Source organism: Piliocolobus tephrosceles, chromosome 5 (genome assembly GCF_002776525.5).
Source record: "Piliocolobus tephrosceles isolate RC106 chromosome 5, ASM277652v3, whole genome shotgun sequence".
Lineage (NCBI taxonomy): Eukaryota > Metazoa > Chordata > Mammalia > Primates > Cercopithecidae > Piliocolobus > Piliocolobus tephrosceles.
In genome coordinates, this window is record NC_045438.1 from 124,298,423 (window position 1) to 124,442,601 (window position 144,179).

Consider the following 144,179-nt stretch of genomic DNA (forward strand, 5'->3'; position numbering starts at 1 on the left):
GCAGCATGAGAAAGACTGCTTGTACCCACCCCTCACCCCTAGCCTCCTGCTCTAGAAGTTGTGTAGTGGAGCGGGCCATGGAGCCATGATGGGGAGGCCCGGGGAATCAGACACACTGACTCTGCATCCTGACACTGAGCTCCCGTCAAACCCAGAACACCTGCCTCCAGACCTGCCATGACAAAGTGGTAGGTAAATGTAGACCCTGGGGCCAGATCACCTTAGAACCAGTCAAGTTCTGGCTCTACCACTCACGTGAATTCGGGCAGAGTGCTTAACCTGCTGAGGCTCAGTTTCTTCATCTGTAGTAGGAAGACTGTAATAGCACCTCCCTCATAGGGATGATGTCAAGACTAAGTAGGAAGACTGTAATAGCACCTCCCTCATAGGGATGATGTCAAGACTAAGTGTATGAATATATAGAAAGCATCTAGATCAAAGGCTGGCAGGTAGCGAGTCCTCCATTCGGGCTCCCTGTGAGCATGTGAGATCATTAAATCTTTATTATTTAAACCACGAACACTTCCATTCTTCCATTCTTGCAACCCAAATACATCCTAATTGATACAAATGCCTAATGTCTATTAGTTTCTTGCTTCATTTCACAGTGGTCAGTTGAGCTGAAGCTGAAGATTCTTCCTTGGAAACAGGGTTCTTTTAATTAATCAGTCAATAACTATTTATTGAGGGGTCAGCAGATGCAGGAGCCTTTGAGAGGTATAAAGACACATCAGACCTGGTCACTGCCTTCAAGGACCCCAGAGACCAGTCAGGGGAAGGAGCAATTTACGCAAGAGGAGTGACCCCAGATGGTGGCCCCAGGAAAGCTGCCCAAAGAGGCAGGATTTCAGTACTGATCAGCCAGCTCTGACCCAGAACCCGTGGAGCTCTGCCTTGGGCATACAATGATGAACATGCTGGCAAGATCCTGTCCTCTCTCTCACAGGGGAGACAGACCAAACAAGTCTATGAGCAAATAGGTAAAATAATGGCAAATTGCATTGAGTGCACCGGAAGACCCAAACAGGACGTGTCGGTAGACAATTGAAAAAAAAGGCCACTTTGGGAAGAAGCAAGGAAGGCCCACATGAGGAGGCCCCATTTACACTGAGACCTGGATGGTGAGAAGGAAGTAGCCAATGACCAAGTGGGACATGTCCCAAACACAGGGAACAGCCTGTAAGGGCTGTGAAGCAGGAAAAATATTCACTTATTTAAGGAACCCAAAGAAAGCCAGTGTTCTGGGAGCCTGGAGAGAACGGGAGAAAGCTGAGGGCCAGAAAAGGCAGGGCCCTGCCAACCACAATGAGGAGTTGAGCTTTTATCCCAAGGGCTGGGGGCATCTACTGATGGTCTTACCAGGGTGGGACAGCTAGTCCTCTGGTAGGAAGAAGAGGTGGCCTTGGATAGAAGGAAGCAAAAGTGTCATAGGAGAAAAGAAAAGGCTGAAAGAGCAAGTCTCCGAACGCTAGCTAAGGAATTGCCTTTAGTGTTGCTTAGACCTCCATCCAGCACTGGGACTGCAGCGACCAGGCTATTTTAAAGCTCTCACTCTGTTCTGGAAAATCCTGGAAATTTTAAGCTCTAATAGAAAAGATGATGAGGAATTTTAGGAGACTTTAAACAGCTTACAGAATTAAAAACCACCCTCAAATCCAGCATCCACACATCCCCTGAGAAATGTCAGCTGGAAAGCAATTCACATTGAAGCTATGTGGGGTCGAAGTGGGAGGGGTTGGTTTAGCTTGAGGTGGCCATCCACAGACATCTGAACATGGCTAGTGACAGGGGCTGGCCATTCAGAGAGTGTTACAGGAGGTCCAGCGCCTCTCCCCATCAAACAAGAATGCAAAATCCTCCACCTCATTGCACACTAAAAGTTCAGTGAGAGTTTGAAGATATTAAAGCAGGATTTCTGGAAGCCAAGTAAAAACGACCTTGAAAATAAACCACATGTGGCTGCTAATTAATCTTAGTTCCTGGCTCTTTCCAATCAGACCCTGAACTGTAATCCATCTTCATTACACTTCTTTTAAAGCAAAAATGGTGCATTTCCTCAAGTCTAATTAAGGAAGGAACATTATAAGGCCTAAGGTCCTAACTCTCTTTCTGTCATAACTCTCTTTCTGTGCCTGTTCACACACACACACACACACACACACACACACACACACACACACACACACACAAATGCTTTAGAAAACTCTACATGACCTTTTATTGGCAAACATGGACAAGCCACTTAAGAGCCCAAGGATGAATGAGATGGCCAAGTGGGGCGCCATCACAGTCCATGTCACTCTCAGCCAGTAGCCCTCCCCACTCAAGCTCCCCCACCTTGCACACATCCACCCACCATATTCCTCTGCGAGCCCCTGGCAGGTAGCCAGGGGCTCAGGGAAGGGTTGCCTGGTCCCCAGCCCCAGAGAATGAAGCAGAAGTAGTCTAAGCTGGGTGTGGCTACCAATTGCTCTTTGACAGCGATTGGTTTTAGGATGGCATTTGACCCAATTCCTCTGGCCAATGAGACCAAAGGAAAGTTCTGTTGGGGGTTTCCGAGAAAGTTTCTCTTCCATGAAAAAAGTGATAATCCCTGAATGGTTGAGTTGTGTGAGGGTGAGATGCTTATCTCTGCAGCAGCAGGCAAGGTACAGAACTAGTGACCACAGAGGGGAAAACTACCTGCCTGTGTGCACCCACCAAGATGTTCCTTGAGTTTAGGAGAACTTGGGAAGAAAGTGTTGGGATGGAGCTGTGTTATCTCTGAGGACTTGGTTGGTTGCCATAGTCTAACTGCAAGAATTTCACTTGGGATCCTGACAAAAGGGTGGGATGGTTCAGGACCCACCTCTGAGTTGGACTTCACATTGTGGGTGGGGACATAGCTGGGGTGATGTTTGAGAGTCTGGTGGTAGGTTTTTCCCACCTTGGGTTGGGTCCTTGCCATGGACATTCTTCACCCCCATTCCTAACACCACCCCACAACCCTAGATGAATCATAACTTAGATGTGCATTTTCCCAATTGTTGATGATTGGAGGGTTCCTCCAAGCCTCCCAGAGATTTTGTTCCTCCAAGTCAATGAACTTATTGACCATTAAGGGGCTTGGGTGAGATTGTCTGAAGTCTCATTCTCATTCACCTATGCCCTCTCTGCTTCTCACCCACCTACCCCATCCCATTTCCCACATCACTGCAGTTCCTATCAGTCAAACCCTGGAAGGATTCTAATTCCAGTTCTAGCCTAAATAACACCAACAATTATACATCATGGAGAGAGATATACCAGCCATTGAATTTCCTGCTTGGAATATGTAATAATCCATTCAGATTTTTCCTACTCATCATATGACCAGCTCAGTCCAAAGGTAGCAGTCTCAATCAACCCTTCTCATTAAGAGAACACAACCATTGCAGTTTAGAATGTGTCTGAGTACATGAGTATGTGTGATGCCCTTAGAGACTATATTCACTCACATATACTTGCATGTATTCACATGCACAGTGAGAGACCCAGTCAGGGAATAATGAACACTGGGGCAGGGGACTGTTGAGCTGCCACAGCCAGAAGATATTAGAACAGGTCAGCAAGACTAACTTCCTCTATGTATAGATGAGAAGCTAAATTCAAGAAGGAAAGGGTCCTGGCCAGAGTCCCAAAGCTCTGGGCAAAAAATAAGTGAAAACAAGTGAGTTAATAGTGGTGTTAAGGATGCTGGTTTCCTGCATAGTAAAGAGGTACGAAAGACTTTGTACCCTGTCCAAGGTGAAGCCTTGCTGGTGTGGTAGAAGTCCATGAGGTACTATAGACCCTTCTTGGTTGACTGACTGAAACTCCCTCTTTGGTGGTGGACACAGCCAGACATTTCAAGGTGGGCTCAAAGGCTATGTCTCTGCTACATGATCCTGCCACTGGTCAAGCTGGAAGTATGACACCAGGTGGGTCTGACACATTCTGCTTCTCGGGAATCTGACATCTACTTGAACATAGGCTGGAAATCTTTTGGGCTGTGTTGTGTTCATGGGAGCCCAGTGAAGAGAGAATCCAGACACTCCTGATGCTAAACTATCAGGGGCAGCCCCATTTCATTCCAAATCCTAGTTGTTCAAGCCTTCCTTTGATTTACGAGGTACTCCCATGGACCCTCTAACAAATTACTGTCCTTTTTTTTTTCTTTGCCCAAGCTAGTCAAAGCGATTTCTGTTGCATGCGACCAAAAATAAAACAAAAAAGCTAAACTAATGAACAGGACAGTTCTGGTGTTCCCTGGGTGCCCTAGTTTGCTGTTTCTTGGATAGCATGTCTGAGAGGTCCATACTGAACTAAGTAGAGTCACATAGCCTTAAAACTATGACTCCAGCTTACAAGGGCAGAATAAGTAAATGGATAAGGCTACAAAGCATCATCAACCTAACATTTTAGAGAGCATGTTGAGTTTTATTGAGAATATTTAACATTGTCTCAGAAAGACAACATTTTTATCCAGAAGATGATCAAGCTCAGGGAGAAAGGACCAGGGGATGGGTCACCCATTCAGAAACCTCTGGCCAGATCTCCAGTCTCCAAATCCAGGATTCTCTCCATGCCCCATGCACCACAGCTCCAAGCGTTAGGAGACTGGATCTTTAATCTTTATTCAGCCACAAACTCACCTGGTATCTTTAAACAAGGCACTTTGTCTCTCTGGAAACAATTTCCTCCTCTGTAAAAAGTAAATGTAGAAATAAATTACTCCCAAGTTCCTTCATAACTATAAAATCCCCCAATCCTATTAAATCAGTCATCAGAAATCTGCTTATTCCTATTTGGGTACCAATTCCAAAAATGGCCCTTCTACAGTGGTAACATTCCCAAAGAGATCATTATCATGCCCTTAGCTAAGGCCTCTGGTAGACAGTGTCCAAGATGGCCCACAATGATCTTTGCCTCTTATTATTCACACCCTTGTGTCGTTCTTTCTTCACTGAGTCAAAGCTGATGTGTGTGACCAATAGAATACTATGGAAGTGATGGTGTGTAATTTCTGAAGCTAGGTTATAAAAGACATTGTGGTTCCACCCTTGTCCTCTTGGATCACTTACTCTGAGGAAAGTCAGCCACCATGTTGTGAGGACACTCAAGCATTCCTGAGGACAGGCTCATGTGAAGGAAGAACTGAAGCCTACCACCAACAGCCAGCACCAACTTGTCAACTAGGTGAATAAGTCACCTTGGGAGCAGATCCTTCAGATGACTGCAACCCTGATCAACACTTGACAGCATCCATGAGCGATTCCAAGTCAGAACTACCCAGCTCAGCCACTCTTGCATTCTTGACCCATGGGAACTGTGAAAGACAGTAAATGTTCATTGTCAGTTTAAGCCACTTAGTTTTGGGGTAGTGGATCGCACAGCAAAAGATAACTAATTCCATCTCTAAAAAGATTAACATGAAAATTAATCACTTAACAGGAAAATCTGAAATTCTAATAAATGTAACAATCACAGGATTGTTATGATATTTTTTTCTTCTAAAATCCCAAAATACTTTCAAATACTTGTCGTGATTTTCCCTGAGAGATTATATGAGGTAAGGAGGAATCTACAAGAGACAGTCTGTCTTCTTGCTACCTGAGAAATGTGTACATTGTTTTTAAATTATAATAGGTTTGGCAAACATTGGTAAGCTGATGGGTGCTTGGCAGTTCATTCTGTTATTCTCTTTACTTTTGTGTACATGGGGAAAATGCTCTGTGCTCAAAAAGATTATCATTGTTAAGCTTTTCCCAAGGTGGGTGGGAGGGGGAGAGCTCCTGGGCTGTAGGCCTTGCCTGTCTCTCCATCCTTACCCACTAGCCCTCTACTCCAGTCTCACTTCATCCCAGTCACACTGGCTTCCTTGCTGCTCCTTGACATGCCAAACTCACTCCCCCATACAGGTCTTTGTACCTGCTGTCCCCTCTGCCTCTGGTAGAGGCCCCCTGCCTTTGGCTGTCCACCAAAATCCTGGGCACATGACCAGAGTACATTTCCCAGGCTCGCTTGCTGGTGGGATAACCATGTGACCAAGTTCACACCGATGGAACATGGGCATAAATGGTACCTGCCACATTCAGACTGTGCCATAGAAAACTCTCAAAAGGCTCTTTCAAGCTCTTTTCCCTTCCAGCTAACCAGATGGTGATGCTGAGATGACCTTGGAAGCCAAAATTTGAAGATGGTAGAGCAGCCATCAGCCTGGGTCCCTGAGTGTATGTGGAGAGGAGAGTCAGACCCTCAGCCTAAACATCAGCTCTGAAGGATGGTTGAGAAATCACCATATGCCTTATTTCTGAAGCCATTTGATTTTGAGGGTCTAGTTGATGCATTGGCTCAGCCTGTAACTAACACAAGCCACATTGCTCTTGTCATTCAGACCTTCTCTCTCTCAGCCCACCTGAGTTGGCCCCTCCCTACCCTCCATACCGTCACCCTGCTTCCTGTTGTTGCATAGCCCTTCCCCTGCCTGAAGTTATATATGTGCATGCTTAGCTGTTCACGGCCTGTCTCCTCTACGAGAAAGTGCACTCCACAAAGTCAGGGACATTGCCCATATCCCCAACAGCACCCAGCACATAATAGGTGCTTGCCCAATAAAAAACCAATATTTATTTGTTTATGGCCAATCTAGGATGTCCTAAAGCATAAATGGACTTAACAAACTGGTTTTGAAACCCGAGGAGGGGCATGTCTCCTGGGGAGCTTAATAAAAACACCAACGTCTGGGTTCTGTGCCCAAAGATTCTGAACCTGTCAAGTTTGGGTACTGGGTGGAGACCAAGCCCTGCGTGTTATTGCATGACCAGGTTTGGGGATTCATTGCTCTGGCTTTGGCCATGATCTGCACATGCCCCTTGCATATGAACTGGAGGAGGATTTGCACTCGAAAAGGAAATGACCTTTGTTCGACCTCCAACTACCAAGAAAGATGGAGACCAGCTCCCAGGGCAAGGCAATGCTCCACATGGGAGAGTGGGCATTTATTTAGGTTATAGATTTGGGCATAATGGACACAGCCTTCAGTCGTCAGTAGCCTGAGCATGGTAGATGTTCCTTTTTCTTTGAAGTAGAAGTCTGAGTTGGGAGAGCGGCTGGGCCCAATCTCCTCCCATCTTGCTATTCTGCCATCTGTAGAGTGTGGCCACCACTCATGTGGTCAAGGAAGCTCTTCACCATGTCCAACACCCAACCAAAAGGGCTGGGGAGAGGCATGTGCTCCTTCCTTCTGAGGGCATGACCCAAACACTGCACACATCACTTCTCCCCATATTCCAGCAGCCAGAATTTCATCACATGGATGCACCTGGCTGCAAAGAAGCCTGGGAAATAGAATATCTCTTCTGGATACCACAAGCTCAGCTAAAAGTTCTCTGACAGGGGAAGAAGGCAAAATGAATATTAGGGGACAACTCGCCACCTCTGCCACAGAGACCATGTGGCTGCTGCAGAGAAGAGAACGGAACCAAACACTGATACAAAATTACAGGCCTAGGAGTCAGCCTTAAGGATGCAGCCTTAAGCTTCTGCCCTCGGGCCTCACAAGGAGACAGCTACTGTCTCTACCACTGAGTGTACCGCAGTGATGAGACGGCCTCCAGAAGCACGGAGGACAGTTGACCAACTCATTCAGGGGGTTGAGAAGGCTGTTCCCAACAGACACATTCCCACTCCACTGGCCCCAGACAGGTGAGTGGGAACTTGGCAGGGAAGAGCTCAAACAGCCTGCCTCAGCAGAGGCCAAGCACGCAAATGTCAAGAAGCCTAGAAAAACCTGCGGTCTTCATGACAGGGAGAGAGATCCTGGATTTAGGTTCTAGAGAACTTCAGGGAGGAGCAGGAGATGCGGCTGGTAAGGCAGGTGGGCCCACTTTGAGGAGCTAGACTGCCTGGGTTCAAATCCCAGCTCCCCACTTCCTAGCTGTGTGAGCTTGGCCGTGTCAACTGAAACTCTCTGAGCCTCAGTTTCCTCCTCTACAAAATGGAAATGAATAATGCACCTCCACCCTAAGCTTTTGTGAGGGTTAAAGCAGCTTACAGAGGGGAAGACCTTGCGGGAGTGCCTGGCCCAGAGTGCCTTTAAGTACCAACTGCTTTTATTATTGCCCAGCAAGGGGACTGGCTTGATCCTTGGTTTCTTAGGAAAGTTTCTCTAGAAAAATCCAAGCCGTCTTGGCTGTACTAAGGAGGAAACACAATCTCACCCCCAAACCTACTTATGTCTGGAATGCAAAAGAGGGCAGCTGGCAGTGTGACTTGCAGTGCTAGGTCTGGGGAAGCCCAAGCAGGGAAAAAGGGGGACAGTGCCCATCTGCTCTTCCTTTGCTCCAGAGAGCTTGGTGACTTCTTGGGGGCTGGCTTCCTCACTGCCTCCAGCTGTCCTTGCCAGTTTTACAAAAGAGAAAATATCAGCCTAGACTGAGTGTGGCCCCAACACCCAATGAGAGCAACCCTGGCCGGCTCTGCTGCTATTTGTAGAGCTCAAGGAAGACCTTCCCAGAAAGACGAATGGCTGGCGCCTCTTCATTCATTTGCTGGTTTTCCTGCTCACACTCAGCCAAAACTGAAAGGCGTGGAGCCCTGGCTTTTGGTGGTGTTTGCATTGGGTGTAATGAACCTGCCACTGCAGGGTGGGCAAGAAGAGGTAGTGCCTGCTTTGTAATGCAGAAAGAACAAGGCCCTGGGGTGAGAAAGAGCCAGGTTCAAAACCCACACTCCCTCATCGGCAGAGAGTGACTGAGTCTACATTAGGAGCCAGACACAGGGCTTTAGGGCCTCACAGTTTCTTTTTAGGGAGAGAATGAGTTTATATAACCTGCTGGTGATCAGTAAAGGGTATCGGTTGTCATTCAGCACCCAGAGGAGAGATTATCCAACTACTCCAAGAAGGGGAGCCATGCCTGGGTGCATCGCTATCTTCTGCCATGAGTTTCCCAATCCCCTACTCGATGGGCATTCAGGCCCTCATGACTTCACCTGACCAGATACAGCCCAAATGGCCATTGCCTGCATGGGCCACCCAAATGGGCACAGAGGAGGGGGAGAGAGGGAGTAACCAGAGCCAAGGAGATGCTGTACACAATGACATTAAACAGCCCATACGGCGCATGTGTCCCAGTCAACTGCCATTGAGTGCCAGCTCCTGCACTTTTCAGAGAGACCCTCTCGCGCCTGCTCCAGGGTGGGCAAAGACACAGCCCCCAAGAAAGTCTATAACCAGCCTATTTCACTCCATTACCAAGTTTTACAGCAACTAAGGGAACAGGCTTTCCACATGCACATTCTCCCCAGTGAGCAATAAAGAATGCCCAAACACTGGAGCCAGGGTGCAGTGTGTTAGAAGTTTTCTGTCCTCCTCAGACTCTGAGTGTCTGCCAAGTCCCATAAATTAGGCCAACGTCTCTCGGCTCAGGAGCCCAGCAAAATGAGTACCACGAGCAGCCAGGGCTACCAAGTCCAGAGAACAGACAAAACCAACGCAGCATCAGCCTGGTCTTGGGGAAGGGGAGCTGCTGCTCCTGGAACTTCCCTGAGCCACCCTAAAGAGATTTCTGGGCCATACTGCAGGTCTCTATGCTAGTGGTTTTCAAAGGGCTGTCCCTGGACAGGCAGCATCAGCGTCACCTAAGAACTCACTAGAAATGCACATTCTTGGGCTCCACCCCAGACCTATTCCGTTAGTAGCTCTGGGGCTGAGACTGGCAATTTCTGTTTTAACAAACCCCCCTTTAACCAGCCCTCCAGGTGATTCTGATGCTCACTGAAGTTTGGGAACCACCGCATTAGAGGCTTTCTTGTTTAACTGAAATCAGCAACACATTGGCTGCGTGACAGCCAGGATAAAGGGAGGCAAGAGAGGCGCCGAGACGGGAAAATCGAATGAAGTGTTGTTGTTGTTTTTAAGAGACAGAGTCTCACTCTGTCACCCCAGCTGGAGTGCAGTGGCACGATCACAGCTCACTGCAGCCTCAAGAGATCTCCTTTTTGATAACAGGCCATAGCTACCATTTATTGGTGGTGAGAGATTGTAATGGTTGGTAGGTGGAGATACTTGTGGTGGGAGAGGGTTGGAACCTGGGAGAAGTCGTGATCCACAGAAACCGAACTCCACCTCGCTCACCTTGGGACAGGTGGGAGGCCAAGCAGGCAGATGAACGAGGCAGGGATGGCTGGGGAGTTCACACTGAGGAAGGGCAGTGACCGGGCTGGGCATGGACACATTGCCCCGAGCACCCACTTTGGAGCATGCCCATGCCAGGTGCTTCACGCCCGTGCTGCCACTTGACGCCCACGGCCAGCTGGGAACAAGGTACCATTGCCCCATTTTGCCAAGGAGGAAGCTGAGGCCCTCAGAGGCTAAGTCATTTGGTCAAACTCATCCAGCGGGCTCCTTCCCATCATCCCTGCCCTATTGCCCCCCTGGGTGGTAGCTGTGGGGAAATCAAGGAGGAGCAGGAAGGGAAGCAGGAGCTGCCCAGGCTGTTGTCATGGCAACAATTCTATCCTGCACCTTCCCTTGATGGTTTTCAAGTGTCTTTTCTTCTCTCCACAAAACCCCACATTCTCAATGACTGTTTTGGAAGCCAAAAGCTGGAACAGCAACTGTTTCTTTCCCTTTGTGTCCTGCTCAATCAGTCCTCACCAACAAGGCCATGTGGACTCACAGGAGAAGATCCAGTGCCCGGAGGGAGGAAGGAAGTGCAGACCAAGAGCTCACCGGATAAACTCACCCTACCTTTCCGGAAACAATTTTAGAGCTGGGAAGAACCTCAGAGGCGATCCTCTCTAACCCTCTCATTTCATACGCAAGGCTCAGAGAGGGAAAGTGACTTGCTCAGGGTCACACAGAAGATTGATGACTGAGCTGGGGCTGGGACCTGGCCCCAGCACTGCCCCCAAGTGAGAAACACTTGACCTCGCATTCCCACCTGTGGCTATCTCCACAGGCTAGGTGGAGGGGGACACTCTCTCTGCTGTGCGTTTTTTTTTTTCTTTTTCATTATTCTATCATCTCATCTATGCTGCATCAATGTCAGCGTCTTCGTTCCTCCTTCTGAAACATGAGCTGTGTGTTAGTCAGTGTGGGCTTATTCTGTGGAAACAAGCCACCCCCAAATCTCAGTGCTTTAGCCCCTCCAAGATTATGCTTCTCTCCTAAATCCCTCCCAAGTAGGAAGCGAGTCTTCCATGAGCCCCATGCGTTTGAGCCCTGGTCATGTCTGCCATGGCCCATGACAGAGCCCGTGTCTTCACTGTGTGTGACATATAGTCACTCGGTAACTACTAGAACATACAAACAAACAAATGACACAAAACGAGAAAGGATCAGAGGGGACAAGGGAGGGATGAGATTTCTCCCTGGGCCTGACTCTTCTCTGCCTGGTGTTATTTAACCCTCAGGAATTGGGAGAGTAGAAAGAGCCAGAGGCCGGGCGCGGTGGCTCAAGTCTGTAATCCCAGCACTTTGGGAGGCCGAGACGGGCGGATCACGAGGTCAGGAGATCGAGACCATCCTGGCTAACACGGTGAAACCCCGTCTCTACTAAAAAAATACAAAAACTAGCCGGGCGAGGTGGTGGGCACCTGTAGTCCCAGCTACTCGGGAGGCTGAGGCAGGAGAATGGCGTGAACCCGGGAGGCGGAGCTTGCAGTGAGCTGAGATCGGGCCACTGCACTCCAGCCTGGGCGACAGAGTGAGACTCTGTCTCAAAAAAAAAAAAAGAAAGAGCCAGAGACTCAGAGTCCAGAGGTATGTGGTAAAGTCCCCACTCGGCCACCAACCCAGCTGTATAGCTTTGGACACATCATTTCCCTTAGCTGGACAGTTCTCCTACCAGTAAAGGACACGGTGGGGCTACTAGAAGATAAGTTCTAAGGTCTCTAACTGTTGTGACATTGTCCATCCTGTACACCACCAGGAAGAACCCTCAGGACCAGCCCTGGCTGTGTGAGTGAGCAGTGGCAGCTTTAATGGAGCAAGTTCAAGGACATGCCTTAGGGAAAAATGACCCAAAGTCCATATACCATAGACTCTGAGTTAATCATCATTATGACTCAAGAATTCCTAAGGGTAATGTCAAATATGTTCTTTGTCTCAAAAGGCTAGGCATTATTTAAAGAGGCACTGGAAGTTGTACCCTCTCCGGGCCCAGCTCCTCGGGGCAATTCTGTACCAGGCCCAACACCATGTGCTGCACATAAGCTTTATTATTTAGTCCTCACAACCCCTTGAAAGCAACTGTAATTTCTCTCATTTTGGAGTAAGAAACTAGGCTCATGCATTGGGCAAGTGTATTTTGAGCCCCTCCTGGGTGCCAGCACTGTTCTAGGCTCTAGGGTTATTTCTGTAAACAAAACAGACCAAAGTCTCTGCTCCCCGGAGACAACATTCTAGTGGGAAGACAGTACTAAACACTCAGTTGGTGCAAAAGTAATTGTGGATCTTGCCATTACTTTTGCCATTACTTTTAATTACGTTGAATACACTCCTATCACCCTTCCCTGCTTCTCCAAACGCTATTTTTCACTCTATCTTAGCCAAAAGGCCAAGAAGCGATCAAACGCTATTTTTCTTCATGGTATTTACCAACCAGTGGGCCAGTTGCCAGGCTACCACTGGTTGGCAAACGCTATGAAGAAAAATCATGTTTGGAGAAGAAGGGAAGGGTGATAGGAGTATGTATAGCAAGGCAGGTGGGAACAAGAGAAGGGCTTCACTCAGGTGTCACCTGCATCAGGACTGTGCAGGGGTGAGAGGGAGAGCCATGCGGCCATGTAGAGAAGGGTGTTTCTGCAAAAATAAGCTGTAAATGCAGGGCCTGAGACTGCACAGAGAAGCAACCATGAGGCAGGTGCCCCCAGAATAAAATGAGCAAGGGGGAGGGCAGTAGGAAGTGACATCAGAGAGGGACAGGGCCAGAGGGAGCAGGGCCTGAGTGCAACGGAGGCCTCTGGAGGGTTCTGAGCAGAGGAGAGGCATGGGCTAACTTGGTTTTTGTTAGGATCCTGCAGGCTGCCATGCCTGTGTAGAAGCAAACTGAAGGGTGTGGTTAAGAGGGTGAGAAGGCCAGGTGCGGTGGCTCATGCCTGTAATCCCAGCATTTTGGGAGGCTGAGGCAGGCAGATCACCTGAGGTCGGGAGTTCGAGACCAGGCTGACCAACATGGAGAAACCCTGCCTCTACTTAAAATACAAAATTAGCTGGGCATGGCAGCACGTGCCTGTAATCTCGGCTACTCGGGAGGCTGAGGCAGGAGAATCGCTTGAACCCGGGAGGCAGAGGTTACAGTGAGCTGAGATTGCACCATTGCACTCTAACCTGGGCAACAAGAGTGAAACGCCATCTGAAAAAAAAAAAAGGGGGAGGAGTGGGAAATAAAGGTGGTGGCTTAGGCTGGAGCGACAGCAGTGGAAGTAGGAGATACAGGTAGGAAAAAAGCCCAAGTGTTTCTCCTGCTCACTACTCTCATACAACACAACACTCTGACACCAGATTCTCCAGCAGGTGCCAGCAGGTGTCCTCTAATTCAATTCATTTCTGACACTATCTACCTGGAAGTAGCATCAGATCCCACAGGGTGAGTGCTCAGACCCACAAGACTACCCCAACTTCAGACACCAGTCACAGGTAGTATATTGTCACCTACACTTCTGACCAACGAGTTATAAATTGGGGCTTTCAACGACCCCTTCCTTAGGTTCAATTAATTTGCTGTAACAGCTCACAGAATGCAGAGAAACACAGTGGCCATCAAAGAAAAATAAAAGAATGCAGAGAAACACTTTACTTACTTCCTTAGTCCATTTGCGTTGCTATAAAGGAATACCTGAGCCTAGGTAATTTATAAAGAAAAGAGATTTATTTTGGCTCATGGTTCTGTAGGCTGTACAAGAAGCATGGTGCTGTCATCTGCTTCTGGTGAGGGCTTCAGGAAGCTTTCAATCATGGCAGAAGGAGAAAGGAGATAGCCATCATATGGAGAGTGAGGAGGACGTGCCAGGCCTTTTTAACAATCAGATTTTGGGGAAACTAACAGAGCAAGAAGTCACTCATTACTACGAGGGAGAGAAAGGCACCAAGCCATTTGTGAGGGATCCACCCCGATGGCTCAAACGCCTCCCACCAGGCCCCGTCTCCAACATTGGGGATTAAATTTCAACAAAATCTGAAGGGGACAAATATCCAAACTCTATCACTTATGCTTACTGGTTTCTTAATAAAGGATACAGGTGAACAGCCAGATAGAAGAGATGCATAGGGCAAGGCATGGGGGAAGGGGGCACCGAGCTTCCATGCCCTCTCGGGGTGCACCATCTTCCAGGCACTTGTACATGTTCAGACATCTGGAAGCTCTTCCAACCCAAGTTCTTTGGGGCTTTTATGAAGGCTTCATTACACAGGCATGATTGATTGCATCATTAGCCATTGCTGATTGACTCAACCATCAGCCCCTCTCCCTTCTCCAGAGGTGGGAGCGGGGCTGAAAGTTCCAACCCTCTAATCCTGCCTTGGTCACTCGGGACCAGCTCCCATCCTGAGGCTATGCAGGGGCTGCCAGCCATGGGGGGTGGGGAGTACAAATATGTATATTAGAAATCACAATATCACAGGAAGTGATGAGGAGTGGATATATCCTGGATATAGTTTGAAGATAAATGCACAGCATTTACCTACCAACTGGATGTGAGTGTGAGAGAAAGAGGAAGGTCAAAGATGACTTCAGGAAGTCTTTGGTCTGGCAACTGGGAAGATGGTGTTCTGGTTACCTCTTGCTGTTTACAAACTACCCCAAAACTTAGTGGCTTAGAACAAGCATTTATTTTGCTCATGATTTTGTGGGCCAGGAACTAGGAAAATGCTTGGCTGGGTAATTTGTCTCTGCTCCATGTGACATTAGCTGGGGAGGCTGGAGTGAAGATTCTACTTCCAAAATGGCACCCCCCACACACGCAGCACCTGGGTGCTTCCTAGAATCTTAGTCTCCCTTTCTCTCTCTCTCCCCAGCCCCATCCCCTTCTCTACAGTCTCATCCTCTAGGGCTCCTCCATGTGGCTTGGGCTTCTCACAGCACGGTGGTCCTCGGATAGTCCCACCTCTTACATGGGGATGGTTGGCTTCCAGGTGGAAGTAGAAGTTGCCAGGCTGGTTAAGGGCTGTGCCCCATACTGGCACCACATCACTTCTACCATACTCTATTATTCAAAGCAGTCACAGGGCCTGGCCTATTTCAAGAGGATGGAAAAACTACCTCTACTTCTTGATGAGAAAGTGGCAAGGTCATATTGCAGAAGGACATGTGAGATAAGGGATATTACTGTGGTCACTTTTGGAAAATACAATCTGGCACAGATGAAGTTAGCATTTTGTAAGATGGGGAAGACAGCAAGGAGTAGAAGAAGGGGAGATTGGAGCTCAGTTTTAGGCAGGTTAAGTCCGAGAAGCCCAAAGGTTATCTAACAGTGATGGAGAATGAGGTCCCAAACCTACCTTCAGCTACCCACCAGCCCACCCACCCATCCGCCAGGCCTTTATAGGACAATCAAGACCTCTGCAGTTGCCCTTTCAGTGGCTGAACTGTTTCAGAGAATGTTTATAGCTTTCCGCTGGGGAGGAGAGGAGAATGGAGATAATAAGGGAGATGAAGACAGCTTCCTCCCAATGGCAGGCCATTTGTAGTTATCATAAACCCAGCTGCCGGCTCCATCCAAGGCCCCAGCACCAAGGTGTTGTAAGAAAGGCTCTGAGTCAATGAGAGGCAGCTGGTTGAAGCGTTTCCCAGTTTTTCATATGACTCATAAATTTGTTACATGGTGAGGAAATTCCCTGAAAGATTTTTGGCAGTCTCATCCAGTCTGACCAGTAGCTAAGAAACACATAACCTTCCAGTTAAGAAAAGGAAAGAAAACACACAAGGCTTTGACTTGGGGCTTAAATGGAGGGTCACTTTAAAAGCTTCCCTTCCACTGAGTTCACAACAGCTTTCTAGGGGAGATCAGGGATTTATCAGGAAGGTTTATAGTTGCAACAGCCTCCAAGCTGGAGATAGATCATAAGGGTGTCTGTGTGTGTCTCTGTGCACAGGCACACGCCTCGAAGACCAAGCCCCTGCCTGGGGCAGACAAAAAGAGAGAGGCTCCCCTGGCAGGCCTTTCTCTGAGTGCTGAGAAACGCATGGCCTTCTCCTCAGACGCACAGATGGCCAGGCCCACACCTAGCAAAGTCAGGGCCGGGATGCAGCAGAGCTGGGAAGTCAACCCCATCTCTCCTGTCGTTGCCACCGAGCACTGTCCACCTTTGGGGCTCATGTGACAGAACAGAGGAGTAGAGAAGCTGCCGGTGCCTTTCTTCACAGCACAACTTTAGACAAACGGATTTGTTAGAAGCCAGGATGACAGTTACCTTTGAGGACAGTCGGACTAGTATCTAGGAGGGACACGGGGCGTTTCTGGGGCGCTGGTGACATTCTCTTTCTTGTTTTGGGCAGTGGTCAACAGACATGTTCACTTTGTACTAATCCATTGAGGTGTTCACCAAATCTAGTGATTCTTTTTTCTCTCTCTTTCTTGTTCTTTCTTTTTGTTTTTTGAGACAGAGTTGCCCGGGCTGTAGTGCAGTGGCATGATCACAGCTCACAACAGCCTCGACCTCCCAGACTCAAGCGATCCTCTTGTCTCAGCCTCCCAAGTAGTTGGGACTACAGGCATGCACCACCAAACCTGGCTAATTGTTTAAAACATATTTTATGGAGACCGGGTCTCACTATTGCCCAGACTGGTCTTGAACTCCTGGGTTCAAGTGATCCTCCCGCCTTCGCCTCCCAAAGTGCTGGGATTACAAGTGTGAACCACCATACATGGTTCTCTTGTTCTTTTTTAGGCTAATTGCATGCTATCTGACATCTTGGCAGCATATGATTCTGTCAACCAATCTCTTCTCTCAGCTTGTAGGACATGGCTTTCTCTAGATGATGTGTATATATTTCTCTGTGTGTTATACTTCAGTGAGCCTCAATTTGCTCATCCGTGAAATAGGGGTGGTAGTAAACACCTCATGGGTGATAAGAATCAGAGACACAGATGGAAAGTTTCTGGGGCAATACTCTCACGTGGTAGACACTAGTGCCAGCTGTAGCAACACATGACACCACGTGTTTACATGTTGACCTCATGTGATGTGACAAGACTGTCACAGTAAGCCATGGCTTCTTCCCTGCCCTCTCGTCTACTCTTAACCATTATCCCCAAGGTCTTGCTAGTTATGTGGCATTTGTATGCTTTTCATGGGTTGGAGTTTCTGAATTAGAATTACTAGATCAAAGGGTTAGAAAAAGTAAAAATTTGTATATACTGGTAGCTTAAGTTGCATTAAAAACAGGAACCTTGAAGACCCAGTGAGTGCTGCCAACATCTAATAAAAAGCAATGAGAACATCCCAGTGGAAGAAACTTCTTGTGCAAAGGCAAGGAGGTCTGGAAGCAAGGAAGAGATGGAAAGGCACACAAGCAACAGGAGAACCTCATTGAGAACAGAAGGGGTGGGACACGAGGGCAGACAGGTGACCCTACAGTTCCTGGTACAGAGTTTGGAGTTTACCCTGAAGGGAGAGAGGAAGGCTCTGAGTTTTAAAATAAGTGTCGAGGCTGGAACTGCATTTCAGAAAGAAAGCAGTGTGGAGGGTGGGGATTGAGAGGAGGGGGCAAAATCAGGACATATTTAGATCATTTTTCTAATTGTGGCAAAATATACATACAAAATTTAACATTCTAACCACGTTCATGAGTACTCTTCAGCAGTGTTGAGGATATTCACATTGTTGTGCAACCAATCTTCAGAACTTTTTCATCTTGCTAAACTGAAACACTATACTCATTAAACTCCAGTTTCCCATTTCACCCTTTGATCACTTTGATGGGTCTCATTGACCTACTGGATGTAGGGTTGAAGCAGAGAGAAAAGACAGGGGTGACTCCCAGGTTTAGGGATCGGATAGCAGTGCCATCAGATAGCAGTGGTTATATAACTGCTTAGATAGCAGTGCCATTAACCCATTTAGGGAATACAGGATATTTCCATTATCCATCGCACATCACAAACCATTCCAAAACTTAATGACTTCAATAGCAAAGCTTTAGGGGTCAGCTGGATGTCTCCTCTGCTGGCCATGCCTGGACTCACTCATTTGGCTGCGTTCAGCAGGCGGATAAGCTGGACCGGAAGGTCCAAGCTGGCCCCACTCTTGAGCCTGGAAGTTGGCACTGGCTGTCACCTGAGACACCTCAGTTCTCCTCCATCTCTCATCCTCCAACAGACTGGACGGGTTTCTTTATATGGCAGCTGGCTTCAGAACTCTCACAATGCCTCTTCTATCACATTCCATGGGTCAAAGCAAGTCACAAGGGCAGCCCAGATTCAGGGGGAGAGGAAGTCAATTTCATATGTCATAGGAGGAGCTGCAAAGATGGTGTGGCCCATATTTCATCTGTCGCATAAGAGGAGGACCCGGTTTAGCAGGGGGGAAAAAAATGAGTTCATGGTCATAGAGATAGAAGCAGAAGTTAAAATCAAATCCAGGGAAGAGATTTCCCCAACCCAAAGGGAACCACAACATTTAAAGGAATTGATAGGAAAGGTGGGAGAGATGGACCAAAAGTTACTGAGATGGGGTATCCAGGGGTATAGAAAGAGGACTGGGGAGCCGGGCGTTGTGGCTCATGCCTGTAATCCCAGACTTTGGGAGGCCAAGGTGGGCAGATCATGAGGTCAGGAGATATCAAGACCATCCTGGCTAACACAGTGAAACCCCGTCTCTACTAAAAACACAAAAAATTAGCCAGGCCTGGGGGCGGGCGCCTGTAGTCCCAGCTACTAGGGAAGCTGAGGTAGGAGAATGGCGTGAACCCAGGAGGTGGAGCTTGCAGTGAGCCGAGATGGGGCCACTGTACTCCAGCCTGGGTGACAGAGCAAGACTCTGTCTCAAAAGAAAAAAAAGAAAAAGAGAGGACTGGGAGAAAGCTACATCCCAGAAGCCTAGAGAAGAGAGTGGTCAACAGAATCACATGCAGCCAAGATATTAAGTAGCATGCAACTTGCCTACAAAAAGAAAAAAGGATTATTAAATATGGTGATTGTAAAGACCCTAATGATCATGGGAAGAGGATTTTGGTAGAAGGCTAAGAATAGACACCAAAGTGCTCCAAATGGTGAGTCCAAGGGCACTGAACTGATCCTTGTATACCAAGGACATCTCACATGGACACATGGAGATGCTCATGGTAGAGCCTCCCAGTAAAAGGATGATTCTTCCCCCACTGACATCAGGCTTGGCCACGTGACCTGCTTTGGCCAAAAGGATGTGAATGGAGGTGATGTGTCCTACATCTGAGCAGAGTATTTAAAGCCGCACATGGTTTGATGATTGTCCTCTTTTTCCATCTACCTGGAGAATGGCATGTCCCAGACGGGGGCTGCTACTTCAGCCTGGATCCCAGAATGAATAGGCAGTGTCATTACCAGTGTGCAGCAGACATGAAAGGCTACTGCCATAAACCACTGAGTCATTGGGGTTGTTTTTTAACAAGTATAACCTAGCGGCAGCTCATTGATATGGACTCAATAAGCATTTGTTGAATTCTATTAACCAGAGACAAAGTCATGGGAGCCCAGAACAAGGAGGGCTTAATTGTGACTGAGGCAATGGTCAGAGAGAGGGACTCCAGAGAAGGGACCATTTGCACTAGCCCTTGAAGTGTGGCTAGGATTTAGAGAGAAGGGAACTGGGGTAGTGGTATATTGATGTCCTAATAATCAAGACTCTGCACTTTTAGGTTCTTTTTTGATGTTGTAAATTCTGCATAAAAGCTTTCGATTTCCTTGCTTAATGGTATGCTTTGGTTCTCTTTTGAAATATGCTTCAAAAACCTTCAAAAATGGCAAACAGGGGTGGCATATTAATGGCTTGGCCCAGCTTATGCACAGGAGGTCCAAATAAAATTGGAGTTTCACAGGAGAAAAAATAAAGAGGGATCTGAAAAGAGCTCCAGATTCTTGCCTGAAGAATGCTTCTCTCTTTAAGAGACAGACATATGACACCCAAGAGAAGCTCATCCATAGAAGCTCAGATCTCTTTGAAACATGGGCAAATAGGACCTTGCAGGAATGGGGGCTGGTTGGCAGGGCTTGATACAGCTCCACTAACAGCCTCCTTCTCCCTTCTCAGAACCTGACTGGCTCTGAATTGCAGCAGGAAAAGGCATACTGTGAACAGGTTGGAAGCTAAACCCTCTGGAATTCAGAGGATGTGTTCCAGGGCCTTTGGTGAGCACATTTGGGGGGGGGAGACTGTGTGCATGTGGGTGTTCGCACACACACAAGCGCACACGTTCAATTTAGCAGAGGAAGTCAAGGCAAATAGTTTAATCACAACCATCCCTTGAGGCAATTTGAAATAATTTTCTCATTAGAGAATACAACGTGCAGCATGACTAATGTTCAATCAGACGGTAGTCCAGCCCCTCGCTCACCGCCATTACGCAGCCTCTGCCCTGATGAATGGAGGGGGCTTTCTGTCCTTCCTCTTCAGGGCAGTGGCAAGAGTTCGGTGATGGGGAGGGCAGAGGGAAGGGAAGGTCTTTGTTCAAGCATGAACATGAGAAATGAAATAATGGGTACCCTTAGGTCTGAGGTGGTCTCAACTGAAGCTGCGGACAGCGCCCCCTTCTGGGATATCGGGATGCTGGGGCAGGGCTGTGGTCTGCAGGCTCCACTCTTGACAGAAACCCAGCTAGGAGCCTCTTCCTGTACTGCCCCTCCCCTCCACCTCTCTCCCTACTCCACCTCTGCTCTCCCGCTGTCCATCTGTCTCCCTGTCTGTCTCTACTCCAGTCTTTCCTATTCTCTGCATCCTTCACCGTTTCTGTCCCTGGCCACGTGGGCCCCTGTTTCTTTCTCCTTGTCTCTGCCTGTCTCTCCTGGTGTGATGCATATGTGACCTTTGGACTCAGAAACGATTTGGGTTTTTCTAAGAAAGCCCTTAAAAATGACCCCGGGGCCGGGCGCGGTGGCTCAAGCCTGTAATCCCAGCACTTTAGGAGGCCGAGGTGGGCGAATCACTAGGTCAGGAGATCGAGACCATCCTGTCTGATCCGGTGAAACCCCGTCTCTACTAAAAAATACAAAAAACTAGCCGGGCAAGGTAGCGGGCGCCTGTAGTCCGAGCTACTCGGGAGGCTGAGGCAGGAGAATGGCGTAAACCCGGGAGGCGGAGCTTGCAGTGAGCTGAGATCCGGCCACTGCACTCCAGCCTGGGAGACAGAGCGAGACTCCCTCTCAAAAAACAAATGACCCCAGGCCGTGCGCAGTGGCTCACGCCCGTAATCCCAGCTCTTTCGGAGGCCGACGCAAGAGGATTGCTTGAGCCCAGAAGTTCAAGGCCAGCTGGGCAACATTATAGTGAGACCCTCTCTCTACAAAAAAATAAAATAAAATAATTAGCTGGGCATGCTGGCACGTGTCTGTAGTCCCAGCTACTTGGGAGGCAGAGGCAGGAGGATCACCTGAACCCAGGAGGTTGAGGCTGCAGTGAGCTATGATCCTGCCACTGCACTCCAGCCTGGGCAACAGAGTGAGACCCCATCTCAAAAACATAAAAATAAAAATAAATGAGAAGCCCAGCTTCTCTCATCCCACTTCAAACCATACCCCAGGATGTTCACATTCGAAGGGCTCTCAGAGATTTCTTGGGGACTGGGATCCAGGACATCCATGTGGGGCAGCCAGACCCCAGCATCCTGAGCCTGCTAGGTAGAAAGTCCTGGGAGGGGTCCCGTGGCATCAGGTGCAGCCCTGGCTCTCAGGGGCCTTGGACAAGTCAGCTTCCTGACGGGCCCAGTCCTCTGAACTCACTGGTCTCTTGGAACCCTCCTTGTTGTAGGGTTGTGTGGTGCTGCAGGCACTTCTAACCTTGGTGTTTACAGTGTTTGCGATCAAAGATTCGAGTTCAATGAAGGCTCACATAACACATGTCTCCCCTCGACTCCCCACTTCACCCCTTAAAAAACCTTCTAGACACTTGTGATTTTAACTAAAGCCTCAGTGCTCAAGTGGGGTCCAGACCAGTGGCATGGGTGTCGCTGGAAAGCTTGCTAGAAATGCAGATTCTCAGGCCCCGCCCTCCAGCCACTCAATCAGAATTTACACTTTAAGGGGATCCCCAGGGCATGTGTGTGCACATGGAAGAATGAGAGGTGCTGGTCTAAAATGCTCTCATTCCTGGAAGAGGCAGTGAGGACACGGAGAGGGCCTGAGATTGGGCCTCAAAAGCAAGCTGCTCTGCTCTGCACTGCTCTGCACTGGTTGTGTGGCCACAGGAACGTTTGCCCTTCCCTGCTGGGTTTTTGCATCTGTAAAGTGGATGGCTAGTGCTTGACCTACACACACCGACTATCAGATGGAAGTGAGTTTCTCTAAGTTAATTGGGCACAGCTGGGTGTGCAGTTAACACAGAGGTGTTCACTGCTGCACTGTTTGTGATAGCGGAAAAACCAGACACAATCTAGATGTCAACCAGGAGGAGATTAATATAAGAACTGGTATACACCCAAACAATACAGGACAGTGCAATTAAGAAGGAAAAAGAAGAACTGTATGTTTGTGATCTATTGCTGAGTAAAAAGGCAGGATTACAGAGCAAAATGGGTAGTGTGATGCCAGGCATGTAAGAAAAAGAAGCCACACATATAGTTCATGCATGGATAGAAAAGTCTAGAAGGTTATGACCCAAACTGGGTTCACAGCAAACTGGAAGATAAAGGTAACTGAACTGGGAGCAGGGAAGAGGCTACTGCTTTCTCAATATTGTTTTAAATCTTATTAAAATGGATTAGAAAAAAATTAACATGCTATATAAATTTGAGATATTATTACCATCATTATTTATAAGGTAGACATAGTAGCACTAGTGACTTTAGCCAGGAGAAATAACACGTGCGAAATGTCATGTCTCGCTCTTTCGAGTTCCTAACCTTTCCCCAGGGCCAAGACACAGAGGCGTGAAGGCACTGCAACAGTGAGGCTCCAGGAGGTTCTCAAACTCAGCCCCCAAAGGAGGTGTGCTGCTACTTAAGTGAAGCACACACAGAGGGTAGAATGTTTTCAGATGAAAGCATTCCCCTGTACATGTGTCTCTCCTGAAATGCCACTGGCCCATGGTAAAATACAGGTTAAAATGGCATCTGATTTAGAACAAAATTACACCATGCTCAGACATTTTAAGTACAATGTATCTGCATCTCAGTGCGGGGACGGGGGGCTCCACAAAGTCCTGACTCCCACTCCCCGGTGAAGGGCCAGGGTGAAGGTTGCCAGATGAGGCCAAGGGCACTACAGGAGAGCATCCCCAGAGAGAAAGGGCACCTGGCACACTCCTCTGCCTCTGCCCAGTGACATCCAGGAAAGGCAGTCTACGCAACTTACCAAAGAAGGGAGACAATGGCAGGGGTCCTGAGGCCTCCAAATCATACCACCAATGTCACCCACTTAGACCCGCACAGAAGACTGAGCCTGGGGTTGAGGGACAGCAGAGGAGCCCCAGAGGAGGCTAAAGGGGTTAGTCCCCAGGGGAGAGCAGGGTCTTTGGAGGAACTCGCCCCCTGCCCAAGGCCTCGGTGTCAGGCTGCCTGAGGGCACATGTAGGCAGGCAAGGGCTCAAGTCCAAGAAGCATTTCCGAATATGCTGCCAGGTGAGGCAGGAATTGGGAATGGGTTCAGGCTGAGGAATGGGGGGCTGAGGACTGGGAGGGCCTGGAAGTCAGGAGCAGGCCCAGCACCAACAAGCAGTTGGGCACACACGGAGACTGGGTGTTTACCAACAGCCTAGCATACAGTAGGTGCTCAGTAAACCATAGTGCACCCCCACCTTCCTCCCGTTGCTGAAGAGGCTCCTCCTTCCTGCCACTTGTCAGTGCTTGAGGGACTGTCTCAAGTCCAAGGATAGATACGCCCTGATCTCCCCTAAAATAAGGAGCCCTCTCTAATCAAAATGAAGGAACCAGCTGGGGTCCCAGGACCCTCTGCCAGAACCCATTTCAAAGTCCCTTCTACATGTTCATCTCAGGTAGGCTGCCAGATAAAATGCAGGTAAAATACCGTATGGGACATGTTAATACTCAAAAATTATTCATTATCTGAAATTCAAATTTAACTAGGCATCCTACTTGCTTTTGTTTGTTTCATTCTTGTTTTGTTTGTTTGCTACAGCTGGTTAATCAAATCTCAGAACAATCTTAACAACAGACAGCAAAGATATCATTATGCCTGCACTGCAAAGAGGAAAGTAAGGTCCAGGACATTTGTGCTCACCTTCTAGGGGGGCAGGGGCAGCTCTCAGGTTCTCAGGCTCCCAGGCTGTCCTTTCCCCCACACCAATAGTTCCCAGTCTGCCCACGCAGCATCTGGGAAACGTATTAAAAATAAAATGAAGGCTGAAGAGGAAGGTGCTCCAAGATATACCCCAAACTGATGGTGCCAGTCTCTGGGGGATAGGCATGGCAGAGGAAATGAAAGACTGGGTTCTTTTGTTTCATACACTCCTTATTGCTTGAGTATGCACTGCTTTTGTGATTCTAAAACTAAGAAAATAAATGAGCAAATGTTCCGTACTGGCAGGAGACAGGGGGTGGATACACTGTGGGGAGTAGAATCCAGCACAAGGAAATGAGCTAAGCTAAGTGTTTAAAACTCTACTCTAGAGCTTTCTCACACACTTGAGAACCCATCTCGAGGAAATAATCAGACAGGCAGACAAAGATTCCCTTATGTGCGGCCGATACAAACCACGCTTTCAAAAAATATTAAATGTCATGGGAAAATACTCGTGATGCTCAGAGGAAAAGGAGACCAAACTGAGTGTGCAGCACTGATCCGAATATAAATGTATGTACAATAAAAAAGCCTGGAAGGAAAATTGCAAAAATGTTCAATGAGAGTATCTGAGGGAGGGAACCATGATGGTTGACATTTTCTTAATTTTCTAGATGAACATACACACTGAAGATATTTTGAAAGAAAAATAAAGATGCTTGAATCCCGCATCAGATGGACTAAGCCAGAATCTCCAAATGCTATGAATCCTAGAGATCTGTGCAGCACTTTCAAAGTGTTTGGAACTCTTCTGTGTCTACGCCATGCCAGCGCTTTATAACTAACTGCTAAAAATCCAAGGCCAAAAGAGGTCTTGCTCCGCCTGTGCAGGACGCTGTAAACTTGATTCGCTTGGCCCTTGCAGATGGTTCTAAGGGAGGGAGTGGCAGGGCAGAGGGCAGCCTGTGAGCAAAGCAGGACACTTCACAGGCAAATGTTCCCTGGCATGTGACTTCCTCTGACTTGGAAAGAAAGAGATCTCCATGGCTCTATGAAAATCGCTTTGCAAATGAAACGGAAAACAGGGCCTTGGAGATAGCCAACCCCAAAGCACACCCCTAGAGTCACTCACCTGGAAATACAGTTATAGCCAAACACACAGCACCACCAGGTGTAATTCGATCAGAGTTCCATCTGTGAGTTGACAAAGTAACAAAAACATTTCACACATCACTCTGCCACGGGGCTGCCATTTTGAAATTTAGAGTCCAGGAGGCCCTTGTGCTTCCCAAGAAGAACGACATTTGCGCGCAATCCAACCTAATTACTGATGAGGCCCTCTTTAATCACCACAGTTAGGGCCCAAGTGGTGCCTTGATAGGCGGGAGACAGAACAGGCAAACCTGAATGGCCCGGGGCAAGCTGACCCTGGAGGTTTCCCTCCAATGCCTACTCGGAATCTCTTCCCATTCCCCCACCTCCAACTGCCCAGAACCCTACCATAGGTTCCCCCAAGCCTGGGTCCCACTGAAGGTCTGTTTAGCAGAAACTCTCTCTTAATCAATCCTTTCACTCAGAGTGCTAGCCCCTCAGTGGACAGGGCCCGAGTACATAAGCAGAAAAAAATCAGATTAATTCATACTAAGGTGTGATTGACTGATGAACTGACCCCTGAGAGCCACAGGAAATTGGCTAGCCATGGAGAACATCTTGGCCCCAACCCACAATGGGCTTTGAGACTCCCGCGTCCTCCTGAGAGGCTGGAAGACAGCGAAGTTCCTCTGGACAACTTCAGCCCTCCAGAAGGGAGGCTTCTTCCCGGGTCTCCTTGGTGAGCATCCACAGGCCCGAAGCACTGAGGAGAAACTCCTGGGGCAATTACATCAGCACAGGACGCCTTTGTTTTGAGCTAAGGCTGGTTTTCCCACAAGCGACTGAAATAAATTAGAGCGTTTTCAACGAGGGCGGTTGAAAGCGGTACTCTTGGAAAAATCTCAGCAGCTGCTCTTTATTGGATTATAACTAGGAGCAAAACACCCCAAACCACACAATCGCCTGCAAAGAAGGGGGGGAAATCAAATCAAATACAACATTGTTGTAGGCTCTGGAAAATGTTTCCCCAGGAAACCCAGCCTGGGAACCTAGTCAATGTTCTCTTGCTCGGTTGCGAGGGGATACAGACATTGCTTCTCGGGGGTCAAATACAGTTTGTCTACATACAGGCAGCCAGAGACACCGACAGACAGCCACACACAGGCAGGCTGGAGACAGGGGACAGACGCCCCAGTGCAGGCTGCTGCCAGAGGGATGCACTGAGGCCCAAGGAGAACGTCCCATCTGCTGGGGTGGCTCAGCCCAGAACGAGACACGCCAAGCTCTCCGCTGAGAGGTCTTTAAGAATGGGCAAAACCACCCTGCTTGTGGGGTGAGCACAGCCCATCGTGCCCTGGAGCCCAGAGGTGGGGTATGTTCCCTAGGAAATCCATGGAGGCATGGATCCATTATTGGTATCTAATTCGGCAGACGGCCTGAGATGGAAAGAAGGAGCTAGAAGACCAGAAACCTGGCTGGGTCTAACACTGCTAATACTTAGCTCTGTGAGCTCAGACAAGCCATTTCTGTTTAGCTGAGCCTTCATTCCCTTATCCATAAACTGGCTATAATCTGAGAACACACAGACACATAGAGGGGAATGGCACACACTGGGTCCAATCAGAAGGTGGAGGCTGGGAAGAGGGAGAGGATCAGGAAAAATAACTAATGGATACCAGGCTTAATACCTGGGTGATGAAATAATCTGTACCACAGACCCCCATGACACAAGTTTACCTATGTAAGAAACCTTCAGATGTACCCCCCAAACTTAAAATAAACATTAGAAAAAAGAAAAGAAGAAATGGGTATTATCACATTAGAGTCTCCTATCTTTCCATGGTGGATGTGGGAGATTGTTCAGAAGCCTCAAATGAGAAGCAAAAGGAGACAGAAGTCAGAACAGTGGTTGTTTGGTGGGGGTGGGAATGGCCTGGGACAGGGGCAGAGGGAACCCTCTGGGCTGATGTAAAGGCACTAGCTCTTGACTGGGGTTCCTCCGAGTTCCTCTGGCAAATGAATTCGTCAAAACTGATCAAGCTATATACATTTAAGATCAATGCATTCCACTATATGTAAATTACACCCCGGTTTTTAAAAATGAGAAGTAAAACGAAAGCGCTGAACAAATGAAAGCTACTTCTGCCATAAAGGAGGCTTTATTGGCCTGCTGTGAACAGAACACTCTCAAGTAAATAAAGTCTCACTTTGCCCTCGGATAGGAGATTATTTTGAAGTTCAGGTTCAATAGTTTCAGAAAACACATATGTTTGTGTCTAGTTCGAACTGGTTTGGTAGGTATTTAAGAAAAAACATTAGTTCAATTCAGAGTTCAGTCAAAAAATAATAATATTTGGATTCGGTTTCGGGTTCAGTGAATCAGGGCAGTGTTTTCCAATTTGGGGGTCACGGTTCGGTTCAGTTCAAGTTCTTGTTAGAACAGCCCAGCATGGGGCTTGGCCCCTGGGACACAGCCAGCCTGGCCCACCAACCATTGTCCACACACTCTCATCCCTTCCCGATCAGCAGCAGTCAAGGGGCCTTTCCAGCCTCTTTCCTGCACCTTCCAAAAGGAGAAACCAGAACTTAAGAGGAAAAGAAAATAGTTAAATTTTTTGGCAAATCAAACCTCAGTCTGTATTCTTGCACACGTGGGTGATGCAAGACTTGGCCTCTGAGATGCTGCCACCCACCAGGAGGAAGAGTAAATAATCAAGGCATCAGGGCAGTTTATGCCCTGGGCCCTGGGTGGCTGGGGGCTGCTATACCCTTTTGCAGGTGGAGGAACTAAGGAAGGGGTTGTGATTCACCCAGTACCCCAGTGAGGGGTGGAGACTGTGCTCACACCCAGGTGTGCGCAAAAGAGGGCAGGGTACGAGAAGTCCTCCTAGACCACCCCAAGCACAGCGGCAGCGGCTTACTCCTCCCAACTTCCCATTGCACCCTCTGTCCCCAGTTAGTCCCAGCAGACACATGTGTGTGGTCATGACTTCCCTTTTTAGCCTTGGCATTTCTGCTTAAGAGTAAGGCTCCAACTTCTGTTTCCAAGATTCCCAGCAGAAGCTGGCACAATGGGCAGAAGACAGAGCTCAGAATTATTGCTGGAGGTTTCTGGGAATATCATTGATGTGGTATGGAAATAAGCCTCTAGAGGAGTCTACGAAAAGGAAGGTTACCTCCCACCTGACTCTCCCTTTCCCTTGCTGCCTTCTTCCCTCCAGCCTGGCACATACCTCCCTGAGCCTCAAATAGAGAACAGCCTGCAGAAGACCAGGCCTCTAACTCTAGCCCCTGCCTACCTCATCTCCTGCTGTCCCCACCTTGCACCCTACTCTCTACTCAATGGGGAAGTTTTATGCCTCTGTGCATTTGCACTTTATATTTCTTCACCCCATGCACCCGTCCTCCTCCTTATCCTCCTGTATAACTTCTCCTGGATGCTTCCCAGGAAGAGTTGACCACTCAGAGCACAGAAGGGACCAGATGGGGAGGGCATCACCCAGGTCTCAGGTACCTCCTGCTTCCTGCCTGCAAAAGGGTTTTCAGTCCTTGATACAAACAGCCTCTGCTGGCAGAACCGTCATGTACAGTTGTACAGTTTATGCACTGCACAAATGTGTCCAGCTAAGAGGGTTAGCAGGGACTGAACTCCACTTACAAAGCTGCGCTGCTGAAGGCTGTGCCCATCCAGAGAGGGCTCTTTTTCCTAATTCTCCCTGTCAAGGGAGCAGCAGCCTTGCCCAGCAGACACGTGCAGATCCTGGGAGTAGGCATTTGGTGCCTTGACCAGCCGTCCTGATAAGCTTGTCACTCATCCTTGCTGCAGTGACTTGCAGAAGGGCCTGTCTGCTGCTGGGCTGGTTGCTTTCTTCTACAGGCACTGGAGGGCTGGGTCTTCTCTCTATAACAGTAGCCCTGAGCACAGCATCCAGCCTGCGAGCTGCCTGGCTGCTACAAGATCTGATTTTACCCAATGAATCAAGGACTTGGCGAATCCCTTCCTTTCGGCTTCCATGCTCAGGCTGAATGTTCATCCAGCATCTGTCAGAAGCTGACACCATTTCATGGCCCTCTGTGGAAGTGGCCGATGCCGTTCCTGGCCACCTGGCAAAGGGGGCCTGGGTGAATTTCCACCAGCATTTGCTTCTGCCTACGTAGCCCCCTTCCAGGCACCGCCTGGTCCTCGGCTCACCAGGCTTAGGGGTTTGGTTTTTGTCCTAAAAGATATTTTAGATAAAATACCTGGGCCATGACCACCTGGGCCATGGAGGAGGCACATGCAGGTATTGGGGGCTTCTTGGCGGTGGTATCTCCCTTCCAGGCCCTGTCAGCCTGGCTGTGCCCCCTCAGCCTGGCCCAGTGTGTGCTTTTCTGCTACCTGTGCTCTGACCATGGGGTTCCACATCTCTTGTTTCTGATGTGCTGCTCCCCTCAGACCTCTATGCCCTCAAGGGACTCCTGGGCTGCTGCCCCAGTTCAGGCGACCACCACAGCACACAGCATAATTGTCCATGCCCATGGCCCACAGCTGCCTACCGTTTGGGCATCACGGATTCACGCCTGTGAATGCCACTTCTCATCTCTCAATCTCAGAGGCATCCAGGAGAAACAGCATGGGTCAGGTGGTCCTAAATTCAAATGTCCACTCTTCTCTCCCCATCCGGAGAGTTTGAGCAGCTTGTTAGACTCTTCCAACCTTAGTGTCTTCTTTACATTGGGGAGATAACAGACCAACAATGTGGGTTCAGCAAGGTGATGCCTGAAAAGTGGCTTGTACCTGGCCCGAATGACCAACTTGTTGGGTTGCCCAGGATTTTCTGAGTTTAGCACCAAAGCTGTGCATCCAGGAACTCCTCAGTGATAAGCAAACTAGAACGGCTGGTCCGCCTACAGCCCCACAGACGGGAGCCACGCCCTCTTCACCCGTCACTCAGAGGAGCAACTGACAACCTGGAGCAAGACCATCCGCGAAGCCTTCGGAGTGAGGAGAGGTAGCCAGGAAGTAGGATTCATTGTGCCAGACCCAGGCTGGGCCTCGCTTTGTCACACCTACTAACACCTCTTCAAGTTACCCCATGCCCCCGCAGAAGTATGAAGTCCATGGGGCTGTGGGCCCCACAGCTCCTAGGGCAGAGCCTGACAGGCAGTGGGTGCCCAGGACCCCCAGCTGTTGGGTGCTCCCACGTGCCCTGGCCAGGCCAGTGAGGGAGGACGCAGCCCAGCAGGCCTCCGTGGGGTCCTCTGAAGGGAAGGAGGAGAAGGGCTTTTACTCCTTCCCTTAGGCAGAGGTGCAGGCAAACAGGCTCCTAACCCTGCTGTAAGGTAAAGTCTGTGAAGCGGGAACAAAGCGGTTTGTTCTAGCTCACCGTGTCTCCGCAGCCCGTGGCCTGCCGTCTCTGGGGCAGCAGTGACACCTGCTGGCCGCCGGATGCGCCTTGCTCCACATTCCCTGCGGGACCGCGGTTGCCTGCAGCCCTAAGGAAGCTCGGGACCTGGTAGGCCGCAGAGGAGAGGCCAGTTTGCCCAACCCTGCAGCCCTGGGGGGGGCGTGGGCTGCAGACAGGCAGCTGGCTGGAGATGCTGCTGGAGCTGCGGGCTCTGGGTCCTTGGGGAGGGGAGGACAAGTGGCCGCGGCATCTGTCCTTTCTGGAGCGTGGGCCCCGCATAGCCTTCAAGAAGGAGGAGGAAGAGGGACCTGGACAGAGCTGAGGACACAGGGAGCTAGACCAGCTTGCAGTGGCAAGCATCCTCTCCCGGATTTACCTATTTCCTCCCCTAAATGCTCCAAGAACACATCGTTTCCCCCGTAACACTTCTTAATTCTAAAAACAATCACTTTGTCAGAATCTTCATTTTCTCTTTGTTTTAATCCTAGTACTAAAATCTGGTTTCATCTTCAGTGCTTCCTCCAGAAGCAAATGTCTCTGCAGCTCATGAGCAGGATGGGACATGCCTGGGAGGGTAGTACCACAAAAGCCTCATGGGGGCAAGGGCACCTTGTCGTCAGCCGTCTCCCTGGTGGCCGGCTGATCACTGCCCACACTCCAGCCTCGGAAAAGCAGCTATTTAAAAACGAGGCCTCAGCAGAATCTCAGGCTCTCCTATGCCTCAAAGTCCAATAATCTATGCTCTTCCTAGTAGACATCTGGGGAAATCGAGGCTGGGAGAAGCAGAGCAGCTTGTCCCAGATCTCAGAGCTGGCTCAGTCTCACCCTCTGTTCCTCCCATTGCTCTGTGCCTGCTTCAGGCTTCCAGAAGAAATCATGTATTGTGTTTGGGGATGCCTTGATATCAAAGAGAAAAACTGAATACAACATTAAATGTTTATCCGTAGGGGACCGATTACATAAGTAACCTATACCCACCCACTGGGGTGCTGTGAAATAGCACACTGGCCTTAGAATGGCCACTTCTCTGTTTATTTTGTGACTGTGAGCAGATTACCCACCCTCTCTGAGCCTCTGTTTCCTAATCAATAATGGGGTGATGCAGTAACATCCTTCTAAGTATTTATCTGAGGCCCCCAGGACTTCATGACTTTACAGGATGTTTACATATAATAACTCCTTTTTACACACACACCCACACATACACACGTGCAGATTACAAAACAATATATGTGCTTATTCTCAGTCAAGATTCTGAAAAACATAGGGTGAGGTGACTTGAAAATAGTTTACTTACAGGGTTTAAGGAAATCAACAAGGGAAGAAGGGCCAGTAACCATCTGCAGGGCTGAAGGGTAAAGGGAGGAGGTTATTATGGGAATCCAGAGAGAGAAAATGTGTGAAGGGGCCACCTGACAGGAGCTAGGACTCCCAGCAGAAGGCTGCCACCAGCCCCCTGACCATGTGGTCTCCCACCAGCTCCCTGACCATGAGGTCTGCCACCAACCCTCTGACCACAGGGTCTGCCACCAGCCCTCTGACCACAGGGTCTGCCACCAGCCCTCTGACCAGAAGGTCTGACCTGGCACAGAGGGAACCAGCGAGAAGAATATCCTAGCCGCACCTCCTATCCCCTGCAGAGGCTGAGCCCTTTGATGCAGTGCATCTGAGCAGAGAGTAGGGTGAAGGAGGCAGCCAGGGCAGAGGCCCATACAGCTTGTATGCATATGAGAATGTCCAAAAGAGACATCCTAACATATCAAACTGTGTTCATCTTGGGTTGGGGGCCAATTGGGGTTGCCAGGAGTAGGGGAAATGACACTTGGATCTTTTACTTCCTATTCTCTATATTTGCATTTATAACAACTAGCAGATATAAAACATGTCATCGGCAGCAGTCGTTAAAATGTTCCATTTGGGGAACAGCACCTAGATTTCAGTGAGGTCCTGGTGGAAAGAACCCCATGCAGGGGTCCACAGTCTCAGCAGCTGTTCGCACCTCCTTCAGGAAGTGCCGCCTGCCCCCTACTCCAGCCCACTTGCGGCAGTCGCAGCACAGAGCTCCAGGTCAGCTTAAAGTTGAAGGACTCTACCTCGTGTTGGGCTGCTCTGTACCGTTCTACTTAAATGAGGCATGTGTATCCACAGCAAGACAGCAGCCACCCCATTTTCCTTTCCTTCTGTGCCCCGGGCTGGGCACAGAAGAGGTGCCCGGGAATATGTGGCCACAACAAACTGATGGAATGCCCCAGCTCCGTGTCTTACCAGCGGGATGACCTGCAGGGTAAGCCATTTAACTTCGGCGTCCTCATCTCTCAGGTGCAGAGATGGATGGAGGGCTTGCTCACCTCCCAAGGCTGCTATGAATTGAAAACATTCTGAAAAGGCAAAAGCACATGCAAAACTGATGTGTCTGGAGCAACACGCTTGGATTCATGCACCTTTGCAAATGCTTTTCTTTACAGTGTTTTAAAAAAAAAAGTGTGTTTAAGAAGAGCGATCACTTCTCTTCATTTCCTGCCCTCTCCCCTTTGCAGGGGCATGAGACATTTCATTCAGGGTCACAGATTCTGTTTCTGTCTGGGGGAGGCAGGCCTCGGGGGAATGGCCCCCTTTAGGAATTTATACCGGGGGAAATACAATCCAGTGTTTTCCAGCCACCATTTAGCAAAAAGTTGTCATCGGAGTAGTTTCCTCCCAGCGATGCTGCCTTCACCTTACCCCCACCCCACCCCCCGAAGGACCGACTTGGTGACTCTCTTCATAGTTATGAACAAGCAAATCTGCGAAAACTTAGGAGGCCTCGGCTGAACCAAAACGTTTTTCAAAGAAACACTTTCCAGCCCAAGAAAGGTAATATCCTGGAGGGCTGCCCGCCTTCCTGCAATTAACTAGAATACCACCCAACAGCGCTTTTGTTGGCTACCATTTCCCATGGAAATACCTCAAATGCTTTTCCTCCTGGTGGTTCAGCAACTAGAGACATGGAAACAGACTGCAGCTCTAAAATGGGACCTTTGTCTTTTCCTGTTCAAGCCACAGAAGGGTAGCCTGGACCAGAGAGCCCTTCCTCTGCCACCCACGGCAGCCTAAGCGCGGGCAAGGGGCAAGAGTCCTGGCTCCCGGGTGGGCTCTGGGCCCAGGCCCTGAAGCAGGATGGGAGGGGAGGGGGCGATGTCATGAGGAGGGGCCTAGGGACTGAGACTCTACCAAAAGTATATTCAAGTCCAGCCCCACCAGAGAGCCTCCAGCTCTGTGAACTCAACTGCTTGACTGTACCTCCCTCAACCCCCAGGCCTCCACTTTCCTATCTGTTAACTAGGGAAGCAAAACCTTGCGGGGTTGTAGTGAAGATTAAATGAGCAACACTTGTCCAAGCTCCTGATACCCAGTAGGTGCTCGTTACAGAGTAGTTTTCATTTTATTCTTTGAGTTAGAATGTCTGCTCCACTATCTCCTTTTAAAATATAAATGCTGCAGGAGGAATAATCTTCGAAGGTTTCTAAAAGCCTATCAGGAAGAGGAAAGGAGGTGGTGGTGCCAGGTGGAGGGGGCCAAAGGAGAGATGTCAGAAGAACCAAGCCACAGAGCAGCTGATCTATCCTATCAGGAGCAATGGCAGAGAGATCGTCCAAAGAAAGCATTAAGGCTTCTGAGCCCCCCTGGAAACCTAATGCAAGGGCTGTCCCCTGACCAGGTAGTCTGCACCATGCCATCAGTGACAAGGACACTCAGAGTTTCACCACTAACAGGACCCAGAAAAGGAATTGGTATGCAAAGTATGTCCCTCCAGCTTCAAGCCTACCCTGCGCGTCCTCCATGACCTCAACCCACGCCGCTGCCCTCCTTCCCAGCCATCTCCAACACCAGTGTGCAACTGCACTGATGCGAGGTTACCAGCACCAGGCCTCTCATTTCCCAGAAGCATGCCCTTGTCCACCTAGAGCAGCCTGACCAGTCCTGGGAAGGACCTCCGGCCCCGATGACCTGTCCAACTGGGTGTTTGCACCTGAAATTTCACCAGCAGCTGTTCATTTCTTTAAGCAGCAACTGTACAGTTTTGAAAATGTTCAAACTCTGGAGGAGACAAGATAAGTAAAAGGAAAAAATGGGGTGGGGAAAAGGGAGTTTGCTGTTGTTTACAAGGAGCACGAAGATAGAGGCATGAAGTAAGTTTGTAATTTTGTGACTCGTGCTATCTGTTGCTCACTGAATCATCTCATTTGACATAATCTCTGATCCTTTTTGGACTGAGGCAATGTATTCATTTGTTATTTAATATCAAGTTGGATATATTACATTTAAAGATATAATTTAGTCAGCAAATAATAAATTTGCAAATTGAGTTTCATTTTTGCTTCATTTTAAAACGAGGCTACAAGCTGCTAATCCTCTATGAATGTAGCATCTTGACTTTTGTTTCTGAAAAGCAGTTTTTATAAAATCATAATCAAGAAGAAGTCTGTGCTATCGCAGACTGAAACTGTGGATGTGTGCATGTCCTTTGGTCGTCTTCAGGGAAGGAACAATTCTGAGCCCCAAATCAAGAATAAAACAGCTGAAGACCAGGTGAATGAGGAAGAGGTCGCAGCACACCTTTTTGTACAGGAAGCTCACAAGTGGCAGCATTTACACCACGGGGAACAGCAGCAGCCACTGGGACATGATAACAGGCAGGGCAGGGCACAGGGACCAGAATGAGGAATTTGGAAGATAAAATTTGTATAATTTGCAATTTTGCTAAAGAATGCTGCTGTTGCCAAATGACATTTTAGTAGTTTTCTTTGTTTATGCTGATTTTTTAAAGATATACTCTAGTCTTTCAAAAATGCATTGGATGATTCAAATTGTCTCTGAGAATTTTTTAAATGTATTACAAAGGAGTATAAAGAGTAACAACAATGCTCATATCCACGTTACCTTGAGTTAAGAGTTCCTCCTTTTCAGAGGCCAAGACAGGTGGATCATCTGAGGTCAGGAGTTCGAGACCAGCTTGGCCAACATGGTGAGACACCCCCCCCCCCCCCCCCCCCCCCCCCCCCCGACCCTACTAAAAAAATACAAAAATTAGCCAGGCCAGTGGTGGTGCATGCCTGTAATCCCAGCTACTCAGGAGGCTGAAGTAGGAGAATCGCTTGAACCCAGGAGATGGAGATTGCAGTGAGCCGAGATCACGCCACTGCACTCCAGCCAGGCAACAGAGTGAGCGTTCATCTAAAAAAAAAAAAAAGTTCTTCAATTTCACTGGGAACATTACTACGAGTCACGAACTGCTATAATCATGCCTATTCAGCTTTTATTACATATCCATGACAAGAGATCTGTGTTTGTGTAGTGCCCAGCTGTATTAGTTGGCAAAAAATCGAAGTTCTTACATACAGGTTGGTGAACGGCCCTCGCCACCCGAGCCTTTCCCGGGGGCTCATGCACCTGGCTACAATGCAGCAACTAAAGAGTTAACATCTGTCACGGAGCTTCCAGCACCTAGGTTACTGTCCCAGAGGGCCTGGCTGGGGAGACCTGACTGGGGATTCCCTGCACCCACTAAACCTCTGAAGCTCCTGCGCGAGATTCTATCCCAACATGCCTCTTTGGCCCAGCAGCTTGGACACTCCTTGGCAGTGGTGCGGCCATCCCCCGACCCCCACACCCAAAGGCTGTGGCTGCCCCATAAATCGGCACTCTCCTGGCATCGCCCTCACATGGCCACGTGTGGAACTGCAGGCTCTGAGCTCTGCCAGGCGGGAGAGCAAGTAGCCAGGCAGTGACTTGGCCAGCGCTGGTTAATACTGCTGGTTCTGACAGCAGAGGCACCCGTGCGACAGAAGGAAGGAGGCGGGCCCAAGTCTGTAGGGGCATTGAGGGCCACGTCCCCTCAGGGGTAGGTCCCTCTTTCCACAGTCCCTGTTGAACTTAACCTCTTAACCTTCTTTTTTTTTTTTTTTTTTTTTTTTTTTTTTTGAGACAGAGTCTCGCTTTGTCGCCCAGGCCAGAGTGCAGTGGTGGCGCGATCTCGGCTCACTGCGAGCTCCGCCTCCCGAGTTCACGCAATTCTGCCACCTCAGCCTTCCGAGTAGCTGGGACTACAGGCGCCCGCCACCACGCCCGGCTAATTTTGTTTTTGTGTTTTTAGGAGAGTCGGGGTTTCACCGTGTTAGCCCGGATGGTCTGGATCTCCTGACCTCGTGATGCGCCTGCCTGGGCCTCCCAAAGTGCTGGGATTACAGGCGTGAGCCACCGCGCCCGGCCGAATTTCACCTTCTTTTAATAAAACACGTATTAAAACATTGAAGCACCTGCCCATGCCCATCACTGGCGTTAAGAATCTAAACTTAATAAAAATGAGAGCTGACATTTATGTAGTGATGCTCACTGCCAGGTACCATTTTAAGTGTTTCCTGCCTCCCTAAGTACCATTCATATCATCACCATCATCACTGCCCCCCTTTACAAATGAGGACCTGAAAACAGAGGTAATCAAAACTGACGCAGGAGAATCCAAATTCAAAACCAGGAACCTGGCAACAAAGCCCACACATTGGAGCATCTTCTCTCATCCACCTGAAAGATTAGACTTGATCTAATTAAATATGACGTTTCAAGAAAGAAATGGCAATGATTTCATCACTTCTAGAGGTATGGAATATATGGAAACTTCTGACATTTTTGTAAGGCCTCGAAAATGTTTTATTTAGCTGCCGTTAGTTTAGCAGAAGCTAAGAAGAAATCAACACCACTTACGATATCTGATGTTCAGAAAGATTTTCCGCTTATTGAGGCTAAAAGTTACCTCATGCCTATAATTTCATGGGGAAATTCTTGGAAGAGTTTGCTGCCATCTCCTGTATCAAAGCATGGCCCAGACCAGTGCATCGCTCACCAAGGGTCCACCATATCAAACAGCGTATTGCTCACCGAGGGTCCACCATATCAAACAGCGTATTGCTTACCGAGGGTCCACCATGTCAAACAGAAGCTCACACCAGCAATTCCTGAAAATTAACAACTGGGAAATTATAAGATGTATTTGATAAACCAATTTGCCAGAACTTAGACAATAAAAGAGAATATTTTTAAACCTTGGATTTATGAAACTATGTAATGTACATTATCACTCCAGCTAAATATTTGCATATCAACTTCTGTCCCTACCAATAATAAGAAAGTTTCACCTGTGAATTAGATTGTCACAAATGCTCTCTTGCTGGCTAAGTATGTCATTCTGCATCCTCTTTTTTCTCAGTGGTTGCTTTTGATTGCCGCACAGCAATTCCTCTTGAGACCCTCGCACACTTTATTTTTTCTTTCCCTATTGATGGATGCAACATCCAAAGGTGGTTGTTTCATCACTGAAACCTCTGCCTCCCAGGTTCAAGTGATTCTCCTGCCTCAGCCTCCTGAGTAGCTGGGACTACAGGTGTGCGCCACCACGCCCAGCTAATTTTTGTATTTTTACTAGAGACAAAGTTTCGCCGTGTTGGCTAGGCTGGTTGCAAACTCCTGACCTCGGCTTCCCAAAGTGCTGGTATTACAGGCATGAGCCACCGCACCCGGCCTAAATTTTTAAAAGTTCTTAAAGCATTTTTTCTTGTGAATGGTGTGAGGTGGGGAGATAAGGCAAAGAGACACACAGAAGGGAATTTAGGAGCAAGATGACAGCCACTAAAAATAATATTGCAGAAAAAAATGAATTCCATAAAAACTTACCATATAACATTTTTTAAAAAGCCAATCACAAACCACATGTCCATTACTAGTGCATTTGTATTAAACATTTATGTGTATTTTCAAAGGCTATACCCAGGTCGTGTTTTAAATGTCTCCCTCCTAATAGTCCTCCCTCTCCCATTAGAGTCACTATATCTCCCCCATGCACCTCTTCTCCCTCTTCTCTTCTGAGAAAGGAGGAATAACTCTTTCCCCAAAAATCATCCTTTGATCTTTGGTCAGTAATGGGATGTCCTGGTTTGCCTGGGATAGCTCAGTTTTCCCAGATTTCCCAATTGTTTAATCTGATGTGTCCCATACTGTGGTATTGGTACCACCACTGGTATTGTTACCACCATTATGGTATTAGTACCACCAATACCATAGTATGGGATACATCAGATTAAACAACTGGGAACCAATACCCTGACTCAGCATATCTGATACCCAGAATAATTCGTAGTTTCATACATCTCACTTTTTACATGTTGAAAAATTTTCAGTTATCAAATAAAAATATTACAATTCACAGTTTGCACTGTTCCAGTGTTTAAATTCTGAATACAAATGAAAATTCCAAGTGGTCACATAGGATGACAATTAAAGTAGCTCAATTCCTTTCATCTTTATGATGATCATTGTGTTATCATTGTTTATTTCAAATCTATTGTTTAAATGCAGGAGTAGGCCAGGCATGGTGGCTCACGCCTGTAATCCCAGCACTTTGGGAGGCCGAGGCAGGCAGATCACCTAAGGTCAGGAGTTTGAGACCAACCTGGCTAACAAGGTGAAACCCTGCCTCTACTAAAAATACAAAATTAACCAGACGTGGTGGTGCATGCCTGTAATCCCAGGTACTCAGGAGGCTGAGGCAGGAGAATCACTTGAACCTGGTAGGCAGATGTTACAGTGAGCAGAGATCACACCACTGCACTCCAGCCGGGGCAAAAAGCAAAACTCTGTCTCAAAAAATAAATAAATAAAAACAAACCCAGGAGTTCTCCGCCAGGGGTTGGAGACATGAGCTGTCCCCTGAGCCTGATGACTTTTAACAATTATGAATTTATTCACAAAAAAAAAAAAATGTGTGTAGCGCATGCCAGAGGTCAACTGTGTAACCGGGTGTTTGTCTAATTAACTTCCATGTAAAATATGTTTATTTAGTAAAAGGTAAGAAATTAGGCCAGGCACAGTGGCTCACGCCTGTAATCCCAGCACTTTGGGAGGCTGAGGCGGGCAGATCACCTGAGGTCAGGAGTTCGAGACCAGCCTGGCCAACATGGTGAAACCCTGTTTCTACTAAAAATACAAAAATTAGCCGGGTGTGGTGGCAGGTGCCTGTAATCCCAGCTACTTGGGAGGCTGAGGCAGGAGAATCATTTGAACCTGGGAGGTGGAGGTTGCAGTGAGCTGAGATTGTGCCACTGCAGTCCAGCCTGGGCAACAAAGTGAAAGTGCCTCTCAAAAAAAAAAAAAGTAAGAAATTAAAACAAGCTACTTTGAAGCTTACAGGTATATTAGCACAATAGTAACCACAGCAATTGTTTAGGAGTTAAACCAATTAAAGATTTTTTTTAAGGAGGGGTAGGTTATCACTGATATAGTTTAGCATTGCTGATTGCTGCTGCATGGTGATAATGAAAAGCAGACAAATTCTTACCCATTTATATAGTCTTTAGTCAGTGTATGTCCTGCTGGACTGCTTTCACCACCTGCACTGTTACCATTCTCAGAAGTGTCCCAGATTAGATGATAAATTATTAAATATATGATCAGTGGTTTCTTTGAATCTTTGTTTTTGCTTATATGGGGGGGGGGAAATGGCTGTTGAGCACAACTGAGAGAGGACAGAAGTCTGGAGCTACACAGCAAACAATGAGTTAATACTTTGAGGTCTTCTTGCCAGACTGGAATCTGCCTCCAGGCCCCGCTTCTCTTCCTTGGGGTCACATGAAAGAAAATTAAGCCTCTTGCATGTGATAGCCCTTCAAATTGGGAAAGGGCTTGCTACAGATTGAACTGTGTCTTCTCCAAAAAAGATGTTAGAGTCCTAACCCCAATACCTGTGAATGTGACCTTAACTGGAATAGGGTCTTTGCAGATGAACGAGCTAAAATGAGGTCATTAGGGTGGGCCCTAATCCAATACACCTGGTGCCCTTGCAAAAAAGGGAAGCTGTGGCCAGGCGCGGTGGCTCAAGCCTATAATCCCAGCACTTGGGAAGCCGAGACGGGCGGATCATGAGGTCAGGAGATCGAGACCATCCTGGCTAACCCAGTGAAACCCCGTCTCTACTAAATACAAAAAACTATCCGGGTGAGATGGCGGGCGCCTGTAGTCCCAGCTACTCGCGAAGCTGAGGCAGGAGAATGGCGTAAACCTGGGAGGTGGAGCTTGCAGTGAGCTGAGATCCGGCCACTGCACTCCAGCCTGGGCAGCAGAGCAAGACTCCGTCTCAAAATAAATAAATAAATAAATAAATAAATAAATAAATAAATAAATAAATAAAGGGAAGCTGTGGACAGAGGCAAGCACACAGGGAGAATGCCACGTGAAGATGAAAGCAGAGACTTTGTATGTATTTTACATAGAAGTTAATGATGGAGCTACATTATAATGAATGCCAAAGATTGCCAGCGAACTGTCAGAAGCCAGGAGAGAGGCAAGGAACAGGTTCTCCCTCACAGCCCCCGGCATAGCCAACCCTGATGACACCTCGACCTTGGAATTCTAGCCTCCAAAACGGACAGGCAGTAAAGTCTATCGTTTCAGCCTGCAGTGTGCAGCACCGTGTTGCGGCAGCCCTAGGCACCTAACACGGGGGCTCTTACGTCGCTTTCCCATGCCCCACCAGCTCTCTGCCCAACCATGATTCCCATCTCTTCACCCTGATGATTCTGTTTCCCCCAAAGTTCACAACTGAACGTAAGTCCCCTACTAGTCTTACACGGAGGCCATTGGTATCTAGGCCCCAAATCAGTCAGATTCTTCTATTTGTCATCATCTCATTTCATACTGTTACATTCAGCTCATCATTCTGTTTGGTCAAAATATTTTTTGTATCCTGCAATACTTTTTAAAACATGAGCTCTCCTGACCAGCTTCAAATCATCCCGGAATGTAGAAAGTGTGCTTTTCAGGCTTCTATGCAAGTGAATGCTTGGAATGTTAAGCAGTTCAGGGTCAAAGGCAGAGTCTGGGACACACTGCCAGATACTGCCCTTGGGGATGACACTACTCCCTTAATCAGCACAACTTTTTGTGCTGACTTTGTACCTTGGTGCTTTTATTTCTTTAAATATTGTCCTATCTTGACCATAGTTACATCAAGTTATATAAAGCAAAGTTTTATAAACACAAAGGTAGTAATTAAGTCTTTCTCTTGACTTTTACTGTTATTTAATGAAGAGCTTTACTTTACGTGAAAAGTAACATTGGCTGGAGTGTTTCCTATTCCTGTTTCTCTCCACTATTCACATGTGGCCCAACCTCATCAGGCGCTCCTGACGGCCTGGTTCCACCACCAACAATGCTAAGTTCTGCCTTGCGGGAAATAATTACGCTCTTTAGGGATATCTTTGCACATTCAGAAAGTCCAGAGATGGTCAACCTGGGCTGGCATGGCACTCCCTGGTTTATGGGGACCTGAGCCCCTGCTGTCTTGCCCTCCTTCATGCCCGGCTTCTCTTCCCAGTGTCTCCTTGTGGCAGATACAGTGGCCGCAGGCTGCGAGCCTCTAGTGTCTGCCTCTAGCTGGCAGAAGAGAAGGAGGAGGGTACAGCCTGTCCTGTCTTAAGAACACATCTCTCTCACTCATCATTCCTGTTCTGTTCCACCGGCCAGGACTTAGACACTCCACCTTCTTAATATGGGCTTTGAAGACTGTTAAAGACTGCAGAGAATGTCCATTGGGAGAGTGCTGGTGATTTTGCTAAAATATGAAACAGGTTTAGAGGCCAGGCCATGTGTAGGAAATGTGGGGCTTGTAACTTTGGATTCCTTTCCAAAGTGTGGAATGTATCTGTAAAGTAAGTGTATTCATTGGAATTTAGTTCAGCTGTAACAGAAAATCCCGCAGTAACAGTGGTTTGCTTCTGTTTCCCGTGTCTGAATGTTTTAAATGACAGTAATGCCTACCACCGACTGAAGGCCTGCCGTGTGCCAGGAACGGCCCTAGATACTTTCCATTTCACCTTCTGGAGACCCAGTAAAGGAGGGCCACCCTTTAAAGGTGAAGAGACTAAAGCTTGGAGAAGGGAAGTAACTTGTCCAAGGTCACACAGCTCCTTCATGGTAGACCCTGCAGGAACGCAAAGCTCTTTCCACTCCACTGACCACACCAGGGGATGACAAGTGCCACCCTCACTGCACCCAGGTCAACTAGGCGGGAAGGGACATCACTCAGCTGACTGTCCGGTGACAGAAGCATGTTTTCCTGGACTGGCTTTCATAACATGTGTGCTAAATGGGTGAAAACTAAAGCTGAAATGTGCATCCACACTCATCACCCCACACAGGCTCTTCCTGTTCATTTTTTTAAATACCGCAGAGCGATCTATTTGGGTTACACTTCTGGTTCACCAAGCACAACTATGAACCAGATATGAGACATAAACCAATGCCAAGGACGTCTGAGACGAGACCACACGGAATGATGAGTCTCCAGGCGCTCAAGTCCTCTCTTCCTCCCCAAGTACCAAGTTTTGGTCAAAACAAACAAACTCGTGGCCCTGAATCTGGTGTGAGGCTCACCCCTGGTATCTTTCTCTATGAACTATGGCCCAGAATCATGAAGGGCCTGGGTGGTAGTAAAGCTTTCCAGGTGCGGGCACTTGGGGGCTCAGAGGCAAACAACCTCACGACCCGTTTTACTCGAGCAGTAACAGCTGCACTTCACACAGGGAAGTCAAGGTCAGAGATACCAAGTAATTTGTCTCAAGTCACACAGCCTAAAAATAACAGAGTCAGGACTCAAACCCAGGACTTCTGACTCTGAGAACAGAGCTTGTTCTTGTTCCCGAGAAGATCCCCCTCAATGTCTCCCCCTCTTCCCATCCCCTGCTGTGTGGAGCAGCAAAAGTAATTGGTAATTTCCAGAGGTGAAGCCCATCCGTTGTGTGGGCACTTGGGATGGAGACTGCAGAGGGGACCTGATGTTTTGTGACCAGACATGCTGGGGGACAAGAGGGAGAGAGACAGAGACAGAGGCTGAGCGAGTGGTCCCCTTTCTGGGCAGATAAGCAGAAGGCATGATCTAAATAAGCTTATGACCTAGCTAAGGAGCCAAGACGTGACACCGGAAGAAACCACGACGCAACGTGAAAACCACAAACTGCCGGTCAGCAGAGGGTAGGGCTGCCCTTCCACGGGGGTTCTGGGCAGAGGGTGGGCTGAAGCCAGCCCAGCCAGATTTGGACAAGGGAGAGAATGGAAAGGACCCAGTGAGAGGATGGAGAGGAGACTAGCCTGAAGTAGGGGATGACCCGGGAGGCACCCTCACCCTGAGGGTGGAGGCAGCACCATCCTCCATCGCGTGGGTGTTGCCATGAGTTTAATTCACTGAAGGACGTTTAGGTTGTTTCAGTCTTTTGTGATCACAATGCAATAATGATAGATTTCCCTTCCAGATCAATCCCTAAATGTAGAATTGCTCACTTAAAGAACAAAGAGTGTTTCCCAGGTTTTTTTCTTTTCTTTTTTTTTTTTTTAGGCAGGGTCTCACTCTGTTGCCCAGGCTGGAGATTGCAGTGATGCAATCATAGCTCACTGCAACCTTGAACTCCTCGGCTCAAGCGATCCTCCTGCCTCAGCCTCCTGAGTAGCTAGGACCACAAGTGTGTGCCACTACACCCAGCAAATGTATTATTTGTAGAGACAGGGACACCCTATGTTGCCCAGGGTGTTCTCAAACTCCTAGGCTCAAGCGATCCTCCTACCTCAACCTCCCCAGTAGCTGGGACTACAAGCACATACCACCACACCTGGCTACTTTTTGTAATTTTGGCAGAGATGGGGTTTCACCACGTTGCCCAAGCTGGTCTCAAACTCCTGAGCTCAAGTGATCTGCCTATCTCGGCCTCTCAAAGTGCTGGGATTACAGATGTGAGCCACCGTGCTGGCCTTTCCCAGTTGTTCTAATTGCATTCCGTGTTGCCGGGTTTGATGGGTTTCTTCTGCCCTGCTCCCCTCTGTCTCCGCTGTGCTAAGACAGTCTCAGAGCTGCTGTCCTGCTTCTTGCCAGCTCAGTGAGGTGGTAATGTGTGCCCTGATCATGTTTTCGAGAAAATGTAGAGAAATCAAGCTTTATAAACTCACTCTAAGCTTTTCAAATGTATGAAAGGGCCCGGGCCAATTGGTGAACTCCACATTGACTCAAATACAGTGAACAATCTCTTTTATGCGCTTCGGGAAAGTGCCCAGGTTTTCAGATATATCATCATTTTCAGGGCTTGTTTGTAATGGTGTCAGGAGGACATGACTCTGAGAGTGACCCCCATACCCCCAGCCACAAGATGGTGAAGCAGGTGCAAGACTGAGAAGTGGGTGGTTATGGAAGCAGGGCCAAACTGTGCTCCGTCCTAACCTTTTCTGAAATGTTGATCCTAATATAGGCATTCCTTACTATCTCATCCCCTTCAGGGGCCTCAGGAATTTGTATTTGTGTTCACATAATATCTACAAGATGTGTTCTCAGCTGAGTTTGAAATATGTTGAAATATACTTTCAAAGACCAATGCAAAAACTTCGAGTTAACTCAGATGCTGTTTTACTTGTATGAGGGGAACCAATCAGTAGTGCTGACCAAATGAGTCAAAGGAGAAAGAGTTTTCCCCTCACTGACAAAGAAGAAACTGCAGGGACCAGGGTGCTTTGAATTTCAGACAGGAAACAGACACATTTCATAAGTGCAAACCCTTCCTTACGTAAAATGTGCAGCTATATAAGAATGAAAATACCTTTGTGTTTAAATATTTTCCTAAGCTGCCAAACTAAGATTTTGCTATGTAAAAAGGCCTGCATCAAGGTTAGTTTCAAGCCAATTAAAATTAAATCTCAAAAGCAGTATTAAATTTGTACATCTCATATTCTAATACAGTTTCAAAAAGAAGCTTACAAGCCAGGCACTATGGCTCATGCCTGTAATCCCAGCACCTTGGGAGGCTGAGGTGGCAGGGTCGCTTGAGCCCAGGAGTTCAAGACCAGCCTGAGCAACATAATGAGACCATGTCTCTAAAAAAATTTAAGAAAAGCTGGGCATGGTGGCATGCACCTGTAGTCTCAGCTACTTGGAGGCTGAGGTGGGAGGATCGCTTGAGCCTGAGAGTTCAAGGCCACAGTGAGCCGTGATGGCACCACTGCATTCCAGCCTGGGCAACAGAGCAAGACCCTGTCTCAAAACAAATAAACAAACAAAAAACTTACCTCCACCACATACACCAGTGATTTTTCCCCTAGAGAGAATAATATGCACATCTCAAGAAGTATAGGGAGACAGGAGACAGAAGTGTATTTTCTGCTGTTGTTTAACTTTGTTGTTGCTGTTTTATTTAACTAAATGAGGATTCATAAACATTTTGGTTTTCTTTTTTTAATGGTTATCGTGGAGACAGTGTCTCACTGTGTTGTCCAGGCTCATCTCGAACTCCTGGGCTCAAGCAATCCCCCGACCTCAGCCTCCCAAAGTGTTGGGAGCCACTGCCCCCAGCCTTATAAAGGTTTTCATCCTGTAAGTCACGTGTGCAATTCACAGCTGCATTTTCTCACTAGTCCACCAGCACCCTGCTAGGTGGTGACAGACGATGTCTTTGAATAAAGAGATCAAGATTTTACCAATTGTCCAGGGTGGAACGAGACAGGCAAGGAAGCTGGGTGTTCTGGTTTGGGGTTCATTATGTGGCCTACAGCTCCTTGTACATTCCACAGCAGCAATGGCCACACCGTTGCCATTTAATTGACTATTTTCAAAGCACGGCGGAGTAAAAAGGCACACTTACCCACCCATGCTCGGGGAAGACTGAACACTGAGGCCCCTCGTGGCATGTACAGTGCAGTTTTGAACCAGAAATAAGTTACTACAACTTAGTAATCAGTATGTCTTACAGCTGGGATGTCCAATCTTTTGTGGCTTCCCTGGGCCACACTGGAAGAAGAATTGTCTTGGGCCACACATAAAACACACTAACACTAACAACAGCTGATGAGCTTTTTGCAAATGGCCAAAAAATCTCACAGTTTTTTTTTTTTTTTTTTTTTTGAGCCGGAGTCTCGCTCTGTCGCCCAGGCTGGAGTGCAGTGGCCGGATCTCAGCTCACTGCAAGCTCCGCCTCCCGAGTTCACGGCATTCTCCTGCCTCAGCCTCCCGAGCAGCTGGGACTACAGGCGCCCGCCACCTCACCCGGCTAGATTTTTGTATTTTTTAGTAGAGACGGGGTTTCACCGTGTTAGCCAGGATGGTCTTGATCTCCTGACCTCGTGATCCGCCCGTCTCGGCCTCCCAAAGTGCTGGGATTACAGGCTTGAGCCACCACGCCCGGCCTCACAATGTTTTAAGAAAGTTTGCGAATTTGTGCTGGGCCTCATTCAAAGCCACCTTAGGCCACATGTGGCCTGTGGGCTGCAGCTTAGACAAGCTTGTCTTACAGCCCTATGTGACTTTCTAGAACAGCACTGTCCAGCAGAACTTTCTGTGATGACAACAAGCTGGCTAGGGTGACTGAGGGACTGAATATCTACTTTTATTTAAATTTAGCTAATTTAAATTCCAATTTTAATAGCTACACGTAGCTAGTGCTTACCATATTGGACAGCAAAGTTCTGGAAGAACTAGAACCTTTCTGAACTTTGATTTTTTTTTGGGTTTTCTGACCCTTTGTCAAAGCACAAACGTGGCAATTGTAGGTACAGCGAGAGCCCTTGTTCTCCCCTCCCTCACCCAGCTCCCCTGCCCTTTCTACATTCCCCCTTCCACCCAACGCCTTTAGAGCTTTCTAGGACCAAATATTATTTCTAATAACAGAGCTTTCTCATTCCAGTTATAATCACAAATCCCTCCGGGGAGAAAGTCTTATAGTGCAACAAATGGCCTATCCAAAGATTTCAGAAAATTACTTTTTAAAAACTCTTTGGAGTGGACTCTGCGGGGAAATTAAATAAGTATCAGGTTGGTTTGAGTAAGTTATCACATATGCCCCATGAGTTTCAGGCCATGTTTTGAGAAGGCTTTTTTCACTGGTTGCAAATAACGGACAAATTGTTAATATCATGAGTGATCGAAGGAAGGGCCAGTTGCTGCCTTCAGAACAGGAAGACCTCTGCAGGGAGGAGAATATTAATCAAGCCATCTGGAGAGCAGAGGACAGCCAGGAGAAAAACAAGCTTCTCCTTCATATATAGGCAGCTCGTGGGTGAGGCTCCAGCAGTGTTTCCCAAACTTCCACGTCCTTGCACGCCACCTGCATTAAAAGGTAAATTCCCATTCAGCAGAGCTGGGTGATGCTGACGCCATGGCCCATAGTGACCCTGCAGGCCTCGATGCCCTGAAGCTCACAGAGAGCGTCCACATCTTCCAGCCCTGACTCTCAGGTCTACCTTGCCTGCTGAAGGCTAGCTTCTCTTGAAACAAGCATCTTGGAGCCTATCTCCTTCTAGGAATTCAGCTCTGCTTTAAGATAGACTCACCTGCTGCAACCAGCAATCTGCAGACCTCCAGGAAGTTGCCAGAACCCATCCAAATTTATAGGATAGGGCTGGGCATGGTGGCTCATACCTGTAATCCCAGTACTTTGGGAGGCCAGGGCCAGAGGATTGCTTGAGGCCAGGAGTTCAAGACCAACATAGGCAATATAGCAAGACCCCATCCCTACAAAAAAATTAAAAATTAGCCAGGTGTGGGGGGTGTTCGCCTGTAGTCCCAGCTACTTTCCAGGCTAAAGAAGGAGAATTGCTTGAGCCCAGGGAGATTGAGGCTGTAGCAAGCTATGATCATGCCACCCTAGCCTCAGCAACAGAGGGAGATCCAGTCTCTAAAACAAACAAACAAACAAACTTGTAGTTCAGAAGCCCTGAGAGATTAGCTTTGGGAGATTTATATATACAATCTTCTTCCTGGATGCCCATGTAGGTGAGAAACCTGGGGTCATCCCTGATGCTGCCTTATCCTAACTCCCCACAAGTTGTTGCCCTCGCCTGAGCGCCTCTTAGACCTGTCAGCGTGTTGTTCACCAGCACTGCTGCCCCCATGGCTCAGGTTTGCATTGCTCTCTGCTCCCCTGTAAGCTGGCCTCCAGCAGTCCCTTGCCCATGCTGACTCCTCCTCCTCACGCCTCTGCTGGAAACTCTCCTTGTCCTCTAAGTACAGTTTTCCGCCATTTCTTTTTTTCAGTCTTTCATTTTGGCACTAGCTAGAATGGTTTGGTTCCAAGCAACAGAAACCAATACAAGAGGCCAGGTGCGGTGGCTTATGCCTGTAATCCCAGCACTTTGGGAGGCCAAGGCCACTGGATCACCTGAGGTCAGGAGTTTGAGACAAGACTGACCAATATGGCGAAAGCCCCGTCTCTACTAAAAATACCAAATTAGCCAGGCATGGTGGCACATGCCTGTAATCCCAGCTACTTGGGAGGCTGAGGCAGGAGAATGGCTCGAACCCCAGGAGGTGGAGGATGCCGTGAGCCTAGATCACACTGCTGCACTCCAACATGGGCAACAAGGGCAAAACTCCATCTCAAAGAAAAAAAAAGAAGAAGAAACCAACGCAAGTTAGCTGATGTGTAGGGGCTCTCGCAGGAACCAAGGGAGGTCTGCAGCTAGTTTTCAAGAAGATCCTGAAAGCAAGACTGAAGCCACTAGAATTCTCCCTAGATCTCATCTCTGCCCCTTTCTGGAGACAGCTTTCTTGGTTCCTCCGTCCCCATGAAGAAACGTGGCAGCTCTTCTGCTCCTGACTTTACACATTCATGCCGCCATTAAGGGAAAGTGAACTCTCTCTTTCAGCTCCAGATTCCCAGTAGAGAGGATTTTATTTGCCCAGATTAGGTCAAGAGTGTCAAATTAACCATGAGGAGATGGAAGAATAAAGAATTGTTGGGCCCTGTTTCATTTTATGAAATTTTCATACAATGAAAATTTAGAGAAATAACTGATTGGAAATGAGGACATCAGGAAGGCTCCATGGAAGAAGTAGAACTTACAGTATCTTTTAGGCACACACAAGGAAGCAGGGGGCTCGGTATCCCCATCACTCAATATATAATCTCACTTGGCTTCACTGCCTCCTGCATGTCCATCCCCACTGCCCCATATGGATTCATTACTGGGCTACCCAACCGAATTCTTGGTTGCAAGCCACAGAAACCACCTCTGACCAGTCTCAGCACAAAGGGAGTTGATAGCTCACACTGTCAGGCAGGCCCAGAGAACCAGGCATGGTGTCTGTGTTGCCCGGAACAATGTCCAAAAGACACCCCGCAGAATCAGTCCTGTGCCCACTGGGCAGATACCCTGAGGTCTGCACCACCACCACCTCTGCTGGACATTCCTCCAGTGGTGACGGCTGGCTCTGAAACTGCACGCATGGGTCCTTCTGAGCTGGAAAGTGTGGATTCCACACAGCCTGGGCTCCTGTGCATCCCTGGCTCCTGAGCCAAAGTCCAGCAGCACCTGACTGGGGAGTTTTCACTGCCAAGAAGACAGGGAGAGCAAGTTTGCAGTTTCTATGGTAGGAAGCAAGGAGGATATTCCACAAACATACCAAGAGACTGCACATAGTATGAGGCCAAAACGAATGATGAGTATCAAGACCAGCCCTGAAATCCTGAACTTCTCCCTGCCCTATCCACCCGAACCCACGGTGGCTGTTCACATCACCATCCCTTTACTCATGCCGCAACCTACATGAGCTTCTCTCCTCTTTTGCTGGTAAAAACCCATCTGCCCTTCAGGACAACAAACACAACCCCACATGTGTGCCACCTGTCCTGTCCAAGCTGCAGCTCCCGCCTGTGTTCTGTGGCCCTTGACTCTTAGCTCTATTTTACGAGCTGCTACGTAATATTGTCACCGTGTTGTCACACCTGACCTCCCCTCCCTGCCTGCAGAGCGACCTAGTTCCTCTGAGCCAGGAATCGCGTCTTGTTTGTCTTCTGAATGCAGCATCTGCATTCATGTGTGCCCTCTGCAAGTTGCTGAATCGTATTGGGAAGGCACGGAGAACACTCCTCCATTCCTCTGCTTTCTAAGAGAGGGGTTTTCCCTAAACTCTTCTGGCCTCCTGCCCAGAGACGTAGGAGTAACCAGACTGGTGGGTGACAGCCAAAAGCCTAGAGTCCCAGGCCTCTCTCTCCTTTTCTTCTCGTCCTTGACCAGAATAAGGCATCAGCCTGGGTGAAGGAGTCCACTCTGCAAACTCACCCTGGCCCATAAGGGGGAGCTCTGAGGCCCAAGGGTGGTGGGCGCTCTAGGAAGCCACTGCTAGCATGAATCTAAGCCCTATGTGCTTTTATCAGTAACCATGTTGATTTTTCATCTGTTTCTTTCTTCTTGTTTCCTCCTCTCTCTTACTTAATTTAGTCTTTGGTAGGAAGGAAATGGGTCTAATTTGCTCTTTCAAGCTTGATCTCCATCTATAAGAGGAAGACAATCGAGTACTTATACTTCTGTTTTGTGAGGATCATATCAGACAAGGAATAGGTGAGTTTAACCTCATCCCTAGTATGTCAGATGATTACTCAACACAAGCCATGAGAATTAGAGGTACCTACAATGTTTGTTCTATGTACAGATCAGTCTCCAAAAACAACCTCCCTCTTGACCTCCAGATCCATATTTTCCAACACCTGCTTGACATTTCTACTAATAGTAAACATTTCATCTTTTCTCCAAAATCAGTGTATCTTGCCACCTTCTGCCAGAGGTATCATCATTGTCCATCAGAGACATATCCAGGCACCAACATCTTCCCCTCTGCCTCCCCAAAGCTCTTGAATACACCCCTGCTTCCTTCTCCATTACCCCACCCTTATTACCTGCTCGTAGACTCCTGCAGTAACTTCCCGCGGTCTTCCTGCCTCAGTCTCTTTTCTCCAACCCCATTACGGGCCCCGCCTCCAGGTTAGTCTTCCAAGCACCGCTGGAGGCATTCAAAACAATCCCAGTAAACAGCTCCAAAGATGTGGCTCTTTAAAGTCACATCCCAGTAACTCACTGCCTCCTCCACACCAATGGAGCCCCCACTAGGGCTGGACGCTGAGGCTTCAGCAGTAAATACGGCGAGCCCCACCCTACGTGCTCAGTCTGTTTTCGGGAGGCTTAAATCCCAGGTCGAATGAACCTCTGTTTTTCAGAGAGCATTGGTTTGGTTTAGGTTTTTCCCTGCACTTATTTGCTATGGTTTTGTCATCAAGCAAAAACATTGCTTTTGTTTCATTATCCGCTAGGGATTTTAGGACCTGATATTGTTTTGGAATTCATCTAGTCCAAAATAAACTTTTTTTAAAAAAAAAAGCAAGTTTGCTTAAAAATAGTGGTGACAGTCGAGAATGAACATGTTCTGCTTCTCAGATTTGAAGGTCAAAAAATTTTAACCCAGTTCTTGGTCCCTCGGTTAAAAGCCATTCCTCTGTTTAACCACCAGATGGCACTGGAGCCGTGGTGGGCGGGGCCAGCTGGCTCCGAAGTTTAGGACCACACCCCAAGGGGTCCTGGACAGAGAGCAGATGGAATTTGGAAGAAATGTCCCACCAGTTCCTTAACCAACCATACAAGCATGTCACTTTATTTTTTTATTTTGTATTTTATTTTATTTTTTATTTTATTTTATTTTATTTTAGAGACAGGGTCTCACACTGCCACCCAGGCTGGAGTGCAATGGCACTGCACATCTCAGCTCACTGCAACCTCCGCCTCAAGGGTTCAAGCAATTCTCCTGCCTCAGCCTCCCGAGTAGCTGGGACTTCGGGTGCGTGCCACCACACCCATCTAATTTTTGTATTTTTAGTAGAGACAGGGTTTCCCCATGTTGGCCAGGCTGATCTGGAACTCCTGGCCTCAAGCGACCCGCCCGCTTCAGCCTCCCACCATGCCCAGCCAGCATGTCCCTTTATTACCGATTTTTATTAAAGAACAAAATATTAATAATTGATTACCATAAAAGCAATAGTGGGAAAAAAAACCCAATAGGTGATTTAGAAAATCCCAGTCTGTAGCTCACAGAGTCTGCATGTCATGATTCTCCTTAGTTCCACCTTCTTGTTACATCTCACCCCCAGAAAATGACACCTTCTACAGAAGAAGCTGGAAAAAAATAATCCCTCTAGTTTGGTGCCTGTCCCGTCTGCACACTTACCACTGCTAAGATCCCGCCTTCCCTGGGAGCTCGGTTCTCCAGGGCTCAATTCCCCAAGGTGTAATCCCTGAAACATTTAATAGCTGTTCATCCACATGGGCTCCTCCTAACTCAGCAAGCAGAGACGAGGCGGCTCGCTCCCGCCAAGCCTCTCAGTTCCCTGCCACTTGAACACTAAAATAAAACGTGACCTGGAGCCTGTAATCCCATCACTTTGGGAAGCCCAGGCCGGTGGATCACTTGAGGTCAGAAGCTCAAGACCAGCCTGGACAACATGAGGAAACCCCGTCTCTACAAAAAATAACGTGGGCAGTTGCCATCGTCCTTTTTCTTCCACCAGATTTTCAGAACCAATTAAGAGAACTTTGAGGGAAGACAATGGAAATTTCTATGGACGTTTGAAACTTCTAGGCAGGGTGCGGTGGCTCACACCTATAATCCCAGCACTTCGGGAGACTGAGGCAAGAGAATCCTGTGAGGCCAGGAGTTCGAGACCAACCAGGGCAACACAGAGAGATCCTGTCACTACAAAAAAACTAATTTCTATATCTCTCAAGCAAGCAAAGCCTACATCTGGACAGGTTTTCTTGATCTCTCCTTTCTCAGATGAAGAGTTTTAAAACCCAAACTATAGTTGACAGACCTAACCATTTTTGTGGGGAAGCAGGGAGCTCACCTTGGAGTAATCAAATAACCATCTCCCACATATCCTTTGTTTTATAAATTTTGCGTTTAACATAACGTTATGAAATATATGAAATACATATAGATAGTAAAAATCGTTACTATAGTGAAGCAAGTTTGACATAGCCATCATCTCACAATTATTACCCTTCTTGTGTGGCAAGAGCAGCTAAAATCTACTCATTTAGCAAAAATTCTGAGTACAATTCAGTATTAACTATAGTGCTTATACTGTACATTAGATGGCTAACTTGTCCATTCTACAGAGCTGCTACTTTGCATCCTTTGAATTAGATCTCCACATTTCCTACTCCTCCAATCCCTGGTAACCACCATTTTCATCTCTATGTATTAGACTTTTTGTTTTTAGATTTCATGTGAGATGGTGCCATATTTTTCTTTGTGTGTCTGCCTTATTTCACTTAGCATAATGTCCTCCAAGTTCATCCATGTTACGGCAAATGTCAGGATCTCCTTTTTTAAGGCAGAATATTACATCGTGCATGTGTGCATGTGTGTGTTTACACATTAATCTGTCGATGGACAGTTAGTTGTGCTTGTGTTTCCTATTGTGGATAATGCCGCAATAAACACGAGACCAGATATCTTTATGAAGTAGTGATTGCATTTCCTGTGAGTGTATACCCAGAAGAGGGTTTGCTGAGTCATATGGTAGGTTTACCTTTCACTTTTTTAGGAACCTCTGTACTGTTTTCCATATGGCTGCACTAATCTACACTCCCACCAACAGTACACAAGGATTCACTTTCTCAATACTTTCTAGTTCCATCTCACCCCCAGGCTGGTCTCAAACTCCTGGCCTCAAGTGATTCTCCCACTACAGCCTCCCAAAACACTTGGATTACAGGTGTGGGCTACCACACCCGGCCAGAAAAGTTATTTTAAAAATTGTTAAGGAAGACTAAATATATCTACAATTCCTTAAGTGGAAGTGGATCATCATGAAGGTCTTCATCTGCATCATCTTCACACTGAGTGGGCTGAGGAGGAGGTGGAAGGGAAGGGACTGGTCTTGCTGTATTAGGGATGGCAGAGGAAAAAGAAAATCCTTGTATAATTAAACTCTGCAGTTCAAACCCATGTTGTTCAAGGGCCAACCACACTCTCATTTCAACATGTAAGCAATATGAAAAAAATTGAGCTATATTTACTTTCATATTGTCTTCAAAAGCCGGTATTTTACACTTAATAGCATACCTCAAATTTTACAACAGCCATGTTTCAGGCACTCAACAACCACGTGTGGCTAGTGGCTCCCATACAGGACAGCACAGCGCTACATGGTACATTAACAAGTCTCTTATAACTGGCAATTTTAATACGCATATATTACTAAGTTACTGTCTTTTTTCTAAGAAAAAAATCTTGAGACAGAACAAAGCTTTTGAAATATTTAAGCCTATCTTTAAAATGTTAGTCTATTATGAGATTACTAACCTCTCTTCAATGTTTTGGTGAACAGTAGACAACATGTACCACAACCTCCCCATGAAGTTAAAGCAGAGCTGAAAAATTTGTATCACCTAGTGATGTCATAGCTGTCATAAAGTATAACACAATTGCTTTACTTTTTAAATTTAGTGTAGCCTAAGTGTGCAGTGCTTTTAAGTCTATAGTAGTGTAATGTCCGAGCCTTCACATTCACTCACCACTCATTCACTGACTCACCCAGGGCAACTTCCAGTCCTGCAAGCTCCACTCACGTAAGTGTCCTATACAGGTGTACCACTTCATCTTTAACACCATATTTTTACTGTACATTTTCTATGTTAGGTGTATATATAGTTAGGTATACAAATAGTTATGACTGTTACACTTGTCTACAGTATTCAGTACAGTAACGTGCTGTACAGATTTGTAGCCTAGGTGTGTGGCAGGCTCTAGAGAAACAAATGAAATTGAGAGAAATAACTATAATCGGAGACTTTAAGAAAACACTATTATTCTAGGGTATCTATAACAATAAGAACATTAAATTTGAATAATTAAATTGGTTGAATAAACACATTCACCTCTGTCCTATACAAACTAAATAAATCTTCATTTATAACATCCATAGAACACTTTTTAAAGATGCTAGGCCACCAAGCCTCAATAAACAGAAACTGCATAAACCATATTTTTTTTTCCACAAGGTAAAAATCCTACAAAAAAAAAATTGTTTTAAGCCAACCATACAGATATTTTGAAAGACTTAATTATTGAACCAGAAATTTAAAACACAATGATAAACTACTTAGAAAACAAGACTACTACATGTCAAAATGGCTGGGATGTGAATATAAGCATCAGTCTCAAAAAGTTAGTCAAAAAAATCTACAGAAAACAAAATAAGCCTAAATTGAGCAATTAACATATTTTAAAACAAAATCCCAATCAATAAGCAAATCAAAACAAACACTAGTTTCTGAACAGAAAAGGTGTATCCTTAACAAGTCTAGTCAAGTAAAAAGCGGTAGAATTAAGAGAAGATAAATTTCCTAGAACTTAGAAATGGCAAAGTTAATAGAAAAGAGATTGCTATTAGACTTTTCTACTAACAACAGATGTTTAAATTTAAACAAAATAAAAATATTTCTTAAAAAGTATACATTACTTAAATTAACTAAATAATAAACATAAAAGGAAAAATATATTTTAAAACAAATTTTTTAATTTAAAGTTGCTTAAATTTAAAAATAGATAACATAATAGTCACAAAAGAAACTGACAGTTACAAAGAAATTATTTCCAGAAAGCACTGTGAACTCAAAAGTTCTGCAAGTACAGACTTTCAACCTTTCATGAACAAATCATTCCCATGTTATAATTCCTTAATGCACAGAAAAAGACATACAGTTATCCTATTTAGAGAGCTAGCAAAATCCCAATGTTAACATATAATAACCAGGCCGGGCACGGAGGCTCACACCTGTAATCCCAGCACTTTGGGAGGCCAAGGTGGGTGGATCACCTGAGGTCAGGAATTCAAGACCAGCCTGGCCAACAGAGCAAAACCCCATCTCTACTAAAAATACAAAAATTAGCCAGGTGTGGTGGCGCATGCCTGTAGTCCCAGCTACTCAGAAGGCTGAGGCAGAGAATCACTTGAACCCAGTAGGCAGAGCTTGCAGTGGGCCGAGATTGCACCACTGCACTCCAGCTTGGGTGATAGAGCAAGACTCCACTTAAAAAAAAAGTACAATAGCCCAAAAGACCAATATCATTAATGTAAAAATGTAAATTTCCTAAATAAAAGATTAGTAAACCAAATTCAAATGCATTTCTAGGGAAGATGCATGGTTGGCCAACATTAAGTCTGCAATCACTGTAGTGTAGTTTTTCTTTGATGTCATTTTTTATTAGACAGCATTATGTCTCTAATATTTCAGAAAGGACTCTCCCTTGTGGTGGTTTCTTTCAGCTTTTTATCACATTTTATTTCTATCCCAAAGTTACCGAGACTTTAACATGCTTAACAAAATTTTAACAATACCTTAATGAATGTCTTAATCACCAATACCTTAGTGAACAATACCAAGGTATTGAAGGTTATTTTTATTGTGATTATTTTTTAATAGAAACAGGGTCTCACTATGTTACCCAGGCTAATCTTGAACTCCTGAGCTCAAATGATCCTCCCATCTCGGCCTCCCAAAGTGCTAGGATTACAGGCATGACCCACCACCCCTGGCCTCAGTGTGAATGTTAAAATAGTAACCAAAATCGCTGTGTGGTGCTGGTAAAGAATCCTGGGCTTTACAGGCTACTAACAAAGGATAACAGTGTGTCTGTTCACCATTTCAAGTGGCACTGCTACCTGGCAAATGCATATGCAGTTTACGATGCGCCAGTTTTGATATTTTGTAACTCTTGCCAATTTTTTTAGGCTATAAGTTTGTACATTACTTCAAATTTTAAGAACCAAGTGAGCCTTTATTAATATTAGATCAACTTTTAAATCCATGTAAGTCTACAAAAAATGCAAATAAACTATAAATCCTTTAAAACTTTTTAAAAATTAATCTACCTGATTCCAGGAGTGCAAAGATGATTTAATGTGGGAAAATCTATTAATACACCTCATCAGAACATCAAATGAGAAAAATTATATGAATGCTTTAATAGATGCCCGAATGGTATATTTTTTAAAGTTCCAGAGCCATTTCTAATTCAAACTCTTTTTTTTTTTTTTTTTTTTTTGAGATGGAGTCTAGCTCTGTAGCCCAGGCTGGAGCGCAGCTGCGCAATCTCGGCTCACTGCAAGCTCCGCCTCTCGGGTTCACGCCATTCTCCTGCCTCAGCCTCCCAGTGTTCCTGGGACTACAGGCACCCGCCACCTGGCCTGGCTAGTTTTTTGTATTTTTTTAGTAGAGATGGGGGGGTTTCACCGTGTTAGCCAGGATGGTCTCGATCTCCTGACCTCGTGATCTGCCCGTCTCGGCCTCCCAAAGTGCTGGGATTACAGGCTTGAGCCACCGTGCCCGGCCTTCTAATTCAAACTCTTTAAAAATTAAAAAAGAGACACTATCTTTCAGATAAAGGCTATCTAACTCCCAACAGCAAACTTAAAAGTAAAAACTATGGACATTCCCATTAAAATGATGGGAAAAAAAGTCTAACATCATTATTGTTATTTAACATTGTCCTAAACATTTCTGCTAACAAAACATGCAATAAAAGTGAAATAAAACTATCAGAAGAACCACTATCATTATTCACTGATGATACTGAAGTTTTTCCTAGAAAACCCAGAACTTACTGAAAAAAATATTTGAATTAAGTGACTACATACCAGGAAAATATGACTTTATGGTCTGATAAGACTATTAAGTATACACCTATCATGCCTCTCCACATATCTCCACTACTATTACGTGGACCCTAGTTAGAATCACTATTATTTTTTTGTCTGGATTACTGCATCAGGCTCCTAAATGGACTGGTTTCCCTATTCCCAGCCTGGTGAGATCTTACACAGTTAAGGAGATAAAGTGATGTGTTTCTAAAACCAAATCTGATCATGTCATTCCTTTGCTTAGATCTTCTCATAGATTCTTATCATATTTAAAGTAAGATCCAAATTCCTTATTATAGCCTTATTTATGTGGCTCTATACAACCAGGCCTTATATACAAAAATGCCATTCTTGACACTCCAGCCACACAGTCCTTTTTGTTCCTCAAACATACAAAAGAGGCTTTCTGTTTGCTATTCACTCCACCTGGGATGCTCTTTCCTTGAATCTCACAAGGATGGCCCATTCTAAAATGTCAATCACATGTTATCTTAAATGTTACTTCTTTAAGAGGTCTCTTTGGCCATGCAGCTTATAGTGGTATGGTGTGGTATAGTGCAGTGGTATAGTGGTGAGCATAGCTGCCTTCCAAGAGGTCTCTTTGATCATCCAGTCTAAAATAGCCAGTCATTCACTATCTCATAATCACCCTACTTTAATTTCCTCCACAGAATCTAAAACTCATGGTCTGATACTTTCCCTGTACATATTTAGTATCTCCTCCCCACTAATGTAACCTCCGTGAGAGCAAGAACTCTGTCTTAATAACTGCTTATCTCTAACACTTAAGTAAGTGTTAAGAATCACCAAATAAACATTTGGATTTTAATTGTCTGTTATTCTCAAAAGACTGTAAGCTCTACTAAACAAGAACTAGGCCTATTTTGTTCCTTGTTCTCTCTCTAAAACTCTGGCACAGGTTATACATTCAATATCTGATGAATGAATGAATGAATGAATGAATGAATCCCTTCCCTTCCTATAGTTCCTAGTATTCTAAGACTGGGCAAATGTTTTTGGTCATCTCAAAACATTGCTGGCCTATAATGAGCTTGTAGCCAACTGATACTGTACACTAAATTTATATGAATTATTATAAAATTAAATCTCTCCACCTCTATCCATTCCCCAAATTATACACTGATGTAATTGACTTCTTATGCTAAACATAGAGCTTTAAGTTTGATGGCCTTCTTGAAATTAACTTTTAAAATGCCTTTGTCAAAAAATACTTACAAGAAAATAATGGGGCAAGGAAAATTAAATATTTTAAGCCCTGACCCATAACTTATTTAAGTAGCTGGCGGAGAAGAGACCTTCTTTAAAGTGATATTTTAAAAAAAATTTGACGTACTAAAAAGTTAATCTAACTTGTCAGTGTATACAGAAATGACCACTCTTTGCTGAAACTAACAAAGCCACAAAGAACTGCCTCTTAAGTGTTTAAGATACTGCATCACCATTTTGATTACCCAAGAGTTACTCATTAAATATGACACAAAGTACATAGCTGCTGGTTTGCGGGCACTCTTAAGTATCTAATTACTTAAAACAAAAGGCTACATTCTCAATTTTTTATATTTTGTTTTTATTCAAGAGTTACTCACAGGCAGCACTTTAAAATTAGGCTTTTTAAATTAAAGGCCAAAACTAAAAAAGTTTGCAAATATGACATTGCTAAAAGAATGATAGCCTTAATAATTTAAACTCTAAAATGTCCGTCCTGTGGAGTTAAGGTCTTTATACACAGAATGTGTAAGATCAATATCATTTAAAATAAACAACCGAAAAACCACAGATGGTGGGTAAATTTGTCAATGAAGATAAACATCAGTTTCAGCCTTCTAGAGTATGAAAACCGGCAATTAATCCTGTGACAGAATATAAACTGTACTTCAGAATTTTGACTTTAAAGTCTCTTTCTCCAGCAGCAAATCAGCATATCTATGTTGAAGTTCCTTTTCTCTTTCTTGTTGTCGCTGAACATCTTCTTTTAGACACTTAAAGAAACAAAAATATTAAGTAATTCTTTTAGATGTAACTGTATTGAAAAAAATCTACAGTACTTTACTATCTTAAAAACCAGCCGAGTTAAATCATGATTTTTAAGAGGTAAATATTTCTCAAAGAGAAACAAACATATCAAATACTTTTGCTATAAAACCAGTATCACAGCCATTCTTTGATTTGGTCATATGAAATCCTGCTGCTACTTCAAATAAACAAACCACTATCGTCTTATCAATACCCACAAATGCACTTCAAGAAGCCCTGGCTGCCCTTTAGCTGGACAGGAGCTATTATGCACATTTGGGAGATAAATTGAATCCAAATCCGGTCAAAGGAATTTGATGATTTGGAAGGACTAGCTATGCTCCCAGCCACCTAAGTTATAAAACAGAAAGATACTGGTTTAGTTTCCCCTCACAGAGCTACATGAATGGGATGTAATCAAGTTTCAAGGGGACAAATTACAAGGGCTAAGTATCCCATTTCACAGTGCATCTACGTATGAAACAGAACATGAGTAAAGGAAGGCCTTTGTATCTACAACTTGCCTAGTCTATCCATATCTACACAGAGGCAATTCTAGATCAGAAAGTCAAACACTTTAGGCTCTCATTTTTAAAAGCCTGACAGTACCAACTTCAGAGACAGCCTACATAGGAGAAGTAAAAGAGGATAGCCCTGATAATTCTTTGCAGCACTCTTTTTAAGCAACGCTTCAATATATAATGGTTACCTCTAGCCTCCGGGGAATAGCAGAATCTTCATGTTTCTTGAGTTCTTCAAAAGTGCGTAACTCCAAGTGAGCCTGTTCAATTTGATCCCATAAGTCATTCAACTGTTTCATGAGCCCCATAGCACGAGACTGGTAACCCCCAAGCAAAATTTTCATCTTCTTTTCCATCTTTGCAGCTCTCTTGGCTTCTGTCGTCATGTGACCCCTGTTTATCTGGAGAGCAGGGGAAGATCACATCAGCATACATGAGAAAAGCAGGCTATTAAATAAAGGGCTAAAAAGGTACCATTCGTTCTTGTATGTGCCTCAAAGCAAAAATACACTAGAACTCCTTATAGCTCAACTACTGTAAAAAAAAAATCAAGCTTAAAAAGGATTTATCTTGCACCTAAAGGGTTTTATAGGTGAGTCCCAAATAATCTATAATCTATTCATAATAATTTGACCCATGATTGAACCTCAAAGCGGGCTTGAATGTCACAGTAGGGAAAAAACTAATGTCTACTTTCTGAAAATGACTTCTGCTATCATTCAACGTATTTATTTTGGGACTAGCTGCAAGCCATATTCATCATCTATATCCCAAAAATGTACTTCTGGGAGTCTGTTCACACATCAAGACCCCAAACTTTTACAGTTTCCATCCCAGGGCCTGCATCCGAAATCTCCTGGCTCTGGGAGCTGAGGGATCTAGTGCAAGTCTTTCTAGATCACTACATCCCTAGAACAAAGGATACTTTTAATCAAGCATGCAAGTACTTTCAGGGACTGCAACCATTGGGGGCAGTGCAGAGAAGGAGCCAAAAACATGAAGCTCCACATTTCTCCCTGGAAGGGGCTCATGGCACAGTCTTCCAGTGGCTACCTGACAGCCTAGCTTTTAACGTGCATGGGGGAGTTAATGGGACAGTGGAGTGCAAAAGTAGCCTTCTGGCAGCCTAAGCAGCAGCTGGACACTTTCCAAGCCTTTCCCCCTGGTCTGCCCCAGCAGTAACTCTAGGCCTACCGATTCCTCCTAGAAGAAGTTTATCTACACATCAAATGTCTCAATTTGCACAGCATCCACCCAAAGGACTATATCCTAAATCTCCTAGATCTGGTAATGGAAGAGACTAAGCATATGCATGTCTCTCTAGATCAAAAAACAAGGAGGTGGTTTTATACAGGTGTGCAAATACTTTCTAGGGCTACACTCTCTGGGAGCAGTGAAGAAAAGAGTCTGGAATATGCAGCTCTCATTTTCTCTCCAAAAAGGGTTTATAACTGCATACTCTTCCAGTGGCTACTTGACGGCCTGGCCTCTAACTTGCATCAGAGAGCTAATGCGGGAGATAAACAGTATCCCTCAGGCAGCCTGAGCAGGAACTTGGCATATCCTAAGCCTTTCCCCCAGCACATCCCACTGATAATTCCAGGCCTACTCATTCTTCCTAAAAAGAGTTTGTCTACAGACTGCGTGCCACACTTTTACAGCTCCACACAGACAAGGGACGGTACCCTTCACAACCTAAGCTCTGGGAAGTGACAGGGCTTTGCATTCCTGAATCTCCCTAAACCACAGAAAACAGAGGTGGACATACTACGAGCCCACTTCCAGCAGATTATCTCCCCAGGATCACAGAGTGCAGCCACAACACAAGCATAGGCATTTGCCACAGAGACGGCTTAGTGTAGAGAGAGTGGAAGAATCAAGCACTTGTCTTCAACATGATGACAGAAGGAACTAGGACACATACCCAACACCTCAACCTTCCCAGATACATCGAAGCATCTGGCTTCTACCTGACCACAGGGTATTGATGGAATATAGTACCCAGAATAGAGACAGCAGTCTGAACAAATACAAAGATTTAAAGGGTATCTTAAAATCTCTAGCTGGATGGATTGGTAAGATCCTTCTGCTACACAAGGCCAGTCTAAGAAGTCTGAGAGAGGCAGTTGTCTCATGTAACGCACAGAAACCAACACAGAGACAGTCAAGAACAATTAAGAAATAGGAAAATATATTCCCCCCCCCAAAAAAAAGGAACAAAATAAATCAATAAAAACCAACCCAAGTGAACTGGAGATACATGATTTACCCAACAGGAAATTCCAAATAATGGTCACAAAGATGCTGACCGAGGTCAAGTGAGCAATCCAAGAACAAACTGAGAACTTCCACAAAGAGACAGAAAGTATTAAAAAGTACCAATGAGAAAACATAGATTTGAAAACTATTAAAACTGAACTGAAAAATTCAATATGGGGGTTCGACAGTTCAAGCAGACGAAAGGAGCAGTAAACTAGAAGACCGGTCACTGGAAATCATCTAACCTCAGGAGCAAAAAGAAAAAATAATGAAAAAGAATGACCTAAGAGACTTACGGGACACCATCATGGAGAACAACTTATGCATTATCAGGTGCCAGAAGGAGAAAAGAACAAGTAACATAGTCAAAGAAATAATGGCAGAAAACTTCCCAAGCCTGGGGAAGGAAATGGAAAGCCAGATCCAGGAAGCCCAAAAATGGAGGTTCCTCAAAAAACTGAAAACAGAATTATCATTCAATCCAGCCATTCCACTTCTGGGTATATATATCCAAAGGAATTGAAATCAGTATGTCAAAGAGATGTCTGCACTTCCATGTTCATTACAGCATTATCCACAACAGCCAAGATAAGATAAATTCAAAGAGACCCACCAAGACACATCACAATTAAAATGTCAAAAACTAATGGCAGAGTATTGAAAAACGCAAGAAAAAAGCATATCACCATGTATAAAGGAACCTCCACAAGACTACCAGAGAATTTCTCAGCAGAAACCTTTCAGGCCAGAAGGGAGTGGGATGATACCTTTAAAAATCAAAAAGAAAAGAAAGAGAAGGAAAGGAAAGGGAAAGGGAAAAGAAGAGAGAAGAAAAAGAAAGAGAAGAAAGAGAGAGCAAGAGAAACTGCCAACCAAGAATACTATACCCAGCAATCCTGTATTTCAAAACCAAATGGATGATAAAGACTTTCTCAATCAGAAGCTGACTTTATCACCACTAGACCTGCCTTACAGGAAATGCTAAAAGGAGTTCTTCAAGCTGAAGGAAGAAAACACTTATTAGTAACATGAAAATATATTAAAGTACAAAACTTGTTTTTTGTTTATTCTGGATATTAACCCCTTATCCAGGCCGGGGCGTGGTATGTACGTTGTCATATCCAAACATTCTAATACTCTAATGGCAGTGAGTAAATCAATTATATCTCTAGTAAAAAGGTTAAAAGGCAAAACTATTAACAACTAAAGTGCAACAATTTGTTAAGGGAATATTATATAAAAATTTTAAGTATAACATCAGAAACATAAAACATAGGAGAAAGGGGTGTAAAAGTGTATAGTTTGTGTATGCAATTGAAATTAAGTTATCAACTTAAAATACCCTGTTATATAAGCTCTTTTATGTAAGCCTCGAGCTAACCACAAAGCAAAAGTCTGTAACAGACAGACAAGAGATAAAAAGATAAAATCCAAAGCACACCACTACAGAAAGCCATTAAGACACACACACACACACACACGAGGAATAGAACAAAGGATCTATAAACAGAAAACAATTGGCACTGGTTAAGTCCCTCACCTATTAATAATTACTCTGTAAATGGATTACATTCCCCAATCAAAAGGCATAGAGTGGGCCAGGCATGGCGGCTCACGCCTGTAATCCCAGCACTTTGGAGGCTGAGGCGGGCACATCATGAGGTCAAGAGATCAAGACCATTCTGGCCAACATAGTGAAACCCCGTCTGTACTAAAAGTACAAAAATTATCTGGGCATGGTGCCAGGCGCCTGTAGTCCCAGCTACTTGGGAGGCTGAAGCAGGAGAATCGCTTGAACCCAGGAGGCAGAGGTTGCAGTGAACCCAGATCACGCCACTGCACTCCAGCCTGGCAACAGAGCAAGACTCCATCTCAAAAAAATAAAATAAAATAAAAAATAAAAGGCATAGTGGCTATTAATAAAAAGAACAAGAACTTTTTAATCAATAAAAAGAACAAGACCTCACAAAGTGCTGGGATTACAGGTGTGAGCCACCACGCCCCGGCCTGGATAAGGGGTTAATATCCAAAATATCCAAAAAACAAACAAATGAACAAAAAAGCTCAAGCTACTCAATAAAAAACAAGTAACCCTATTTTTAAAATGGGGAAAGGACCTGAATAGACATTTCTCAAAAGACGACACACAAGTGGTCAACACGTACATGAAAAAAAAGCTTAATATCTCTAATCATCAGAGAAATGCAAATCAAAACCACAATACAGTATTACCTTACACCTGTTAGACTGGTTATTTTAAAAAATGAAAAACAGTATGTGTTGGCAAGAGATGTGGAGAAAGGGGAACCCCTGTTCACTGTTGGTGGTATTGTAAATTAGTACAGCCATTACGGAAAACAGTATGGAGGTTCCTCAAAAAACTGAAAACAGAATTATCATTCAATCCAGCCATTCCACTTCTGGGTATATATATCCAAAGGAATTGAAATCAGTATGTCAAAGAGATGTCTGCACTTCCATGTTCATTACAGCATTATCCACAACAGCCAAGATATGCATTTTTAAAATATGGTGGAATACTATTCAGTCTTTAAAAAACAGGAAATCCTGTCATTTGCAACAACAGATGGACATAGAGGACATTCTGCTAACTACAATAAGCCAAGCACAGAAAGCCAAATACCATACAATGTAACTTGTATATGGAATCTAGAAACATTAATCTCATAAAAGTAGAGAGTACAATGGTGGCTACCATAGGATAGCGCAGTAAAGGGTAGACAGGGAAAGGGGAGATGTTGGTCAAAGGTACAAAGTTTCAGTTAGACAGGAAGAATAGGTTCTGGTGATCTATTACACAGCATGGTAATCACAGAATCATGTTTATTTCAAAATAGCTAAAATAAGGGATTTTTAGGCTGGGCATGGTGGCTCACGCCTGTAATCCCAACATTTTGGGAGGCTGAGGTGGATAGATCACTTGAGGTTAGGAGTTCACGACCAGCCCTGCCAACATGGTGAAACCCCATCTCTACTAAAAATACAAAAATGAGCCAGGCAAGGTAGCACATGCCTGTAGTCCTAGCTACTCTGGAGGCTGAGGTGGGAGAATCGCTTGAACCCAGGAGGCAGAGGTTGCAGTGAACCTAGATCACACCACTGCACTCCAGCCTGGACAACAGAGCAAGCCTTCATTTAAAAAAAAAAAAAAAGGATTTTAAATATTCTCTCCACAAAGAAATGGTATGTATTTGAGGGGATTAATATGTTAATTAGCTGATTTAATCACTTCACATATGTGTATGGAAAAATCACATCTTACTCGATAAATATATGCAATTATTATTTGTCAATTAAAATAGAACTTTAAAAAATACGCCCAGGTGCAGTGGCTCACGCCTGTAATCCCAGCACTTTGGGAGGCCACAGCGGGCGGATCACCTGAGGTCAGGAGTTCCAGAACAGCCTGGCCAACATGGCAAAACCCCAACTCTACTAAAAATACAAAATTTAGCCAGGCATGGTGGCGCACACCTGTAGTAGTCCCAGCTACTCGGCAGGCTGAGACAGAAGAATCACTTAAACCCAGGAGGCAGAGGTTGCAATGAGCCAAGATCAGGCCACTGCACTCCAGCCTGAGCAATAGAGCAAGATTCCATTCTCAAAAAAAAAAAAAAAAGTCAAAGTCAAATAAGCCCATGGGAGGTGGAGGCAGGGGAGTAACACTGCATGTATGTGCCTTACAAACATGAGACGGATCTAAAATTAATTTAAATGAAGAAGCTCCTTTAAAACCAGTTATTCATTTCTTCAGATTTTTATAAAAGTTAAGCTTTTATTCCTCTGCAATTTACTTGAACAATAAATTCATGAAAACTGTTAATGTCCTTTATAAATGAACCTCTGATAAATCAAACCATGTTCCATGGCAATGATTATATGTCTTCTAAGGGAGCCAGGATATACTGGTTGAGGGCAGGCAGCACAGTACAGTGGGGTAAGAGTGAGTCACTCTTACAACCCAGTACTGCTGCCCAGCTGTTTTGAGCTGATGCAAGTTATTTAACCTATGTGTCTCCATTTCTCCATCAGTAAAATGGCAGTCATTGCTACAAGTTATGAAGCTCAAATAAGATCATAGACATAAAAAGCCTCAGTTGCCCAGTGCCTGGCACAGAATAAGCAGTCAACAAATGTCAAGTCTAATTACGATTCTTATTTTTCAGATACTAACAGTTCAAACATTTTGCTCTTTTCCCTAATAACTAAGGGGTAAAAGGATGAGGCTTTAAAAATTTCATTAAAATTCCAACTTCAATATAAGTCTACATGGACCCTTTCCTGGAAACACAGCAAGGAAAAACAGTTGGTCTTTCTTTTAAGTGAGGAGTTTGCCCCTTGTGGACCACAAGACCAAATAACACACACTGGACCTCTGTCCTACAGTGTAAAAATAGTGTTAGAACATGGACTCGCGGTGCTTCCCAACTCTATGGGAAGATTTTCTAACCCTGAAGCTCAAATACGGTGAAGGAAGTATCTAAGTATTTGATCCAGCAATTGCACACCTAGTATTTCCCAAGAGAAATGAAAACATGTCCACACAAAAACCTGTACACGAATGTTCACAGCAACATTATTCATAATAGGTAAAAGTTGAAGCAACCCAAATATCCATCAACTGACAAATGGATAAACAAACTGTGGTATTATCCACACAATGAAATGGTACTCGGCCAGAAAAAGAAATATTAATATATGCTACCACATGGATGAACTCTGAAAACATTATGTTAAATGAAAGAAGCCCATCACAAAAGACCACATACTATATGATTCCACTTACGTGAAATATCCAAAATAGGCAAATCTATAGATACAAAAAGTAGATTAATGGTTGCCTAGGGGTGGGCAGGCTGGGGGGAATGGGGAGTAACTGCTGATACAGAATCTCTTTCTGAGGTGATGAAAATGTTCTAATAGTAGTTGCACAACTACGTGAATTTACTAAAAGCCACTGAACTATACACTTTAAATGGCCTTAACTTTATGGTATGTAATTTATATCTCAGTAAGGATATTATAAACATAAGGTATACAGGGAATAGAAACACTAACTCCACAGGAGAAAAAAAAAAATCCTCATCTTCAATTCTTCTGTACACTAAACGCAAAAATGTTTTTCCCCAGAAATCAAAAGCAGTACTTTCTGAGTATAAGTTTTAGAAAGGTGGTAGTGGGATGGAGTTAGAGTTAAAAAAAAAAAAAAAAGAAGACAAAACTTCTGCCACATAAATTTTACCACACCATTAAGGAGAGAAGATGATAATTTGTACTCACTCTCTTCCACTTCAAATACTTCTGGAGTATGTCTTTTTAAGCCAGTGGTTTTCAACCACAGCTAAACTTACCAGTGCCCTAACTCGAGAGACTCTGATTTAAATGGCCTCAGATCTTTGTGTCCTTAAAAGCTCCCATATGATTCTAACAGGCAATTAGGATGTCAAACTCTGTTTCAGCCAGAGTCATTACAGAAGCTAGGTATCAGTTGTTTTCTCAAGTATACCTACCAAAAAGTCCTCATTTCCAATAAGATATGAGCAACTAAATCCATCAAGTTATACTCAAGTTCCTTATTCTATAATTTAACATGTTCAGCCAGGCAACAGTGGTTCACGCCTATAATCCTAGCACTTTGGGAGGCCAAGGCAGGTGGATTGCTTTGAGCCCAGGAGCTCCAGACTGACCTGGACAACACAGTGAAACACTGTCTTTCAAAAAATACAAAAATTAGCCAGACATAGTGTCGCATGCTTGTGGTTCCAGCTACTTGGGAGACTGAGGCGGGAATCACCCAATCCTGGGAAGTTGGAGGCAGCAGTGAGCCATGATCGTGTCACTGCACTCCAGCCTGGTCAACAGAGCAAGACCGTATCTCCAAAAAAGAAAAACAATTCAACATGTTCTAAGAATACCCATTATTACATACTCCAATCATATCTGGATTCAAACACACATTCCAAAACCGTAAGAGCAAATCATTTCAAATTAATACATACAATGCTTTTTAAAAATTAGTCATACGAATTAATATTTTCATTCATTAAGATAACTCAATTAGCTATACACTGCGCTCCATGGACAGTCCATTTCCAGTTTGGTGTAACAGCGTAACATCCATACTCAGAAACTGCTTAATTAGTCATCAAGGTACGTTTAATATTATCAGTACCCTGTATCTTGGAACTACCTCACTTCATCCAGTGGAGTCACTTATTATTCTCAAACCATCAGAGATTTTAAAACTTCAAAGTTGTTAACTTTCATTTAATGCCAACAATTTTATTTCATTTAGCTCAAGCTTTGTAAGTCTTCTGACTCAAATACTGTGCTAAAGTTCCAAGCAAATATGAACATGTTGTACAAAAATTAAGCACAGAAAAAAATTAATTTAGCCAAATAACTATATAGTCATTAAACATATAAAGAAGAAATGGAATACAGCTTTTAATATTCAAGTTGAACTTAGTTACCTTACGCCTGTTATTTGATTATTAAAACATGAAGGAAGATATCTGCATGCTTTGTAAAATGCTCAGCCTATGACTGCTCAATATGCTTTAAGAGGAAAAATCCTAACCTACAGTTTCTGGTCTTTTTGGAGCCAATAAACCTCAAGCATGAAATGTACATGCATACGAGGACAGGACTAGCTTAAATCAGCCCAGCTCCTCCCAACACCCATCCACACACAGAAACAACACTGAGGTGCAAGACAGTACAAAACTTTATTTCCTAAAATTCAAAGAAAAAGTCAGACTCAGATTTAACCAGATTCAGATTTCTAAATTAGATTTTTAAAACAAGCACTAGCAACCGCCCTGATGGACACCTTGCTTTAGAAGCCACCACACTGTGCTTTAAATACGTACTGGCACAAAATTTCTAATAGTCTTAAATAAAATGAAGTTCACTATCACTAATAGGAATTTAAAGTAGACCGACACTCGATACAATTAAAGCTGACTTGATCAAATATGAAAGGGTAAACTTCAATTCAAAAAAATAAGTTAAGAATATATCCACATACAAATTGGTAGGTAGGAAGACCAAGCTGACAAATTTTACGAATCATAATTCTATTTCATAATACAGTATCTAAAATTTGCTTCAAATTTGCTTCAAAATAACAGTGGAAGGGGAGATAACAGGGGAAACAAGAATGGCTATGATTGATGACTGTCACAGCCGGGTGAGAATACATGAAGATTCCAGTATACTTTGGGGTACATTTGAAAATTCTTGTAATAAAAGAATTTTTTTTTTTGAGACGGAGTCTCGCTCTGTCGGCAGGCTGGAGTGCAGTGGCCGGATCTCAGCTCACTGCAAGCTCCGCCTCCCGGCTTCATGCCATTCTCCTGCCTCAGCCTCCCAAGTAGCTGGGACTACAGGCGCCCGCCACCTCGCCCGGCTAATTTTTTTTTTTATATTTTTAGTAGAGACGGGGTTTCATTGTGTTAGCCATGATAGTCTCGATCTCCTGACCTTGTGATCCGCCCACCTTCGCCTCCCAAAGTGCTGGGATTACAGGCATGAGCCACCACGCCCGGCCAAAAGATATAATAAAAGTCAAATTCAATACTGTGTATCTACTCTAAAGGCTACTTTCTCAAGACCATATACCATAAACCATGAAACATCAATGTAATGAAATATAACGAGACATTAAAATTTACAAGTATGTCAACTATTTCCACACACCAAAATGTATACATGAAATGTTAGATTAAAATCCACAATGATGTAAAAATCTATCTATACTAACCAAAATCTGAGTTTTAAGCCTCACTCAGTACAACAATCTCTCTCCTAAAATCAGCCCATGTCTCAAATTTCAGACTTTCCTCAGAATTTACAGAATATAAAAACTTAGCCACCTGATTGTTTAAAGTGAGGTTAGTTCCTAATACCTCATAGTATCAAACCAAGTATAATCCAATTTAGGTAACTCTAAGGGTGATATAGATTTGAAGAGACATGGGAGAATTCCCATTTACTAAAACCTGCTATTCGCTAATCACACAGTATCTCATTTAATCTTATATTATCTCAAACTCACAATTCTATCAAACAAAAACGATTACTCAGCCGGGCACGGTTGGCTCACACCTGTAATGCCAGCACTCTGGGAGGCCAAGGTGGGTGGATCACTTGAGGTCGGGAATTCAAGACCAGCCTGACCAACATATTGAAACCCGTCTCAACTAAAATACCAAAATTAGCCAAGCGTGGTGGCAGGCGCCTGTAATCTCAGCTACTCGGGAGGCTGAGGCAAGAGAATTGCTTGACCCCTGGAGGCAGAGGTTGCAGTGAGCCGCGATCGTGCCATTGCACTCCAGCCTGGGCAACAGGAGCAAAACTCCATCAAAAAAAAAAACAAAAAAACAAAAAAAACTATTACCCAATTTTACAGATAAGAAAATACAAGACCCAGCGAGGTTAAGTAGGGCACAACTGCTGGCATCATCACCGAGTGGCTCTGTGGCTTGCCCTAGGCCACAGCTACCAGGGGATGATGCCATGCAGTTGGGCCCCACTTAAAAAAGTCCAATACATTTGCCACACTACTGCTAATAAACCGAATGTCCTCCTTGGCTCAGACTCTGAAATGTAAACATGCCTGAAAAAATTTAAGCTGTGGAACTGAATGGCTTAAATGTCATCAGACAGCTCCCCGAAAAATAAATTATTCTAGACACATGTAAACAAGAAATAAGACCTTAATTAGCGATTCTGCCCATCATTCTTTCCCTGATTTAGACTCTCACCTATATGTACCCACTTGTAAGAATTCTTTTGCACAAATATAACCTTCAGACAAGTCAGGGGTCCCCATAAGAGCTACAAATACACCTGAGAAAAGTTTTGCCTTTCCTCAGTTTGTATTTTAAAATTCTAAATTCTTTTATTAACAAGCTATAAAACTATAAGAAAACAAACATCTCTCAAAAAAATGTATAGAAAAAAGATTGCATTTACCACTTTTTTAGAAGTAGCGTGGAATATAACTAGTGTTTAATCACATTTACAACTATTAAATGAAAAGTGTAGAATATGATGATCCCAGTTTAGTTTTAAACACCTTCATCCAAAGATTAAAAAAAAAAAAGATATATGGAAGTATGTGGGGGAGTGTGTGCATATATACACCACAATGTTTAAGGTGATTATGTCTGCATAGTAGGTTCCTTTTCTTCTTTATGTTTTCTATTTCTTTTAAAACTTCTACAAAGCACAGGTATTATTTATAGAAAGACGCCTAGAAATGTTATTTTTTTAAATGCATAGAAGAGAAACTGTCTAAAAAAGACTGGCCAGAGACCAATGGAAAACTGATGGTCCCCAGGAGATGAATCAGTAGAACCATAAGTGTTTCCTCGGGTCATTACAAAAGGGAGCTGTATGGGACTTATAAAAGTGTAATTGTTACTTTCAAGCTCACTAAGTTTGTTAAGGTTACTAAGCTTAAGTAATTCCAAAATAAACACATTATCTTTGGGTCTCCAATGCTGTCTTCAGTAAAAGTCCGTTATAGTGAGCTTCAGAAACATTAAGAGCACCCCTCACTGAAACTCTTGCTTGGGGGCCCAGAATATAACCTTATACCACTGGAAAAACAGGTTTAAGGATACCCAAAATAAATATACAGTCAATGGGAGCCCCACTTCCCAGTCCATCATTCAGCAATATGATCCCATATAATAGTCAAGATGTGGTTCAATCACCAAAACGTTTGCAAACAACAGGAGTCCATGAGTGATTCTCTTTTAATCTCTATACTACTTACCAGCATTTTTATCAGTGAAGCTACTCTACTCTGATGAGATGCAGGTACAAGAAAGTAATTATTGTTTGCATCTATGAGTTAGCAACCATCAGATTGCATCCCTGAAAAGCATGCTAACCAGGAAGGCAAAACCTTACTAAAAACCTTTCCAAGGACAGTAATACACGAACAAAGCGATACAAGAGCACTTTACATCCGCATACATTAGGAAGTGAAACACGTCAACTGCATAAAACAAATTCAATTCATGTTGAGGCATAATAGAAGCAACCTGGTTATATCAAGATCTCTGGTCCAGCTCATAAAGTTCTTACCAGAAACAACTACGAAATCTGTCAGTGCCTTTAAGCGTCATGGCAGAGAACACAATTTGGGAAAGACAGAGCATTCCAAAGTACTGTGAACTCCTCTCCTGTACCACAGGTCACTTCCCCCACCCCTACACAAGGCAACATAAGCATAAACCTGCTGATATCTGACAACATACAGCCGTCTACCCAGAACTGTCTACTAACTAAATCCTTGCCCTAAGTTTTCCCTCTTTAAAGTATTCAGGAAATTTTTTCCTGTGTAAAAATATCTGACTTAATAATGAAAATCACTGAGAAAATGAGATCTACTGTGCAGCCAATTTTGCACAAATATAACCTTCAGACAAGTCAGAGGTCCCCGTAAGAGCTACAAATACACTGAAAAGGATTTTAAGTGTGTTATCTGTGTTTTTTAAGTTACTTTACTTCTAAGAAGTCAATGTTATATAATATTTCTTGACTACAGTTGACTGTGCCAGTAAATTACAGGGAGAAGTAGTATTACTTCTGGACCTACTTTCTATCTCTAAGGAAAGCCTTTCCATTTTTATAGCTAACATGACAAAATCCACTTTTCAGCCAAACTTCCTCAACACAGCAGTTTAGATACTATTTCGAATACTATTAAATTTAATGGCAGGCCTAAATTCAGACTTCTCATTTCACTTCTGCACCTACTGGAAATTATTTCACCCAAAATAATTATGTCTTCAGATGATTTCCTATTTCCACTCAAAGTAGAAACTAATTAGAACACTTCAGATTCTATTTGCACTTCCCAAATACAGTAATGACTCATTTATCTGGCATCATCAGAAAATGAGGTTCCCCACATTAAGCATTTTCCAGGTAACTGAAGCCCACAAACACAGAGAACTTGTCTGCCTCGTTCCTTGCTGTTATCCCCAGGACCTAGAACAGTGTCCAGTACATGGTAGACAGGCAGTAATAATTACTGAACGTGTGAATAAATAAAAGTACTAAAGCTCTTTTATTTTTAACCATTTGTGAAAATGTTTTCTACACTGAATTACAGCCATCCCTCCCTTTTAAAAAAAAAACATGACACTGAAAAGAAATAAAAAAGTTTTTCTTATTAATTTGGGATACCACTATAAATAGCAATCACTTTACTCCTGTACAATGTATCTTAGTGCCTTTAAAGCTATTAAAATACACTGGGCTTTTTGCCACCATGTAAAAATGGCCTCAGCATGGTATGCTCTCATAACTTTTCCTTTCCTTATATTAACTGTCATTGCTGTGTTTGCTCTTGCTGTCTTATTTTACACACACAAGTCTGGCAAGGTTCTAAACTTAATTCTGCCTCCGAAGCAGAATAAAATACATGGACTTGGTTACAATTCAGAAGTCTTTTCCACTTATTTCTGACCTGTAACTACATTCTGATTCTATTTATTTAACAAACTCCTTGCTCACACACATCCTCTACCACATTCTACATAAAATCTGAGATGGTTCTATTAGTTTTAAATGAGTATCTTAAGGATTTTCATTTAAGTGCTAAAGTTTCAAATATTAATCCTGAGTAATGAATGGCTCAAAGACTACCTCCAATGTAAACCTCAGGGCATTTTTTTTTTTTTTTTTAATCCATTCAGGAGACACCAGCCACGACAAAGCTGGATTTCATCTTGCTTGATAGGCAGTGATAGGGCCATAATTTAGATTCACAGTTCCAAAGTTCATGACAGCAAAAATCGAACACACTGGCAGCCACGGCACACAGTGCTTACAGAGGAGGGCTTATCTCCTGAACCTAAGAGTGGAAAGGATAATTTAAGTGTAACATTTAGTTTATACAATATAACTGGAGTTCCTTCCCCACAACAAACTTTGAATAATGTTTATAATTTAGCAATCAACTGAAATGAAAGAATTACCACAACTGAAATAAAATATTTATGTATTTCAAACCAGTAGAACTGTATCTTCAAAAACCAAAACAAGCTAAAAGAAACCTAGTTCTGAATTAGGGATGGATACAAATAAAATGGGGGTTTGTTTATTTGGGTCTTTGAGCTGCTTTTCTTTTTTTAAAAGATTTCATGAACTTTCATTTGAAATAAGCATAGTTTACTAAATTAAAGGACCTGATTAAGTATTCTTTAAAAGTAACTAGCTGGGTAAACAATAAAATAAGTTATCCAAGAGTCAAGAAAAGAAAAATGACTTCAGACTGTTTTATGAATATTCTCCAAAATCACCAATCCTTCAACAAAAATAGTTCAACGGAAGATTTCAGTTCCTGGTACTGAACTGAACAAAGAGAACCACATGTGTTTAATGGTTGCTCATAAACGACCCAAATAAATCTCCAAAAGAACAGGAGTAGTTCTTTCTGTATTTTTCCCTTTAAAATTCATAAGACCAATTCAACACAGAAATAAAAATTACTGTACTTTATGGCACCACTCACTCTGTGACACATTTATTTGCTGTCATGAAAGTTAGTGCCTCAACAAAGTAAATGAGATTTAGGGAGAAAAAAATTTTCTACCATTTTAAAAAGCACAAAATGTCCTTGCCATTTGCGGCAAAGACTTTACCCCCCTCAGATGAAAAGATTTTCATACTAAATAAGAAACCTAAGTATTTATATATAAATGATACAAAGAAGCTTTCCAAATAGCTTTTCAATCAGTGATGATGCTGACCTTAGATCACAATTACACTGCTAACTACCATTTATAAGAAACGAAGTCTACACAACCAAAAACTATAACTTACAATTTAACCACTGATGTTCTATCTTCCCTGGCTTTAACACTGAACCGTAACACAGAGCAACAGCACACCCTGCTGGAAGTTGGTAATATGAATAATTAGCAGCACTGAACTGCTAAGATTTTAACCAAGATGAGAATTACTTCAGAACCAGTCATTTCTCATTAACCGAGAAAAAAAAGAGGTTCACAGGCATTAACCATCAGCTGCCTATATATATGTGATCTTAAAGGTCAAATTAAAACTCAGAGTAACTCAAATTAAAAGATACTGCTTTTTCCTGCTCATTTCCCCAGCCCCATACAGCCCCAAACACCCCAAGTGATTTTACTACTTCTGGTTTTAACCCTAAATAAAAATATTTTTAAATGTGCTTTTTGTAAAGAGAAACTGATAATCACATAGAAAAGGAAACCAAGCCCATTTTCTATATATGACTGCCTGAAGTACCCCTTCTCTCCCATCCCACCTTGGCCTTAGAAATGCCCCTAAAGACTACCATTAAGAATGCACAAGGCATGGCGGGAGCGGTGGCTCACGCCTGTAATCCCAGCACTTTGGGAGGTTGAGGCGGGTGAATCACGAGGTCAAGAGATCAAGACCATCCTGGCCAACACAGTGAAACCCCGTCTCTACTAAAAATACAAAAATTAACTGGGCGTGGTGGCGCGTGCCTGTAGTCCCAGCTACTAGGGAGGCTGTGGCAGGAGAATCGCTTGAACCTGGAAAGTAGGGGTTGGAGTGAGCCGAGATTGTACCACTGCACTGCAGCCTGGCAACAGACTGAGACTCGGTCTCCAAAAAAAAAAAAAAAAAGCACAAGACAGCCTGGTGGCCTGTGAACCACAATTACATGCCATTGGCAAAATGCCTACACAGATTCTGGAATTCAAAATATGAAGACTAAATTAAGAAACCACATGTCCTGTTGAAAACATATGCATCTAGTATGTTTTCAACATTTTCACAGACATGGAAAATCATGGAAGCCACTGTCTAGAGAATCCAGCTCTGCCCTCCCTAACTCAAACTCACAGTAATCCAGGTATGAACAGAATTGTATTTAAGTTTTGTAAATGTGCTCTCTTTGCTATAAAAATAAAACTCCTTGGTACTGCTGAGATTCCTCTTTAGAGAAAACAGGCTATGCTAGCAATGACCTGCCCTGTTCTGAGTGACTAGTGTTGGTTTCTTGGCTCCTTGCTCCTACATCTAAAGGCTCTGATTGACCTCTGGTCAACTTGCAGGGTACTCTTTAGTCATGAAGGTCAACAATTCTTTAAAAAAATAAAATAAAATAAACAAAAACAACGAACAAGGCCAAGGAAGATCCAACACTTAAATGTACTTTTCTCCAAGAACTAAAAAGGCAATAAGCACCTCAGGTGTATTTTTCTGAGATTGTCTCCAGTGGCATTATTTGGTTCATTATCTCAAAGTACATTTAAAATTAAAATTCTGAAAGGATACCAACCTCCAGCCTCTTTTCAAGTGATTCAATTCTGTCCTTTTTACTAGCCAGATTGGCCCGTGTGTAGCGGCTCTGCCCAGGAAGATATAACACTTGACTGTAGCATTCTTCCCACACCTGGTTATAGGCTTCACTTGAGAGTTCTCCATGGCTCATTCCTTGTTTAACCACTTCCATCTCCTGCACCAAAACATCCTGGGCCTGTTTACAATAATAATTACAGTAAGTTTAAGTACTACAAACACTTGCCATATCCAGAGAGCTTTAGAAGACTTATTTTTTCCCTCCTTCCTTGAGCCAAAGCCAAGGAGATGTGATCGGTTGTTTTTTGGAAGGGGGGATAACAATACCTAGGAAAAACAGCCTCAGAAGCCTCTGAGTCAATGCAGACTGCTTTTTAAAAGTCAAGCATCCATGTTTCCTCGAAAATATAAACATCCTTTGCTTTCACTCACTATAACACAGTTATCATTTCTCAGGTACCTATTGTGTGTGAGAAACTAGGTTTAAAAGTTTTACCTACATTATATCCAAAGATCACAATCACCTTACAACTTAGCCAATATTAACCTCATTTAAAAGCTAATGAAACTAGGCCGGGCATAGTGGCTCACTCCTGTAATCCTAGCACTTTGGGAGGCTGAGGTGGGCGGATAAAGAGGCCAGGAGTTCAAGACAGCCTGGCTAACACAGCAAAATTTCGTGTCTACTAAAAATACAAAAATTAGCAGGGTGTGGTGGCACACGCCTGTAATCCTAGCTACTTGGGAGGCTGAGGCACAAGAATCACTTGAACCCAGGAGGTGGAGGTTGCAGTGAGCTGGGATCACGCCACTGCACTCCAGCCTATACAACAGAGCGAGACTCGGTCTCAAAAAAAAAAAAAAACGCTAATGAAACTAAGGCTAATAGAGATTCAACAACTTGTTAGGACCACATCGTTAGCAGGCAGATGAGGCAGAATACAAACGGCACCAATGGGTGTGCGCCTTCCACTCTCCCACTCCACCCGTACGTGCAGGACCTCACGTGATGGTAAAGAGGAGCTAGGCGTCTTTTTGTCACGTAGCTTTTTTCTCATCCTGAAGGAATGCTCCTGACATTGCCAGAAAATGAAACTGGGGCACGAATCAGATGACAGATCATAAACCAGCTTAGTTCACTACTAAAGAAAATAGTGTAAAATGACAGAATGAGAGGGAAAGCTGGACAGGCCTGGGTTCAGATCACAGCTTCACCATTTAAGCAGCTCTCTGAGCTTGCTTAATTTATCTGAGCCCGTTTCTCAGGCTTTTTCAGCTTGGAAAGCTGAAAAATACCTTTCCAAGCAATTATGATGCTGACCTTAGATCAGACGTGTTTGTTATTAGGATTAAGTGAACAATATACTATAGAGCCTAGCCCAATGCCAGACACAAAGAATTCCATAAGCATATGAATTTTTTCCCAGCCCTTTGCTTCACTGCTTATGAAAAACTGGGAACCACCTTCTGTGCCTTACAGAAGGCTTTCAATCTTTCTAGTAATAATAAAAATAAACATATCAAAATATATAAAATCAAGAGAAATGATCAATAAACAATGTTAACAAAGAAATGGAAAATCATCTCTATAGGAGAAAAAATCGACACTTAAACAATAACGCTTAAGGGAAATAATGGAAACAAATCAATTTTAACATATCTTAATGAAAGTATATTAAAGAAAAAGAAAATCTGACACTTTATTAAAAGAGAAATGCTATTTCACTCTGAAACTGTACACAATAAAAATTTACAAGTTCAGATCTTAGGAGAGAATATGGGTAAGTTATCTTTAAACTATCCATAAATAATCTGCTAAGTAAATAGCTGCTTCAAATTCTTTTTGGAACACAGAGAAATACACACAGATAAACAAAATATGACAGAATATTTAAGCTACTTTGTTTCAAACAATTACAAACCAATACTTAGAATTATTATTTTTCAAAAACTGTGTTACGGTTTATCCTCTACAGAATCTCCAAAAGCAACAACGTGATCCTTGTTTCAGGTTTCCATACATATAATTTAGGAAAATTTATTTCCTAAATTCCTCTTCCCCTCATATTTTCACTTTAAAAAGAGGAAACTGTGCAAGTATCAATTTCGTAGCCTGATTCTCAATCCCAGTTCAATGATTACATGTGCTCAACAGAGGAGACAACTCAACAGATGTCAGTTTCCCTATTGCACTTACTAAAAAATGAGTGACTCAAAGTTACTCTGAAATCAGGGACAAGTCGTTGAAATATAAATCGAAACCCTCCTTCCTTTCTCTATTTTCTAAAAATCCTATAATAAATATGTAGTTACGCAATACAGAAAATACAAAGTAAGAAATTGTGAGAAGGGAAGAAAGAGGAAAAATGCAAGAGAGAAGACAGGAGAGTTTGTAAGAATCTTGTTTGTTTCATCCTAAGTATGCAGCAGCTCATTCCAAATCCGTGGGTCTATCACTGCTCCTCAGGGCTGAAGGCTAAAGAAAAAAAGACTTTTAAACTAATGACCACTCTGCTTCCAACTGTGAGACCCACTGTATCTTCTTATACAATTATGGAGATTTCTATTTACAATCACAGTTGTTTGCTCTGTCAAAACAGAAGGAATAAAATGCGTATAGAAGAAAAGACCAGACATAGACTTCATACAAGAAATCATGTCTTCATGTCCTTATCCAAAAGAGTAGGGAGAAATCATGTGAGGAGAATATAGTCAGTAAAAAAAATACTTCCTTTTTTTCAATAGGTAAAAGGTTTAATCTATAAACATGTTTATATTAGTCTTTCTCACCTCTTCATATTATTCTAAATAAGTGAGGTTTAGGTACTAAAGGCATCTAATTTTTATTCAGGGATAGCAAAGCTGAATACAGAAAACGGCAACGGTAACAACTATCAACCAAGCCATTAATACCCATGAACCAAAAACACCCTGCAGGTGTTTATTTGATAAAGGTCTATCACACCAAACACGGGGGATGGAGGTATTTAAAGTATGTCTTCTTCATAACAATCTAAACATGTATCTCCTAATCATATATTTCAGTTGTTTATGATTACCAATGGGGAAAAATAAGTTCATTATTTGTCCATGATACACACCACCTAATAACTAAATCTCAAGAAGAAATAGTCCAGCTCAATCATACCTTTTTCAGCTCTTCTTTGGAGAACTTTTCATAAGGATTATGTTCCAGATAGGTAATGTGCTCTGAATTATTGGTACCAAACCCTACAGTTTTGCCTTTTTTATTTCCAGATGGTTCATAAGGGTGATGTAGAAGGTCATAATGAAGCATTGTGATCATTTCTTTTTTGATTAGTTCTTCACTTTTCTGTAAATCTGTTAAAGGCGGTTCTACATTTAAGGGTCTTAGAATAGTTTCATTTACCTAAAATGTTAAAACAAATACAATTAACAAACATATCACTGCAATATATTAATGTTATTACCTGTTACAGCACGAATTAAATAGCAGTTTTACATTTTCAAAAGCAATTTCTACTTTTTTCCTTCTAAATTCTGGTACTAGTGAAACATTTTAAAGATTGGGTTTGAGAACTACTTTGCTATATTCCAGAAAGTAGATGAAATTTTGTTTTATAGTCTTTATGAATGATGTAAAAAGCAGCAATCATATAAAAAGAAACTTAAAACTTCCTAAACCAGAAATTCTAACACTTACTTCTGATGGTCTTGGCAGATCTTTCTGGACAGCTTTATGCATTCGTTTCATTTCCTTTACACGCTCTGCATCTCGTATGGCCTAAAAAATGATTTTTATATCCTTTATTGCAGCTATAGCGTATTTGATATCTCTCAATAAAGCTAAAAACATTTCGGTATGTAAGATCATGTGTGTTCAATAGCTAAAGTTTAGAAATCGGTTTAAGTTTGTAGAAAGGCAATGCTAAGGCAACAGAAATGAATCAGTCTATTCACTTCTCATTTTAATAGAAACTAAGAGCTTCCAAGTCTACTAGAGCATTCTCCAAATTTGCATGGATCCATCCATCACATAACAAACTTCTCTCACCTAAATGGAAAACCTAAACTCCAAAGAGGCTCCCACGACACAACTGTTTCTTCCCTTTCACTCCAAAATTACTGACTTTTAATTCAAAAAGCCAGCCAAAAAATGCAGTTTCCTGATTCTTATGAATAATGTGGGATAACACATTAAAATTTCACGCCATTTCTGAAGGAGTAAATGTAACTCAAAGTAGCTGAGAACTAAACACAAAAAGTATCATCCTCTGTTCCCCACTGAAAAGCACATTCATATCGGTCCCCTCTAAAATATTATTTCCATTGATGTCATTCTCACTCCAATCCCCTAAGATTAAAGGTACCTAAAATCGGCCGGGCGCGGTGGCTCAAGCCTGTAATCCCAGCACTTTGGGAGGCTGAGACGGGAGGATCACGAGGTCAGGAGATCGAGACCATCCTGGCTAACACGGTGAAACCCCGTCTCTACTAAAAATACAAAAACTTGCTGGGCAAGGTGGCGGGCGCCTGTAGTCTCAGCTACTCGGGAGGCTGAGGCAGGAGAATGGCGTAAACCCGGGAGGCGGAGCTTGCAGTGAACTGAGATCCGGCCACTGCACTCCAGTCCGGGCGACAGAGCAAGACTCCGCCTCAAAAAAAAAAAAACAAAGGTACCTAAAATCATTCAGCAATGGACTGCAGCAAGACTTACTGAAAGGGTCATATAATATCAGTTCTAGTTTAGGATTCACCACTTACCCACCATTAGACCTGAGAAAGTTGAGACCATGAGACCTGAATTCATCTGAGCTTGTTGAGTATTCCTTATTAGAAATATCTGGGACCAGAGTATCTTGGATTTCTGATTTTTTCAGATTCTGGAACATCTGCATTATACTAACTCTAATTCAAAAAGTTTCAATGAGCATTTCTTTTGAACATCATGTCAGCACTCAAAAAGTTTTGAATTTTGGAGCATTTCAGATGTTGGATTTTTGGATTAGCAATGTTCAACCTGTAATACCAATCCTGTTTATATCACCGTGTTGTTATGTGCAAATGAGAAAGTAATTACGTATAAGATATATTACTACAAAGTGTTACTAATATTATTGACATACTCTATCTAAATTTCCAACTCCAGTTTAGATATAGGTCTTACTATGTTCCCCGGACTGGATTCAAACTCCTGGGAGGGCCCAAAGGACCCTCCCACCTTAGCCTCCTGAGTAGCTGAGACTACAGGCTCGTACCATCGCACCACTCAGAAACCAAGATGTATTTGTTTTCAAGACTAACGAATAACATCTTTTCTTTGCTAGATTGAAGCAATGTCTAAAAGACTACCTATGTGCATTTTAGAGAAGCATAATTAATCTGACAAAATGTATTTAAATTTCCATACATATATATTTTTAAGAATGTCCATCAAAATATTGTGAGTATATTAATTATGTGAGGATACATTATTAATGACATAAATTATTTACTTCAGAAGTTTTTTCAATATTAAAAAGAACTAGGTAGAGATCTTGAGACATTCAATGGCTGTTCTTCATTCTTCAAGCCTACTGACACATTCAGCCGAACTCACGCTTCTTTCAGTACAGTTACCCACCTGCTTTCGAGCATCAACATCGGCAGCATCTTCAATGTAAGTATCATCTACTTCACGTTCTTCCAGCTCCTTCTCGGCATTTTCTGGTAGAACAATTTCAAAATCATTCTTAGGGGCAGGAAGGCCCAACAACCCTAAACGGAGATGTTCTCGAGATTCTCTTTCCTGTAGAAAAGAAGTGGTCCTTCTCAATTCATGTATATTAAATATTCAAGCAGAATTTTATGAGTCTCTTAAAAATTGATAGCACAACAGTCTAGTCAAAATAACTGTACAATTTAAAATAACTAAGAGAATAATTGGATGGTTTCTAACACAAAGGTTAAATGCTTGAGGGGATGCATACCCCATTTTCCATGGTGTGATTATTACACATGCATGCCTGTATCAAGATATCTCATGTACCCCATAAACATATACACCCACTACGCATCTACAAAAATTAAAAATTACAGAAAGAGAAAAAAAAGTCTCAAAAAAAATCAGCCTAATATTAATTCTAGAAAAATAATCCTGACTTCAGAGCTAAGACAAGGCTTTTGTTTATTTTCTACCCTCTCTTCTTCCCAACATTAAGACCAATCAAAAACTTTCACTTGTGATCACTGAAGATACTCTGGGATATTCCAGCAGGAGGTTTGAGGCCAGGGCAGAAAAAAAGACCACTATAATTTTCATTTGAGGGAACACATTTCTGACACCGAAAGTTAACAGTAAATGAAAAGAACAGGTTCAAAAGTTAGTCTGTCTTTGGACTAATAAAACCCACTCTGAAAGATACTTAATTTGTATGTATATGTTTATTGTTAATGAAAATACTAAATCCCATGCAGACGAAAGAAAGTAGAGTCCTGGTTCCCAAAAAACCCTCCTGGTACCCTGAGGTTTTCCAGTCCATCCTCAGTACTTACATGTACCAGGTGTGAAGAATATATGAGTTGCTATGTCTAAAACATCCTCCGTGCTTACTCATATTGTAGTTTCCATCTGGGACAGCCCCCACCCTCCTTCGGAACACACCTCTTCCAATAAGGCTTTCCTGTTACCCAACAAATGTGATTATTCCCTTCTTTAACTACCCTAAGCACATTGGCTTTACTCAAAGGGCTTATTCTGTTCTGATATTACAATTATTTTTGGACTTAGTTTAGTACTGCCAATCTCCCCAGAATATAAATTTCCTCAGGACAAAGGACATCTATATTCAACTTTAGATCCCCTCAAATGTCCAAATGCACGCTCTGCACTCATGAGGTTCTTAATCTGTTTAATTCTTATGTATCCATTCAGAGTTGGCTGTAGTTGATATCAATTTGAACTTTAAGAAACATATATAAATCAACCAAATGAAGTTAGAATTAATTTTAAACTGAAGACAAGCCAGTATAATTAGAAGTTTTTTTTTTTATTTCACAATGATTTCTGTGGCATTAGATAATAAGGCCCAATAGCAAAGTAATAAATGCAATAACACGGGCAGAAGCAAAACTTAACTTTTACAATTAGCTTTCTACCTCACCTTGCTGAAGAAAACTTCAGTGAAATCAGTAACAAACATCAATATTCACAAACGTAGTAAGCATAAAGAAAGATGGGTTTTGAGCCCAAAATATTCCCTTTCATCAAGTCTTACAAATCATTCTCTTTTTCTGGCATCCACAGGTGTATAGATTCTTTTTTTTTTTTTTTTTAGACGGAGTCTCGCTCTGTCACCCAGGCTGGAGTGCTGTGGCCGGATCTCAGCTCACTGCAAGCTCCGCCTCCCGGGTTCACACCATTCTCCTGCCTCAGCCTCCCGAGTAGCTGGGACTACAGGCGCCGCCACCTCGCCCGGCTAGTTTTTTTTTTGTATTTTTAGTAGAGACGGGGTTTCACCGTGTTAGCCAGGATGGTCTCGATCTCCTGACCTCGTGATCCGCCCGCCTCGGCCTCCCAAAGTGCTGGGATTACAGGCTTGAGCCACTGCGCCCAGCCGGTGTATAGATTCTTAAGGTATACGTGATATGCACGAACAGGAGAAATTTTAATTTGGCACCCATGAGATACTAAAAAAATTTAAGAGTATTAAAAGGGAATTGACATTTACCATCTGTTTCACATAAGAGGGATCACTATAGTCTGCCATTCCATCCTCAGGATTAATGTTTAACTTGTCTCGAAGAGGAGTTCTACCCGGGGTAGAGTTAATAACCGGTTTAGGAGTTGTTCCACTCCGGGGAGTCAGCCCTTCAGCTCCATTAGAAGGAGTCCTAGAAAGACAGGAATCCCAATTAACAGAAGTGCCACTTATATTTAGATTGTGCTTTCAAATGTTTTTCACATAAATTATTTCACAGGAAATATAGAAAAAAAGGAATAAAGATTTCAGAAATTCTGTCTAGCTGGTTTTGTTAGGATCTCTAGGTTAAAATCAATGTTTGGTCTAGCTAGCATGGTATTTTTATTTTATTGACTTAAAATAATCACTATATCTGATATTTTCTTGCCTTCCTAAACTGCGCCCACTAAACATTATTTCAACTTTTTCTTGGCACATTAGGGCGGCTAGGAACATGCAGCGGGCAGGGAGGTGGGCCACCACACTCAATGACCCCAGATGACTCTTTGAGTTTGGTGTATATTTGTCTCCTACCCTCCCTATCAAGCTGTTGGTTCTCACATCATTGTCACTGTCATTATTACCAATGTACACACTTTAAATAGTTCCTCCTTTTACATTTTGTTTAGAAACCAAACACCACACTTTTGGAATCACATGTAAACAGGAGTAAGTTCCTGAGGGAGGCCTAAGAGATTATCTTAGGAACAAGATCCACAGAATTTGCAGCAACCTATATTTTAAATATTCAAAGCCTTTTTTTTCCCTGGTTGCCTATTTCCTGTATATTGGTGTGTTGCAGAATGGTGATGCTGCCAGACAGCTATTCCTGATAAGTAAGGTGTTATCACATAAGACGTGGTTCCCGCCCCCAAGGACTTTACAATCTAGGTGAGAGACAAGACATACAGTTGTCCCTAAGTATTCACAGGGGATCGGTGGATGGGTTCCAGGACCAAAATCTGCAGATACTCAAGTCCCTGATATAAAACGGCATCGTATTTGCATATAATGTATGCACATCTTCCCATGTACTTTAAATCATCTCTAGGTTACTTATAATACCCAATACAATGTAAACGCTATATAAATAGTTGTCATATTGTATTTTTATTTGTGTTATTTTTTATTGTTGTACTGTTTGAGTTTTTGGAATATTTTTTATCCACAGTTGGTTGAATCCACAAATGTGGAACCCTCAGATACAGAGGGCCAACTAAACATAGGAAGTGAGGTATTACGTTCTCTTATAAGACTCTCAAGAAGTGTTAAATGTCTACGACTGGCTGTCAATGCTTCTTGGTTCTGCTGTCATGACACCTGTAATAGCCTGAAGTGCTTTCTCTACTAAATAACCAGTAGGACATATCTTAACACTTAAAATTCAAAGTAAACCCCAAATATATCCAACCACTGTAAGTTCCAATTCCATTTTACTACTACATGCTTCCATAACATTTGTATTTTAAAGATTCTTCATAAAAAACAGCAGCTTAAAACTAAGCAAAAGAGTTATAAAGAAATACTGAATTCCAGTTAACGCATGTGGAAATGTTTAGGGATCAAGCAAACTGGTATCTGCAAGTTACTTTGAAACTCATTAAAAAATATGATGGATTGGTGGATGGATATGCGATAAAGCAAATATAGTAAAATATTAATGATCTTAGAATCTAAGTGGTAGGTATATGGATGTTCACTTTACCATTTGTCAACTTCAACAGGTAAGAGACTGAGTTTCCAAACCAAAGAGTTTATTTGGGAACAGCAAGGGATTACAATGTGGGATATGTGCGCTATAACAGACTATAGGTATACCTGAGAGTGCTGGGGCAAGGAGAAGTTTTAAAGATATAAGGGAGGAGTCTACGTAAACTGTTTTGAAACAAAGACCATTGGTTACAGGGACTTATCACAGGAGGTGGCATTTGTTTTCACTGCCAGTATACCTAAGAGTATCCCTTACCTGAAATGGGGGACCAGAAGAGTTATAGATATGGGATTTTTTTCAGATTTGGCGATAATTCCATTATACTTACTGGTTGAGCATGGCAAATCAGGAAATTTGAAATCTGAAATGTTTCAATGCGCATTTCCTTTGAGTGTCATGTTGGTGCTCAAAAAGTTTGGATTTTGGCCGGGCGCAGTGGCTCAAACCTGTAATGCCAGCACTCTGGGAGGCTGAGGTGCGTGGATTACCTGAGGTCAGGAGTTCGAGACCAGCCTGACCATCATGGAGAAACCCCATCTTTACTAAAAATACAAAATTAGCCGGGCGTGACGGCGCAAGACTGTAATCCCAGCTACTCGGGAGCCAGAGGCAGAAGAATTGATTGAACCTAGGAGGCGGAGGTTATGATGAGCCGAGTTCACACCATTGCATTCCAGTCTGGGCAACAAGAGCGAAAGTCCGTCTCAAAAAAAAAAAAAAAAAAAAGTTTGGATTTTGGAGCATTCTGGATTTTCAGATTTGGGACGCTCAACCTGTACTGGCTGTTGGTAGGGCAACATCTTCACAGAAGCAACTTATCTGGAATTTGTGTGGTTTTCAGAAGATCCCTGGAATAATTTCTGACATGGGCATATACGCATGAGGGTTCCTTTTTCATTAAAATGTAACATTAAGTGACTCTATTTCAATACTGATAACTTCCACACATTCTTTCAACCTTTCTAAATGTCTGAAATTTTCATAATAAAATGCTGGAGGGAAAGTAATACATAAAAGGATTACAATTTTAATAAAATTCACAAAGTAATCATTAAAAATGAATCAATCTACTCTAAAATCAAACACAAAGTATTCAAAAATAACGTAATAGGATCCGAAGTTTTGCAAAAGGACACTCCAATTAGACAGGTGTGGTGGCAGACGCCTGTAATCCCAGCTACTTGGGAGGCTGAGGCATGAGAATCGCTTGAACCCGGGAGGCAGATAGGTTCCGTAAGCTGAGATCGTGCTACTGCACTCCAGCCTGGGTGGCAAAGCGAGACTCCATCTTTAAAAAAAAAAAGGGAGAGGCACTCCACAGTATTTAACCATTTCCCAGACACTATTATTTATTACGGTGAAGAAGAAATCAAAGAGGAAAACTCAACACAATAAGTATTCACTCTCCATAAACATTACTAAAGCAAACATGCTAAGTCCTTGAATTCAAGTTTTTCTAAAATAAAAAAACATGTTCATTTACAATACCTGAATGGAGTAGAGAGAACTGTGTTTGGAGTCTGTACAACCTGCCGCTGTGGAGTTACACCTGAGAAGTCACTCTCATGCAACGGGGTATTAAGTCCACCTTTTAATGGGGTGTCCACATTGGTGAGGGCCATGAGGTTCTGGGCTTCCTGACAAACAAGCAGGCAAAGAAGCACGGTTAACAGTTTAGACAGGCTTTCAGAATCTCTTCTGGTCCTACTATACAAATCTTGAAGCAGACAGAATTCTTACTCATTTTCTCAACGAAAACCAACAGAGAAAATGAATACCAGTCATGTCAGATTTCAATGCTTTCATTCCTTCTATCAATCTAACACATCACATCAGAAGTTTTATATATCAAATAAAGTTTTATGTGTAGAGGTGCGCTTTTGTGGCCTCACATATGAAATTACTATTACCCAAAAACTTCTCCTATTACCTGTGCCAAACCTCTCTATAACCATGAAATACAAGAATTCAAATTTCCCAGTGTGAGCTTAGGCCAAATGTCTGAATGCCTGGGTTTTAGTCTGGCTTCACCACTGAATTCTCTATCCAGTCTTCATTAGTGTCTCTGAGGTCTGTTTCTTCTACTGAAACTTAAGATACTCCCAAGCAACCTTTCCATTGCACAAGAAAACAACTTGTGGGGGTCAGGTCCCTTTCAGAAGTCTTGCCTGATCTCTTCAGGCAGAACTGCCCATGTTCTCTTTAGTCCCTCTACTATAACGCTGTCCTCAGTGCTATCTTTGTACCCATAAATCTCTTAATGTCCAACTTAGGGCCCGTGGCAGAGTTTATTTTCCAAAGATGGTCACAACCTTCTCTCTCTCATGTTTCATGTTCTTAAAATCCAACCATGATACTCCTTCCATCAAGAGGTCGGGTCTATATTCCCTCCCCATAAATCTAGGTGGGCTTCTGATTCACCTGTAACCAACAGAATACAACAAAAGTGACAATGATTGACCTCCAAGGTTAGTTTAGAAAAAATTACACAGCTTCCCACCACACTCACACTGGAGCCCTGAGACACCATGTGAGAAGTTCAACTGTTCTGAGACCACCACACTATGAGAAAGCCCAAGCCACATGGAAAGACCACATGCAGATTCACTCCACATTCCCAGCTGAGGACCCACCCAACCAACAGCCAGCATCAACCACCAGACATGGAAAGACAACACCTCCAAATGACTCTATCCCCTATCCATCGAATCACACAGAACTGCTGAGCCCTAGACGTCACGGAGCACAGACGAACCACTCCTTCTGTGCCCTGTCTGAATCCCTGACTCACAGAAGTCATAAGCATAGTAAAATGCACTAAACCACTAAATTTCAAGGCAAAATGAAAATAACCAGAGCAAGACTTATTCCGTTATTCTGTATATCTTTACTCATGAAAAAAAAATCTTGAATTTTACATTATCAAAGGCCCTATGTGTGTCCTTTATGCTATTCCAAATATAAAGCATTTACTAGAAAGAAACATATGTAGGCTTAGAACTTCTGCACAGGAAAGAGGAGAAATAAGAATCAAATGGCAAAAGTATATATTCCTGGAAGAGTGGGTGACATGTGACATATCATATGTGCCAAAATTACAAATAGGCAACACTCCCAAAAATGGTGTGGCTAAGGAGTGGGGGAGTTTGGTCCAGTAAAATGCCAGGGCATCTGAGAGCTGTCTCCTATGTGGTGAATTATCCTTTGTCCACCTGGTTACACTGGGATGTTTCCCAGAATCCTCTTCCCTCTTGGTACTGAGTTAGAGTTCATCAAAAGTAAAACAGATAGAGGCAGAAGGAGAAGCAGAGGTGACAGAGGTGAAATCACAACCACTACGCTCTGACGGCCGTCATTGGTTAGAGGTAGTGACAGACTTGCAGAGGAGTTGGCGAGTTTCAGTGTGTCCTTGCACCCCACTGCTCCATATATCCAATTCTCCTCCTTTATAGGCAGCCCTGGTGACCAGACTTCTGCTTCAAACTCACAGAAACAGTAGTGACAAAGAGCCAACAACCCTCCAGACTTCCATGCCTAGCCTCCAGATTTCCCTATAAGCTACAACTCACCCCACACCAGGGCTGGTGACCTTTCTCCGATCTTTAACGCTCCTTTTCAGACCTTTAATGCCCTGCTTTTCTCATAACCGTATATGGGACTAATTCCTCTAACAAATTCCTTATTCCATGATTTTCATAGTGGTTCTGTTTCCTTAATTAAATCTTGACTGATGTATCCTAGACTAGATCAGAGGAGGCCAAGAGAGAGAAGCAAAATTCCTCTTATCCCTAGCTACACACAACAGCAGCCAGAGGTACCACCTTTATCACACATAGAACAGAGACACTGAACCAATAAAAGCTCACAAAGTGAAAACTAAATTTATCAAAATTTTACATAAAAATATGTCACAGACTAGACTAAATCTCAACTTCTGTCAGTTTATCTTAGAGGTTCCAAAGGGCTTCAACCAATCATAATCATTTTCATTAGCAGATATTTATTTTACTGTGGCAGAGACTTCTCCTTGTCACCAAGCACCCATTCTCTTCCTCCATAGTAACAGAAGCCTCAATTCTTAACCGGCACCTGGCTACCCAGAACAAATATCCCATGTCCCAGTAGCTAGGACATGTGTGCCTAAGTTCTGGCCAGCAGGACAGACAGAATGATGTGTACAAGAGACGCGTTCTTAAGAAGGGAACAGCCCTTTTTCCTCCTTCTTGCAGGCTATATGCAAACATGATGGCTGGCCCCGCAGCGACTGTACCTGCCACAAGGAGAAACTAACAAGAGAAACCTGACATGGGGGAGGACAAAAAAGCAGGTGTCCAGGTCCCTGACACCAGGGAGTGCCACATAAGCCCGTTTGATTTCTCTCTCAACATTTAGAACATGAAACAGAAATAAATCTCTATTCTATTTAGGCCACTGTTAAGAGGTTTTCTGTTACAGCTAAACCTAATTCCAACAAATATATAACTCCCCACATCTTTTAGAAGACGAATCCAAAGTTACAAGCCCCAAACTTACTGTATATGGCTCAGGTTCTAAACCTGTTTTGTGCTTTTTCAAAATAACTACTACTCTGTCAGTTAACATTCACTCATTACTTCAATATTCTTTAACAATCAGTTTAAAAGCCTGTATTAAAAACACAGAAGGATACTACAAGGCTATAGGAATTAAGACAGTGTGGTACTGGCACAGGATAGATAGTAGATCAATGAGACCGAATTGAGAGTCCAGAAATAAACTCTTACATTAATGGTCAACTGACTTTTTTAAAGGCTGCTAATAAGACCATACAATGGGAAAAGAACAGTCTTTACAACAAATTGTGTTAGGAAAACTGGATATCCACATGCCCAAGAATGAAGGTAAATCCATACCTAATAATACATACAAAAACTAACTCAAAATGGATCACAGACCTGAACGTAAGCACTAAAACTATAAAATCTGAAGAAAAAACATGGGAGTAACTCTTCATGACCCAGGGCTGGAAAGAATTTCTTGGATAAGATTAAATGCAAAAGCAAAAAAGAAAAAGACAGCTAAACTATACCTCATGTACTGCAAATGAGAACATTAAGAAGGTGAAAACACAACCTACAAAATGAGAGGAAACATTCGCAAGTTATATCAGATAAGGAACTTACATCCAGAATATACAAAGAACTCTTACAATTATTAAAAACCCAGTCAGGTGCAATCATTCATGTATATAATTCTAGCACTTTGGAAAGCTCAGGTGGGAGAAGCTTGAAGCCAGGAATTCAAAACCAGCCTAGGCAACACCAGCAAGACCCTGTCTCTACAAAAAAAATGTTTTAATTAAAAAAAAAAAGATAACCCAATTTAAAAATGGGTAAAGAATATGAATAGCCATTTCAAAAAAAAAAATACACACACACACACACAGAGGCCAGGCCAGGCACAGTGGCTCACGCCTGTAATCTCAACATTTTGGGAGGCCAAGGTGGGAGGATCGCTTGAACCCAGGTCTTCAAGACTAGCCTGGACAACATAGTGAGATTCCATCTCTACAAAAATAAAAAATTAGCCAGACATAGTGGTGCACACCTGTAGTCCCAGTTACTTGAGAGGCTGTGGTGGGAGGGCTGCTTGAACCTGAGAAGTTGAGTCTGCAGTGAGCCACAATGGCGCCACTGCACTCAAGACTGTGTGACAGAGTGAGACCCTGTCTCAATAATAACAACAACAACAACAACAACAAAGATATAAAAATGACCAATAAGCACACGAAATGTCATTAGCTATTAGGGAAATGCAAATCAAAAACACAAGATATCGCTTCACAACTAGGATCTGTTTGATTACAAGAAGGCTATAATCAAAAAGACAGAAAACAAGTGTTGGTGAGGATGTAAAGAATTAGAACCCTTATACATTCCTAATAAAAATGTACAACGGGCTAGGCACGGTGGCTCATGCCTATAATCCCAGCGTTTTGGGAGGCTGAGGCACAGAAGGATCACTTGAGGTCAGGAGTTCAAGACCAGCCTGGGCAACACAGTGAGATTCCCATCTCTACAAAAAATTAGAAAATTAATTGGGCCTTGTGGTGCATGCCTGTAGTACCAGCTACGCGGGAGGCCAGGTTGGGAGGATCGCTTGAGCCCAGGAGGTCAAGGCTGCAGTGAGCCATGATTGTACCACTGCACTCCAGCCTGGGCAACAGAGCAAAACTGTGTCTCAAAAATAAATAAATAAAATGGTGCAGCGACTTTGGAAAACAGTCTGGCAGTTCCTCATAAAGTTAAACATAGTTACCACAGGACCCAGCAATTCCACTCCTAGGTATATACGCAAGAGAAAGGAAAAAAACATGTCCACACAAGCATCTGTTCAAAGCATTATTCCTAACAGTCAAAAGGCAGAAACAACCCAAGTGTCCATCAGCTGATAAGTGGATAAACAAAACATGGTATATTCATACAATGGAATATTACGCAACGACAAAAAGGAATGAAGTACTGATACAAGCTACAACATGGATGAACCTTGATGATATTATGCAAAGTGAAAAAAGCCAGTCACAAAACATCATATATGATTTCATTTACATCTATGTGCAGAATAGGGAACTCTATAGAGATACAAAGTAGATTAATGGGTGCCTAAAAACTTGGCAGGTTTGAGGGGAATGGGGAATGGGTAGAAGTTTTTTTTCTGATGATGTAATTATTCTAAAATTGACTGTGGTGATGGCTATACAACTCGGTAAATACAATAAAAATGGGTGAATTCTGTCAGAATGATATCTCAATAAAACTGTTTAAAAACCATGAAAGGAGTTCCACTAAATGTCCCTTATATTACCCTATAATGTAATTTTTTCCCAAAATTTAAAAAAAAAACTTTTTTTTTTTTAATTTCAAGTGTGAATAATCACACTTGCAAACTTCTTCAAACAGCACCACTGAAAAAAGTAGGGGTCAGGTGCAGTGTCTCATGCCTGTAATCCCAGCATTCTGAGAGGCCAAGGCGGGCAGATCACTTGAACCCAGGAATTCGAGACCAGCCTGGGGCAATATGCCGAAACCGTCTCTACTAAAAGTAAAAAAACTGGCTGGACACAGTGGCCATGATTGTGCCACTGCACTCCAGCCTGGGAGATGGGAGTGAGACCCCGTTTCAAAAAAAAAAAAAAAAGTGGGGGACAGGTTATTCCTATCTGTCAGAGAAGTGGAGACATCCGAAAGGCTGAGGCACGGATAAAGTGACAGAACCAGGAAAGCACGCTCTGTATTTTAATGAAAGGGCTGGATAAGTGCTACACATGCACAAGCAATACTAAGCCACATAACACTGACAGAGCCTCTATCAGAAGCATCTCCATCACTTTAGGGCCACCAGGAGGAGATGGCTAGTGGGATTCTTACAATATCTATAGCCATTATCGCCCTGTTATTAACAGGTCTATATCGTTTAAGTGGATTCCTGTCTGTATTCCGGATTGTTTAGGTCCCTCCATGTTTCCTCTGCAAGTGGTTAGGTTTTCTCTTTCCCAGTCTGCCTGAACAGGCTTATCTGACACTTTACCTGGCCTTGAACACCCTAGAACACATTCGTTACTTGTGTTCAGAGTCCAAGGAAATAAATGCAAGATCACATTATTGTTTTTAAAGATTCTGTTATGCTAGATATTTTACTTATTTACTTGAAACCGTATGTTCAGACCTCCTCAAGGCCTTGAGTTGGTTAATAACTAATGTGCCATAAATTCGTAAACTTTCATGAAACAATATAAAAAGAGAAGAAAATGGAGAGTGATAATAAAAAACAAAGTCTGTAAGATTTTGTCACACACACACACACTCACACTCTCTCTCTCTCTCTCTCTCTCTCTCTCTCTGTCTCTCAGGATTTACAAAAGACAGAGGGGCTTTACTCTCTGAAGAGAGTACAAAAAAAGATTTCTAAACCAGAGAATACCAAGAGTTAGGAGCAAAATTATCACTATGAAAATAGACAAATGAAGCAGAAGTTTTTATTTTAGATTGGAGACATCCAGCCTTTTTCCCCAACTTTTTCCCCAGAGGCTGGCCAACTTTATACCCTGTAGATAAGAGACTGGAAATTACTTCTCTGAGGAATCTGACTAACCTAAGCAAAAAGAACTAACACTGACCCAAAAGGACTAACACTGACATCAAGAATTTCCCCAATGAAACATCCCAGCCAGATCAGTCTCCAGGGAAGCCAAGAGTCAAAGAGCCCTACCCACACCCAAAGAGTTTCCAATCAGCTTGTGATTGCCCCCACCCACCTCCAGACACAGGCAAAGAGCACCAGACATTTGAGGAAATATCCATCAGGAAAGACAGAAAGGAAACAAAACAAAAAACTTAGAAACCATGCAAGGAAAAGAAAACTTGTAAAAACAAAACCATCATTAACAGCCTCAGAGACATAAGATACTCATGAAATAAGAGATGGTTAAAAAAAAAATTTTTTTAAAAGCACTTAAACATTACATATATGAGAGTAAATTAAAAACCGAATAAAGATAAAATTGAGAAAAACCTCCTACAAATAAATCAAAATCAATAAGATAGAAAACTGCAGAGGAATTAATGGAAAACTTGGAGGTTCATAAAGAGATCAACGAAAGGGAGAAAAAATTTTAATTCAAAATAATTTTACAAAATTGAAGGCCAGGAGTCCCCAGAATGAAAAGACCCACAGTAGTTGAAAAAGACCTACACCAAGAAACATGCATCATAAATCATGTAAGATAATATAAGCTTCCAGAAAAGAAAAAACTAGGTTTCCTTTTAATAAACTGAACAGTATAGGAGGTCTCAAGAGCAACAGTGGAAGCCAGAAGACCCTGCAGCGCTACCTTCAACACTGTGAACAAAAACCACTGCAATATGGGATTCTATACCCAGTTATACTATCAATCAAGAGGGTAGATTAGTAATTGACAGATATGCAAGATCTTGAAAAATTCTACCTCTGGAAACAACCTAAGGGTCCATCAATGGAAAAATGAATTTAAAAATATGTTGTATATAAACACAATAAAATACTTTTCAGCCTTAAAAAAGAAATCCTGTCATTTGTGAGAACATCCATGAAACTGAAGGACAATACATTAAGTGAAATAAGCCAGATACAGAAAGACAAATTCCCCATGATTTTACTTATTTGTGGGATCTAAAAAAGTCAAACTCACAGAAAAAGAGTAAAATGGTGGTTACTAGAGGTTGAGGGGTGAAGGAACCAGGGAGATGTCTGTCAAAGGACACAAAATTTCAGTAAGACAGGAGAAATAAGTTCAAGAGATTATACATCGCAGTAATTATAGTGAATAACAGTATACTGTACATTTGAACACTGCTAAGGGTAGATTTTAAGTGTTCTTACCACAAAAAAATGATAAATATGTAAAGTAATGTATACGTTAAACAGCTTGACTTAGCCATTCCATCAGGTATACATATATCAAAACATCACACTGTACACCATAGATACAATTTTTCCTTATCAATGAAAAAAACTAATAAAAAAAAATCTACCTCCTATGAACGCTTTCTCTGAAAGCTACTGAGTAATATTCTTCATTGAACAAGGGAGTAAACCAAGAAAGCCAAAGGCATGGGAGCCCGAAAAGACGGGATCCAATGGACTCTCTAGGGTGACAGTGAAGGGAAATCAAAAGAACAAGCTATAAACAAGCCCTGAAGAAAAATCAGTCCAGGCAAGAACATTCAGAAGTTCTAAGAAAGACTTCTTCAAAGAGATAAGAATATCTGAAGTCAGCACAGGTTAGAGAAAACGGACACAGCCAGCGTAGTCTAGACTTGAATTAGGGCTTAGTCAAAAAACTTAGCAACTGAATAAAACAAGTATTAACTCCAAGAAAAACAAAATACTATACCGCAAAGTAAAATGGTATGCTATAGATTACATACTATATGTAAGAGTATTACATATTTGTATAACTTACACAAATTTTAAGGTAATTCATGGTTTAGCAATGAATAGGATTTACAGAGTCGTAAGATAAACCAAGAATATAAAGCTAACGAAATTATAAGAGACAATAGGGGAATAGAAAATGTATGCATGACGGACACAGAGAGTGTGAAAGCCAAATGTCAAATTATATGTGGAAAATCAACAGATAATGCCCAAAACTGAAAACGGTCAACGAGTGACAAAGATCTTAAACGGTAAAAGTAAAACAAAGGGTTGTAACAAGTACCTCTATGGATGAGGGGCACAACTATTTTTCTTGCTAAGCCTTACACAACCGTTTGCCTTGAATCAAAACCTTAAAATTACATTCCTATCAGAGACGAGGAAATGAGATGTAAAGAGTACCAAAAGACCCAATTATGTTTTGTAGGTTTGGATATTCTCTGGTATACAGATTACCTGGGAACACACAAAGCTGTGTCTACCCCAGGTGTTAGAGAGAGGGAAGAAAGCAGAACTGCAGGCACACTATGCGAAGCTAAGTACAGAAATGCAAGAAAGTATTTCTTTCTTCCTAGGATTGGTAGGCAATGTGAAATTTTACAAAACAATGCTTTACTGACAGGTACAAAAGACTAATGAAGGTAGAAGGGCTGGCTTCAAAAAGTTACAAATTAATAAATGGGAAAATAAAACTTATTGCTGAATCTATTTAGCTTCTCTACTACAGAAATGTTGCAAGATCTATGCATTCAGGACTCAGTTTCAAACCATTTACACTAAAAGAAACACAACCAAACCACTTAGTTTTCCTGCATGATACTTCTAAGGACAATAAACAAAGTAAAAGGCTCACTCTACTACGTGACATCTTACCTGCAGAATTCTGTCCTGGGAAGCTGGTGTTCGTGGTGTTCTAAGAGCAATGCTGTTGTTGGTGACATTGTACTCAGACAAAAGTGTACTGGAAGCAGAGTTTGTTATGCCAGATTCCTCGGCAGTTTGACGTGCAATTTCACTTGCTTGGCCTACTTTTACAACGTCCTGGAGTTCTGCATCTGAAATCTAAAAGGACGCAATTATAGTAAGCAACATTTTAACTGAGGCCGGGCACAGTGGCTCACACTTGTAATCCCAACACTCTGGGAGGCCGAGGAGGGCAAACTGTTTGAGCCCAGGAGTTCAGGACCAACCTGGGCAACACAGCGAAACTGTCTCTTTAAAAAAAAAAAAAAACCCCTATTTTAACTGAGAGCTGACGCAGCTTTAAATTTCCATATTCCAGAAAAATGAATTGCTAAAGCTGTGTGATTAGTATCAGGGGTTCACGGTAGTACTCATCTTTTTTGTGGCTTTGAAAGTTTCCATAATATGGCTTTAGAAAGTCTTCCTTACAGAATGTGAGGGGAAAATTCACATATGATGATATAAAATCAAGCTACAGAGGCTGTATCTCTATACTGAAATTCTTTCAAATCAACGTATCAATGTACCAAGAATGTAAAATAGCAGTATTTATACAAAATTGGAGGAGGAAGACTGAAAACCAATTAATATATCACAAAGAAATAGTCCAATGAGCCACAAGATCCCTAAGAAAATCTAAAGGTGTTGTGTTAGTAATTTTACCAAAATAAATATCCTAAGGTGTACTAAGAAAAAAATTAAAGACAAAATTTCAATTTAATAAATATCCCCACTAGGAATGTCAGGATAGGACAAAATTAGTTTATGCCCAAGAATCTTGTGTTGATGCAGCCAATGTGCTCACAGGGGAAAAGAGTTCTTCTGGTCTCCTAAGTCCTTTCTTCTCCACCATTAAATCTGTCCAATTCTACAAAGCTGTACTACTGAAAACAGAAAAAAAAAAGGTTAGCTGGGCACAGTGGCTCACACCTGTAATCCCAGCACTTTGGGAGGCTGAGGCGAGTAGATCATGAGGTCAAGAAATTGAGACCATCCTGGCCAATATGGTGAAACTCTGTCTCTACTAAAAACACAAAAATTAGCTGGGCATGGTGGCGCACGCCTGTAGTCCCAGCTACTTGGAAGGCTGAGGCAGGAGAATCGCTTGAACCGGGAAGGCAGAGGTTGCAGTGAGCCTAGATGGCGCCACTGTACTCCAGCCTGGTGACAGAGCAAGACTCAGTCCCATAAAAAAAAAAAAAAAAAAAAAAGAAAGTTACTCTAAGGTCCCATGTTTCTGACCAACTAGAGTAAGTCAAAAGAATACAGCCTGTAATAAGCTGAATGAAAGAATGTTTGTATCTCTTTTCTCCACAACTCCCACATAGATTTTCACAACTGTTGTCTCAAAAAAGACAAGCATAACACAACAAAACATTCCCTGGGAGAAGGTAGCTTAAAGTCCACAAAGCCAAACCACACCTTTACCCTTGTCAGCTACAAAAAAGCCTAAAACCCTAACCTGTTGACAAAATGTTAACAGTTGACGATTACTTACCAAACCATCATATGAGCAGTTTAAGACCTGATACAATCATTTATACAGAGAGGCTGAAGCTATCTTATCATACTATATCACAATTACTTGTGGGTTTTTCTTTTTCTTTTTTCTTTTAGACAGAGTCTCACTCTCTCACCCAGGCTGGAGTGCAGTGGCACAATCTTGGCTCACTGTGACCTCTACCTCCAGGGTTCCAGTGATTCTCCCACCTCAGCCTCCTGAGTAGCTGGGATTACAGATGTGTGCCACCACACCCAGCGAATTTTTGTATTTTCAGTAGAGACAGGGTTTCACCATGCTGGGCAGGAACTCCTGTTGTCCTGAACTCCTGACCTCAGGTGATCTGCCCGTCCTGGTCTCCCAAAGTGCTGAAATAACAGGCATGAGCCACCACAGCCAACCCACAATTACTTGTTTTTATGTGTGTCTCACCCATTAAACTGTGAATTTCTTAAGAGCATCCAGCACAAACCTGGTACACAGGCCTTCAAACATTTGCTGAATAAATGATATAAGCATATAAATTCACATAGTGAAAAATTTGCTTTTATCAGATTACCTGAGGGGCAGGAAGTACTAGTTTGCTTCTCTTTTTAGTAAATTCAGAAACACCACTAGTTTGAAGAATAGCTGATGGTAAATCAGATTCTTTTTTCCTTTTCAAATGCTGTTTGTCTTTTTTTCTATCTCTTCCTTCTTTTTCACTGTCATGGATCAAGGTAGAAAAGAGATTTGTAAGTTACATATAGGCAAAAACATTAAAATTCATACAAATACTCATACCCTTTGAACAAACAACCTCATTTCTAAGAAAATAACTAAAAAGGCCGAGTGCGGTGGCTCACGCCTGTAATCCCAACATTTTGGGAGGCCCAGGTGGGTGGATTACCTGAGGTCAGGAGTGCGAGACCAGCCAGGCCAACGTGGCGAAACCTCGTCTCTACTAAAAATACAAAAATTAGCCAGGCACAGTGGCGCATGCCTATAATCCCAGCTACTCGGAGGCTGAGGCAGGAGAATCATTAGAACCTGGGAGGCGGAGGTTGCCGTGAGCTGAGATCGCGCCACTATACTCCAGCCTGGGCGATGGAGAAAGACTCCATCTCAAAAAAAAAAAAAGAAAATAACTAAAAAAAGGCAAAAACAACATACATTAAGTGGTCCCTACACCATTACTTACTATATTCAAGATGAAAGCAAACTCAGAATAGCAATAAAATTATTAATAACACACCCTAAGTAATTAAGTACTAAAGATTAAAACATATAAGTATGAAGATTGTGATAAGCAAAACATTCCACATAATATCAAAAGAAAAACTATTCCTATATTATGAATATTCAATGAAAACGTGTGTGCACATAGGAAAAAGTATGACAAGTATGTAAAAAGGACAATGTGTATGAAAGAAATAAAATTAAATATAATATTTAAATTTCCCTTTAAAACTTATTAAATTGTCACGATTCTTAAAATTCACAATTTTTTTAAAAAGGCTGTTTTAATACTGACAAGTGACATCTAAACATGGTTAAGAAGCCTAAAGACAGACTCAAAGCAGTCTTTCAAAGCTCCAGGAATACCTCCTCCCCTTCTGCGTCTTTCTTGCCTCCCCCACTTAGTACTCCTTCCAAATGAATAGTTTTCCTGTTCAATCTCTTTATTTGTACAGCCTACCAAAAGCAAAGTCCTAATTTGAGGAATAAATACAATGGAGTACATACAAGAAAATCCTGTTTTACAATGGCTGATAGCTGTTGTTTTGTAACAATTCATATCAACAGAAATGAAAGGTCAACAGAGTAGAAAACTTTAAAAAATCCTTGACAACCATAAAATACTTTCCCTACAATATTCAGGTATGAGATTTAAAGAAACTAAAAATCTCAAGAAATAGGGAAAATCTGCTATCCTCTAAAACATAAAGATTTTATAAAAGTGTATCTATCCCATCAAGTGAAAGGATCCGTAGTTTTTTCTTTTAATTTCATCTTAATAAAAACAAAATTTTTCACTAGAAAAGACTAAAAGGGCTGGGCGTGGTGACTCATGCCTATAATCCCAACACTTTGTGAGAGAGGCAAAGGGAGGGTAGCGTGAGCCTAGGAGTTTAAGGCCAGCATGGATAATATGGCAAGACCCACCTCTCTACAAAAAATAAAAAATTAGCCAGTCATGGTGGCACACAGCTGTAGTCCCAGCTACTTGGGAGGTTGAGGTGGAAGGATCGCTTGAGCCTGGGAGGTAGAAGATACAGTGAGCTGTGATCATGTCACTGTACTCCAACCTGGGTGACAGAGTGACACCTTGTCTTAAAACAAAACAAATTTTTTTAAAGACTAAAAAAACCAGACTCAATTTTGACAGATTCCTCCGTCACCAGTAAAACTAACCTATTCATAAAAGTACCTAAAAGTTAAGATGTGATTCAAACAGTAAACAGTCAATTAAGAGCCACGCACTTCAACTTAAGAGCCATAAACAGCATTCTGTGCTAAAAACATGATAGCCAGAGTCCCTGATTTTCTCAGAAAGATGAATCCATTAAATAAATAAAACCATATGTAGGCCACATTGTACTAATAAAAATCTAGACCAGGCACAGTAACTGATGCCCATAATCCCTATACTTTAAGGAGGATCGCTTGAGCCCAGGAGTTTGATACCAGTCTGGACAACAAAAGGAGATCCCACCCTACAAAATAAAAAAAAATTAGCTAGGTGTGGTGGTGTGTACCTGAAGGCCTAGCTACTCAGGAGGCTGAGGTGGGAGGATTGCTTGAGCCCAGGAGGTCAAGTCTTCAGTAAGCCGTGTTTGTACCACTGTACTCCAGCCTGGACAACACAGCAAGACCATCACAAAAAAAAAAATAATTTTAAAAATATTTTAAATAAATAATAAAAATCTGGCTCTGAGAAGGATAATACTTCGCCCTTCGTAAGACTCCTCCTACTATTCCTTTCCATTTCCAAAATCAGAAAGGCAACTTACGATCTTAGCTCCCCATCAAGATCCTGTTGTCTTAATTTCCTGAAATCTGCATCAAGAGCTTGGTAGTTTTCCTCGGAAGTATCATAAAAACCAAGGGCAGGCTTTTTTTCAAAAGGGATTTCAGCATTATAATCAACTCCTCTCTTCCTTTTTCTTTTCTTCTGAATTTCTATGCCAGCTGCTCGAAGTTCCCTTCTCTTTTGGAGGGCAGCAAGACGTCTGAAAAGAATGCAAAATCACTTTGAAAATCATCTGCCACGTGGCACGGATAAATTATCCCATACAGTTAAAAAAAAAACTATCTATTTATTTAGGGAAGAAATATTTATTTAAATCCTTACCTCACATCATTCACCAAAACAAATCCTAGTTTTAATTTAAAGGTGCACACACAAATGCACACAATAAGGCAAAAAGAAAAACCAAAAGGAACTACAAGTAAATATATATCTTATTTCTGGATGGAAATGTACTTACCAAATATAAATTAAATAAATGGCAAAGGAAAAAAATCAACAGCTTTTTGTTTCCTTTTAGTCCACTCATCTGTACACTGAAGAGCTTTGAGATATAAAACTTCTAATTGTAGCACTATGAAAATTTATAAATGAAATTAAAAGGCAAATACTAGGAAAAAATATTTGCAACTAGTATGATGATTAAATATAAAGAGTCTAAGCAAAGTTGTTTTTTTTTTTTAATGCACTCAAAGGGTGTAAACACAGTTCACAAAGGAAACAATGCAGGTAGCTAAAATGACAAAAGTTTTACTTAACAATTAAAGAATCACAAATTAAATTAACAAGTACCATTTGTGCATATCTAATTAATACCATTCAGTTTTTTGTTTTAATGGCAAGGCTGCAAAAAATGGACAGTCTGCTGCACTGGTAATGAGAAAGTATATTAGTGCATCTTTTCCCAAAGAGAAGCTAGAAATACACATTCACAGCCTAAAGACTTTCATATTTTTTGAGCAGCAATTTCACTCCTTAGCCTTTAGCCTAAGGAAATAAGTTAGACCATGAGCAAGGACTTAACTACAAAGCTGTTCACTAAGCATTGTTTATAATAGTGGATAGCTGGATACAATCTAAACATCTATCAGTAAGAAATTATATGAATTTATAAGATATTATACAGACATTTACATAAACTTTTAAAAGGCTATAAATCTACTCTGACATGGAAATAGGCCCAGGACACACCACTGTGTAAAAAATGTTAGAAAGTTTACATGTTACAGAGCAACACGTAAGAACTCTATGCATATATATCAATGAATATATGCCTGATGAGATACGAAGCACATCTAAAATACTAATAATAATCTTCCTATGTTGCTATAACTGTAACGATTTCATAAGAAAAGCTATTCACAATATTAAAGACGGAAAACAAGTTACAAAACAGTATCTATGAGTAACTTCCAGCATGACAGCATGAGGAACTCCATAAACTCACTACCCAGGGAGAATGGTGAAAATCACATGTATTTTTAAAATAACCAATTGAAGTCTCTGAAGAGGATCTGAAACAGATACAGCAAATATATAAACATTAAATCAAGAAAATCTACTTAAACTCGGTAAGAAACACAAGAATATAATATTTAAATCAAGACCCACTCCCTCCTTCCCCCCAGCTCAGAGAAACAGAGACGCCACTCCACACAAGTGCAGCCAAGAACCCAGGGCTCCTTCTACCCTCCAGCTCCCAGTAGAAGGGCTTTCATTCCAGGAGGAGCAGGACATCAGTATTTCTGGTGGCAAAGTTCCATCAAGAGTGGCTGAGAAGTGGCCTTCCTTCCTCCATTCAAACAGAAGTCCTAGCTTTGGACACAGTGCTGCTGAGAATACTGGAGCCCTGATAGCCTGTGCCCAGGCTTATGAGATGAGGGTTCCACACTGGGGGTGGACAGGGAGGGCAAACCAAGGAAACCTTGGGCTGCTGTCCATCCCCCACCTCCCACCAAACACTCAGCTAATAAAGTAGGGCTATCGCTTGGAGACATGCCCTGTCAGGGCCCTGGGGAAGAAGCAGGACACAGAACTGAGCTCCACATTTCTCCTCAAACAAAAGGACCTCATTTGCAACAGAGTGTAGAGAAGTTCAAGCCTAAGGGCACTCTCAAAAACAGTGGAAGTTCTGGTAAAAGGCAAGCTGGGAAAAAACTTGACAGACTCAATGGAGATACCAGTGAATCTGTAGGCCTACTAGTTTGCCAGAGAAAAATAGGGAATAAGAGCTGGGAGAAGCCCTCCCGTAAATCTCAAACATTGATCTCAGGAAGGATCCCTTGAAAGGAGCCCAAATTTGACTGGATCAATTTGTAGTGCAACTTACGCCCCAGGACACTGTTGAAAACAGAGCAAACAGCTGGCAATCAATGAAACTTAACAGGAAAGGAACGTCAAAGAGAGCCCTGCCCAAACCATGCCATCTCAGGATGTCTGTGAGCGTACACAAGACTGCCTCCCTGGGGAGCAACATCAGCTACTTCACATTTCTCACAGGAGGGAAGCGAAGAATTAGATAGACTAAAACTGGCCAGACACACTGGCTCATGCCTGTAATCCCAGGACTTTGGGAGGCCAAGGCAGGTGGATCATCTGAGGTCAGGAATTTGAGACCAGCCTGGCCAACATGGGGAAACCCTGTCTCTATTAAAAACATAAAAATTAGCCAGGCACGGTAGAGAGTGCCTGTAATCCCAGCTACTCTGGAGGCTGAAGCAAGAGACCTACTTGAACCCAGGAGGCAGAGGTTGCAGTGAGCCGAGATCATGCCACTGCACTCCAGCCTGGGTGACAGAGCGAGACTCCATCTCAAAAACATAAAATGAAATAAAATAAACCAGTCACCAAACAAGTAAACAAGCAAATAATAAACGAAGGCTGAGGGAGTACCGAAAATTGCTACATCATCTTAAATGTCTTGTTTCCAACAAAAAATTTTAAGACATGCAAAGAAACAGGAAAGAATGACCCAAATACTAGAAAAACTGCAAGCAACAGAAACTGCCTGAGAGTGCAATCAGATGTCAGATTAATAGACTTGAAAGTAGCCATTATGTTCCAAGTACAAAAGAAAACCAAGAAGTAAAGGAAGGTATGATAACAATGTTGCATCAAATAGAGAATATCAGTAAAGAGACAAAAATGCTTAAAAAGAAACAAATGTAAATTCTCAAATTGAAAAGCACAAAGCTGATCAGCTAACTTAGAAAGGGAATGAAATAACAAAAATGAAAAAAAAGGCTGGGCACGGTGGCTCAAGCCTGTAATCCCAGCACTTTGGGAGGCCGAGACGGGCGGATCACAAGGTCAGGAGATCGAGACCATCCTGGCTAACACGGTGAAACCCCGTCTCCACTAGAAATACAAAAAACTAGCCGGGCGAGGTGGCGGGCGCCTGTAGTCCGAGCTACTTGGGAGGCTGAGGCAGGAGAATGGCGTAAACCCGGGAGGTGGAGCTTGCAGTGAGCTGAGATCCGGCCACCGCATTCCAGCCCGGGCGACAGAGCAAGACTCCGTCTCAAAAAAAAAAAAAAAAAAAATGAAAAAAAATTTATTTAATTTAAAAAAAATAAAGTGGCCGGGCGTGGTGGCTCACACTGTAATCCCAGCACTTTGGAAGGTCGAGGCGGGCAGATTACCTGAGGTCAGGAGTTTGAGACCAGCCCAGCCAACTTGGTGAAATTCTGTCTCTACTAAAAATACAAAAATTAGCCGAGTATGGTGGCACACGTCTGTAGTCCCAGCTACACGGGAGGCTGAGGCAGGAGAATCGCTTGAACCCGGCAGGTGGAGGTTGCAGTGAGCAGAGATCATGCCACTGCACTACAGCCAGGGTGACAGAGCAAAACTGTCTGAAAGAAAAAGAAAAAGTACAGACTGGGCACGGTGGCTCACACCTGTAATCCCAGCACTTTGGGAGGCCAAGGCGGGCAGATCACGAGGTCAAGAGACCGAGACCATCCTGGCCAACATGGTGAAACCCCGTCTCTACTAAAAATACAAAAAATTAGCTGGGTGTGGTGGCAGACGCCTGTAGTCCCAACTACTCAGGAGGCTGAGGCAGGAAAATGGCGTGAACCCGGGAGGCGGAGCTTGCAGTTAGCCTAGATCACGCCACTGCACTCCAACCTGGTGACAGAGCCAGATTCTGTCTCAAAAAAAACAAAACAAAACAAGGTACAAAGCTGAAATGTAAAGAGGCTCAACAGTAGATGTGAACTGGCAGAAGAATTAACAAACTTTAAGACAGAGCAGTAACAATTATGCAATCTAAACAGAGAAAAAGAATGAAGAAATATGAATAGAGCCTCAGAGAAATATGTCGCACTATCAAATGCACCAACATAAGCAATAACAGGGATACCAAAAGGAGAGAAGTGAAAGGAGCAGAATCAAATATTTGAAGATACATAATGGCTGAAATTTTGAAAAATTTATTGAAAAACATTAATCTACATATCCAGTAAGCTCAATGAACTCCAAGTAAGATAAACAAAAAGAAATCTACAAACAGACACATCATATTAAAAATGTTGAAAGTCAAAGACGAGAAGATTTAAAAGCAGTAAGACAAACCAGTCACAGTGGCTTGCACATGCAAGCCCAGCACTGTGGGAGGCCAAGAAAGGAGGACAGCTTGAGGTCAGGAGTTCAAGACCAGCCTGGGCAACACAGCGAGACTCTGTCTCGACAAAAATTTTTTTTTTTTATTTAGGTGGGAATGGTGGTGTGCATCTGTAGATTCAGCTACTCAGGGGGCTAAGGCAGAGGACTGCTTGAGCCCAGGTGTTGAGGGCTGCAGTGAACTCTGCACTACAGCCTAGGCAACAAAGACCCTCTCTTAAAAAAAATTAAAATTAAAATTAAAAACAGTATGACAAAAATGATTCAACACTTACAAGGAAATCTCAGTAAGATTTACAGCTGACTTCTCATTAAAACTACAGTATGATCCAACTTTGTATGTTTGTACATATATACACATAAATGCACATCTATGTTGAGAAAGAGAAAGGTTTAGAAAAATATATTTCAAATTTTAAAGTAATTTCATTTATAAATAATGGAAATAAAGACTTCAAACCACATTAGAAAACCTTTACATCATAATGCTAAATGAATATAACCAAGCCATATAGCATTATATCACCTATGCCCCAAAATGAGAACATTAACAATACTGGAAGGAAAAATGTGTTACTTTTATAATCAATAAAAAACTGCTTTAAATTATAAGGTAGATTTGTAATTTAACATTTTAAAGCAAATAGCCCTGCACTGCACTTTGCATAGAGGCCAATCCAGCCTGTTACAATATAACTTATAAAGATGTGTAGATTCTACAAGAATGCCTACAAGAAATTATAGGGTAAATTAAAATCTGCAAATTTTATTTAAAGCAATCAATGCTAGGCCACACTTGGAGATTTTTCACATATGCATTTGCTGTGTCCCTGGCCCAATCCACATGGTTAAAGGGCTCTAAAAATTTGGTTCCCTACAACCATGGATAAAAATGGAAAAGTGATTTTTTTTCAACCTTACTCACAGTACCTAACTCTAAAGAGTACACAGAATAGAGAGGTGGCCAAGAATGGTAGAAAAGTTAGTACCTCCTTTTGGTTTCTGTTTACTGTCCCAGGCAGCTAATACCCCCAAATAAGCTAACTATTCTAGGCTAGCAACGGGCCAGCTCTGTCAACATGCATCCCGAGGCATTAAAAAAATCCTCCATCCCAGGATCTGGCACTTCAAAGCCATTAATTACAACATAATGCTAGTCATCAGGTCAAGAAGAACCAGCAGGCCAACCTGGAGGCCACAAGGGGCACTCTATAGGATAGGGAGGTTATTCTAGGGCCTGAATCACAGAAGCTAATAAGCTGTTACATAGTCCAGATTTGCCCTTTAGTGACATCATCTTGGTTTCTGGGCTATTAGGACTGATATCATGGACTTAGCCAAAAGGAAAAAAGGGGAAAGAGAAGAAAATTCTGGGTGAAAGACAATGTGTAATATATATTAATTTACTTTTTAAATACAGATTTCTATGAGGACCTAAAATTTGGTTCTAGGCTCATTAATTCCCTCTTTGTTCAGCCAATTTTCCTGTTTCACAGCCAGTGCCTTCCCAATACCAATCAAGGAAAGTAACTAATTGGCAGTCATACAAAAGACACATAATCTTGTGTGTCCTACAGTCATCTGATTCCAAAACAGCCACAAAAAAATGAAGGTCTCACATGCCAACAGAACACACTCAACATACTGGATACACTGGGCATTACTTCTGCCATAGATTAAATTTTTTTTGAAATACGGTTTTCTGTAACTATTCTGAAATGGTTAGGAGAAAAAAACACAAGATATTTTCAGAGAAATAAAGAAGGTAAAGAATACTAGTGAAATGGGAACTGGACAATTCCAATTATTATTCACTCAACAGGGTTAATAAATCATGCAGTTTTACTGGTCCTAAGGATGCCTAGAATAATTATTGAACTATGAATGGAGACAAGCACACTGTGACATTGTGAAATAACATATTTGATCTTCATCCGTGTTTCCAACAATACAACTCCTAAAATCCTGGGACTCTTCCAAGTGATAAGTGTCTTTCTGCATGTTAATGAGTTGACTGATAGCTGGCAGTCACCAGAAAGGCCACGGCAGGACTAGAGGGGTTGGGACTTTCAGCTCCCCACCTCCAACCTCAGGAGAGGGGAGAAGGGCTGAAGACTGAGTTGATAAGCAATGGCCAATGATGTAATGAATCTTGTCTATTTAATGAAGCCTCCATAAAAACGCAAAAGGACAGGGTCTGGGGAACTTGTGGGCAGCCAAATACATGGGGGCTTCCAAAAAGGTGAACAAGAACACACCTACTTGCTGAGTGGGTGGCATACCCCAGCTTCAATGGGACATAAGGGCCTGCACTCAGGACCCTTCCAAGCTTCACCCTATGTGTCTCTTCATGTGGCTGTTAATTTGTATCCTTAAAATATCCTTTGTAATAAACCAGTAAATGTGGGTGTTTCCCTGAGTTCTGTGAACCCTCTAGCAAATGAATGGAACCCGAGGAGGGGACAGTAGAACCCAGCTCGGTGGTCAGAAACACAAGCAAAATAACCTGGGGCTTAGGGTCAGCATCAAAACTGGAGTTCAGTCTTGTGGGACTAAGTCCTCAACCTGTAAGATATGGAGCTATCTCCAGGAAGACAGTATTAGAATTAACTGAATTAGAGGACACTCAGCTATCCACTGCAGAATTGATTGTCTGCTTGCTGGTGGGGCGAGAAAAAAAAAACACATATTTGGTCACAGAAGTATTCTGTGTTGATCGTTACGTGAGAAAAACACTTTGCTTTTTATTCCTATATACACACATACCTTGCTTCTTCCAATTGTTTCTCTCTTGCTTTCCTCTTGGCCTTCTTTCCCTGAGTATTAGCCAAGCGGGCTCTGGCTTCAGAAAGCATCTCAAGTTCATCTGCCAAAATTAAAAGAAGAAAAACTAAGTATTTTCTTAGTTCTTACATACTTTAGAAGCGAGGTATGTAAGAGACACTCTATTGCTCAAAATGAGAAAAAAAAAAAATACTGATTTTATGGTGTAGCATAATGGAAACAGCTTGAGTTTTGAAGTCAAAGAACCTAGGTTAAAAATCAGGCCCACGGCCGGGCGCGGTGGCTCAAGCCTGTAATCCCAGCACTTTGGGAGGCCGAGACGGGCGGATCACGAGGTCAGGAGATCGAGACCATCCTGGCTAACACCGTGAAACCCCGTCTCTACTAAAAAATACAAAAAAACTAGCCGGGTGAGGTGGCGGGCGCCTCTAGTCCCAGCTACTCGGGAGGCTGAGGCAGGAGAATGGCGTAAACCCAGGAGGCGGAGCTTGCAGTGAGCTGAGATCCGGCCACTGCACTCCAGCCTGGGCGATAGAGCAAGACTCCGTCTCAAAAAAAAAATAATAATAATAATAATCAGGCCCACAAGGCCGGGCGCGGTGGCTCAAGCCTGTAATCCCAGCACTTTGGGAGGCCGAGACGGGCAGATCACAAGGTCAGGAGATCGAGACCATCCTGGCTAACACGGTGAAACCCCGTCTCTACTAAAAAATACAAAAAACTAGCCGGGCGAGGTGGCAGGTGCCCGTAGTCCCAGCTACTCGGGAGGCTGAGGCAAGAGAATGGCATAAACCCGGGAGGCAGAGCTTGCAGTGAGCTGAGATCCGGCCACTGCACTCCAGACTGGGCGACAGAGCGAGACTCCGTCTCAAAAAAAAAAAAATCAGGCCCACCACTTGCTAGCTATGTGACCTTAGTCACTTACCCTCCCTAAGCATGTTTCCCTATAAAATTGGAATAACAATTCCTATTTCACAAGGATTTTCAGAAGAGCTAAGTAAAATGAAATATGTAAAGCATCCAGCAAGTATTCATTAAACAGCAGCTACAATTATTGTATCCTTCATTATCATCAACTAACTGGCACAGCACAAATTGTGAAATAGGGTAAAAACTATTTAATTATGAGAGAATTGCTATCATTAGATACTTTCTTTTCCCCTCAGAACAATTTCTCTCCTCCAATACATTTTTCATGGCTCTACAGAACAGAGTATTACATGCCACTATTGATGCCTTAGAACAATTCCTATGCAAGGCTGTCCAATTAAATCACATGGGAACTCGTAAAACACTCAGATTCCAAGATAACTGCTCTTCCCTTGCCTCCCACACCACCCCAGATGTACTGTCTCAGTATATACAGGAGAAGCCCTGATATTTCTATTTTTAAATGCTCTCCCTGTGACAATGATGCAGCCAGCCTAGCCACAGTCTGCCTTTGGTAACCACTACGTTCAAAGTTTACATTTCAGAAACTCAACAAATATTCACTGAGTGCTTCACAATAACCCTGCTAAAGGTAAAGCAGGTATTAGGATTCCCCATCTAGCAAGAAAGGGAATTAAAGCTCAGAGAGATTTTATGACTTGTCTAAGGTCAAACAGCTAATAGGTGGCACACACGGGTTGAAAATCCAATTCCTGATTCTGTCAACTGATACATCATACTTTACACATTTATAGGGTACATGTGAGAGTTTGTTACATGCATAGAATGTGTAATGACCAAGTCAGGGTATCTGGGGTATCTATCACCTTGAGTATTTATTTCAGACCTCTCTTCCAGCTACTATGAAATATGTAATACACCATTGCTAACTATAGTCACCCAATTATTCTGCTATCAAACATTAGAACTTGTTTCTTTCCATCTATGTTTGTACCCATTAACCAACCTCTCTTCATCCCGCTCTCCCACCCACACACCATATCCAGCCTCTGGCATCTATCACTCTATTCTCTACCTCCATGAGACCAACGCTTTTAGCTCCCACATATGAGGGAAAACGTGCAGTATTTGTCTCTCTACGCCTGGCTTATTTCACTTAACATAATGACTTCTAGTCCATCCATGTTACTGCAAATGACATGATTTCATTGCTTTTTATGACCAAATAATATTCGTGTGTGTGTGTGTGTGTGTGTGTGTCTGTGTGTGTATACCACTTTTTTTTTTTTTTTTTTTTTTTTTTGAGACAGGGTCCTGCTCTGTTGCCCAGGCTGGAGTGCAATAGCTTGATCTCGGCTCATAGCAAACTCAGCCTCCTGGACTCAAGTGATTCTCTCACCTCAGCCTCCCCAGTAGCTGGATCTACAGGCATGCGCTACCACACCTGGCTAATTTTTATATTTTTTACAGAGGCAGGGTTTCACCATGTTGGTCAGGCTGGTCTTGAACTCCTGGGCTCAAGTGATCTGCCCACCTCGGCCTCCCAAAGTGCTGGGATTACAGGCGTGAGCCACTGTGCCCAGCCCACATTTTCTTTACCCATTCACCCATTAATGGACACTTAGGTTGATTCCATATACTTTCTATTGTGGAATCCCTGATTCAATGCTTCACAGAATCACTGTTAAGTCTCCATCACAGTCTCACAGTGTTGCCTTCTCACACAGAATAAATAACTTGCCTATAGTCAAATAAGTAATTAATAGGAGGACTGAGACTTGTTGTCTCTCTCTGTGGAATAGGAATGAGAAACAGAATCCTCAAGGGCTCACCTCTAGCCTCTGAAAAATCTACCCAAGAGAATCACACTATCAATTTTAAAGACAGGGTCTCATTAGGTTTCCCAGGCTGGCCTCCAACTTCTATCTAGGCTCAAGAGGTTATGTTGCCCAGACTGGCCTTCAACTCCTGGGCTAAAGAGATCGACCCATCTCAACTTCCTTAGCAGTTAGCACTACAGGCACACACCACTACACCCAGTAACACTGCTTAATTAACTGAACTTAAGAAACAGAAGATGAAGGGGCCCTGTTCAGAAAAAGCAACTACTCTATAACAGACAACACTGGACGTATTTGGAAAGATGCTTAGAATAAGAACACTGGTGACAGAATTGGGGGCTCACACCTATAATCTCACACCTTATAATCTCAACACTTTGGGAGGCAGAAAAGGGAGGATAGCTTAAGCCCAGGAGTTTGAGACCAGCCTCGGTAACACAGGGAGACCCCATCTCTATAGAAAAATTTAAAAATGAGCCAGGTATGGCGGCATAAATCTGTAGTCCCAACTACTCAGGAGGCTGCGGTGGGAGGACTGCTTAAGCCCAGGTGGTCAAAACTGCAGTGAACCATGACTGTGCCACTTTATTGCAGCCTGGGTAACAGAGCAAGACCTTGTCTCAGAAAAAAAAAAAAAGGGATTCTAAAGTAGAGGAGTTCAGAAAGGAACTAAAAGAGTTACAAAGAGGCCAGAGGAGTTTACAGTTACCAAAGAAATAAATTCCTCAAAGCATACACTTACCCTCATCCATATCAATTGGATCAGGCCGCGCTGGTTTTGTTTCTGGATTTGGATCTATTTCTCCAGGTTTAAGTTTTCGTGGATCATCTGTTGTTTCCTCTTCATTGTCTCTTTGGGCAGCTTTATCCCTAGAAAAAAGCCCACAGGAGTTACTCACACTATAATACCATTTAGTGTTAAAATTACCAGATTTCCAAGTTCTGACACTCTTTTTCCCCCCCCCAAAAAAAACAATGGATGGGCTTTAACAACATAAAGCCTTTTTACTATCACTTCATTTGAAAGAAATGATATTAAAATTTGTTAATTTCAGTGACTGGTTTCAACCACTCTGAAATAGGACCCAAACAGATCCTAGTCACAAATGCAGTACAGACCTACAAATTAAAAAAAAAAAAAAAAAAAACTATTAGTAAAGAACCAAAATGTTCCAGTAGTTAATTCTTAGCAGCGTGATTATGGGTGACTTTTATTTGCTCTTTTACTATTTTTTCCCCAGATTTTCTATGATGAACACACATGACTTGTATAAATCTTTTAAATTATTATTTTAGGAAGTATATAATAGAAGGCATAATTTTGATCAACCATCTGAGATTTGGAAAATATTATCCAATGGCTTTAGCTTTGGCTTTACTCACATCCATAATTAAAAGTTCAAAGAGAAAAAATACTCAAAGTTTATTCAGCCTCTTTCAGAACATAAACATATATTCTATGCTCTTTCTGAAGATTCACTTACAGAAGAAATTCATAGTGTTCTAAGCACTGGGCCGCTGTTCTTCCAATGATTGGAGCAATGGTCCTCCACTGAGTTGGCATCAACTTGGCCAAGTGCAAGAGTTTTTCCTCTTCTTCTCTGGACCATTCTGTCTTCTTAATGCTTGGATCCAGCCATTCATACCTATTAAAAATAGATCATTTTATATATTAGTCAGTTACCTGGCATAAACATCAAATTTGAACAATGGATACACTGACTTCTAGTGTCTGTTTCAACAAATGCTCTCATCCTTCAATTACTAAAACTGTTCTTTTTGACAACAGAGTATTTGCTGTGTGGTCACACTTACCCCAGCCAATAGTCCCCATCTCATCACATTCTATATTGTTTTAATTATGCAAGATTAATGGTTAAAAAAGGTTACTTCACTGTATCATGATCATATGCTTTCTTTCTCAACTATCATTTGTTTTTATTTATTTTACACTTTTCTAGAAATTTTGAAATATTTGGAAGACAATACAACCTTACTTTTTTTTACAGTGTTTCCGGTTTTCATACTATTTTCTCATGCTTTGGTTCTCACACCAAGGCTTATTTCTTTAAGCATTTGACTTACACTCACTAAATTCACCATATCCTTTCATTTAATATGTTTTAAAATTTAAGTAAAACTACTAAGACATCCCCTCCGTCTTTCCTAATTCCCCACCCAACACACCTTTTCCATCCAGTCTACTTAGCTGGATGACAGGCAGGCAAACAGGACTTACGTCCTACCAAATACGAGAGGAGGAACTGGTACCACTAAGACACACAGAAATCAGAACCATTTCTTCAGCCTAAAAATCATCTTCCTCTTTAACAGCCAATTTCTACATTCTTTTTTTTTCTGAGATGGAAAAAAGCCTCGTTCTGTCACCAAGACTAGAGTGCAGTGGCACCATCTCAGCTCACTGCAACCTCCACCTCCTGGGTTCAACCGATCCTCCCACTTCAGCCTCCCAAGTAGCCACCACGCCTGGCTAATTTTTGTATTTTTAGTAGAGATGGGGTTTTAACCATGTTGTCCAGGCTAGTCTCAAACTCCTGACCTCAGGTGATCCCAGCCTTGGCCTCCCAAAGTGCTAGGCTTACAGATGTGAGTCACCACACCTGGCCAATCTCTACATTCTGATCCTTTCCCCTACACAGGTGCCAAGGAAATTAGGTCATTCTTGTACAATCCAAAGTATTTTCCATACGCCACGAGTTGGGGGATGGTGCTAAATAACTCATGCTAAGAACACACTAAATAGCTTCACATGTCCACTATCCTATGATTTAAGAGGTGACACTAGCCGGGCACGGAGGCTCACACCTGTAATCCCAGCACTTTGGGAGGCCGAGGCGGGTGAATCACGAGGTCAGGAGATTGAGACCATCCTGACTAACACGGTGAAACTCCATCTCTACTAAAAATACAAAAAATTAGCCAGGAATGGTGGCAGAAGCCTGTAGTCCCAGCTACTAGGGAGGCTGAGGCAGGAGAACGACGTGAACCCAGGAAGCGAAGCTTGCAGTGAGCCGAGATCACAGCACTGCACTCCAGACTGGGCAACAGAGTGAGACTCCATATCAAAAAATAAAAATAAAAAAGAGGTGACACCACAGGCTCAGGGCTGGCTTACATTATGTTTTAACATATATAACATATTAAATATGCTTAATATTTAACATATTAACTATAAAATAGATATTTCAACTGCATTATGAGGAAACTCAACTACTGTAGGCTCATTTGGAAAATCAGCCATTATCACTTATTTCTTTGAGAAAGTAAGTTCTAAAACAGCTAACTTACGCACTTTTAGAACACAATTAATTTACAAGCTGGGGTTCATCTGCCCCTGAAAGTAGACTTTGTATGCTTCACAAAGCACTCTCAAATACATTAACCCATTTAGATGACACCTCACATCTCTAACAGTTAGGACCAAGTATTATTATCCTTAATTGGGAGAAAACAAGGGCAGGGGAGAGGGATAGAAAAATGGCTTGCCTAAGATTACACAGGAAGAAAGTGACAGCTAAGTCAAAAGTCCAAATTCCATCTCCCACTCCATGCCTTGTTATATCATGATGTCTGCTTTCTTTGATAAGGTTCACAGAGCTGACATTTTCCATCATCACAATTAAGCTCCTTTTCTGTTTTCCACTTATTAAACTGGTACATACCATCTGGCTTTGCACTGCTTTGCTGATTTTCTATGCAGCAATGACGCAATCCTAGACCACTGGTTTTTCCCATATTTCATTACCGCTGCTTTCAGAATTTCATCCTAAAAAAAGTTGCCAAAGAGTACATTCAGTCACAAAACTCCAAGTGAGAAAAGACAAAATTTAAATTAACTCTGATAGGGCTTTTGGAGAGACACATGCACATTCACATCCCCTAGGTTAAAAGACTAAGGATGAAAACCTCATTAACTATAATAATAAACAGCAACCAAGAATTAAGAAATTAAGAAGAAATCCCTTAGAAAGATATCTACCCACCCTTACACCACACTCTTCAATAAATGGGGAGTGGGAACAGCCCAATCTGAGAAACTCTACTTTACAACAAAGATTAAGAAAAAGTATTCTTCAATGTGTGGCTGTCCTTCTCTTCAAAAAGGATAACTAAAAAACACAACAACAACAAAAAGGTCTAACTCATTCATTAATACAGTCACTCAAAAAACACTTCCTCAACATCTACCTTGAAACAGGTCTTCAGGAAAGGTCTTATCAAACAGGACGTATCCAGGCCTCAAGAAGCAAGTTGGGACTCTGGTGAATGTATTCTCCAATCCAAGCCTCCTGTTTCAAGTTTACACATGGCATTTCCCCGCCAGCCCCTTAACCCCACTTATGACCCAAGAATCCACATCTCAGGTCTAACCTAAGAATTAAATATTTCTACCCCAAACCCCCCAGTCAGCTCTCCTTCCAGAGACCCCCCCGCCCCCCGTCTCTGGATACCATTTCACCAGGGCACCCATCACAACGTGGAATGCACCAATCTCAAGGCAGCTTGGCAAGCTAAGTCACAGACAAGAAGGTTAATGGAGTCACAGATGCACGCACTTGGGCGATTTTACTTCTAGGCTTTTTTTCTCACATTGGATTTGAGGTACATGCCTCTTGAGATACCCTACTCCATCCTCTGCATCTCCCATAATCAAATATACTGTTTTAAAAAGACTGCAGAGCTTTGACCACTGCATAGGAATCTTACTGTTACTTGATTTTATATCTGTCTCTCCCTCAGAAATCATCTCTTCTCCAATTTAAACAGACTGGCTCCCTTGGAGCAAGCTGAGGCAGTTTTCATTGTCTTTATTTGTAACTCGGTTGCAGTACTACTACACTTAAACACATTTTCAACTAAACAGATACAGCAGATACCTACTCTACTTGATTCATTCTGCAAACACCTGTCAAGCAACCTACTTCATGTTGGTTACTGTCCTAGGTTCTAGGGATACCAAGACCTGGTCCTCTCGCAATGCCATCTGGTGAGGTGACAGAGCAACCAGCACTTACTCAGAGGCTACTATGTGCCCTACTCTGTTTTAAATATTCCAAACGTATTAACTCGTGTAATCCTCAAGTGAGGTATTATTATCCCAATTTAGAGAAATTAGAAAACTGAGGCTCCCAGAAGTTAAGAAACTTAACCAGTACCACACAGAGGATGTGATGCTTACAAAAAGACAAAGCAAGCTTTAACAAACGGAAGAAAAAGGTACCATGAGAATACCGGGGGTGCAACTAATTCTTACAAAGATTCCAAGAAGTGTTTCTGAACTAGGTTTGAAGGATGATCAGAAAGATGTCAAGTGCTAGGAAGGCAAAAGACGTAAAAAAAGAAGGCATAAAATTTAACGAAAAAAAGACACGGAGCATGAAAAGATATGATGTGCTCCAGAAACTGATAAATTCGGTACACTCTGAACACAAAATGCACTAAAATCTAATTTCTATTTCACTCCCACTCTACTGCCCTTTGGCTCACCAATGGCACTATCCACTACGTTTCTGGAAGTAGAGACTATCCTAAGCAGTTTTTCCTCTCTGGCTTCCATCTAGGCAAAGGCAGTGACAGAAACCAGACCTTGGGATCTGTCGGGATGGCAAACAGGTTTTGACCTGGTAACAAGTAACCAGAGAGATGCGGGCATAAACGGGCTCTCCGAACCTGGTACTCAAACTGCTTCCCCTCTGCAAGGATGTCAATGAAGAAACAAAGTTGTGGCCACGGCAACTTCTTTATTTCTGAGTATCGGACAGAGTCGTGGTGCCCGGACTAAGCGTGGATGGTGCCCCAGAGGACCAATTCTCGCTGAGTTGGAACTCTGAGTTCCTCCAGGGGCGCGAGGGTGGGAGAGGGCGTATTAAAGTCAACAAAAGTTCACTAAGGGCCTAACAAGTGAGCTTGGAGCTGAGTAGCCAGGTGGTTACATCACGGTCCCTGTCCCACTGGCGCTGGCACAACACGGGGCCGCACACACGGAAAGGGCCCCGACACACGGAAAGAGCCCCGCGTGTCCGCCCCCAGGCTGCCCTCCACGCAGATCCCACAGGGTCTCCTCCTCGCCTACCCAAGCTCCGCGCGCGTGCGCACAAGCTGCTAGAGGGGAGCGGAGGGCAGCGGACGGCGGGAAAAGGAGACTTACCTCGGTGTTCCTCCACACGCCCCCCTTGATCATAATTCGAGGCATCTTGGCGGCAGGGTCTCGGCAAGCAGCCGACAGGAGCTTCAGAGAAGTAGTAACGGTGCTTGGGCCACGGGACTCAAAGCCGCCACTTCCTCCAAGCGCGACCTTCTGCTTTGAAGACCTGCGCAGGCGCAAGGTGGGAGGGGGAGCAGAAAGCAAGTCTCGCGAGATCTGTGGTGGCTGAACGGGAGAAAGTGTCTTGCAGAAGCCCTGCTGTAGGAAGACTGACAAAAAACCATCAAACCACTCTGGCCAAAGCGCCTTACGCCCCGCGCATGTCCAAAACAGAATGGAAGAAACTACGGCTCTCGCGAGATAGCGGCGGTGGAGCTTGGCTGGGAACAAAGTGGTGGGATTGATCGTAACGTCACCGAGTGGCAGAGGGTGGGAACACCACGCGTGTGGAATTTCAGCACAGTTGCTACGTAGAGGGCTTTGTTAATTTATTAATCTAGCCGGGCGCGGTGGCTCAAGCCTGTAATCCCAGCACTTTGGGAGGCCGAGACGGGCGGATCACGAGGTCAGGAGATCGAGACCATCCTGGCTAACACGGTGAAACCCCGTCTCTACTAAAAACTATAAAAAACTAGCCGGGCGAGGTGGCGGCGCCTGTAGTCCCAGCTACCCGGGAGGCTGAGCCAGGAGAATGGCGTGAACCCGGGAGGCGGAGCTTGCAGTGAGCTGAGATCCGGCCACAGCACTCCAGCCTGGGTGACAGAGCGAGACTCCGTCTCAAAAAAAAAAAAAAAAAAAATTTATTAATCTAGCTCTTTTAAGTATTTCAGTAATAGGAATTTATTCACAGAATACTCAGGAAAAGCCAGTAGTTTATTTAAGGCTCAGTTTCCTAACGTGTAAAATAGAGAACATAGTAATGCCAACCTCACAGGATTGTCGTAAGGACTAAATGAGATCATAGACCCAGCACAGTATCTGATCCATAATAACTGCTCTAAAACAATAGCATCTATTATTGCAAGGAGGGCAACGCCAACTTCACCCCGTCCCCAGGTGATCCATGCTTGTTCCAGAAACCCGCAGAAACGTCACGTCAGAGTTTTTAATTCATCGCTCAGTCTGGATTAATAATACCATTGATACGCACTGGTATTAGAAAACTCGAGTTGGGTTGAAATCTTGTGAAATCTTGACTTTCTCATAAGTTTGGGTAATAACCTTACTGAATCTCAGTATCCTCATCTGAAAAGTGGAACTAACAATACCTGCCTCATAAATGAGGAGGCAGATTAACTGAAACATAACTAAAACCCAGTGAATTAGGGATTGGCAAACTCTCTGCTATCCCACCCCAATTATTCATGCAGTCTCCTTCTTCACCATTCCAGAACATCTCTGGCTCCATCCCTCGAAAATATCAAAATATTTAGTGGGTTGGGAAATGCCCTATTTATAATATTTAGTATTTTTATAGTGCCTATCTCTTTATATTTCTTCATTTCTCCGTTTGCCTGTTCTGGAAAAGCTAAAGAATTTTCTTTCTTTTTCCTTTTAGCTTTTATTTACACACATTCTGTACAATTATGGTCGGCAAGAGGGCATTTTCCATGGCCACCCTGGTAGTATTTGCCACTCAAAGGTTTATGCTGGCGGGCAGCCCGCCCTTGAGCTATTTAGCTGTGTGGTGGATAGGAAACCATCGGACCTGTGGCCAGTTAAACTCAAAGTGTTTTCGTTGGGACCTCTCCTGTAACGGGGCAGTTTTTTTAATTTTTTATATTTAATTTTTGTGGGTACATAGTACATGTATTTATGGGGTACATGAGATATTTTAATACTGGCATACAATACATAATAATCACATCAGGGTAAATGGGGTATCCATCTCAAGCATTTATCATTTGTTTTACAAACCAATTATAATATTTTAGTTAATTTAAATGTACAATTAAATTATTTTTTACTATAGTCATCCTGTTGTGCTATCAAATACTAGGTCTTTGAGATTTTAACACTGGAGCATAGAGGAGGTCAGTCTCTGCTGACTGCTGAACATCCAACATGTGACACCCAGGAGTTGTCTACCACCATGTTTTGGATTAAGGGAAAAAAGCAGGTAAAGAGAGAAATGTAAGTCCTGACCATGTCAGAGTACCTGGATCCAGCATGTTCCTGAGTCCCAGCTGCATTCCTGTTCTTGCATTCTGATTATTAGTTTCCTGTTGGTGTTAGCCAGTTGGAATTGGGTTTCTATTATTTGTAAGCAAGAGTCCTAACAATTCCAGAGATGGATCAATACTCTCTCAGAGGCCTTTCAGATCTCACATTCCAAGAATGGATGATGGCTTCTCCTTCCATTCAGGGCCACCTCTATACCATATATCACCTTTGTGAGAACTAGAAAAAGGTGCCCCTTCCTCAAGACACTTTATGCCACCTGCTGGAAAATTGTCACAAAATACTGGCATTCTGAGAACAGGACACTCTATTACAAGAAAATTGGATCTACCATCTCCACTATGTGAATTCCACCCCTAGAGACATGCATTGTACAACCTACTCATCCAAATAAAACAGCCCTGTCAACTGTCCCTCATTTCACCTTTGAATCAGATTGTATATCCCTTTTCAGAATTCAGAAAATGCAACATCATGGAAGTCCCAGGATGTCTGAAACCAGAGCACTGTAGCCACAAACATGAGAACACACACACACACTGTCCTCCGGGATGTCCTGCTTGGCCGGTCTCCCCCGTCATACTACTGCAGTCTCACCAGCCAGGTATGGGAACCCTTACAAAGAGGCCCCAGGGACTGCCAATAATCTCTTGAGGGACAGCCATAAGAAGCATCTACCATCAGGGAACCAGACTATATGGTCAGTCACTGTGAATCTTTGGTAAAGTGAGTGGCCACTGCTAAATAGTCTCCTCACTCACCCAAGGCATTTTTCCCCAAACATGTTCCTTAGAACACCAGTTACATAAAATATCTCTTTTAAAAAAAAAATGATTTTTATGTCCTCCCTTCTTGCAGAGTCACTGAAATTAAAACCTGTAAGAAGCTGTCAGATGAAAAAAATCTGTTTCTGCCTGTTGAGAGTTGAATTGTATTCCCCCAAAATAGATATGTTCAAGTCCTAACCCCTGCTGTAACTATAAATGTGACCTTATTTGGAAATAGAGTCTTTGCAGATGTAATCAAGTTAAAATGAGATCATACTGATGTAGGTTGTCCCTAAATCCAATGACTAGTGTCCTTATAAGTGGAGAAGAAAAAAGATACAGACCCACAAGGGGAATATCATGGGAAGAAGGAGGCAGAGACTGTAGTGATGCAGCTCCAAGTCAAGGAATGCCAAGGATTCTGGCAGCCACCGGCAGGAGAAGGCATGGAACACATTCTCCCTCTGAGCTCCAAGAAGGAACCAGCCCTGCTGACACTTTGATTTTGGACTCCCAGCCTCCAGAACTGTAAGAGAATACATTTATCTTGTTTTAAGCCTCCTAGTTTATTGTACTTTGTTGTGGCAGCCCTAGGAAGCTGATACACTCCTTTACTAATACAGAAAATCCTTGAATAACATCATTTTGTGCAAGATCGTTTCATGATAACATTGATGAGGCCAGGCATGGTGGCTCATGCCTGTAATTCCAACACTCTGGGAGGCCAAGGCAGGAGGATTGCTTGAGCCCGGGAGTTTGAGACCAGCCTGAGCAACGTAGTGAGACTCCGTTCCTACAAAAATATTAAAAATTAGCTGGGTGTGGTGGTGCACACTTGTGATCCCAGCTACCCGTAAGGCTGAGATGGGAGGATCACTTGAGCCTGGGTGGTCGAGGCTGCAGTGAGCCATGATCACACCACTGCACTCCACCCGGGGTGAGACCTCATCTCAAAAAAAAAAAAAAATCCACTTGAAGCCAGGGCCACTGTCTGTGTGGGTTTCTTCCAGATACCCTGGTTTCCTTCCACATCCCAAAACTGTGCAGGTGAGGTTCATTTGCAAGCCTGCAGTCTGAGTGAATGTGGGTGTGTGTGAGTGTGCCCTGCAATGGGATGGTATCCTGTGTCCTGTACAGAGCTGATTGCTGCTTTGTGCTGGGATAGGCTCTGGCCACCTATAACCCTGAACTGGAATAAGCAGGAATACTTATCTTGTTCTTATTAATCTTTCTTTTCTTTGAGACAGGGTCTTACTCTGTGCGCCAGGCTGGAGTGCAGTGCCACGATCTCGGGTCACTGCAGCCTTTACCCCCACCCCACAGGCTCAAGCAATCTTCCAACCTCAGCCTCCCGAGTAGCTGGGACTACAGGCATGTACCACCATGCCTGGCTAAGTTTTGTATTTTTTTTGTAGAGATGGGGTTTCACCATGTTGCCCAGGTTGGTCTCAAACTCCTGAGCTCAAGTGATCTGCCCTCCTCGACCTCCCAAGGTGCTGGAATTACAGGTGTGAGCCACCGTGCCCCAGCCTAATCTTTCTTAAATGTATGCATAGCTTACACTTATTTCACTGTTTAATATAAGAAGTGTTTTTGTCTTTATTCAGAAGTTTGGTGATGTTTTGTGACCAGAAATATGCCATAGAAACTTAACTCTTGTTTGTATCAATTAGCCTATGGTAAAATTGATTACATTATACATCCTTTTGCTTAAAGTTGCAGTTTCCAAAAACTTATCAATGATAAAAGTGAGGACTTACTATATAGCATTTCCCAACTAATTTGACCCTAAAAACCTTTTCTCTTATATATCTATTGACACTCAGGAAACACAATTTGAGAACCTCTGGCTCAGGAAAAAGAGGTTAGAAGTCCATCCGACTTACAAAGGGCAACCAGAGATGTTAGCAGGAGGATTTTTAGGTTGCATTGTCCCCATTTCCCTATCCCTCACCCCTCTCTGGGGAGCTGGTTCTGAATGGATTGATGTTTACTTAGCAGAGAAAGCAATCAAAATTCTAGTTTCCCTTTCATCCAGTTTTTTCACCACCAAGAAACTATGCAGGAAAGGGCTAAAATTAGGGACAAAAGCCTATGGCAACAGCAAGGCATAGTTTAGAGGCAGGGTTAATGACTCTCACAATCTTCACCATCTCCCCAAATACACATGCATAATAATTTACATAAAAATATTATCCTGCTTTGCAAATGCAGTCATGTGTCACTTAATGACCGGGATACATTCTGAGAAATGCATCATTAGGCGATTTCACTGTTGTGAGGACGTCGTAGAATGTACTCACGCCAAACCTAGATGCAGTAGTCTATTACACACCTAGGCCATATGGTATATATAACCCCTTGCTCCTAGGCTACAAACCTATACAGCATGTTACTGTACTGAATACCATAGGCAGCTGTAACACAATGGTATTTTTGTATCTAAATATAGAAAAGGTACAGTAAAAACATTTATCAGTAAAATGTCTTCTAATAATTGTTTAAAAAAGATATCTGCAAAACAATAAATAAAGAAAAGATACAGTAAAAATATGGTATTATAATCTTATGGGACCACCATCATATATGCAGTTTAGAGTTTATCAAAATGTCATTATGCATCGCATGATGATACCACTTCAAGACAGGTCCTCTAGCCCCACCCCATCCACCAGATTGCCATCCATAAGCCCCTCCTTCCCATTTAGAAATTCCTCAACCAGCACTGGGAAAAGCTAATGGAGTTTCATCCGTTGACAATTCCTTTGGTGGATGCAAGTGTGGTTTTGTAGTTCTTTCTCGGGGGTTCACCTTTGTTGGGTGTTCTCTAGGGAGTCCCCTGTGCCCTGAAGTGAAGTGATCCCATGGAGAATTTGCTTTTGCTCAGGCCCTGAGGTTTAAAGGTCTTTTTGAGCTTATTGCTCAGTTTGGAATGGATATTCCAATTGTGTAATTTACATCTAGCTCCTACATCTACATGTCACAGGCTTAGAATACACATTTCTCACAGGAGCTTTATTTTTCACATGCATATATCCAGACCCCAGATTTATATGCCCAGCTACACCCTAGACAGTTCTGCCAGTGTCACAGGTTCCTCAATGTCAAATTGCCAAACACTGACCTCCTCCCAAAAAATCTGTACTTCCCCAGCATGCCTCATTTCAGTGAATAGCACAAGACTGCTGCATACAGTTGTGTAAAAAGTTCACTGCACAAGGACATGGGAGTTTAAATCCAGCTTGCACACAGCTCACCAAGCTGTTCTTCCACAGGGTTTTGTCCACCCAGAGGGCATCATTCTCTAGTTGTACAAAAATGATACGTGAGGTCCAGATGGCCCTGGCAACAACACCATCATCCATCCACTTGCCATTTCTCCTTCTCCTATATTTTTACCCCACCCATTCCAAAGTTATCCCAGAGTCTCACCACCTTGACCTCCTACTTAGCCCTCAAATCTATCTCCTTTGTGCCACGTACACTGTAAGTTGCCAGTTCTGACAAATAAAAATGCAGAGCTCAACCGGGTGCAGTGGCTCACGCCTGTAATCCCAACACTTTGGGAGGCTGAGGCAGGTGGATCACAAGGTCAGGAGATCGAGACCATCCTGGCTAACATGGTGAAACCCCGTCTCTACTAAAAAAAAAAATACAAAAAATTAGCCGGACATGGTGGCGGGTGCCTGTAGTCCCAGCTACTCAGGAGGCTGAGGCAGGAGAATGGCGTGAACCCAGGCTCTGGGAGGCGGAGCTTGCAGTGAGCCGAGATGGCACCACTGCACTCCAGCCTGGATGACAGGGTGAGACTCCTTCTCAAAAAAAAAAAAAAAAAAAAAAAAGCAGAGCTCCCAGTTAAATGAATTTTAAATAAAGAACAAAAAATATTTAGTATAACTATGCTCCTAACTCCATTCTGTCTAACAGAAACCCAACTTTTACTCCAGCCCCAACTGTGCCCAGACAAAAGAACACATTTCTAGCCAGATGAGCATACACTTGCTCACTGCTTCACCACTGGAAGCTGGATCTGTCTGCTGTCCCCACACCACATTTGGGGGAGGCAGACACATTTCCTCAGAAAATAAGACATTGGGATATTTTGGCTGCTTATGTGATACAAGGCTAGGGCCCTTCATGCACACTATGAAATGTTTACTTTTCATGTAAGTGTTATAGCCTGGATTTAGGAGGCTCAGTGTTGGGTCCCAGGTCAGCCAGTAGTGGCCTCCCTATTTCTGAGGGTGGGATCAGGCCACAGTCCCTCTTGGGGCTCCCCAGCATGGGAAGGACACCGGTCATCTCAAATGTGCTCCCACATCCTCTCCCAGAGTGTGCCGGAAACTTGGCCCGTAGACCCCGTAAAAAGGTGTACCATCCCGCATCAGGCATGTGGCTCAGTTCTGAGTAGAGGTAATTATATACCCAAGGACTCTCTCCTGATTTCCCAGCCGGGAAAGAAAAGCCTCTTTAGAACAGGGACATGATCTTGAAGGGCTCCAACTCTAAAATCCTTCAAGAAGTCAAGTCCTGTAAACAATGTGCTTACCTGCCTAGATTTTGAGACCCAAATGCCTAAGAACAAAACAAAACTAACCAAACTGAGTGTCTCGTATTAGAAATGTGGACAATTAGTGGACTCCTACAGTATATTCCTAAATTCCTTGTGGAAGTTTAGAAGTTTGATATCCTACCATCTTAACATTTTGGTAACTTGGAGTTCAGAGATCGCTGATTTGAACGTTGGTGCCACTAGTTGAATAATACAATGTTTCCTCATGTCCACAGAGGCCATTTTTCGTTTATCCCAGGATCCAAAATTGGAATACCTCTGTGCAATGTAAAATTGCACACCAGGAAATTTACTTGTAAAGTGTCACATATAGTTTATTTCTATTGAACTTCAGTTATTGAAAGTAAGAAATGAACACACACGCACCTCTGCACACACACGTGTTTTTATTTACCAAAGACCCTACAGTGAGGTGAAGGGATCTTTACATCTAACAGGTTCAACCTCTTTGTAGCAGAAAGAAGCTAAAGCTGAAACAGCTGGAAAGAAGCAAAAGAAAAGCTGGAACAGCTGTGATATGCACATATTTTTCCCAAGTGGCCTTTTCTATGCCTTTGTCTCCCAAACACACACAGACATACTGATGCTGTCCGAAGTTGGCAGTGGAACTCTCCCTGCCAGCTGTTGAGGTGCCGTGGAATAAGGCCTGGCCATCGAGATGTACCCACAGAGAACACCAGATCCAGTGAAAACTTCCCTGATTTTCAGGGGATGAAATGTAGTCCTACAACTCCAGAAGTTCAATCATCTAACAGTTGTGTGGGGTTTTTTTGTTTTTGTTTTTTTTTACTCATGGTTTCTGCGTCCTAGATTAAAAGAAAAAGGAATCAAATCATATCTACTTAGAGCAGCATCTAGGAATTATATAGACCTCTTTGAAACCTAGAGACTACTCCAAACCTTCTAAAACTGTATTTTGGTTATTCTTTTTTTTTTTTTTTGAGATGGAGTCTCGCTCTGTCACCCAGGCTGGAGTGCAGCGGCACAATCTCGGCTCACTGCAAGCTCCTCCTCCCGGGTTCACACCATTCTCCTGCCTCAGCCTCCCGAGTAGCTGGGACCAAAGGCACCCACCACCATGCCTGGCTAATTTTTTGTATGTTTTTAGTAGAGACGGGGTTTCACCGTGTTAGCCAGGATGGTCTCGATCTCCTGACCTCGTGATCTGCCTGCCTTGGCCTCCCAAAGTGCTGGGATTACAGGCATGAGCCACCTTGTCCAGCCAGTTGTTTTTCTTAATATATTTATGGTGTAGGACACCCGCCTTCCAAAACACCAGGGAACCTTCTGAGAGCAGTTTCCTGTGCCACCTAGATAATCCCATCAGGAAATCTCTGCAGAATCTTTTCTTTGTTCTATAATGTGTCCTCCATTACTAACCCACATGGTGGTTGCAGTTGACTTTTTTTTTAGGGGTGGGGCGTTGTTGTTGACTAAAGGGAAGGAAGACTTTTTTATATTTAAGTAATAGAGACACAAAAAATTATTATTTTTTCAGAAGTTAATGTGTTCTGGAAAAATCTCTTGGCAGCCTCTGTCTTTTTAAAAATTATTTGGTTTTCTTTTTAATTATTATATTAGGAGCAGGGGTGGGCCTGTGACCCAGGGGCCAGAGGATTTAGCACAGATGTATGCTGATGTTAACCCAAGGAGTGGTCAGGCACAGCAGCCTGCGGTAAGCACCATGCTCTCTGCCAGTTAGTCTAGAGGCACATATGAAGGTGCCATGAATGCATTGTGGTTTTTGTTTGTTTCTTTGTTTTTGAGACGGAGTTTCACTCTTGTCGACCAGGCTGGAGTGCAATGGCATGGTCTTGGCTCACTGCAACCTCCACCTCCTGGGTTCAAGCGATTCTCCTGGCTCAGCCTCCCGAGTACCTGGGATTACAGGCACCGACCATCATGCCTGGCTAATTTTTGTAATTTTAGTAGAGACAGGGATTTACTGTGTTGACCAGGCTGGTCTGGAACTCCTGACCTCAAGTGATTCACCTGCCTCGGTCTCCAAAAGTGCTGGGTTTCCAGTCATGAGCCACCACACCTGGCTATATGTATTATATTCTAAACCTGCTTCATTCACTTTGGCTGTGACTGGAAACAACAGACATTTTGGGAAATAAATCATGCTCATGTCATAGACACGTTAAGTCTCAGCATGGGCCACAATCTCTTTCCACTTTAAGGTTTTGGGGAGACTAGATCTGCAGCCCTCATTAGTCAGTCAGTGGGGTCCCCTAGTGGAGAAAGAGATTGGCTATAAAAATGCCTAGAGTCATTAGTTTGACTGTGTCAGAGCCTGTGAGGCAGCTTTTGTTTTCACCTTTTCCTCCAAATGTTTGCTTCTTGTCTGATTGACAGGAGGCCCTAAAACTCATGACTTGTGGTCACTGAGCTCTCACTCTGCTTGGCTATTGTAGATAGGCAATACTGAAGTGGGGAATGCAACTACAGGGCAACAGTATTACTTACCTGGTATAGATCCAGCCTTCATGTTTTTCTGACATGTACCAAGTTAACGTTAGAGAAACATTCCGAAAGGTATTAATAAAATGAAAACGGTTTTACCAAAAGCAATGAAAGTTCACTGCTATGGTCTAAATGTTTGTCCTCCCCACCCCAAAACGCATATGTTGAAACCTAATCCCCGAGGTGATGGTATTAGGAGATAAGGTCATTGGGAGGCGATTAGGTCATGAGATCAGAGCCCTCATGAATGAGACTAGTGCCCTTGTAAAAGAGACCCCAGAGGACTAGCTCACCCCTTCTATCATATGAGGACACAGCAAGAAGGTACTGTCTATGAGCCGGAAGGCTGGCCCTCAGCAGTCACTGAACCTGCTGGCACCCTGAGCTTGGACTTCCCAGCCTCCAGAACTGTGAGAAAAAAATTCCTATTGTTTATAAGCCATTCTGTTTATGGTATTTTGTTATAGCAGCCTGAACAGGCTAAGACACTCACATAATGTCTGTATTTTATGATTGATTTGAGGGCATCCTTAGAAAACTAAATATAATTGACTAAAACTGAATGTGGACTAAATATTAATAATATTTTATCAGTGTTAAATTCCGTGAGTTTGATATTTGTGTTGTGGTTGTTAGACAACATCCTTGACCTTAGGAGATACATGCTGAGGTGTGTTGGTATACAGGTGTAAAGCATTACATTATCTGCCACTCACTCTCAAAGAGTTCAGCAAAATGGTAATTGTAATATTGTGAGAGAGAGAAAGTTTGAACAAATGTTAACATTGATAGAATCTATGTGAAGGATATGCAGGTGTTTGTTGTACAATTCTTGCAACTTTTCTGTAAATGTGAAAGTTTTCAAAATATAAAGTTTTAAAAAAGCAAAGCACAACATTTCCTCATAAGGGTCAAACATTGAATTTAGAACAGTCACATGAGAAAAACCATCAACTGGAAAAGGCTCGCCAGAGTGCAGTCAGCACATGTTTTGTGGGCCTGTTTATGCTCAGGATTGTCTTGGAAAGTCCAAAGCACCTGTGGATAGAGGCATGGGGTTAAAGGTTTTCTTCCATTACAAAACTAACAATTCTCAACCAATACACTCAACCCTCATTGCTTGGCTATGACATCTGCCCATGAGACCACCTCAGGAGAGAAGACACATCCACTCCGGGAGATACTTTGCCTGCCCTCCTTTCCATTGTGAACCTCTCAAAAGCCTGTTCTTCTGGACTCCTCCAGTTTTGTTTTTTGTTTGTTTGTTTGTTTTTGAGGCAAAGTCTCACTCTGTTGCCCAGGCTGGAGTGCAGTGGCACAATCTCAGCTCACTGCAACCTCCACCTCCTGGGTTCAAGCGATTCTCCTGCCTCAGCCTCCCGAGTAGCTGGGATTACAGGCATGCGCCACCACGCCTGGCTAATTTTTGTATTTTTAGTAGAGACGGGGTTTACCATGTTGGTCAGGCTTGTCTTGAACTCTCGACCTTGTGATCTGCCCGCCTCGGCCTCCCAAAGTGCTGGGATTACAGGAGTGAGCCACCATGCCTGGTGGACTCCTCCACTTTTTACACTATTCTTTGAAGGTTCTTTAACCCACCAGGAAGGAGCAGAATGTGCATTAAGGGCACTGCTGGCTGCCAGTTGTTGAGCTCCTCAACCTCTTGTATCTCATTCTTCAAACTGTTGGCCTTCTCCTTCACCCAGAAAGGCAAGCTGTGGTAAGAAGACAACACCCTGAGTTTCAGTTTGATGCAAAATTTACAAACACCAACAGCGGATAAGGCATTATATGCTCCAAAAGCAAAAAGACCTCCAATTTAGGAGACCAGCTTCAAAATAAAATATGTTAGTTGTTCACCATTTGCCCCTGCCTTAAACCCAGCTCTTGTTCAGCCCTTCTCTGCCAAGAGGCTGACCTTACAGCTAGTATCACCTGGGCTCCTCCATGCCTCCACATTTTTTTTTTTTTTTTTGAAACTCAGTCTCACTCCATTGCCCAGGTTGGAATGCAGTGGCGCAATCTCGGCTCACTGCAACCTCCACCTCCCAGATTCAAGCAATTCTCCTGCCTCAGCCTCCTGAGTAGCTGGGACTACAGGCACACACCTGCACACCCAGCTAATTTTTGTATTTTTAGTAGAGACGGGGTTTCACCTTGTTGGTCAAGCTGGTCTCGAACTTCTGACCTCAGGTAATTCACCTGCCTCGGCCTCCCAAAGTGCTGGGATTACAGGTGTGAGCCACTACATCCAGTCCACATTTCTTTTTGTTTTGTTTTTTTGAGACACAGTCTTGCTCTGTCACCTAGGCTGGAGTGCAGTGGTGCGATCTCTACTCACTGCAACCTCTGCCTCCCGGGTTCAATGACTCTCCTGCTTCAGCCTCCCAAGTAGCTGGGACTACAGGCACATGCCATCATGCCCAGCTAATTTTTGTATTTTTAGTAGAGACTGGGCGTTACCATGTTGGTCAGGCTGGTCTTGAACTCCTGACTCCAAGTGATCTTACCACCTCAGCCTCCCAAAGTGCTGGGATTACAGGCATGAACCACCGTCCCCATCCGTGCTTCCACCTTTGAGCTGGGTTTGGCTGATGGCACCAACAGGAGATCAGAAGGTGGACAAAAGTTAGGGCATTTCTTACCTTGCTCCTCCCCTGATGTCCTATCTCCCAAGGCACCCCAATTCTGGCAGTGCCACAGCTCCTGTTGGGCAGCCCTTCTCCCAGAGTTCCAGTGCTTACTGTTCTGCAAACCATGATCCCTCTTCTTGCTGCTCAGACCCAGGAGTAGTAACGCTTCCCACTGTCACGAGCCTCTGGGTGCTTCACCCTCCTATGTGGGTTCCCCCAACCCTGCCCACACACCCATAAGTAGTCCCTCTCCTTAAGCTGTCTTCAGAATCCCAGCTGAGTGTGCTTTCTGTTTTCTGCTGGGACCTTGGCTAATGCAGACACCCAGAGTCTTCCCAGAGCCACTGAGACTTGAAAGGGCATTTCTGGGCTGCATGTGGTCCAATAGGTAGTAGGAAGTGTGGCTCTGGGATGAGTTAGAGCAGAGAGATGCAGAATGTTTTCATCTTTTGGAAGCTAGAATTCTTGTGCTTTAGAGGAGAAATATACCACAATTGGCAAAATGCCCTTAAAAAACTGCTGGGGGTCCCTGCAAGAAAGAAGAGGATGGTTACCAAATAGGTAATTGGTGAAAGTCAAAGTTATTACTTAAAGCCAACAAGCCAAGTAGTAGAAGCCCAAATAAGAAAAGCAGGACTGCTGGGCGTGGTGGCTCACGCCTGTAATCCCAGCACTTTGGGAGGCCGAGGCAGGTGGATCACAAGGTCAGGAGTTCGCGACCAGCCTGACCAACATAGTGAAACCGTGTCTCTACTAAAAATACAAAAATTAGCCGGGCGTTGTGGCACGTGCCTGTAATCCCAGCTACTCAGGAGGTTGAGGCACGAGAATCGCTTAAACTCAGGAGGTGGAAGTTACAGTGAGCCGAGATCGCGCCACTGCACTCCAGTCTGGGTGACAGAGTGAGACTCCATCTCAAAAAAAGAAAAGAAAAGAAAAGCAGGACTAAGGGCAATGTATAAAGATACTAGCATAAAGAACTACTAGAATAAGAACACAAGCATTTCTAAATATCAAAAGAAAGCATTTTTCAACCTTTGTTGAAGCAATCAAAGAAAACACTGAAAGACTCACAGTAAATATAATACAGGACACATAATAAATGTAACAAATAATGTAACAGAACTGAAATCAAATATATCAGTCTAATCAATAAATGCAAGTGGCCTAATTCACCTGAATTAAAGAAAATATTTTCAAGCTGGCTCACAGAGCAAAATCCAATTCTACACTAAAAGCAAAGTGCTTCAAAAGCAAAAGAATGGGCAAAAAGAATGGGCAAAGGTCAGATGCAAATAAAATAAAGTAAGAATTAGAATCTTAATAACTGGCTAGGTATACTTTAGGACAGAAAGTATTAAATGAGAAAAATAAATATACTTTTATAATGCTAAAAGACACAATTAACAACAAAAATAGTCTAAACGCTAATATTCAGACACCCTAACTCACACTAACTCTCAATCCAAACTAGGCCAAGTGAACAAAAAAAAGTAAGTATAGGGGCTAAACAACATAACCAATAAAGTCAGTCTTCTGAGTATGTATCTAACTTTCCATCCTGATTAAATGGAATACACTTTCTTTTCAAGCACACGTGGAAATGTAAAAATAAATATTAAGTGACCTAATATAGATGCATCCCACAATACTTTGTCCTTGGAAGATACATTAATTGCAATGCCTCATCTAGGAGCCAGATCAAATACCACCCCCTCTGCAACATGTCCCCAACTTCCCCATGTGTCTGTCCTCTAGGTACACATTGTATCATATTTGCTTTCAATTGTTTTATGATTACTTATCTAGTGGTCTCTCCCCACAACAGACAATGAGCCTTGAAACAAATATCATATCTTATTCATCTTTGTGATCCCTGCCTCCATTACCTCACCACCTTCCCATTTCTCCTGTAGATCAAGTGCATAAATGGTACTCAAAAGATATCTGCTGAGTTGACTAATCCCTGTAAATGTATTGCACATTATAGGGACCTTTTCAATAAGTAATCTTACCTCCCTAATTTTTATTCTAATTCTGGCTCTCTCTGTCACTAGCTAACTAGAGAAGACTTGGCAACTTTATCTGGTTCTGGTTATCAGGTTTTGTTCTTATTTTAAAGGTGGATTATTGCATTTGCAGAGTTAACATTCTTAAATTTCCAAGCACAATTACTACACTATTTAAAGGTATGAATAACTTTGATGAGAGTGATGGAATAGTACAAAACTGATTCATCTAATAACTTGGGGAAAAAACTACAATTTTTATTAATAGATGATGGATAATAACATTTTTATTCATAGATAATAATTCCAGCCATAATGAAGTAGCAGGGATCAGATTTACTCTCCTGGCCGGGCGCGGTGGCTCAAGCCTGTAATCCCAGCACTTTGGGAGGCCAAGACGGGTGGATCACGAGGTCAGGAGATCAAGACCATCCTGGTCTACACGGTGAAACCCCGTCTCTACTAAAAAAATACAAAAAACTAGCCGGGCGAGATGGCGGGCGCCTGTAGTCCCAGCTACTCGGGAGGCTGAGGCAGGAGAATGGCGTAAAACCCGGGAGGCGGAGCTTGCAGTGAGCCGAGATCGCGCCACTGCACTCCAGCCTGGGCGACAGACAGAGCTAGATTCCGTCTCAAAAAAAAAAAAAAAAAAAAAAAAAAGATTTACTCTCCTGACTTAAACAAGTAGAAAACTGGACAAAATGTATGAAATAACAGTTTTCAGAATGAGACAACAGGCAGCGCAGGATTGTGATCCTAAAGAAAAGGAAAGCAAATGAAAAGAGCCCTGGAATCACCCAGCTTTTGCCTGGCGGCGCATTCAAGACCACAGCGTAGGATGAGCAACCCTACACGGAGCATGGCATTCTCTAAGAGTCTGAGGAGCCGAAGATCCTAGTTCACAGAGTCTTGGAGGGCTGGAAGCTGCAGGGCAGAGTTCTGGGGAAGAAGGAACTATACAAAAAAATGAAATTAAGAAATTCACATGGCACTTCCTTCGAGTCTTTGCTGAATATTAAGACACACATGTGTAGGGTAGAACTCCACAAGATCAGACAGTAGAGTGACTGGGAACTGAATGGGCTCACAAAGGGCTAAAAATCATTTTAGTTCCCACCAACTAAAGTGAAGACTCCTCATTGGTCACTCAAGGCATTCAGTAGAGACTCTAAAAGGGCCACATCTTACTTAGTAATGGAATTAAACTATCCCTAAAGACTACTTTAGACATGCCCTAACAAAGCTCGAAAACAAGCCCTAAAAGAATCAAACCAAACGGCAAGTGACTTAACTGCCTGCTACAGCAAAGCCCAGCACTCTTTAAAAAAAGACGAGGCCGGGCGCAGTGGCTCACACCTGTAATCCCAGCACTTTGGGAGCCCAAGGCAGGTGGATCACGAAGTCAGGAGATTGAAACCATCCTGGCCAACATGGTGAAACCCCATCTCTACTAAAAATACAAAAATTAGCTGGGTGTGGTGGCACGTGCCTGTAATCTCAGCCACTCCGGAGGCTGAGGCAGGAGAATCCCTTGAACCTGGGAGATGCAGGTTGCAGTGAGCCCAGATTGCACCACTGTACTCCAACTTGGCGACAGAGTGAGATGCCGTCTAAAAAATAATAATAATAAAATAAAAAATAAAAGAAGATAACAAAATCCAAATACTCAACAATATAAGATTATAATGTCCAGTATCCAAATAAAAATTACTAGACATACCAGGAAGCAGGAAAATGTGACCCATAATCAGGAAAAAAATCAGTCAGCAGAAACACACTCAGAAATGACACAAATAATAGAATTAGCAAACAAAAATCTTTTTTTTTTTTTTTTTTTTTTTTTTGCGAGATGGAGTCTCACTCTGTTGCCAGGCTGGAGTGCAGTGGTGTGATCTTAGCTCACTGCAACCTCTGCCTCCCGGGTTCAAGTGATTCTCCTGCCTCAGCCTCCCAAGTAGCTGGGACCACACGCACCCGCCACCACGCCCAGCTAATTTTTTTGTATTTTTAGTAGAGACAGGGTTTCACCATGTTAGCCAGGATGGTCTTGATCTCCTGACCTCGTGATCTGCCTGCCTCAGCCTCCCAAAGTGCTGGGACTACAGGGGTGAGCCACCACGCCCGGCCGGCAAACAAAAATCTTTTTTTTTTTTTTTTTGAGACGAAGTCTCGCTCTGTCACCCAGGCTGGAGTGCAGTGGCACCATCTCAGCTCACTGCAAGCTCTGCCTCCCAGGTTCAAGCGATTCTCCTGCCTCAGCCTCCCAAGTAGCTGGGACCACAGGTGCCCGCCACCACGCCCAGCTAATTTTTTGTATTTTTAGTAGAGACGGGGTTTCACCGTGTTAGCCAGGATGGTCCCCATCTCCTGACCTCGTGATCCACCTGCCTCGGCCTCCCAAAGTGCTGGGATTACAGGCGTGAGCCACCACACCCGGCCGGCAAACAAAAATCTTTGAACAGTTATTACTATGTCCAAGTATTTAAGGAAAACATGAAAATAGAAAAGAACAACAGATATAAAAAGGAATCAAATAGAATTTCTAAAGATCAAAATACATAATCACTGGATGGGACTAACAGCAAATTAGACACTACAGAACAAAACAGAGAACTAGGAAACAATAAATGCTGAATCCAGCAACAGAAGCCTTTGTCGCTTCTGCCATGACTAACTGGTTAGTAGACTTTTTCATTAGGGTGACTGTCCCTGAGGAAAGGGTCCACGTCTCCCAATTGTCTTATTGACCATAGCACAGAGGAATATGCTGATCGAATTCTCTCTCCTTTTTTTTTTTTTTTTTAATTTGAGGCAGTGTTTTGCTCTGTTACCTAGGCTGGAGTGCATAGCACAATCATAGCTCACTGCAGCCTCGAACTCATAGACTCAAGAAACCCTCCTGCCTCAGCCTCCCAAGTACCTAGGACTACAGTTGCATAACACTATGCCTGGCTAATTTTTTAAAAAATTTTTTTGTAGAGATAGGGTCTCACTATGTTGCCCATGCCGGTCTCAATCTCTTGGCTTCAAGCAGTCCCCCTGCCTTGGCCTCCCAAAGTGCTGGGATTACAGGTGTGAGCCACTGCACCCAGTCGCTTTGTACTTCTTTAAAAAAAAAAAAAATTAACCTTTCTTTTTAGGAAAACCCGACTAATTGGTATTCTGGGGTTTATACATGTAAAAACATATTTGCATATGAACGGTAATGTACAAAAGCTAAAATAGTTGAGTAGGATGATGATGAAAATTAGGCAATTGCTATTATTTGGAATATTCTAGAATAGTGTTTATTAAAAATGTAAAGTACAGACATGAGAAGTCCTAATCGTGTGCCATAAGTAACAATGCAACATAATAAAGACATTAAAAATCTCAAGTTTGGAGTAAAAAGCTTTTATTCCCAGTGAATTCCAGAGTGGGTCAGACCCTGAGACACATGCCCACTCATATGAGACTGCTTTGTATGAGAAAGTTAAAAAAAGAAAGAAAAAAAAGAAAATATATCTTTATCAGTCAGAAACCGGCTTAGGTAAATACATGAGGTTCAGAATGGAGCGAAGCAAAAGTATGAAACTAAAGGAATGATATTTCCCTCAAACACAGAAGTGCTCTGTTAGCTTTATTTCTGCCTCTTGAAACTCTAACCATTTCTCCCCAGTTGCAATCATTTAAGTATGTGTCTTTCTTTCCCAAAATACTCATGTTCTAGGAATCAGGAACCCTGTCTTTTTGTTCCGTGTGAACTCTCCTATTGTGCATGGCTAGCACAACACATGGCATCTGGTAGTTTGTCAGTTATGTCTGTTGAATATGTGACCATCCCAACTGCAGACTCTACAGAGTGTCTATCCAAACGCCTTCCTTACAAACTGCCCCACCCTCCTGCTGGGATTCAAAAGGGCCCTGTGTCCTGGTTATCTACCTGCTCCTCTGCAGGAGGAAATAATAAAATAATTGATATTTCATAAAGATGGGATAGCACAAAACATGGTAAGAGAACTCACTTGGGAATTTGTGGAAGAGGCTCAAGCGGAATAAATGTATCAAATTTCTTTTCATAAGGTACTCTGAAAAACAGAAAAGGCAATCATAAAACTGGTATGCCATCTACAGCAAAGAGATCAATACATCATTGCATTCAATAGGATGTCCTGTTGTCCGATTTTAATTTTCAAGTGTGGACTTCAAAACTGTAAGAACCGCAAATTTTATTTTATTTTATTTATGTTTTGAGACAGGGTCTCACTCTGTCCCCAAGGCTAGAGTGCAGTGGCACAATCTCAGCTCACTGCAGCCTCAACCTTTCAGGCTCAGGTGATCCTCCCACCTCAGCCTCCCAAATAGCTGGGATTATAGGCATGCACCACCATGCCCAGCTAATTTTTTGTATTTTTGTAGAGAAGGAGTTTTTTCATGTTGCCCAGGTAGGTCTGGAATGCCTGGGCTAAAGCAACCCTCCAGCCTCAGCCTCTCAAAGTGCTAGGATTACAGGCATGAGCCACTGTGCCTGGCCCACAGATTTTATTTTATTTTATTTTGTTTATTTTGAGATGGAGTCTCACTCGTTCTGTCGCCCAGGCTAGAGTGTGGTGCTGCAATCTCAGCTCACTGCAACCTCCATCTCCCAGGTTCAAATAATTCTCCTGCCTCAGCCTTCTGAGTAGCTGAGATTACAGGCATCTGCCACCGTGCCCAGCTAATTTTTGTATTTTTAGTAGACATGGGGTTTTACCATGTTGGCCAGGCTGGTCTGGAACTCCTGACCTCAGGTGATCCACCCCCCTTGGCCCCTCAAAGGGCTGGGGTTATAGGCGTGAGCCACCACCCCCGGCCCACAGATTTTAGTTGTGATCATTTTTAGTCAGCATCATTATATTTCACATGGTTAATTTTTTAAAACAATGTTTTAAATGTAATACACCAACTACCCAGCACTTTGGGAGGCCGAGGCAGGTGTGTCACAAGGTCAGGAGATCGAGACCATCCTGGCTAACATGGTGAAACCCCATCTCTACTAAAAATACAAAAAATTACTCGGGCATGGTGGCAGGCACCCGTAGTCCCAGCTACTTGGGAGACTGAGGCAGGAGAATGGCGTGAACCCGGGAGGCGGAGCTTGCAGTGAGCCGAGATCACACCACTGCACTCCAGCCAGGGTGAGAGAGCGAGACTCCTTCTCAAAAAAAAAAAAAAAGTAATACACCAACTATTTTTCTTTTAATGTAATGATCCTCCCATTTTTCTCCATCACTTTGGTCTAAGTTTATTTCCAAGTTTAAGTCCACCCACATAGTAGTCACTGTGGCCAACAATCTGATTCAGTATGAAAATTTAAAAGCTTTCAAATCTGTGATAATAGAGATAGGAACAAAATTAACAACCACTTTTTTGTAGTCCAAGTCCTGTGTGCAATTTTAATTATACACATGCATGTGTGCAGACACTAATTAACTAAAGATGAGCTTTTCAAGGAATTTTCATCCAATCACATCCTGTTGACATCTATCCCTTTTAAAATACAATTTCTGTGTAGTAGAGAGACACAATTCCTTTAAAGTTAACTATATAATGCTAGTATTAACATACACTTACGTTGAAAAATTCACTGGTGGGAGCGTTGATCCTGCCTTGTGGAAGCCTTTACTCTGTTCTGGGTACATATATGGATTATCCCCTGGAGTTAACTTTGGGATTCCATTCCTGGGATCAATATCTGTGGAGAAGGTTTGAAAACAAAATCATACAAGGGCTGAAGATGATCCACAGATTTGCTGTAAGTATTGGCATGACAATGGAAATAGGATATTTTAGTGATTTATTATAAATTACATAGAAGTTTCTCAAAGTTCTGTTTGTGATTATCTTGCCTTAAGGAGATGAGCCTATGTTTGGGACATTTTCCAAAAAGTGTTTTTATAACTACCTCACCCTGGAAAAGAATTGTTAGACTCAGATGGAGTGCTTTGGTTTAAAATCTAAGGTGAATCAGAGGTCTCTTTGCAATGATCCAAAAATCTCTGACCTAAAAATCTCTTGATTCCTGAGCATTAGTGCACTTTGAATCCCTGAGTCTTAGGAAGACAAAGAAACAAATGTCCCTGGGGCTCTGCCTCTCTGACTGGGTCTGGGAAGGAAACCAACTAAGGATGTCTTGCTCCTTCTGCCTCAAGGACTGGGGCCATGCAGCAGTGGGAGGTGGCTTCCCGGAGAAGAGCAAGATTACTTGGCAGAAGCTTGTACACCAAGCTCAGCCCCTGCTAAAGCCCCAGGAACAAGAAACTAATTACGGGAGTGGAAGGCATCTGCCTAATGCAGGGTGATCATTTAAACCCACATACTTAAAGTCCTTAAAATGGCCTATTAAAAACTTAAAATTAAAAATAAAATAAATAAATCAACCCACACACTTGACACCAGATGCATCTCGTAAGAGACAAGCCTGGACTACGAGACTCACCACCCTTGGGCTCGGAAGCAGGGACACGAGGCTGGAAGCATGACCTCCATCTTTGCCACACACCCAGATTCTTCTAGCTAACTCGGAAAAGCCATCAGCGTGACACGTGGGAGTTCTTGGGTTAGCGTAGTATTTAATTTTTTATCTTTCTCTTTCAAAAACCTTTTCAATAACTGACTGTATTACACTTTTGATTAGCTCTTCTGTGTAGTGAAATACACCCATGCAGCTACACCCATGCATCGAGTGCCTGCTGGGTATGAGATGCTGAGGATTCAAAGCAGAGAGAGTGGAGGTTTAAAATATACACTGAATCCCCTTGAGGCCAGGAGTTCTAGACCAGCCTGACCAACACAGTGAAACCCTGTCTCTACTAAAAATACAAAAATTAGCTAGGTGTGGTTGCACACGCCTGTAATCCCAGTTACTCGGGAGGCTGAGGCAGTAGAATCGCTTAAACCCGGGAAACAGAGGTTGCAGTAAGCCAAGATCATGCCACACGCCTCCAGCCTGGGAAACAGAATGAGACTCTGTCTCAAAATTTTAATTAATTAATTAATTAAATATACAGTAAATCCAAAACCTTTTGAATGCCAAACCAGGGCACTGACAAGTAGGAGTCGGGTGTTAACAAGAGGTGGTGGGAAGGATTTGGACTTTGGAGTCAGTCGCACCTGAGTTCATACTCACTCCTGCAATTTCTGGTTCTGTGCCCTTGAGCTATTTATTTAACCTTCCTAAGCCTTTGTAACCTCATGTATAAACTGTTTATTTCAAATGGCTACTTTGCAGAGTTATCGTGAATACTAAATAATAATGATATGAGCACATAACAAGCACTCAAGAAATAGTGGCAATTATTATTATTTGAAATCAGAACTGGACTAATACCCCTCATCCCAATTATTTTTTAATCTGGAAGATATGATTGCTATATAGCTAAGGTATAAACTTCTCCCCAGGGAAACTTATCTAGATGGGGAGACATTTGTAAAGACAAACGTAACACTACAAGGCAGTAAATGCCATATATTATAGAAGAGTGGTTCCAAAATTTTAGCACACCTGAAAATCACCTAGGAAACTTGTTTAAAATGCAACCTTTAACCCAAGAAATTCTGTTTCAGAAGATCTCTGGTAGCTCCCAGAACCAGCATTTTTAATAAACTCACAAGTTGAATATGATATAGGTGGTCTAAGGAGAACACCTAGAAATAGACTATGGTGGCCAGGCGCAGTGGCTCACGCTTGTAATCCCAGCACTTTGGGTGGGCCGAGGCGGGTGGATCACTTGACGTCAGGAGTTTGAGACCAGCCTGATCAACATGGTGACACCCCATCTCCACTAAAAATACAAAATTAACTGGGCACGGTGGCGCATGCCTGTAATCGTAGCCACTCAGGAGGCTGAGGCAGGAGAATCACTTGAACCTGGGAGGCGGAGGTTGCAGTGAGCCGAGATCGCACCATTGCACTCCAGCCTGGACAACAAGAGTGAAACTCTGTCTCAAAAAAAAAAAAAAAAAAGGCCAGGCGCGGTGGCTCAAGCCTGTAATCCCAGCACTTTGGGAGGCCGAGACGGGTGGATCACGAGGTCAGCAGATCGAGACCATCCTGGTTAACACGGTGAAACCCTGTCTCTACTAAAAAATACAAAAAACTAGCCGGGTGAGGTGGCGGGTGCCTGTAGTCCCAGCTACTGGGGAGGCTGAGGCAGGAGAATGGCGTAAACCCGGGAGGCGGAGCTTGCAGTGAGCTGAGATCCAGCCACTGCACTCCAGCCTGGGCAACAGAGTGAGACGCCGTCTCAAAAAAAAAAAAAAAAACTATCGTAAAAGATATCACAAGATAACATCAGGAGGAAGAAAAAGAGCCAATGGTGTGGTATCCGCATAAGGTGTTACTTTTAGGGGAAAAATCTCCCAAGCAGCACTTCTAAGATAACACATTTGTTTAAGCCATTAGGTACCATATGGGGCCTTGGTACAATTTCTGGATAGCTCACCAAAACAGGTGTCAGCCCAAAGTGCTGGCCACTATGCATCAATAGCTGATGGACCCATAACACTGCATGATCAGTTCTAATGCTTGTTTGTTTTTATACAGACCATCCAGTTTCCTGGATGTAAAGCCATTCAGGAGGTAGAAAATGGGACACATACATTTAGAGACAAATAACCATATGAGGGAGTGAACTGTTCACCAAATAACTTAGTCTGCTAAGTGCCCCATTGCACTTAGGTAGAGCCATGTTCTGACTGATAGACTGTGAGCAGAGATGATATGTACCACTTTAAAAAGAAGCATTTAAGGAGCTGAAGTGAAAAACCTTCCAGCATTTTCTCTTTCCCCTTCTATGGCAATCTTAGAAGCCACAGGTTGAGATGGAAAGGTCACAGATAAAAGCAGACAGGATTGTTGGAAAGGAACTGCCCTGGAAAGCTACTGGATCCACAGTGGACTTTATAAGAGAAAGGAGCAAACTTTAGTGCTTAAGCTGCTGAAATTTCAGGGATTGTAACTGTGGCAGAATCTATCCTATTCTGACTAATACAATATGCAATACTGTAGGAAGAGCTACACAATAGAAAATTATATTTTCAGACCTATTTCCCTACCACTACAATCATAGATGGCATTTTGTTCTGTGGCAACAACTAGGCCTTTAGGGAACTCCATCAATATCCTGGTTATGGTTGATGGATCACATTCAACCATTATTTAAAGATATTTTGATTGATATTTTTATACAATAATGCATTGCATTCCAGTTTAAAATGGCAGCTGGTTGGCAGTCCCTAAGCCTGCCTCTTCATCTCATCCAAGAAATAATGAGTGGCAGCCGGGAGTGGTGGCTCATACCTGTAATCCCAGCACTTTGGGAGCCCAAGGCAGGTGTTTGAGGTCAGGAGTTTGAGACCAGCCTGGCCAACATGGTGAAACCCCGTCTCTACTGAAATACAAAAATTAGCTGGCTGTGGTTGTACATAACTGTAATCGCAGCTACTCCAGGAGGCCGAGACATGAGAATTGCTTGAACCCAGGGGGCGGAGGTTGCAGTGAGTCAAGGTCACGCTACTGCATTCTAGCCTGGGTGACACAGTGAGACTCTGTGTCAAAAAAGAGAAAGAAAGAGAGAAAGCACGAAAGAAAGAGAGAAAGCAAGAAAGAAAGCAAGAAAGCAAGAAAGAAAAGAAAGAGAAAGAAAGAAAGGAGGGAAGAAGGGAAGGGAGGAAGGAAGGAAGGAAGGAAGGAAGCAAGGAAGGAAGGAAGGAAGGAAGGAAGGGAGGAAGGGAAAGAAAGAGTGGGGAGAGAATTTCACAAAGAAAGAAGTGTCCAGTGTCAAGCTTGACAGTATCTAGTGCTGCAGTGAGATCAAGGAAGAGAAGAAATGGAAAAAGACCATTGCATTCAATGTTTAAAGAAGTCACTGTACATCACCTAAGAAGTAATCATACTAAAACAAATCAAGCCTGTAGATCCAACTACCACTTCACAGGAAGTACACAGGAAAGAGGAACCTGTTAAATGATACCAAGTGATGTTATCAGCAAAGTCCTGATCGTGGTCAATACTATAGGACAAGGCCTAGTTTCTTCACCAAACATATTGCAAGAAAAAAGGAGGGAGGACCTATATATTGAAAGACAATTAAGAGACATTTTCAATTTCCAACCAATTTCAATCTGTGGGCCTTACTTGGATCCTGATCCAAACAAACTAAATATTTTTAAATTATGGCATTTATGAAATAATAGGATATTTGGACACTGAATATATTAAGGAATTACTGTTGATTTTTTAAAATATGATATTAGGACATGGAATTGTGGTTATGTTAATAAAATAATCCTTATTTTTCAGAGACACATATGATATATTTAGAGATGAAATAATATGCTGTCTGAAATTTGCTTTAAAATAATCCCTGGGAGGAGGCGTAATGATGAAACAAGTTAGGCAGGTATTGATCATTATTGAAGCTAAATGGATGAGTACATCGGGTTTCATTATGCTATTGTTTGAAAATTTACCTGATAAGTTTTTCTTTAAAAAAATATGGATTACCACTGGAGTTGGGGGAGGAAAGACGGAATATTCAGGGAAGAGGATATTGGAGGCTTCAAATATAAAGTTAATATTTTATGTCTTAAATGGAGTAAAAGAACACAAGTATAATATAAGTATATCTTATATTTCATTCTATATAGTCAACAAATGTTTCATAAATATATCGTTGCATTTACTCAGTATTTATAAAACCCTAAAGGAAGAAGGATAGAAGAAATGAAGAGATGGAGAGAGGGAGGGAGGAAAGGAAAAAGGAAGGAAGGAAGGAAGGAAGGTAGATAGGTCAGGATAAGGTGGCTTACTTTTGAGCCAGGAG

General features: G+C 43.1%; 2 protein-coding genes across 3 annotated transcripts in view; both read right to left on the bottom strand.

The window, feature by feature from the left end:
- Positions 1-59,945: 59,945 nt before the first annotated feature.
- CDC5L (cell division cycle 5 like) lies at positions 59,946-119,056 on the bottom strand. Its single transcript, XM_023212942.1, has 16 exons — positions 118,710-119,056; positions 116,224-116,327; positions 114,025-114,186; positions 113,283-113,410; positions 109,791-109,890; positions 102,382-102,600; positions 99,948-100,092; positions 97,798-97,986; positions 88,456-88,604; positions 85,245-85,407; positions 83,159-83,323; positions 81,239-81,319; positions 80,702-80,944; positions 77,534-77,731; positions 61,122-61,334; positions 59,946-60,378 (listed from the first exon to the last, which is right to left on the bottom strand). The coding sequence occupies exons 1-16, from the start codon at positions 118,752-118,754 to the stop codon at positions 60,274-60,276; spliced, it is 2,409 nt and encodes an 802-aa protein (XP_023068710.1). The 5' UTR covers positions 118,755-119,056; the 3' UTR covers positions 59,946-60,273.
- A 10,542-nt stretch (positions 119,057-129,598) lies between these two features.
- Positions 129,599-144,179, bottom strand: part of SPATS1 (spermatogenesis associated serine rich 1) — a 43,090-nt gene continuing 28,509 nt past the window's right edge. For both annotated transcript variants that reach the window (XM_026455489.1, XM_026455490.1), the window contains 4 exons: positions 138,928-139,048; positions 137,340-137,402; positions 130,293-130,408; positions 129,599-129,731 (listed from right to left, as the gene is read on the bottom strand). In XM_026455489.1, coding sequence (XP_026311274.1) covers positions 129,703-129,731; positions 130,293-130,408; positions 137,340-137,402; positions 138,928-139,048 — 329 coding nt within the window. In that variant the 3' untranslated portion in view covers positions 129,599-129,702. The remainder of the gene's footprint in view (positions 129,732-130,292; positions 130,409-137,339; positions 137,403-138,927; positions 139,049-144,179) is intronic.

What these genes read in the sequence shown, in the direction of transcription:
- CDC5L (XM_023212942.1), bottom strand. Translation starts at nt 118,754, where the DNA reads ATGCCTCGAATTATGATCAAGGGGGGCGTGTGGAGGAACACCGAG. An exon ending in AAACAATTGGAAGAAGCAAG is followed by an intron (nt 102,601 to 109,790) that starts GTATGTGTGTAT and finishes CATTCTTTTCAG; the next exon opens with ACGTCTTGCTGCCCTCCAAA. An exon ending in GTTCTCTCTACTCCATTCAG is followed by an intron (nt 85,408 to 88,455) that starts GTATTGTAAATG and finishes CTGTCTTTCTAG; the next exon opens with GACTCCTTCTAATGGAGCTG.